The sequence below is a fragment of the Parasteatoda tepidariorum genome, chromosome 3, assembly GCF_982258835.1.
Source record: "Parasteatoda tepidariorum strain Cologne lab strain chromosome 3, Ptep-v5.0, whole genome shotgun sequence".
Taxonomy (NCBI): Eukaryota; Metazoa; Arthropoda; class Arachnida; order Araneae; family Theridiidae; genus Parasteatoda; species Parasteatoda tepidariorum.
Window position 1 is genome coordinate 40,441,451 of NC_141757.1, and position 105,185 is coordinate 40,546,635.

Sequence of the window (105,185 nt, forward strand, 5' to 3'; positions counted from 1 at the left end):
CCAGGATGAATTTACCGTACTCCCCTGGCCAGCAAACTCACTGGATTTAAACCCAATCGAGAATCTGTGGAACCACCTCAATCGGGTTGTTCACGCCATGGATCCTCAACCGCGTAATCTAGCGCAGCTGGCCACGGCACTGGAGTCGGCATGCCTCAACATCCCAGTGAACACTTTCAGAAACCTAACTAACTCTCTTCCAGCACGTCTCGTAGCGGTTCGCTCTGCCAAAGGTGGTTATTCTAGATTTTGACAGGTGGTCACATTAATGTGACTGGACTGTGTATTTTTTCATTGCATAATTTAAGTTCACATGCATTCCTTCATACATAACAAGCTAGATAGTTTTAAATGGCTTTTAAATCACTTTTCATTTTGACGATTATTTATTGATATATGTATGCAAAATCGCTTGATAACATTTGTTTTATCGAATTAAAAAATAAACTTTTGTGATGCAATGCAAATTAATTTACATTTCAAATGTTTCAAGAAAAGCTTGTAGATATTTCTAGAATTAAGTAGTAGATCACGTAAGGAAAGATTTTCGATCAAAGTTTTAATACATAATTAAATGAGATGCAATTGAAGCTGATGGGATAAATAGTTTTGAAGTTATGATGGTCTTCTTCATAATGAGTGCATTTCAAAGACAGTACTTTTTGTACACACACATGAAAAAAAAGAAACATTTCAAATATAAGCACTGTTGTTTCGTATTTTGTCTTATTTGGTTCAGTGATTTAAAATACAGACGAAATACTACCTCATTTGTCTGTATAGCATAGCAATGTAAGATAAATAAGTTTTAGTACAAAATGGTATTTGTTGTACAGGGTCCTAAAAATATAGTAATATTTTGGGAAGAATTCATTCATGAATATTTTGTCTATCGAAACTTCTGAACAGACAAAATAACATATAAATATATGTATTTATGATGTCATGTAATTATATATGATAAAAAATTATGACAAGAAACTAATATTTTTTAATATTCCAAAAAGATTTTTTCTTATTTTTCCAAAACGAAAAATAAGAAGAAAACCTTTTTAATGGTTTGTCATGGCAATGAATTTTATCTGATTTGGATTTCTATATTGAAAAATACAATAGCTTTGAACAAAATATTTCAATGAATATGTTAAATATTGGTTGCAGAGAAAATCATTCACAATGGAAAAGAAAATAATAAGTCTCAAAACTAGAAATTAAAAAAAAGTAGAAACTTGATTTAATTTAATCTTAAGTGTAATGTTTTACACATCTTGTTCCAATATTGAAAACGGAAAATAAAGTAATTCAATTGATAAACAGAAATGTTCACACATGAATAAATGATTAAATGTAATTCTGATGGTCGGATAAATTCCTTTCCTACATCAATTTTCAAAAATGTATACTTTAAACTGAGAAAAATAATGCACGAAAAAAGTTCTCAGGAAGTTATTATCACAAGATAATTACTTTGATGATCCTATAACAGTTTTATTAAGAAAAAAAAAAAAAAACACTATATTAAGTGCGCTCAACACTACCTCCTTCCTCAAATGTTATGGAAACAAATTGTGCCATTTTTGAAAATATATTTTTTTCTAATTAAAGCTGTTTTTAATAATAATATTTTAGTTAAACGTTTGTATCAAATATATTTCTTCGTTATTTTAATATTTGAAGTATAAGTTAAGGTTCATTTCTTGTATTAGAATAAAGATTACTTTTGTTTATATAAATTAGTGTTGCAAAAACAACAGAGATAGTCAAATAAATAAGACAGAATAAATGTGCAACGGGTTTGGGTTTGATGTCTAGCTCCGCTCAATATAATGTGGTTATCATATAAGATAAGAATGAAATAGTAAATTTAAAAGAAGTTTAATTGCATTCTCAACCCAATCGTGATATTTCCTTGCTTTTTGAATTAACATATTTTCTTTTTTTTCTCTCTTAAGTATATAAAACTACAACATGTACCATTTTTGTCAGTGAAACCAAGGAATTTGAAATTAGTTTAATTTTAATGCAATGTAGATAATGCTGATCTTAAAGAATCTACTAAAGTCTCTCATAAAAGTAGATAGAATTATCAAAACAACCTAATAAAATATTTCCTTCGAAGAATTTTTTTTTATTGGTTGAAAAACAATGGTTTATTTAAACCAAAATACTTTAAATGATGACATATTTTCAGTTATTTTCAACGAAACAATGTTTATAGCGTTTTATCAAATTAAATGCGATTTTTTAATTAAATTAAATATGATTTTTTTAAACAAAATCAAAGTTTGCTTTTCAATTTTGAATGAAAGCAAAATTGTTAAAAAGCATAAAAAATCGAATTTCCAATTTTAAAAATTTAATGGTCTTAATTTTAAAAATATAAAATAAGAACAAAATGTATTACATAAAAGCAATTTGATATAGGAATATAAAAAAAGCAATTCCAACAGTACATTAATACGCAGTTTTGAATGTATTAAATAATTTAATGTAAACAATTGCTTACCTCCTTAGAAATCAATTTTCTTTTCGTTTTGTTGTAATTCAAAGTAATGACATTTATATTTTTTAAAAAAGTTGCAAATAATTTTAATTAGTATCAATTTTAATTAATAATAATTTTAATTTGTAAGATTGAACCAAATAAAAGTTAACAAAAAATCTATATTTGAATTAAAGATAGTTCATTTAAATTAAGCAGTTAAAGGAGCTAAAAATTGAACTTTAACAGAGAGCGATTCCCGCGTTTATTTCAGAAAAAATATGTTAACAAAAGTAATCCCCTTCGATCTCTTAAAAGCTTGCTTCTGTTTTCCTAGAACATCTAGATAATTGCTTGTTTAAGACAACTGTATGACTAACCGACAAATGCATGGTTCTGGAAATATATGATATTTTATAAAAGGACAAAAAGCCTAGGGTCGTAAAGCCCAGGGCAATTTAAAGAAGTCAAAGGAAGGACATTTTCCCATGGTGTAAAAGGAGATGCCTATATTTTGAGGGGTCAGATAACTGTCTCGGTTGGTGATCTGCAGGTGTTGAGAGTCAAGGAATGTTCTTTAAAATATATGTCAGTGAAGGATGCATTTTATTACACCAGGGAAGGGTAAAAGAGAGGCAACTATTTTAGTTTCCTAAACGCTTGTTTTATTTCTTTATGCTGAGCCCTTCTTTTGGTTAAATTTTTATTTTAAAATTTTTTCTTAATAAATTAGAAATTGTCATATGTGGAAGAAAATTCAAACAAAACAGACGTATTTGTCTCGGTTGGGGGGGGGAGTTTTATTTTATTTTTTTATCTGAAAAATAGCTTCAAAAGGTGAAAAAAATAGTAGTTTCTTTTTCTGAAATTGCTAATTCTATTTTATAAACAAAAATTACTTTATTGTAGTGAAAGTCAATGTTTCAGATGGAATAACGCTCATCAATTAAATTTACGAGGAAAATAAAGTTTTCTACTTGAAAAATAGCTTAAAAGTAGAAAAAAAATGAGTTAAATAGTAATTAATCTTTATTTTCGTGAATGTCTGAATTACAGAAGAAGCAAAGTACTTTCTTTGCTCCCTCGTTTTTATTTAAGAGGAAAATAAAATTTTCTACTTGGAAAATATCTTTAAATTTGCTTTTCTTTAAAAAAAAAATTTAAGCAGATTTCTTTTTTTTATTTGGAGGAAAATTAAGTTTTCTATTTGAAAAATAACTTAAATGTTGAAAAAAATAGCTTTTTTCTCTTTCTGAATGTACTAATTCTACTAAAACTTATTTTTGAGAATGTCTAAATTTCAGAAGGGGTTAAGCACTTCTTTACAATTTTGAAACAAAATAAAGTTTTCGACCCTCAAAAAATAGAGTGAAAATAAAGATATTTTTTCACTTTACTTCCCCAAATTTCAAAAGGCACCTTATTTGCCCACTCAAGTTAATTTCAGAACAACATAAAGTTTCTTATTAGGGGTATAGCTTCAAAAATGCCTTTCCGTTCCTCTTTTCTGTGAAGCGTTTTTGCTCTTTTGAGGAAGGGAAATAATTCTCGGTAAGAGTCTTTCACCCCATGTTAAAGTCGATTGTAACTACGAAAAAGAAGATTTTAGCAAATCTTCACACAATCTCTTTCATATATATATATATATATATATATATATATATATATATATATATATATATATATATATATATATATATATATATATATATATATATATATATATATATATATATATATATATATATATATATATATATATATATATATATATATATATAAACTATTTTGAAAAAATGTCGCGTGGTCCCTTCATATGGGGCCCCCTAGACCGTCGGGGCCCCGGGGCGGTGCCCCGACTGCCCCGGCGTAGTTACGGCCCTGATTAGAGCTAGTCTCAAGGCGAAAATATTCTTAAACCTAGGTAATTATAAGGTTTCTTTTCACAAAGTCTTGCATGCTCAGCTAAAATCCACCTTGTCATGAAATTTTAATGAGCAATGCAGTTTGATCCTATCGTTAGGGTGACGTCAGCTAAACCGTCATTATGGACCTAAGTGACCATTTTACTTAAGTGACAACACTTACTTAAAAAAAAAATCTTAAAAAATAATTTGTAATCCTTTTAGGATGAAAGGTTTAAAAACTGCAATATTTTTGCCTTATTAGAAAAAGCTTTTTAGTACAAACACTTTCGTTCATCAATAAGAAGAAAATTCTGACAGAAGGTAGCCGTAAGGTTGCATGCATTCTGGGATATATACTAGCTTAAGAAGTGCACATTTTTTTTTCTAAGAATAGTGATTGATTACCATGCAAACATCAATAGTTTGAATAGTTTATCACTAGGAAGAATACAAAGTCAGCCGAAATCTATTTTTCTTCGCTAAAATAAAGTTTTTAGGTGCTTAACTCCCTAAGTGATAATGTCTCTGAATATACTTGAGATCACCGAAGTCAAGCATCACTGGCTACGGTCAGTGTGAGGGTGGGTAACTACTTGGATCAGTTTGCGTAGGGACCGAGGATGTGCGGCACGGGTCCTCGTTAAACTGTTTTACCGTAAAATGCAAGACTTCGCGTGCAGGTCATTGGGCTACCGAAGCAAGGGTGCAATCCCCTCATCAGAGGATCAAAATTGTAATGGCATGTCTTCGGATCATCCTCAGTAATGTTTCCCGGACCGTCGCCAATAGCCCGTTGTGCAGCTCCAGTGTGATGTAAATGAACTACAACAGCAACTAAATATGCTTGACAACCAACTCTGTTCAGTATTTATAGTTAATTAAAGTATTAATTGACAGTGTTTCGAATCATACGACAGCAAATTTTAAACTGGTTATGTCTGATGTGCAATGAAAGATGCTACATCTAATAATAATTAGATGTATTAATATTATAAATTTAATTAATAATATTATATTATAATGGATATTAATATTATAACTAATAAAATATTAAATATTAATATTATAATGACGGACTTTTTAATAGTTTGACGAAACAATTCATACCTTTTGAATTTCTTTAATTGCTATACCCTAGCCGCGATGGCTCAGGGGATGGAGCGTTTGCCTTCCAATGAGGTGAACCGGGTTCGAACTCAATGATGGCTGGTCGATACGAATCTGCATCCGGCTTGCACAGATCACAGTGCTGACGTGAAATATTCTCAGTGACAGACGGATCATGGGTTAGAGTCCCTTTGCCGTCAGACTAACCGTGGTAGGCTCTCGTGGACTTCATCTCCATGTAATGTAAATGCGGGTTAGTTCCACTGAAAAAGTACTCCACGAATGCAAAATTTCTCCCGATACTTGATACAAGAGCTCCTTTGTTTTCTATATTGAGTTCAAAAGTAAAAGGCTACAGAGTTGAACATTAGAACTCGTAAACCCAAAAATTGGGTCAGCTGTTCAATGACGGTTATAATAAAAAATGAGAAAATTGTTTAACCCTTGGTCGGGATAGCCTGCTTGGTAGGGCACTGGGCCCATGTATAAGAGTTCGTAGGTTCGATCTCCGCCAGCCGAAAACTCCCCGTGTAGTAAATGGTGATTGATGCACGTTAAGTCTGTCGAGTCACAGACGCCTCCATGTTCCCATAGCAAGTCATACCTCTGGGGGTACCGATCCAGGAGTTTCCTTGTCTTCTGGATTGGTTCAAAATTACAAGGCTGCGGAATTGAACATTGGTAGTCGTAAACCCAAAAATTGGGTCTTTTACAAAATAAAATGCAATAAATTTTCTTATACCCCTATGCTTTTTAATTTACTTATTTTAATTAGCTTCTTCGTTTTGAAAATTACTTACTATTTGAGGATTACAATTTGTTAGCATTTAAGAAAAATTATGCCTAGTTAAAAAATGCTTTATTTTATGTGCATTGAGTTTTTGGGGCTATAAAAATGTGTTTAACTTTGTTAAAATTATTGCATATCTTAAAAATGCTTAATTTTATGCATGTGAAGTTTTTTAGTTCTATTTTAAACAGTATGGAATTTAATAGGGGCCCAAAAGATTTCAGTGCCCGGGGGCCCTGCTTGCTATTAAGACGGCCCTGGTTTGATCAAAAGAGCGCTATAAAATTAGGACCCCTTAATGTTAATTTTACTTTTTGCTTATTTCGCAATATCTCGAGAACTTTTTAGTGAATTGAAAAATTTTTACACTCAATCATAAAATTCGTTTATCCAGAAATAATTCCGTGCAAAAAATAACTTTTAGATATATGTAAGAATGGCTGAAAAATTTTGAATTTTTAAGGTATACAATTTGCATCATTTTATATTACAAAATTTGAGTCAAATCAGTCGAATAGTTTCTGAGAAATCGAATTTTATTCTCAGGAAGAATTCGACCGATTTGGCTCAAATTTTGTATTTTGCCATATTAAATTACATTTTTTAAAATATTACAAAAAATTGCATACTTTAAAATTTAAAATTTTTTTTGACCATTCTTGAATAAAATAATAAATATTTACTAAAAGTTATTTTTGCATGCAATCTTTGTATACAGGAATTTTATAACTGTGTGTGAAATTTCTCATTTCGCTTAATAATTTCTCGTTCGACTTAGCAAAATATGCAAAAAGTAAAATTTGCATTAAGGGGTGTAAACTTTGGAGTTCTCTCCTGATCAAACTATGGGGACGATATTTTCCAGATTGTGGGTGTCCCCTATATTTTGGGGGTCAGAAATCCGAATTCGTCGAAAAAAGGTATGTTTATACGGAGAAAGTGCGTTGTGTCCAATTTGCTAACTCAAAATATCGTCTACAGTCTACACTTGAAATTAAGATATAGAAACCCCTTCGAGCAATTAAGATCGAGTCCCTAGAACCTGAAAATCCAATCATTAGATCAAAAATTATTCAAGGTTGTCCCTAATGTTACAGGAGAAATCGAGACAGAAAATTTCAATTTTGTTTTCTTTCACTTCCTTGACCTATTTCATTCTTACTTATGTATAAGTATTTCAAACAATACAAAAATTTTAACTGTGCAAACTATAGGCAATGACTTAAATATTTTATTTTTAAAAAATTATTAAATTTAATGCTTATCTAAGTTTTTAAGTTATCACTGAAAGCGAATGCTGTACATAATCTGAAAACACATTTAAATTACTTAAAAAATAAATTTAAGAACATGATTCTGTTATATTATTAAGAACATATTCTCGATTTACGTCCTCTCTGGTTTAAACGAAAATGTAGACTTTATTGTACGAGATCGTTATATAGTGATAACTAATTCTCAATAATAAAAAATAATCGATATTTCTCCTTTTTAACCAAGTATTAAGCCTAGGGCGCTACCCTTTCTTATAATAAAATATGTGGTCCTGTCATTCGTTCTTCATTCATAGAGAATTCGTTTTACGTTTATCGAGCGGTATCATTAAAGTACCGCAAACAAAATAATGACTTTGGCTATCCATTGTTTCATTATCGATAGGAAAATATTTATCTTTTTTGTGGGTTTTTTTTTTTTTAAGGAACAAAATTTTGGTCGCTATATTGGAATGAATGATTCCGTTCAGATGTTCTAATGAGAGTTTATATAATATTGTGTTGATTGAACTTTGTATCGGTCTACTAAAAAGCGTAGACATATCAAAAACACACTTTCTTTGCTTTATTTTTCAGGTGTATGTATATATTTATATTAATTTCTAAAATGAAAAATTTTAATGGAGAAAGTTTTTTTTTTTTTTTAATGGCGGGCACTTGGAACTATTGCCCATTAGCCACAGAAAGTGCCAGAACTGCTAACTCTCTTTTCGTTACCCAGTGGACACCTGTGGCGAAGCCACGGCGGTGGAGCAGCGTCGCCCTCGTCGCACTACCATAACCCGTTTATAGGGTAGGTCACATTCACACACAAAGGAGAAAGGACATAGAACACAGAAAGAGAGAAAGAATCATCCATGCCTTGCCCGGGATTCGAACCCAGAACCTTTCTGATGCAAGGACAGTTCCCTGCCCCCTACATAGGCCGGTCGGCAAATTAATGGAGAAAGTATTTATAAATTTGATTTTGTCATAAATTTGATTTTAACCTCACTTATTAGGAATTATAATGCCTAGCTTAATACAGACTCTTTTTTTTTTTTTTAAGGAAATGCAGAAAAAAAAGGAGGGAAATTTTTTCCCTGCAGCTGGAAAAAGTTAAGTGTTGTCTCAACACGATTTGGTATCGACTATCGTTGACTGAATAGCATAACAAAAAAAAAAATAGATGGTTACCTTCCTTCCAGGATTGACGATATATTAGACACTCTATCAAGGAATAATTGGTTCTCGACATTGAACCAAAGTAGTTACTGACAGATCGAGATACATCCTGATGACCGCGAAAAGACTGCTTTCACTACGAGACAAAAATGTTGTTAGTTTAAGGTGATGCTATTCGACCTTCGTAACGCACTTCAAACCTTTGACCATCTTATGGAGACGGTGAGTTCAAAGTTATTTCCTTGAAAGAAGTCTAGTCCGAGAATGAATTCGTCATCAAAATCAGCCACGTATGCCACATGATGGTAATTGGCATCTCTGAATGTAATCTTAAAGTGCACTGATCCGTGAATCTTAATTTTGCCTCTGATCTATAGTGCAACGCCGGTCGGAGTTCAGCTGAATTTTTCACCTAGTTTCCAAACCAAATCTGATTTGATGATGGTGACGTTGGCTCCAGTATCAATTATCATACGACATGGAACTCCATTAGCATGCGCACTGAAAATCCACTGTCTCTACCATTCAATTATGAAATTTTCAGAATGAGGCTTCATAAGTTCTGGACTCCTCCACCCCGCGAGATATCCACAAATTAGCTTTCCTGTTGAGCTGGAGCGTTACCTACACCATCCTTAATTATCTGGCAGATTTTTACGTACATGACCAACCTTACGGCAGCTTCAACATTGAATTTATTTTCTTCTGCTTGTCCTGCTTTCTCTGGAACTGCATGTCTCTCACAAAAGACTCAATCATTTAGCGTTTGATTGCCTGGCTGATATTGTTCTGATGAAGTGGCGGCCCTTCTGTCTATGAGGCTTGCTGAACTGCTTCAATCTTATCCCATATAGCACAAAATCATCCAGTGGATAGTAGACGTAATCGCAAACATCCACGAAAGTCCATGTGGTCGCCAGGTGGACGTCTACTGGACATCCATATTTGATCCAATTAATGTCCAGTAGCCGTTCATCAGACATCTATCATAGCTTTTACGTGGATGAGGTATGGATAATTTGATCCATAGCTTATCCAGGGATGGACGTCTCATAGACAGCCACATGAATTTCACGTGAAAGACACGTAATCCACATGAAAGACGCGTAACGAGCCTGCTCTTTGTATATCATTCATATGAGCTCTGTAATTTAGTATTTCTCATTTTTATGCCCGAAATAAACGTAAGAGTGTAAAAATCAAATTAAAAACCATTAATTTTTTTTATTTTTAATCTTACATCTCTTGAGGATGGATAGTTGACTAAATGTAAAAAATAACAAGCTTTCTAAAACCGGAAGAAATTTAGAAATTTACGCGTTATTTTACCATTCATAAGAGTTTTCTGTAATTTACAAATTCTAATTGGTTGTGAGCGTAAAATAAATTTAAGAAAATTAATATCAATATATAAATAAAGTGTAATGTTTGCTATGTTTTGAGTGTTATTCCTTATTTGGCTATATTGGGTTGATCGAAAATTGCTCTGAAGTCGAAGACATTTAGAAAATGGTTGACTCTTGGTAAAGCAATATCAGCAGGTCATTCTTCTTATAGGGCTAAAAATACCACAAAAGAGTAAGATTTATTGTCCTAATTTCTAAGATTTGTTTTGTCTAAATATTTTTGTCATATATTTATGTAAACAACTTGAGAGTTCGTTGTGAAATCTGCATACTGCATTACAGTCAAGAATGCTATACTCTATAAGAAACCCTCCACAAATGCCTTTTTTCAATATAATTTTTGGACTCTGTCTTGCTGTGATGCCTATTAGATGTATGTACGATTTTTTTATTGATCCTTTCTTGAGTTTTCCACGAAAATGTGCAAGACGCGTTTGTTTCTCTACTTTTGAACATAAGTGTAGATAATTCTACAACCATGCGTATGTAAATAAGTGTTAGAACTAGGCAACTCTTTAAAGTGACGACACACCTAGAAAAACAGAACAAATCTAAAAATTTCAGCATGAAAAGAGGTTTTGAGTAGAAAAAGCAGGGTCTTGAAAAAACATTATTAAACATTACGACCTCTCGCAGCGGCCTCCATAAGACTGAAGAAAAAGTGTATTTTGTACAAGTTAGGTGGCAGCACCATAGTCATCATGCAATTTTGGATTATAAGAATGAATTTTCATACTCGTTAATGGCAACATCAATTTAGTGGCGCTTTTATTTGTTTTCTTTTTAAGCGCAATTTGTTTAAAACGTCATCCTTGGATTCTTAGGTTTTCTTTGTAATTTTGCAATTTTAAAGTAGCTGAGTGATAACGTAACAGATTAAATTTGTCTCTTCTTCAAAGGTCAGATAACGTATGATATTGAAACACTCTGGTTTGATAGCAAGCACTCGAAACTTTACCTTTATCGCTTTATCAATTGCCTCAGAAATTTCTTATCATTCGCCTGGCCTCTTATCTTACAGCTTTAAATCTATTTCTAAAGTTTTCTTTCCTTAGTTTTACGTTTTCAAGGAAGGTATTTTTGATATAATTGTTCCCTGGTATCATGGCTTCCTCTAATCATATTGGTAATTTATTTTTTACTACTTTCTTTAGTAAATGAAACTAGGATATATAAATTTATAATTAAAAAAATAATTTTATACCACCTATTAAATCTTATGCTAATAGAAATCATCCTTGGCACGATATTTAATTACAAATATTGCTTAATTAGTACTTGATATTGGTAATAATACTGACTCTACTTGATGTTGGTAATAATACTCTTTAAATTTATTTACAAATATAAATTTAAGCAATATTTTGTAATTGATCAGGTATTTTAAGTCTCTTCAGACAATATAACTATTTAGTGATGTTATAACAACTAAATACTACTTTCATAATTGGCCCTAATGTAATTTTATACACTTATAATTGCTGCACAATTTTAATAAATCAATTGGATCTTGTTTCGATCCTACAATTAGAAATTGTTTAATTATGGTACTTTTTCATATTTTAATTGGAGATATTAGGAGAATAGAAAAGTGAAGGATCTCTTGTATCTTAAAAAGGACAACTTCAATTTTAGAAGACATTTAGCTTTGTAAAAATAAATAAGAGCATTATTGAATTAGAGATTTATGTTATATGTTTTGTATTTTTAAATTAAGTATTTAAAAATACAGTTTTACCAATAGAAACATTTATATATTTGAAAGAAATCTTTAATTATGAAAATTATTTAACTAAACTCTATCTAACAATAACTTTGCATAATTAAAGCACTAGTGCATTCAAAGATAGCTGCTATAAGGTAATTTTTAATTATTACTATGTAGTTATGTTGAGAAAAATTGTAAACAGTAATAGTTATTAGCAGTTTTTTCTATAATTTAAACCTGAGATTGTTTCTCAAAATACTAATTCATAGTTTCTATTATGGTTCTGTTTTATTTCACTTAACTGTTTTTTAGAATTTAAAGTTTCTAAATTAGTATTTATAAAGACACTCTTTTCTTTGAGCTTAGGCAAAGACAATGTATTTATCTCTGTTTAAGCTCAGAATAAGTTGGCAACTCTTAAAGAGAACAATATTTTCATTTGTCTTTTTATAGTTTTTTTTTCATTTTATGCGGAGAATGTTTTATCTATAATGAAATATTAGTAGATATAAATATTGATCTTTATATTGTATAAATTTTTTACCATTTATTTGGGCTGTAATAAAACTTTCCTATTTATATATATTTTTTGCAATTTCATCTAGCAATTCTTAGTGTCTCAGATAAATCTGGACTTCTCCCATTTGCTAAAACTTTAGCATCAGTTGGATTTCATCTTGTTGCATCTGGAGGGACAGCAAAGGCTTTAAGAGATGCAGGTTTAAAAATTAGGTTTGTAATAGTAGTTTCCTATTGTAATTTCATTTTAAAATAAAGAGTAGTTTTAATTGGCTATTGTAGTATGATCTTCAGACATGTAGAATTTTGTGAAAAATGAAATTAAATGGTTTGCTCTTGTAAAATGCTTGCACGCTTTCCATTGCACGGAGCATGAAACTCCTTCATAAACCTGCAATTTGCAGAATTCTGCAAATTTGTATTGTTGCTATATATTGTCACTCTTTGCTTACAGAAGTAAAAATTAAATACTTAAAAAATATTAATTTCCAACCTGATTTTAATTTTCATATTTTATACTTTGTAGTAACATGTGATAAAATGCAGGTAGATGATTTGTTTAAACTTTCTTCAGGAAATCTAAATTAAATACACAAGGATTATTGTAATAGGTAATATGTTGTATAGTTAAAAGATGCAGTATGTAAAAATATTTTTTTGTCTTTTCTATAGCTTGTTATTTTACTTAATTTTTTTATTTGGAGTAGCTTTGTTGTCTTTCTTTAATATTTATGGTTAAACTTTTGAATCAAAATTATTTAATTATTACATTTTCATTTTATGATTGGTACCAAAAAATAGTTTAAAATGTTGTCCAATTGTTGCAGGGATGTCTCAGAATTAACTGGAGCTCCTGAAATGTTGGGAGGACGAGTTAAAACTTTGCACCCGGCTGTACATGGTGGTAAGTTTCCTTAAAAAAAAATGCTGTTAGTCATTTCTGTACTTTGTGGTTAATCATTTCTATAGTTAGAATAAAACAATTATCTAAATAATTTTTTACTTAATCTTTGAATTTTTTTATGTGGTAAGATGCAATATTCTTAGCTTAAAATTATCATATGACAGTCATATTGAGATATGACAGTATTTTAACAATCTAAAAATTATGGTTTCAATCATTAAGTTAGAATAGCAGTCAAAGGTTTGAGCCCATGTCATTCACTATATCTTTTAGAGTATTTACACCAATAGTAGATGAATTCACACATTTGGGAAATTTGATTTCCTACAAAAAATTATTTTTAATTCTTATTAATTTTAATAATGATTGAAATATAAGCTTCATGAAGTCATTTAACTAATTGTGATTTGTTTATTACATGAAATGTTTTAAATGAATATTATTTAATATAATTTTAAACAACAAAAGATTTAATGATTAGTGAAAGGAAAATTTAAGAAGTTGATTATTTTTTAAAAAAGTTGAAGAAATAATAAACTGATTTCATCCAAATTTTCAGTTTTTCATCACAAGTTCTGTTCCAGATGTCAAAATTTATCAACCTTCCATTTTAAAAATTTTCATTAGTTTAATGAAAAACAAATAATTATTTATTATAACTTTTGTTGCTGTAGTTATCTTTGTTGCTGTAGTTATCTTTTGTTGCTGTAGTTTCTTTGCATGTAACTAAATTGAGAAACGTAATTCACAAGCAGTAAAAATAACATGGAATTTTGACTTTTGGAACCACATTTTACTACTACTCTACCCATTCAGATAATTTTAGGATCAACTGCAATTTGTTTCAAAAAGTTTATCTACAAAAGGTACACTTATAGTAATATTTCAAGCAACATTTATTTTAATGCTTATATAATGCAATATTTAATTTTTTTTAATGTTTATGTGCTAATAATAAAAATAAATGTAATGCATGACAATCCAATTCAAAAGTTGTTTAAGGAATTATTTTTTTTTAAAATTTGGTTTGTGTGTAGGCAAAAGACAAACTTTTACAACTAAAAAAACTATTTAAACATAGCAAGGTTATTTCTATTCTCTTAATGTTAATCCCTTTATTTAAAAAAAAAAATTGTTAGAAAGATTTTTTTTCTTCTTGGAATTAGAAAACTTTTTAGTTTTGTTATTCTTTCATGTCTCAAAAAGTTTAATTTTTCAAGAATAGTTTTTAATACTCATTGTATAATTCACTGTATTTTCATATTTTTGGGTGATTTTCTTTAATGCTTTTTATCGTTATTATAGGGTTTAGTTTAATAATGAAGCCAATATTAAAATTCAATTGTCATTCAGTCTTTTAAACATAATTAACAATATCTTATTTGAATTTTTTTTTGTGCTCTATCAAACCGTTTTCTTATTTTCAGGCATATTATCTACAAAGTCAGATAGTGATATTGCTGATATGAAGAACCGGGGTTACGACTTTGTCAGGTGAGAAAATTTAGTATGGATGTTATCTTATCTTTTTTTTTGGGGAAAAAGATAGAAAAACCTAAAGCTGTTCCTGAATATATCTATTTCATTTATATCATAAAATATTATAATATAGTTTTTGCAATAATGAGTAAAAATGTAATATTTCTTTTCATCTAAACATGTTTTCAAAAAAAAAAAAAAAAAAAATTAATAGATTAGAATATAATTTATTCATTATTTTTCAATGTTGTAACTGAGTTAAAGCTTTGACTTTTTCAGTCTATCACTTTCAAAATGTCGACATGTCTGTGAACACCAAATTTAACATAGTTGAATATATATGTAATTAATTATTATTTTCTTTTTATAATTAAAGAAAAATTACAGGGTGAGATTTATATATTGTGTCAATTGAATAGATTTTTTGTTACTCTAAGTAAATTAATATTAGTGACATTTTTTAAAATAATATAAATACTACTGTTAACATAATGAGAGATTTTAAAATTAGTCTATTTTAATAAAAAAATTTACTATATATTTTTCATCTAACTTCATATTTTGTCATTGGTGTTCCTTTTCATATTTGTTATTTCTTTTATTTCTAAGTTTAGTGAAAGGGAAATGATGTATAACTGTTATGAATTTTTACATTTCTTTGCAGTGTTGTTGTTTGCAATTTGTACCCATTTGTTGCCACTGTTTCAAAGCCAAATGTGACAGTAGCTGATGCAGTTGAAAATATTGATATAGGTAATACAATTAATATTTTATATCAAAAGTCAAGAAACTGTTAGCTATTTCCAATAAGTTATATATATTTATAGGTGGAGTGACACTTTTAAGAGCTGCTGCAAAAAATCATGATCGTGTTGTCATTGTTTGTGACCCCACAGATTACACCGTGTAAGTTCATTTAAATGTTTATATGTATATATATATATATATATATATATTGATGTCATATATTTATTTATGTATTTTTATATATTTCATTAGAATTGGAGATATTTTGGAGAAAAAAAAGACTCTTGATGCTATTTTAAATGAAGATTCCCTACCACTCAGAAGACGTTTAGCTTTGAAAGTAATAAAAAGTTTAATTTTGTGCATAAATATTGTTTAAGATGTTATTGTCTATTGATTAAACTAGTAACAATATAAAATTACTTAAAAATAGTTTAAAAAATAATGTAAAAATAAAATAAAATTGTGTGTTTAAAAATAAAAAAAAATTGTGTGTAAACACACAATTTTATTTTTACATTATTCTTTAAACTATTTTTAAGTAATTTTATATTGTCACTAGTTTAATTTTATTTTAATTTAATTTTATTTTTACATTATTTTTTAAACTATTTTTAAGTAATTTTATATTGTTACTAGTTTATATAATTTGAATTTGGTTTTAGCTGCCTTGTGCACTGTTCCAATTTGAATTAATGTAGTAATGGTTATTTATTATTCATACCTCCTGTTTAATTATTTTAACTTAAGAATTTGAATTTATGTTTCGATTGTCTATTGATTTTAATTTGTTATCTTCATAATCTAATATGATAATCTATTATGATCATATAAGATGCATAATCTAATATGTATGTGTGCTTAAACTTTCTTTAAACATAGTTTGGTTATTACATTCAGTATACTTCCTATTATCCAAGCAATTTGGTGTTATGACAACCTTAAATGAGCAAATTCCATGAAAAATTCAAAAAATGTCAGTTTTTTATGCTTTATCATGTAGAAACTGTTTTATTTGCAATTGTCGGTTTTTGAACTATTTGTTATTGACAAAAAAGTATCTATCATGGCAGTGAATATGAAAGAAAAAAAAAGTTGAGGCAAGGTAGAATTTCATTCAAATAAAGAAATTATGGAACAAAATCATTTTCAGAAAATTATTCTAAATCTTTTTACCAAAATGCCCTGTAAACTGTTTCCCCATCTAATAACATAGGAAAACCAGTTTTCGCCATGCTTAAAGAATGAAAGTCAAAATGTGACTCTATGTGCGAGATTAATATTTGTAGCTGTATTCCGTACATGTAATATTTAATGAGATATTCTCTTAGATTAAGATGACACATGTAATCTAGTGTAAACTGTATTAATTTTATTTAAGTCTATATGTGTATAAACTTTTATGGTTTATATATTTATAATATGAATTAATTTGATTAATATAAGTTCTTTTCGTTATATACAGTGTTATAATATATCATTTGGTTAATTATAAGTTATGATTAGGTTAATATTAGTTTCATATCTGATATGGTTTTACATGAGTAATTTTTAATTTAGTTAATAGCTTAAATGATCGATGCTGACATTTTGCTTTTGCAGGCTTTCAATCATACTGCCGAGTATGATACTGCTATTTCCAGTTACTTCAGGGGTGAATTCAGCCAGGGAGTGTCTCAATTAACGCTTAGATATGGCATGAATCCCCACCAGAAGCCAGCTCAAATCTTTACAACAGGCGACAAACTTCCCTTTAAAGTTTTAAATGGATCTCCTGGATTCATCAATTTATGTGATGCTTTAAATGCATGGCAATTGGTATCTGAATTGAGAAAAAGTTTAGATTTACCTGCTGCAGCTTCATTTAAACACGTCAGTCCTGCAGGTGCTGCTGTTGCTGTACCTCTTACTTCCGAGGAAGCCAAAGTTTGCATGGTAGATGATTTATATGAAATATTAACTCCAGTATCAACTGCTTATGCCAGGGCAAGAGGTAATTTTTCTTTTTAAGAAGTTAAAATCCCTTTTTTGTTTTTAGTTTTATAAAAAAAAAATTTATGTGTTTCTTTCATTTGTGAACCTCTCTCATTTAACTTTCTTTACTATTATCTATAATTTTTAAAACATTGTTAGTTTCTTGCAAATTTTTAATAATTGTTAAACTTTTAATAACTAATAATTGTAAATTTTTAAGTATAACTTCTCAAATAAAAAAATTTTTTTCTTTGTTAACTTAAGATAATCTATCAAAGTATTTCTGGTTATCAACTATTTATATGAGTATGAAATTGCTAGCAGTTAATACTTCTTTTTTAAACGAAATATCATCTAATGCTGTTGTTATGTGAAGAAAACTACTATGAAGGAGTAATAGAATTTAAGAATATATCTAGGATCACTAGTTACAGAAACTAATGAGATTAAGCTGGAAATCAGAGCAAAGATGGATGCAGGCATTATTACTCTTTACAAAAATAGTTGATCTAGCTGTGTAGGCATTAAACTTAAAAGTCTTAAGTATAATGTGATAATTTAACAAATTGTGCTATAGGGATCTGAGACATGGTCTTTAACAAGAGCAATTCTGATCTTTGAAGAATATAGAGAAAGAATATTTTATGGAAGATTTTAGGCACAATTTGTGAGGACCAAGACAAATAAAGAAATTTATGGTAAATATAAGGAACCAGATACTGTAAAAATTATAAGAATAAAAAAAATTCTAATGGTTTTGACATATTTTAAGATTGGACTGGGAAGTGTTAAAGAAAAGCAGGATCTAAAACCAGGTAGCTGAAAACCAAGATATATAAGTAAATTTTTCCCCCCAATACCCACCTGGGGAATGACTTACATTATACGGACATCTGAAGGGCAGATTTGTTGTCCACTCTTTCAGGGGCACCATATTTGGTGTGCCAATGTTGCTCACACAGTAAGGACAGATAGTACAGAGAAGGAAAGAACATCCATGCCTTGCCTGGGATTCGAACCCAGAACCTTTCTGATGCAAGGGCAGTTCCCTAACCCATACACAGGACGGTCGGCATAGCTAAGTAAATAAAAGGAGCAAATAGAAGAAGACTTGAAATGACTTAAAATTATCAACAACCAAATTATAATGTTTAAGAAATATAACTGCAAGAAAACAAATTACCAACTGCATCTAACAGACAATAATCATACAAAATGATATGGTGATAATTATGGGGAAAATTTACAGTCATAAATATTAATTAGATTTAAAATTTCCTTATTATTAAAGTTTATATTCATTATCTGTATTTTTCCTAAACTTTATAGGTGCTGATAGAATGTCGTCTTTTGGAGATTTTGTAGCACTTTCAGATAAGTGTGATGTTGTAACAGCAAGAATAATTTCTAGAGAGGTTATTATCTCCTTATACTTCTTTTTTTTTTATTCATCATTATTTTTGTTGCTCAACAAGATTGTTTTTATATTTGATTAGGTTTCAGATGGTATTATTGCACCTAGTTATGAGCCTCAAGCTTTGGAAATTCTAAAGAAAAAGAAAAATGGAGGCTATTGTGTTTTAGAGGTACTATAATGTAACTAGATGTAAGTAGAGTATTTTAAACAAATATCTGCATTTTAATAAAACTCTAAATCTTATTTCAGATGGATCCTTCTTACATTCCATCTGATCTTGAAAGTCGAACATTGTTTGGCTTGGCACTTTCCCAAAAAAGGAATGATGCTGTCATAGATAAAACTGTGTTTTCCAATATTATTTCCAAAAATAAAACAGTAAGTCTCAATTTTGTTTATATTAATTTCTACTAAGATGAAAAGGTAATTTACTTTTCATTATCGAAGCTTTATGAATAAAAGCATTTGAACCGAATACATAGTTAATAACATTTTAATTATTATTATTATTTTTTTTATAACGGCAGGCACTGAACTTTTTGTTCTTCGCCATAGAAGATGCCGGAATTGTTACTCATTTAGCGTTACCCAGTGGGTACCTGTGAACCAAAGTCACGGAGGCGAGCAACGTTACCCACGCCATACAGCCACAAACCCGTTCATAGGGTGGGCCACATTCACACAACAGAAGACAACACGGAGAGAGAAACACCCATGCTCAGAGCGGGATCGAACCCGCGGCCGTTGGCTCCGCAGTCAGACACGCTAGCCACTCGGCTACCTGGCCGGCACATTTTAATTATGAAGCCCTTATAGTTTGTGAATTTTTTTTTACTCATTTAGTTTTACATCCTCCTTTCGAAACTGAACTAAAAGTGCTCCTTCCCCCAAAAAAACTATTTTCTCGGAATATTTTTATTTCTAGGCTGTGACTGAACGAAGCTCGTTAAATTTTTTTTTGTCATATTTATGGGTAGTGCTCTCTTGGTTGTGGTGCTTTTGAACTAGACTATGTGACTGAATATTTTCCGATATTAATACTGTTTTGGTTAAAAGTAAAACTCACTATTTTTTTAAAGCAAAACATTTTGTTAGCAGTTTCTAGATTTGTTTAATAGGGATCTAATACTTCTAACGATTACGAAGCCATTGGCGAATGTTTATATTGGGTTCTTGCCATGGCTGTTTCAAGCAGCTTATCTGAGAGACTTTTCCAGATTATCATCTTGTATGTAGCCATCCTCTCTTTTCCTTCTGACTTATGAATAGTTGTTTTTACGAGCCTTATGACTAAAGGTAGATAAAGTAATTTATTAGTTTTGTAAAGCAAATAAAAATGTTACTTTTTATCTAAAATTTAATTTTATCCATATTTCCACTTTAGAATGCTTTGAATAATTACTAAAGTTAATTTTTGTTTAGATTCCATCTAATGGTGTTACAGATTTAATTGTTGCTACTTTAGCTGTGAAATATACACAATCTAACTCTGTTTGTTATGCTAAAAATGGACAAGTAAGTGTAATGATTCTTTTTAAGTCTGTTATAAAATATTGAATTACATTAATATCAAAGTAATATTAACTATTTCGAAAATATGAATAGTTTGTGTGGCACCACGTAACCTTTAAGATTGCTATGATAATGAATCTGATTTTTCACTAATTGGCTACTTCTACTGCCACACTACCTCTGTAGTGACATTCCTCTATTTAAAAAAATTTAGATCAGTGTTTTTTAGATTATTGAAATATTTTAGTTATTTTTCAAGGTTATTCTTTATAGTTCTTTTCTCTCTTTATATTTTCTTTGAATAATTTTCTAAAATTGTCATATCATATATTTAAAATAATTTAGCATATTTTTTATAAGCAAATAACATATTTTTGTTTTTAATGAAATTAAGATTTAAGTTTTATGCCTTATATTCCATTTGTAAAATTCTATTTTTTTTTTAATATTAAAGGTTATTGGTACTGGAGCTGGTCAACAGTCTAGAATTCACTGTACTAGGTTAGCTGGTGACAAAGCCAATCTCTGGTGAGCAAAATGTACAATAGAAACTATTTATTGTGGGTTTTAGTGCAAAAAGTTACCAAGTATGGAGGAAGACAGCTCAAATCAATATACAGCTTTAGACAGTAAACTTTTTCCTAAAAAAAAAGTGACTGGTTTATACGACCAAGATAGTTTTGCTAATTATGTCATTTACAAACCTTGGTAATTTTTAGCCATATGTGTGTCTCCATAAATTCATTTGTGTAATATTGAATATATTACTGTTAAAAATGGAATTTGCTTTAGATTAGTATTTTTTTTTTCTTTTAAAAATTAGTTTTTAATTAAGATGGTTGTATATTTCAGATCTGTTTTATTCTGTAAGATACGATGAATTGTTATTTTAATTAAAATCAAAGAAAACTTTATCAAATATTTAATTTAATTTATTTAGTCAAATATTTAATTGAATGCAGTTAGTAATATGATTTTACATAGGTTGTTTTCTTAAGGAGTTGATTATTTTGCATTCAAATTAGCTTATCATAATATTGAGTTAAGAAATAAACAGACATAATTTTTTTTGATGCCTAAATAATTCAAATCCTACAAAATGCGCAAAAAATATTCCGCAAAAAATACACAAGCAAAAACCTTGTAAAAACTGGTAGTTCTAAATAAAATAAGAAGTGTTATATGCGTCTAATGCTAAAATAGATTTAAGTATGATCTCAAAGCATTTTCCATCATAAGATGGCTGTATATAAAGCAATATTTTAAAGAAAGTATTAAATATACAGGGTGGCCACCCACCTGGAAAACCTTGAAAACCGGGAATTATCAGGGAATTTTTTTTATACTGGAAAAAACCTGGAAATATCAGGGAAATTTGGATAAAAGCCTGGAAAAATCAGGGAATTTTAAAGAAAAGCTGGGATTTTTTTCTTAGATAATTTTTTTGATTTCACTAATTTAAATTATTTAGTAATTTTCTAAATTTAAATTATTTCATCCATTATACCCATTTTTTTAAAACAGAAATGTATCGCCAAACAGATGAAATATCATCAACTTAGCGATACTTTGCTTGCATCAAAATTTGCTCCATTACAGCTCTGCTAAACTAGAATGTCACATGAAATTCTCTCACGGTTGCTAAACGAATGTAGAAATCTTTGACGGCTATGGGACTGTGCAATTTAGGAAAGATTCTGGTGGAGGTGGAAAAAGGGATTAGGATATTAGCTTCTGTTTTTAAATTCTGTCCTTGGACTGAATCCATTTATGGCTCAAGTTTGTTCCGATGCTTTAGTAGTAATTTTTTTCTATTTTGACTAAATATTTTTGTATTTTTAACTTTATAGAATTCTCCAAAAATTAGTTGGTTATAATTTAATAATAATAAATTTTAAATCACACTCTTTTTCTGAAGGCTTTTCTACTGCCATTCAAAGAAATCTGTGAATTATTTTTTCTTACCAAACCAACCAATCACACATTTTTTTACAATCGCTAACAGCAATGTTTGTCGCCAAATCGTTACAATTGTTGCATTAATGCTATTTTTTTCTATTTCATTTTAACCTTTTATAGCATATTCTAATTTTAAAAAAAAGTTTTTTTTTTAGGCACCAACTATATATTAATATTTAATTTTACTCTTTTTTTGGTCAATATATGATTTTTGATTCAAAATTTTGTACCAAAACATTAAAAAATAAATAAAAAATCTTGCCAAATTGTCAAAATAAATTATTTTTTTCAAGATGATATGTTAAAAATATAGCATTTTGAATAAAATATTTCATAATATAGACACTTTTCTTGTACACATCCTATACTTTATAATAGGAATGCACAACCTTTTTGAGTGAAGGGCCACTTGAACAGCAGATTGGCTAACGAAGGGCCGCACGTATTTAGACATGTTAATGACAAATGTAGTAATGTTTATTTAAACATTAGCGTTCTATTTTTTTATCAATAAACTTAGTAATATATTTGTAAAAAATTAAAGGTGTTCCATTATTAGAATTAATTCAAAAATAAAAAAATTATACTTCTTTTTACAAAAAAATTGCTATTTTTATCATATAAACAATAGATTTATCAAAATAAATAAACATTGAACAAAAGAAATGTTTTTTTTTATCATATCATGCAATAAGAAAATTCATTTTAGAATTAAATTCTAATAAATAAAAAAAAAAACTGCAATGCCCACAGAATGAAAGTAGGAAAAAATTTAGTCATAATTAAGTAATATAAATTCAAATTAAATATTTTAATTGAAGAAAATTTACAGGTTTTAAACAAAGGCCTAAAATAAAAACAAAACTGTGATAGTTCAAAATAAAATTCAATGCTTATTTTGTAATGTACTTTATTATTTCATTTTATTAATTATTAGATTTTTTATATCGTAAACATTTTCCTTTTTTTTATCGAAAAAGATCACTTAAGCAACAAAAAATTGAAATCTAAACTACAAACAATGAGCAGTTTAAAAATTCACGTTTTTCGCCATTTTATGAATTTCTCAAGTTGCAATAACATTGCATTTAAATTAGGGATGTAACGAGTATTTGGCACCTTCTGTGAAAAATTCAGTTGGTTGAATGATCAGTCAAATATTCGGCAGAATACTTTTTAGAAATGTATTTTTCTACGTATTTTTTATTTTTGAATTTTTATAGATATGCATTAATTTAAAAATAAAAAAAAATTATAATCAGCAAGTCAATTTTGTCATTTCGTTACTTGGAGAATTGAGAAGGATTTTTTTTACATTTTTTGCTGTTTTTATTATATCTAACATTTTAACAGAACGTCTCATACTATTGATTTATTATCACTCTTTCCCTGTACTGTAATATAAATAACCAGTAACTTAGAAAAGTGTGATTTTCAGTATTAAAGTTTTGTTTCAGGAACGAAGAAAAATTAGTTTTTTCTGTTTTTCTTTTTTAGGCATTTTTATTATGACTCCGCATTTTTTTTATAAATAAAGTTACTAATAAAATTTATATTATAGCAATTTTTTTTTCTTCAAAAATTATGGCAATGAGAAAAATTTAAATTGAGATTTTCAGCTTAAGAGTTTCATTTAAAAAATTAAGAACGTTTTTTCAAACTTTTCATTTTTTGTTTAAATAAAAAAAAAATTTTTTTTTAGACGTTTTTGTTATAACGCAGTAATTTTTAATAGCATTTCTGTTGACTTAATTCTTTTTTTCCTGACTTTTTCTGGTAATTTGAAAACTGAGATGTTCAGCTTTAAAATTCTCTTTCTAAAATTAATTATTAAAATTAAATTATTAAAAATTTCTAAAATTAAGATTGACTTTTATGTTCTCTGTTCGCTTTTCGACATTTTCAAAAACGTTCTTGATTGGCCTTATTTTTTAGAGTTAATTTATGAATACTTTTTTCCAGGGAATATTATTCTGAGCATTGAAATTTTAGTTTCAGAGTTGCTATGCTGCTAAAAGATTTTGCTATTTGGCCCCAAGTGTACGGCGCTCAGTCGATTTTTTTTCTTCCTTTTATTTTGCCGAATATTTGGTTTTTGACCAAATCACAATTCATTACCACATTCGACCAAATCATATTCGTTGCGGAAAAAAAAGAAAGAAAAATAACTAGGATTTACGATAAAACTGCACCGAAATACCGTATCAAAAAGTAATTAATTAATTGCGTGATAAACAATCATGTGCCGTAATATCATAGTTAAATAACTGATCGTCAAAATCATGTGGAAAAGTATAGAAATAGTTGGGGGAAAAATTACTTATATTTATGCTGAACTCAGCACGAATAAAGCGTGTCAAATGCACGATTTAAAATTTGCATGTCGTAATATAATAATTTGAATTTTTTATAATACGTGGGAACGCATAGCAATAACTGCCGAAAAAAAATGTTGAAAAAAAGGAAGAATTGCAAAAAAGAGATAAAAATTCACTTAGATTTAAGATGAAATCGTCACAAATAAAGTGCACCAAAAAGTGATTTTTTAAATGGGCGATCTGAAACTTGCGTCGTAATAAAAATTCGGCATTTTCGAAATCACGTAGAAAAACGGAAATAACTGTTTAAAAAAAAATCATTTATATTTACGATAAAATCGTTTTAAAGAAAGCTCATTAAAGAATCTGTAAAAATTGATTGTGTCAAAACGTGATGACTTAAAAGTGCGATTAAAAATTGCCATTTTTAAAAAACATTTCATTGTGTTTAGAAGCTCTCGCGGGCCGCACTTCAGTAGTCGAAGGGCCGCATTTGGCCCGCGGGCCGCAGGTTGTGCACCCCTACTTTATAAGAAAAAAAGAAAAACCTGGAAATTTTAAGATTTTTATCTGGAAAACCTGCAAAAATCAGGGAAATTTGAAATCTGATTTGAGTGGCCACCCTGATATGCATCATTGAAGTTTTTTCTACCATAAAAACAAATATCCGTAGTAATTTTTATTATCTTCTACTTTACTTTATTCTTAGTTGCCCTTGAAAACATTCCATCTTTTTGTCTGTCTTTATATTCTTCACCCCTCTTTTTTTTTTCTTCATCAGATATAGCTTTTATCGCCGTTCCATTTTCATCCTCTTGACTATTTTATAACCGGTGTTGAACATCCAACCCAATTTTTAGTGCACAACTATCAAAGTTCAACTCTATAGTCTTGTAATTTTGAACCTATTCTAGAAAACTCCTAGATCAAACATTGGGACAAACTAGCAGCCTTTGTGGAGGATTTTTTGAGGGAACTAACCCACATTTGCATTAAATGGAGAGGAAAACCTTCCGCTTATTGTCTGACAGTAAGGGGATTCTAACCCATGATCTGTCTACTACTGAGAATATTTTATGTCAGCACTGTCGTTGGTGCAAGCCGGAAGCAGATATTGTATCAATCAGTCAATGCTGGGATTTGAACCTTAGTCACCTTATTGGGAGGCGAGTGTTCTATTCCATGAGTCACTGCTGCTCCCTCAATAAGGAAGAGTCCTATTGATTGTAATAAATATTTTACTCTGAAAATTTGGCACAGCATAGCCACATCTGATATTTTCTTAGAACGATACTTAGTAAATATTCAACTTCAAATGCAAAACTTCAGGCTGTCAAACCTTTGTGTTGCATCCCTTTGTGATACATAGTGAATATTCAACTTCAAATGCAAAACTTCAGGCTGTCAATCCTTTGTGTTGTAATTCATGTTTGTGAAATAAAAAAAAATCTTTATTGCAAAATCTTTTCAGGTTTAGAAATATATCTTCCAAGTTTTAATTAACCTGTAAGATTTTGAGATGATTCCTATAAAATTATTTTTTGTGAAGGCAATTTTGTGATACTGTGTGTTGATGATAGTGTAGCTCATTTATAATAAAATTGAAACCATAAAATTTTGAATTATAAATGATAAAAAATTGAATTTAAGCTTACTAATATTTATTTTATTTACATGGAGAAAAAAAAAGCATGTATTCTTACCCAGGTGTATTTTTACAATCTTAGACACCTAAAAAAATCATTGTTTGCATTCAATATTTTAGTAAAATGTTACATGTTTTTTTTTTTAAAAAAAAAGAAAGATCATTACTTTTGGAGGTAAAAAAAAGATTTAATGTCTGCAAAAATAAGATATTATGAATAGCGTACTAGTTTCCTTTCCATAACATGTTGGCTATTAAAAATAGACCCTTGCTCCCACATGCCTTGTTTTTTCAACAAATAAGTTTTTGACTTTTTTTGCTCTTATTTCAAAACACATAAAATATTTTTTGTTGAAAAAAAATTACATTGTCCTTTTCATTTTTTTTTTATTAATTCACATTTTTTACCCCTAATATTAGTGAATAATTTTCCGTACAAAATGTAGAAAAAAAAATTAGTTATCTTTTTTTAAGTGCAATAGGTTATTTTTGAGAACGTTTTTAAAATATAAGATAATAAATAAAAATAGGATGCAAATTACATTTGAAAGCATATTAACTACACTTATTTATTTCTTCAGGAATAACTACGACAGAAATGTAGCTAAATGCTATGTGTTTATTCACCTTTTTGAGTCAGTTTGGTCATTTAAAAAGAACTCTTTTTCATTTTTGGAAATAAGTTTTAACCTTTATTTCATATTTTTATTGGTGAATTGTATTTTTTATATTTTTGATAGGTGGCTTCGTCATCACCCTAAGGTTCTTGGCATGGAATTTAAAAAAGGAGTAAAGAGGGCAGAGATTTCTAATATTATTGATGTTTTTGTTGGTGGCACTTTTGGAAAAGTAAATCTGAGAAATTATTTGCTACTTAATTAAAAGATTTTTTATTTTCCCTTTGAAAATATATTTTTTGATCTTATATTATTATTTTACTTCTATTGTTTTCCAATTATACTAATTTTACAAGGCACTCTTTTATTTTAAAGCACTCCCTCTATTTTTACTGATTATTAAATTTTAATTTAGTATAGACTTTGGTTCTTGTCTTGTAAAAACCACTATTATATATATATTTTTAAGCTAAGAAAACAATCTTCAGAATTGTATAGTAGAGCGCCGATTATCCGAACATCCAATTATCCAAACTATGTCCGAATGTTTCCCCCCCAAGTTTAGAATACTTTTTAACTTATCAACAATTTTTCTAAATTTCTGAACCAGTAGATCTTCCGGATGATAAGATGCCAGGTTATGCAGCAGAAGAGATAGAAGACTGGTGTCGAGACACTGAAAACGTTCCAGGATTTCAAATTTTAAATGATGATGAAATTGTTGCCGAAATTTTGCATGAAATTCGGAACTCCACAGAGGAGGAGGAAGAAGTAGGTGATCAAGTTTAAGATAGTGAACCTTTTCATATAGAAGAATACAATGCATTAGATATTGCAATAAATTGGCTAGAACGTCAAAATGATGTTGATCCAGTTCAATTGATTTATTTAAAAAGAATAAGGGATATGGCTGCTCAAAAAAGAGCATCTTCTTTGAAACAAAAGTCTTTGCTGGATTTCTTTTGCAATAGAAAATAAAGAAAATGTGGTTAAAACCAGTAATTGACAAAAAAAAAATCATAAAAAAGCTGAAATATGATAAAAAAATTCAAAATGGAAAAAAAGTTTTTAAAAAAATAAATAAAAAAATTTACAAAAAAACCCCTTTTAAACAGAGTTATTTTAGATAGTACTGCTATTCCTAAACCTGGAAAAAGTGTGAAGGGAAGTAAGATAATGCCTAAGAATTTCCTTTCCCTATTTTAGTGTTGCTTATTTTGTTTTTTTGTGAATTTTAACAAGAGACTATATTTTCAATTGTTAATATTTTACTCTCTTAATAAACCATTTCATTTTAGGATATGCCCTTAGAGATCTATCAAAATTCCCTCGTTAATCCTCCAACACCTCTAACACAGGTATGTAGCTGAGCACTGGCTTTGAATGCATGTATATTTCTATAAATGAGTATTCATGTTTTGTTAAAAAAATATTTTATAGTCAGAAAAAGAGGAATGGATTAAACAGTTGAAAGGTGTTTCACTCAGTTCAGATGCTTTCTTTCCCTTCCGTGATAATATTGATCGTGCACAACAAGTAAGCATTTACAATTTTGGTTCAAACCTGTTTCTATGTTTTATGATTAAGATTTTGATTACATTGAATTAAATTTAGTTAAGATTAAAAATCACTAAACAGCCCAGGTGTGCATTAGCAGTGCAGTAAAAATGTCATATTTGGAAATGCTTTATCTGGATAATTTAATGGCAATTCACTCATGAAAATTTTATCTTTTCTCATTAATTTTTATTTTATTCAAATTGATAGTGTGATGCTATGTATACTAATCTGCCATTCTTAGCAAGGAAGCAGTGCCTCCTTATTTAGAACAGTAGTTTTATAAGGAAAATGTTATTAAAATCACAAATTTTTTAACAAAAGAAAACAAAAAGCAACTGTAAAGCCAGTACTGTATCAGTACTGGCAAATATTTTTAAAGAGAGAGGGAAAAGATAAAAGACAGCAATTTCCAAATTAGTTTTATGGTTATTTTTTAATATTGATCAATAGTGTTAAAAGTATGACAAAATGATTTTAATATAAAATAATTTTACAACAGTTAAAGGGTATGCCCCTTAACCCTTTAATAGTTAAAGGATTTTTGTTATCAATTACATCTTTATAACGCATTAAAAAGTATCTTTTTATTAATTTACCTAATTTAATGATTAAATTTAAATGATCCTTAAAAAGTAACTCAGAGGAAAAACCCAAAATACTTTTTCAACACCTGAAGTCTTTGTTTTTTCTGTTATTGACTCAGTAGGAAAAAAAAATTCAAAAGCCATACAAGACTGCTCCATAATTATTAGGAATCAAAAATTTCAAATAATTTATTTTATACATTATCTGACTGAATCTTTAAATATTTTTGAAATTATGTTTTATAATATCTACTAAATGAACCAACATGAAAACATTCATAATCTGATTGAATCTTCAAAAATGTTGAATTTCTGTTTTATACGATTTTCTTAATCTCAGTTACTCAGAACAACATGAAAAAAATGTGCTATTTTGTGAAAAATCTATATACCGTTTTTCACCTGCAACTCCTATAGATTTTTAATTGAACATTTGAAAATTAAATAGTAAAATAACTTTTTTTTTAACGAAAAATACTTTAATTCATACCTAGAAATATAATACCTAGAAATATAAAAATTCTCATAATTTAAGTATCCTTATTACATGAAGAGAATAATTTTATATAGTCTGTTAATTATTATCTATTTTTTTTTCAGGAAAGACTAAGTGATTTTAATTTTATATAAAAAAGTTTTTAGAAAAAATTCAAATCTTATTCAACAAATTTTTTTAAAAAATATTTTTGAATAAAAAGTTTTTATATTGTATTTATAGACTTATGTCTTGGTATAATTATGTGCCTCATCAAAAAGATACTTTAAATTGATTTGTTCATTTTCAACAAATGATAATTTTTTAAATGAAATGTATGGTATTTCAATGTAAATTGCTAATTGTTAATGCTATTTCAGAGTGGTGTTGCATATGTTGTCAGTCCAGGTGGTTCTACCAATGATGAAGCTGTATCTTCTGCTTGTGATGATTATAATATGGTGCTAATTCATAGCAATTTACGCTTGTTCCATCATTAATCTCTATCAGCTATACCATAATCTTATCAGCATCTCTAAATATAAATTGGACTTCACATTTGGCACAATTATAGAAATCAAAATATTTTTTTTAGAATTACTCTTTATTACAGTTTTCTAATATTTACTTGAAAAACTAATATTGTTCAATATTTTTGTTAGAAACATATTTTTGATATTTTCCAATTATCTTGTTATTTTTTAAAAAAGTGAATAAAATATTGTTATACTATTGTGTGCTTTTATTTTATAACAAAGTAACAGATTAATTTTTTTCATCCAATTCAACATATTTAAAACAAGATCATGATGGTAAGATTTGTTTTAAAAAAAATCAGATGATTCATTAATTTTATATATAAAAAAAGATGCTATTAGTAAATGAGCACAACAAAATATCCAAATCAGTACATTGCATTCAGTTTTGATTCAATCCTGTTCTTAATGTTTTAAATTTATTTTATATATATATATATATATATATATATTTAATTCCAATATTTTAAATTGCTTTTATTATTTTGTATATGTATGCATGCTTTAAAAGGAAAATAATGAACCAATATTCTAGAAAACCTGTTAATTGGTATCAGAGAATAATGAGTGAAATATATATATATATATTTTTTACAGTTAATATCTCTAATTTTATTATTTCTGATGACAAGTTTTACGAAAATTTAATTGGGGACTTGTGCTTTTTTCATTCAGTACTTTAAAATGATGCATAAAACAGTATTTTTTATAAAATAATATGATTACTTAAGATATAAAAATATTTTAGAATGACTTTTGGTATTGCCTCAGAGTTGATATCTAAGTGAAGAGAGGTTAATATAAGTTTATTTCAGAAATTTACTTAGAACTTGATTCATAATTAATTTCTAAAAATGCACTACGCAGACAAACATAGCCCTAATCATTGTAGTAAATAATAAAATTTAACCAAGATTTTGATGTTGCATGCAATGAGAAAATAATCTTTTATGTTTGTAAATAATAACAAGATGGAAGAGATAAAAGCAATAACAGTTCAAATAATATATAAGGAACATTTATATTAATATTTTATTTAAAGCTTTTAGTATACATCACTGGACATTCATTATCACAACAAAATTAAATACATTTGCAGTAGCAATCAGATAATTTTTTTTTAAAAAATTCATATTTAATAAAGGAAATATCACAAGGCAGTCAATTTAAAAACATTAATCTTATTTAGTGTATAAAATAAGATTACTGCCATTTTGGTTTTGAAAAAAGAGTTGCAGAAATGGATCAAGTTTAAATTATAAAAATGTTTGACTATCTTAAAATATTTATTTTGTTTTAATTACCTAAATTTATCAGACGAAAACAATTTTAAAAAGTAATAAAACAGCAAAATTTTTTTCTGTAATATTTTTAGTATATAACAAATGATGTAAGTAATATTAAGGACACAGTTCTTAAAATAACAAAAAATATATTTTCTACTAAAGTTAACATTGTATTGCATTTATTTATAAATTCGTAATAATTTGTGAATTAAATTGGAAGCTATAAACAAATTTTTTTACATAAAAATTTTTGATCTTCGTTAAAGTAACAATAAGTTACTTTTTTAAAAACAAAAATTCCTAATTAAGGGCACACATATTTTTCAAACCTAATGAAATTCAAAATTGATAACTGCTAATAAACACAATATTTTCATTTATTTTTAAATTTATTCCTTTGAATAAGTGGTGCATGAAAATTTCTAGAATGAAGATCAATACTTTTTCCTCATAAATTACCTATGCAGCTACCAAATCTGATTATTGAGCAATATAAGTAGAGCAACTCAGTATATCATTGTTCTAATAGTAATATGTTGTTTAAAAATTACACATGAAATTATAGATAATCTTAACTAAAAATGTGTAGGAAATTAAAATATTGATAGATTAAGTTATTAGTTAAAAAAGGAAAATTTGTTAATTCAACATATATTAACTTGAATACAGAGACAAATTAGTATTAGATTAATAGTAATAGATTAATAGATTTAATAGTATTAGATTGTTACAAATTAGATTAAAAATATGATAATATTCAATACTTGAGAAAAGATTTTAAAATGCTATATTACTTTTTTTTTAGATAAAGATTTTAGAAGTTTTCTGAGCTTTTTGGTTGAACCTAAGAATATTAACTGAAACAGGTACTTTAGAAAATTGAAGGAAAAATAAAGTTTCAAATTTTACAACAAAAAAAAAAAAATTAAGTAGACTCAATCAATTAGTATAAGATTGTGCAGGTTGTCCGGGATGGCTCTAAATAGGTTGGAGGTACTCCAAACTACTCAACCTTTTCGTATTCTTGTTCAGCAAAGATTTTGCTGATATTAAGAAATAAATACAATGGGCATAACATTACAATTGTCATATACTGTTTCTCAATTTAAAAAATTTCAATACTAATTAAGTAGCTTAGAAATTTGTTCAAAAAATAACATTTAAATAAATAAAATCATATAATGTTTAAACTATGAACATTTTGATAAATTGATTTAAAGCACATTACAAAGATACTGAGTATAAATGGTTATGTACTGTTAAAGGGGGGTTTATTTCTGTAAACTAATTCATAGAAATCATCCAAAACTGCAATATCTTTCAACTTTTCAATAGAATATCGACTACCTCGAACAGTTAGTCTTAAATAATAATCATTTTGTCTACCTTGGTAGTTTCTAAATTCAATCTCTTTCAGCCTAGTGTGCTTAATCAAGTAATTCCTTACTTCATTTTCTTCTTTCAGCAACTTTTTAGTAAATTCATAATTGTATGGAATACTTTTATCATTCAAAGACAAAGTAATTACTTCAATGATGTTATCCTGAGCTTTGTAAAAAACTGTTTCCGCATACTCTCCGGCTTCATTAGGAATACCTAAATACTGTGGATTATATGTACAAGCTATTTTGATTAAAGTTATCCACGCAAGTAAACCCACCTCTTGCATGGCAGGAGAACATCTGGTAGGATGTGCACCAATCTTAGCAATTTCAAGTATTGTCCGAATGATGTAATAACAAGGAGAAATTGCTTTCTTTATATCATTTTCCTTTTTTAACTTCTCAATGTATTTCCAATCACAACAAGTCGCTATCTTAGAGGTTAATTTGTCAAATTGGACACCAAAAATTTTTTCAATTTCTTTAAAATTGTAATCAGAAAAATGCTCCCTTTGTGATTTAATCCATTTAGTGAGAACTTTATAAGCTAAGTCTAACATATCAAGCCTGTTTTCATAGATTACTTCGGAATCTGTTTCAGGTGTTAATTCTACTGGCATGTGTTTTGCAATACTTTTGTCTATAACATTTTCAAGAATTGTTTTTGGGTTGATCATTGTCGGATCTTTCTTATTTTTATTCTTGAGATCAACAAGTACATCAGTAACTGCCCATGGAAGTCCAAAATATGAAGAACCTTCTGTTTTGGATTTACCATAGCTTATCATATACCAGGCGCTAGCTTTTTGATGCATTGCATCAGTAAACACCCCATTCTGAGGTTTACCACCAAACTCGTTAAAGAATTTAAATTGAAAGTCTCGAAAAATGAACTGAATTTCATACTCTAGAAGTGCCATCAAATTCATCATATCATGTCTATTGTCATAATGTTTTGGTGGGTTAATAAAAGCGCCAGCCAGTAACTGCCCCTCATTTTCAAAACCATAGTTTCTTAAGAACATTTTAATTTTGTTAGAGTACTGTTTCAGCATTCGTTCAGCTGATTTCTTGTATTTTTTATCCCAATCTTTATGCTGCAATTCTGAATCCAAGATGTAATCAATTTCATTTCTTTCTGTATCTAACCCTAGCTCAAGTTTTTTGCAGCTTCGAAATAAATGTCCAAGAGCTTTTGTAGACAAATAAGTCAGCTGTTCATTCCATTTTTCCATAAAATCAGGGTACTTAAATGCTCTATCCCTACCTATCTTTATACTTTGACCAGATTTAGCAAAATCTAAAGATATTGAATACTTTTTGGCAAGACGAATGCATTTGTCTGAAAATATGCCATTATTTATATTATCTGCATGGACTAAGTGAGCATTGGCGATTCTACCAACATCATCATTGAAAATAAAATTTCCAAAATGATCTAATTCATCTTTGGGCTGAAATAAAATGAAATTTGTATTAAAATTCTATGAAAAAAGTGAAGAGTTACAAAGTTCATAGATGCAGGAGAGCGTCATTTATCTGAGGTGATAAGAATTGAACATACTTTACACCAATTAAACATGATCAGAGCTCATACCTTTAACAATTATGTACTGTAGAATTCCTAACATCAAATAATTGTGAGACATGGGGATTGTCAGAAAATTTAAATTGTAGGTTAATCAGATGTTGATTCATTAGATACTTTTTCTAAGTGTGCAAACATAAAGTGAAATAGATACCCATTAACATAAAAGGAATTGGTACAAACAGAGTTGGCATTTTGTCCTGAAGAAACCTATTTCATCCACAACTCTGGGAGACACTGGACAAAATAGAAGAAATTAAAAATGACCAATGCAATTCTTAAACAATTAATAATTAATATAACACCTTAAAATAATAATAAATACATTAGCTATGTTTGAATAAATTAAATTTAATATAGAACTAAAAAGTTATTCAAAACTCCTTAAAAAACAACTTATTTTCCTATTTATTTTTATAGTTTTAGAGAGAATGTTAAAATCCATAAATTTTAATATGCTTGAGAGTTGTTTTGAGTATTTATACTTAAGACAGTTTGATTATACTTCTATGGTCCGAATAGCAATGGAGATTATGTTGCAGGATTTCTATATGGCGAGTACAAAAAACTGCAGCAAATATTTACACATAAATCATTGGACTTAAATTGGTAAAAACATTCTTCTGTCCAATTCTTCTAACTCATCAAATTATCTTCGATAAAATTTTTTGATTTCTACTTTAAGTACAGTGTTAAGCTACACTGGTTTCAAGCAGCACCATTTTTGCCAAATAACACGCAAAGAATTAAAATATCTGCAAAGTCGAAGCAAAAATCAAATCTAAAAATATTACCTGTTTTATATCAAAAATATACAACCCATTACGAGACTTCACAAGAATAGTAAATACAATTTTCAAACAAGATAATTGATGAATTTATTCAAACTTTAGAAAAGTATTTTACAAAGCTTATTATTGAATAAAAAAGAATCTGATTTCGAAAGGAAGATGCAATGTATATCATGTGCTTTGCAGGGTACAATTGAGGGGAAAATTAAAGCACACAGTTACTGTAGTTCTTCAATATAAGAAAAATAAACTTATGTCTGCAAAAAGTTCTAAGTAATTGATATTTCACAATTTTTTTGACCACAGATAATGCCTAGGATAAGATTATGGTGTCCAGTCATTATTCATGGAGATTACAAGAAGTTAATCAAGCAGTAACATCAAAAGAAATAGGAGTTTGAATAATTTCCTCAAGCTTTAGCTATTCCTTAGCAATGGAAAAAAAGTTTAACATCAATTTTTAGAGAGATTTTCTTGGAATTAAATTTAAGCAAAATTTTGGTCACAATATTGGAATAAATAGTTTAGTTTAGATTTCATTAATGGATTGCTGTGCATGTGGATCCTAACAGATTGTTGTGATATGAAATTAATTTGGGAGAGCTGACAACACTACACATTTATTAAAACACAAAGAAAACGAAGGACAGCCAGCTTTAATTTAGTATATGAAATAAAAAAACTTAATTTTCTCAGTTTTTGTGATCTCTAAATTAGTTATAGCATTAGAATAATTAATATCATTTGTAAAAAAAAAAAATATGTTTTGCACATAAAATATGTTATAGCATTAGAATAATTAATATCATTTGCAAAAAGAAAATATGTTTTACATGCAACTGTTTTCTACTATTATTCAATAAAATGCTAAGCCTATATACCCAAAAAATAAAAACAATATTGCATTTACTTGTGTGCTGAAAGCAAATTTAGTATGAGATTAATATTCAGATTTCATATGTTTCTGCAGTTATCTTGGAGTTCTATTGAATTTGATTTTATTAACTTTTAATAAATATCAATAAAATTCCCTAATTTGAATTTTGTATATTTTTAATCAATATGAATTTATTAACTTTAAATATATATCAATGTAATTACCCATTTCGAACTTTGTATTTATTTAAAAATCAAAACTTAGTTAAAATCGTTTTCAGCATTAGATTTCTGAATAGGCATGTCCGCCTCCTAAGCAGGCACCTCTCTTAACGAAAATTTTTCTCTGTCCCAAAAATATTCTCTTTACCAAGATTTCCTAGCATTTAAATTCTGCCTACATAAAATATATCATGCCTATATTATAATCAAATGCTTGATTAAGGCACTGAAGAAAAATAAACAGATTTTTAAAAACTACAGCTAATGAATAGTTTTAAACTTACTGTAAGTTTGAATATGGTTGTGTCGAACATAAATGAGTGATATAAGGTTAAATTGACTGGGTATGGGTGCACAGTCTTAAAAGTATAAACTAGGCATGGATATCCAGTACTTGGGTAATAATTTTTTTTTCGCCTTTTGCCATCACTTTTAATGAACTCTTCACTAGTAATAACCAGGTAATGAAAATCTGACGAGTAGGCTAGGTAGCGAACAATTGCCAAGTTCCCGTTACATCCCTAATTTAAAGCTTTATGATGACACTGCAACCTAATCTAAAAAGAATGTACGTGTCTAAAACAGACATACATAACACATTTTAAATTCAAATAGGAAGTACTCACTAAAGAAAAAAGCATAACACTAAGGTCTAAAAAGTTTTATTTTTGTTACATAGTATTGATTATGTTGTATCTAATTTTTTTTATTTATCTATGTTGGTAAATTTATTATTTTAAACTGCTTAAAATTGCAATGTAGTTTAAATACCAGCATTAATTTCCACACTATTTAATATATCATTTTTTAAAAATGTGAAAACTAAAAAGCAACAATTAAAAAGAAAAAAAAATTGAACAAGTTTAAGAAATTAAAATAAATACAGTCCTTTAATATTTTACATCAATTAAAGTAGTAAAATCTGATTTTATAATTACAGTACAGAACCCGTTATCCGGAAATCAGAAAACCAAAAAACCGGAACGAAATTCAGTAAATTTTCCGCCAATTTTTAAAAATTTTTTTTTTCCCTTATAAGATTTTAGGATTTTTCTTTCTTTTTTGAAAGATGTTTACCTTACCATCATTTTGGAAATAATCATTAGTGTATTACTTCATCGTTTTTTCTTCTTTTTAAGTTTAAGTTCTTATTAAGTTATATTTAAGTTAAGTTTCTTTTTAAGCTTTTTAAGTATTAAGTTATTTTAGTTGGGTTTAACAATTTAAAAAACGGCTTTTTGTAGTGATTCAGAAAATCGGAAAAATCAGTTATCTGGAATAGCGATGGTCCCAATCGTTCCGGATAATCGGTCCCTACTGTACATAAAGTGTTAAAATATAATAATCAAACTTTATTTATACAACTAAATTAATAAATCATTCACTAAACATATAACTACAAATCACACATTGAGTTAATTAGAAATAGCAAACTAAATTGTAAAATCAAATACTGTGCAGTAGAAATAATTAAACCGACTATTAAATAATATGATTATTGAGTTTAAAATTCTGAATGAAACTAAAACATATTTTAATAGAGTTGATATGAAAAAATTTCTGGTACTTTATTTCATTGAATTTAAGCTGTTTTTAAAATACTTATTGTTCAACAACTGTAATGATCATTTTTAGTTTCTTCCATTTTGTCTTGTTTTTTCCAATGTCTTGGGAAGAAATAAGTTCTTTCCAGAGAAATGGCTAACCCTACTTGATGGAAAAGTTGGTCAAAAATATAAAGGTTAACATCAAACTTTATTTACTCTCAATCACAATCTCAGTGCAATTCAGGCACACTTTTATTTTGTTAAATCTTAAGAGTCTGGTACAACAATTGGGCTTAATCAAATATTTACATAATTTCATAGAAGACAATTAAATAAAATGTATACTTACATAATAATTTATTTTTAAGATAAATAAAATGATACCTACTTCAACAGGCTTAACTAAGTCTTCCTTCTTATCTTTAAGAGCAAAATCCATAGGCTTCTCATTATCACGAGGAAAAATTAATGATGAAAGCCATATTGCAGTATATTCATCACCATCCAAATCAGAACCTTAAATAATTTAAAAAAAATCAAATTAATCTAGATATCTATTTAATAAAATGCATCTTACTATATCTAAAACTTTAGTAGTTACAGAACAAGGTTAGCAGTGGTAACCTAAACCTGAAAATTTCAAAAAATCAAGGATGACCAAATAAGATGTTGGAACAGTGAAGTGGTGCTGTAGTCTGTGCTGAGTACATAAAAGTGCTTCCACTGCTCTAAATCAAGTTCACAAAATGTGATCAGCAGTTATGGATTAATTTCAAGGCTGTCCTAAGCAGAAAAGCATTAAGCCAGAAAGCATTACTGAATAAATCGGTTACCAATGAGTCAAGATGATTTAGTACTGGTCAGGTTGTGAGTGGAGATTTGTACTGCACAGATAGGCTATCTATTTCTCAAAATCACATTGAATTATATTAATATTTTTTTAGCAATTTAATCAGGAAACAAAAGTTAAAGCCACTAAAAGTAGGGGAAAGAGAAGAAAAATTCAAAATTATTTATATCTATGATAAAATAATGAGATTTAAAGAATTATTAAATTTAGGGGAGTAAGTAAAAAAGAGAGAAAATGAGAAAAAATTGAAAAATGAAAAAAAATAAAATAAATAATAATAATATTTGACATATTTTATTTAAAAATAGCGACTTAAAATGCAAAAAAATCGCAACATAAAAAAAAAGGATTATTGTAATTAGGAATCACTGTTAAAAGACTTAAAATTTATACCAGTACATGTAAGGACTAATGCTACAAGGGACCCGTAATTTCCATTTCCATTAAATACAGCATATTATTATGAGACTGTTGATGCCAAACATTTAATAAAGATCATACATGTTATTCATATACTATCTAAATGTCTATCAATTATATTAAAAATTCAAAAATAATATTAAGAAAAAATATATATTGATATATCAAACAGAATCAATGATAATAGTAAAAGTCAAAAATTATGAATAACATTAATGTTAAAAATCATAAGCAAATTTTAATTTAATTTCATTTCAGATTTTTAATGCAGGTTTTTTTCCTATTCTAAAAAAATGTACACTAAAAGACAGGAAAACAATTAATTTTACATCACACATTTAATGAAAACAAAATTCAATTAAGAACTATAAAATTCCATTTTTTTAACTTTCAAATTTTATAAAAAAATTTACTCAGGGTAAATGAGCTATTTTAAAGGTTCAGTGGTGAGAAGGGAAAGGTATGAGCATACAATACTGTATGAGCATGCAATATTTAATTACCTGCCATCTCATCGGGGTGTGGTCTTGGACCATTTGCAGGAAACACTATGCAATCTACAATGTGGTGCAAATCTTCAACGTCAATAGCATTAAATTTTCGAACGTCCCCTGGATGCATGCAAGGATTTTTGGTCACTAGTACAGTTCCTAAAAATTATATATATTTGAAAATATTAAAATCTATGCAATTCAGTTTTCAACATCAACAAAGTGTATAAAAGGATTTTTGGTCATTTAGAGTTGCAGCAACTTCTAAAAAGTTATTTAACATATAGACTTTAAGATTACATATATTCTTAGAAAAAAACTTGAAATATACTTACATTTTTAAATAATTATATCTTAAATGAATATGAAAATGAATTCCTAACAAATGTCTCTCACAAATGAAATTTTACACATTGTGCTATTCAATTCCATAGCCTTTGAATTAAAATTTATAAAAAAATTTATCATGTTATTCCATAGGTTTTCACTGAAGACACATATGAGCATTTATTTTTCATAATTTCATTAGAAAATGTTTGCGATTTATTACATGATTAGCTTGAGAAAAATAAGAAACAAAAACATTTAATATATGTTTAAGATTATTTTAATTTTAAGTGCTGATAAAATGGTAGCACACATGTTTAAAGAAAAAAAACTATCATATTACATCTATAGAAATAACTTTTTAATTTGATATCTTTCTGCAAATTTATTATATTTATCTAAATAAAAATAATTTTTAGATGTTATTTTTATATCTTGTTTGCAATCACATACGAAGTTTTAATTGAAAAGCAGTCATTAAAAATATTTGTTCGAAACAAATATGGTAGAAACAGTATTAAAGTTATGTTAAATTTTTTTTGAGTGCATTGAACGATAAAGAAAAAAATACATTTTTTTAGTTGTTTTTAAAAGTACAAAATAGAAATTTTTTCAAGATGAAATATAATTTTCGAACAAATAAAACAGTTTAGGCTTCCAAAAAAATCATTTGGAGAAATTTTTTATGATTTCTAGAGTAAAATGGTCTTTTTTTTCAAAAATTAAATTTAAGTCATAATATGAATTTTTAGAATTTTTTTTTAACTACTAAAACTCTTTATTATATTGTCAGAAACAAAAGGAAACATGATACATTACTCATAACATACAATCAAAAATAAAATGATGTTTTGACATCTGAAAGGATAAAAATAATTGTGGCACACAATGGAATTTAAAAAAAAAAAAAAAATTGTTGGTTGCTTTCTTTGTGTGCCATTGTACACAAAGAATGGTCAAGAGCTGTCACAGCTGTAATGACAGAACTTAAAATATTGCAATCTATTGGGACTTGTCTGGATCTATTCAGACTTGATTGAATAGTTGGATAACCACTTTAAAAGAAGAAAATAATTACAATCTCTTGTGCTTTAACTTTTTATGGTTTTACTATCCTCCCCATTGCAGCCCCTGAGACATAATGAATTATTTTTTAGGTGTCACATATAAGAGGATTATACCTAACGTTAAATTGTAATGTATTCAATTGTAATTAAGAGTTAAGTATTCAAATGAAATTTAGGCTTTCATATAAAATTGCAAGCAATTCATACAAATGCTAACCACCATACCATCATTTCCTTTTTATGGGGTAGGGGCTAGTACATTCTGAGAATCAAATTTTTGAAAGTTGATTGTAATTTAATTATAAGTTAGGTGATGACATAGAAAAAAAAAACAATACATACAACATGTGGAATATAAAAGGGTTTCTGCATAATGTCTATTCACAATTTTGTAATTAGTACATAAAAAGTGCATTATAAAAATAAAAATTAAAACCAATTTTCAATACTTATAATTTTTTCAAAAATTGAATTAATTAATTTGTATTCATTATCAGGCAACGCGAATGAAAAAAATGCTAGCTATCTAAACTTAATCATCCTAAAAGTAAAGAACTGGAAAACAATTGCTGGGAGAAGCTTCTGAGGAAGGCCCAGGCTCACAAAGGCTGTCGTGCTAATGCTGATGATGAATCTAAACTTAATGAATGTTATTGAAATGATGAAAATTCTTAGTTATGATTAGCATATAATTTTTTTAATTTATTATAAAATCAATCTAAGCAACTATCAAAGTTCAAAGTAAAAAAAATGTTTTCTTTATTAAAATTAATCAAGGAAGATAGATTTAGAGAACTTATTTTGTTGTTAGGACAATATGGATATGTAGCGATTTTTACAAAAACTTGATGAATTTTAGACTTGATTATAAGGAAATAATAGACTCATAAAATAGACTTTATGCCAAATTACAATGAACTGTATACTGTTATGTATGTTATTCAATTAAAACTTTATGAATTCTCACCTTCCAAAATTATTGGTTTATTAGTTTTCCAATCACTGTATTGGATAAAAACTTCTCCATACTCCAACGTAAAGGTTTCATCCAAAACACCAAAAAAAGTGCGACCTTGATCAATTGGTATCTCAATACTTGCTTTAGTCTTTAGCAGTTCTGTTAAAAAGATAAATTGAGAAAATAGCTTGCCCAGATAATTTTTTTTAAAAGCAAGAATGAAATTGAAAAAAAAAAAAAAAAAAAAAAAAAAAATACAAAATTAAATTTGATAAGAACACAAGTTTGTTTAAATTTTAACAGAATATAAATTTTACATTAATTTCCTGTAAGATTATTAAGTTTAGCATATTTATTCTAAACCAGTGGTTTCCATCTGGCGGCTCGGGGGCCGCATTCGGCCCGCGAACTAAAATATATTAGTTGTCATTTTTTCTGCAGACAATTTTCGTAAAAAATCTGTATGGATTAAAATACTTGTTAATAAAAATCTAATTTCTTCATTTCTGTGAAATTTAACATATTAACGGTGCAAAAAAATTTATTTCTCAGGTTTTGCACCGAAGAAAATATTTATTCAAATGCAAAAATAATCGTGTATGTTGCTCTTTTTTATTTCATTTTTTTGTATTTCGTGAACATAATTTAGCTTGTGTGTATCAGAAATTTTCTCGAAAAAATTCTCCAATTTAACTTTTTGAAACCACTCATTTTGGACGAAAATATTTACACACATTTGAAATTTTTTAATTTAAAATGTAAATATCTATTCTCTGGTGGTTGCAGCAGACAAACTTCAATTTTCTCATTGAATATTTTGTGTGCTACTATGTAAGTTTTAATATCAACCTTTTTAAAGTTTTATATCTTAACAATTAAATATCTGTTGCACATTAATTGTTTAATACACAGGTGCACATTAAAGTTATTGTAGTCAGAATTTTTTAATATGCAAATAAATATTCTTAAAAATCTACTTCTTATTTTAATTTGTAATTCAATACTTTTGTTTTGTACAACTGGATAAAAATCTGACAGAAATATTTAATGTTCCTTCAAACATAAAAGAGTCCTACATAAAATTTTGATAAAGTTGCAGCCCGCCATTTGATTTGTGTTTTTAATCGTGGCCCCCAGTTTCATGTAAGTTGGAAACTCCTGTTCTAAATTCACTAATTTTCTACTATGACAAAACAATTTAATTGATACAGATAATATATTTATTTATTTATCCTAACAGAAATGCAATTTTAAAAAAATTAAATACAAAATTAATGATCTAAAAATAAAACACAAAATTAGAATTGATAAGAACACAAATTAAATTGCTTTACATTTTAATGAACTTTGAATTTTAAACTAATTCTATGTTAGTTTACTAAGTTTAGCATATTTATTCTTAATTCAGTAATTTTCAACTTAGATGACAAAAAAAAAAAAAAAAAAAAAAAAATTGAAAATGACGCAATACATAGAAAATTAAGAAAGATTGTAAGTCAAATAACAAAAAAAGACAAGGGTTCAATTTAAAATATACTAGCATAAGCTGAGAAACTTACCAATTTGTTTCTGAAAAAGTGAATATATCATAGAACGAAACAGTGGATCTTCAGTAAAATGAATTTCAGCCAAATACATTTTGATGAAATCCAGACGAAGTAGAGAATTTCGATTTAAAAACTCACAAGCAGCATTTTCATCAAACATGCTTGTAATGTGATTTTGAATCATTTCCTTTTGCAATTCAAGAAATACTTCTTTGTGCACTCCCAACTGTTCCAAGATGGAAATAAATGGACGATTGAGACATGCAGTGCCTAAAAAGAGAAAAGTTTTGTAATAGCAAATTTTTCAAGTGGAATGAATGCATAAAATTTCTAAATTTTATGTACATTTTTTTCTTTTTGAAACTCAGTCCCCTAGTATCTTTCTTCACTATCAAAGAAATTGAAAAATGGTTCTTTTGAATTTAGCTGGAACCAAAAAAAGTGTGTGAGGATTTGGATCCTTAGCGGATGGTATTTTAAGTTCAAATATGCTTGCAGCAACAAAAGTAATACTGCACAGAAAACTTTTTAATCTATATTTTTTTAATCAATTAGATGATTTGGTTTTGTGAAAAGTAAATACATTATTTAATGCAAAAAACAATTCTAAAAACTTTTCTGCCTCATTAAAAACAATGGGCTCAGAACATTTGCATGAATTAAACATCATATTTACAGAAATGAAAGAACAGAATTGAAAGAACATTTACAGAAATGATATCCAAAGCAAATTGAATTTTACTTTCTTATTATGTAAAATTCAAGAAATTTTTCATTAATATGCTACTGCTAAAAATAAAATCAGATTCAACAGTTTCTCTGCGAAGTTACTCATGATGTCACAACAGAAAAGAACAGATTTTTATCTGTACTGAGGCAAATAAAAAAAAAAAAATTCAAATTTATTCTTTTTTTTAGTAGCTAATGGTTGAGAAAGTCCCCAATCTTTTAATTGTATCAACAAATGTAAAACAGATTTTAATTTCTAAAAAACATTTCTATACTTAATACAATTTTAAATTTGGAACAATTAGAGACAATTTATAGGACGCTAGAAATGATTAAGATTAAGTTTAACAAATAATATACATTCAAAAGTTATAACACGTTATAATAAAGAATTATGTTGTTTACTCAATAACAAACAGTTTAATTGATAAGAGGCATGCATAAAATAAACATAAAATAGTTTTAATTTGTCACTATTCATAATTAAACTTAAGACAGAACATTCAGGTAAAGTTGAGGCCATGGAAACACATAAGAGTTGGAGCACCAGGATAGAAGCCTTATATGCTGACACGTTTTGAAAAATTAAGAAAGAAAAGACTGAAATTATTTCACCAAATGTATCACAACTTAAGATTATTTATTAGTTCACTATTTTAAATCAGAGTAGTTTACAGAAATGGGAAAATAACAAAATCATAGAATTGATTATAACCATAACTATACTGTAAAAAAAAAGAAAGAATCAAAAATAAATTAACATTTATTAGTAAAAAGTTTTGTGTACAAAGAATACTTTAAATGACCAATAATGCTAAATCATAAACTAAACAAAATGTATTTTATATTTTAACTTACGTTTCTCACTAAATTTTAAAATTTCTAATGAATCATGATCAGATTCAAATTTTTTCATGCTTTTTCTAAACATAATTTTCTTTCCTTTTAGCTTGGGATCAACAACTAACATTCCTTTACAGCCAGCATAACGTATTTGCATTGCACATGGTTTAACATCTTCCAATTTGAATTCGTTGTAAATCTAAAACAATATAGTACATAATACATAATTAATTACATCTCAAAATTAATTCGCTATTTCTGAATAAGCGGCATAATAAGACATGGCCTTGGCTGGTGGAGAAGCAATGGGTATAGGTCCCTTTTAATTATTGAAGTTTTCTAAAAGTCTGCCTCAATATTTTATACAAATATATAAAATTTTCACCAATCATTATCAATTTAAATTAAAGTTAAAATCCAGATAGAGATTAATCTTTTTACCAATTCTTAGCAGATTTAATAAATTTTTTTCTTTGAGCGACTATATTTTAAATTCACCCTCCTCAAAAATTGGACACTCATGACCCTCATATAATAAAAACTTTTATAAATGTATTTAACTGCTATATTTGACTTAAGAATATGTAAGTATTTCACAAAAATTACATATTGGAATTGTATGAATTTATCAAGAAATTTCAGACATCAAAGGATAATCAATGCTTTAAAATTATTTCATTTATTTGACAGCAAATTGAAATGAACATTATTAAACATGTTTTCTCAGAACATCTATGATCAATAACCATTCGTGATATTAAAAAACCAGTATACGTTCAAACAATTTTTGATAAAGTGCTTGAAAAATTTAAGTCACATAGATTTAAGTTGTTCAACAAAGTTGGGGATTTTTTACATTAATAACATTTACATTACCTTACATTTGGTATTTTAAAATTAAAATTAAGGGTTCTTAAATAAATTTTTTTTCTCTGAAAAGCTTTTTTCTTTTAATAGCGCAATGGTTTCACTAGGCAATCAGGAACTTTTTTGAAAAATAAATGCTTTTTGGTTTTGAGATGTCATGGTAATTTTCTTTCGCACTATTTTTTTGAAAAAGAAAATACATTAATTGTTATTAGGTCTAGCATTTAGAGTGATTAATATAGTCTTCTATTACAAAACTTGATTTTCATTCGGCATAAAATATTTTTACTTTAATAGTTATACTGATGGTACTTCTCCAGCATGGCAATCAAGTGTTCAGATTAGTGTAGCATTAGCAGATTTTTTTAAAATCAGAATTACATATATATATATATAATAAAAATTGCTTTGCATTCTTTTTAAAACGCTTCTAAACTTTTTTCTAACAAAAATTTCAAAGCTGAAATAAGAAAACATCAGGCAGAACAAAAATTAAAGAAAAAAGCTCATGTTATTTGATATTAGGATTCATTTAATTTCTTAGTAAGCATCATTGTATAAAATTCAAATTCAAATTAAACTTAAACAAAAAATTTTAGATATAATTTTTAAATACATTATATTTTCAAATTTTGTTACTATTATGTTAGATGAAGATGATTTTTTGAAAATAATAATCTCCGCCTAATTGCATTGCGATTACAGAAAAATTATGATTTAAGAATATAGTGCTTTTGTTAATTCATAAATTCTGCTACAAGAACAATTATAATATTTTGAAACTTTTCAACTTTAGCTGCAAGTAATTTAAATTTAAAAATTATTTTTGGATTTTAAATACTACATCACTTATTAATTAGTTTTACACATTGCCTGTCAACATGTTACATTAAAATTAATGTGATACACCTCATTATTTCAAGCTATGATAAAATGATGACTTCAATTATGCTATTTGCCATCAGAAAGTTATGACTCTTAATTATTAAAAATTGCAGGGACACCCTTACATTTAAAACAATATGGTATCCTTGAGGTGATTTTAGTTGTAAAAAATTTTTCATGATAAATAAAACTCAAAGAAAAGTATAAATGTTAAAAAAAAATTTAAAAAAATGTACAAATATTAATTTCTCTCAATGGGTACATAAAGAAATGAGTACACACTTCTTTTAAATATATGGGACACCAAAATATGCCAAAAAAATTTTGGTAGCAGCCATAATCTGCTTCATGCCTTCCTTCCCATGTTTTCTAGCTCAGAAGTCTCTATGCCCTTGGGAAAATTTATTTCTTTTATTAAAATTTGTAACAAGCATTTAACTTTAACCGACATTGTAGCACTTCAGCTTCTGCGAGAAACTTTCCCGTTCACAGGATGATGATCACTCTTTCTTATGTACTCCGTAAATTTTTTAAACGTGTTAATTTTTGGATAAGCTTTCATTAAGTAGATTTTATCTTCATTGTCAACTGTTAGGTAAATACTTTAGTATAACTATTTCTGTTTACTTCTCCTTGTATCGCTAAGTAAAACCACTTCAGGTTACCTAAGCATCTGCAAATTTGTTTTCTTTTTTTAAAAAATGAAATGCAAAAAATATCATGTAAAAAAACTCATTCATATCATAGGCATAAAGTAAAAACATTTAATCACAGAAGATCTAGAAATCTTTTTTTAAAAAAATAAGTTTGAGGTTATTAATGGTAGAGAGCATTAAAGAATACTTAAACTTACCTCTTCAGCAAGTTCCAATGATATTCTACCAATACCATCAGAAAAAGTATAAGGCTCTCCAGGTTCAATGATTTTTTTTTCAACAGCATCATCAGGTACGACCTCCTTTAAAAACTTTTCAGGTGGTTTATCATCTGCATCAGTGTTTTCATCTTCTAGAATTAAATATTCTTTTATACCTTTCTCAATATCTTTTTCAGGATCTTTAACATTCGTCCAGTCTTGAGGAACTTGAATGTTACCCATAGATTGGGAAAACGTTTGACCCAACCGTGCCATATACTTGGGTACCTTTTTAATTTTTTCTAACTCTCCAAATTTTTTCCTTAACTTATCAGCAGTTAAATTATTCTTATCTTTAGCATAAAACCACATTCCATGAGCTTTCAATTGACTAGTTGAATTTCCTATATATTTATAATTTCTTTTTCCTATTTTGATTCCTTGAAGTAAAGGTGTCTTGAAATATTTGGAAAAAAATTCCATTAATTTCTTATCCAAATCAGGAAAATAACCTTTTCTTAAAGACCAATTTATCATATCTAAATCTACATCTCTAATTGAAAGTCGAAGAGAGTATTTTGGATCACAATCTCTTAATGCTCGGCTTTTCAAAGTTGGAACAGGGGGCATCAAGCGGAAATGTGTGGGAGTGGCTATAACACGCTTGATTAAAAGTGATTTACTCAGTTTTTTCTCTTTAACCTTTTCATCTTCAGGGAGCTCATTGGTAACTAACAATGAAGATCTTCCATGTAATCTCCGGAAAAGATCTTTCAAACAATGTAAGAATATGAAAACATTACCTTGTATAATAGCGTCATAAATAATGTACAGAGCCTCACAAAGAGCAGCTGAATCTTCCTCACTTTTTTGGTTCAAAAACGACTTGAGTTCATCAACTTCATTTCGCACAATCAACTGATCCAAAATTTCAAAGCTATATGTTAATAAACAATGTAAAGCATAGAAACAATCAAAATTATCCAAAGGAAATGAAATATTCAAATGTTGAGAAAAATTCTCCCTTACAGTTACTGGAGCAAAATATATTTGAATATTTTTGCAATGAATGAATAACTTAAACAAAAAATTATAGTCCAAAGCTTTATGTTCAAAATCAATTTTGAGTACTGTGTTCATACTGAATTCTTTTCTAATTTGCGTATTTCCTTCAAAAAAATCAACTACTCTAAACCAAGGAGTGCTAGTGCTGATGTTAGAAAACTCAATATAATCGTCTGATTCATCATTGCTTTGTTGAATCCCATACAGCAGAGGAGACTGAATCATTCGTAAGTATATAGTGAGTGTTTCACTTTTAGAAATAACCATGGAATAAAGAGCACCATAGGGAATTTCTATTTTATGAAAGCGGTGAGTAGTAGCATTTCTTTTTTTCACATTTTTTATATTTTTGCCAACAACAAAATATAAAATTAATTTTCGGTAATCATGTAAAAACTGCAGCTTAGCTTGTGTAATTTTGTAATCAAATTTCTGCAGAGATGTTTTGCTATCAAAATGTTCAACAAATGTGTTTAGGCTCACAAAATTACCAAGAGAGAATTTAGTCAACTCAAATGTTTCCTCACTGGTATTAATTTTACAATCAGATAATAAAGATGGCAGAGGTTTCAACCACAAATCAAACTGAAAATTTTTAATAGAGCAAAAAAAATTAAGAAAGCGGTTATAATCATGATCTAAACCTTTTTCAAATTTAATTGAACAATTGACAACATACAAAAACTCAGCATAAAACAAATCATTCTTGGCTTTAGTTTCATCAAGAGCGTTTTTTAAAGACAAATCAAATTCAATTCTAGGCTTGCAATCAAAAACATATAGTGGAAAACCACAATGTTTTGATAAAAATGATTTAAATTTGTATATAGATCCAAAAGGTTTGAAATCGTCTTCATGCTGCATATTTTTTAGATGGTCACATATTTCGTTTAGTTCTTCCACTCTTGGGAGCCAAACAAACTCTAAATGAAGATCTTCATTACTCATACTGAAATTAAAATGAGAAAAATTAAAACTAAAAATAAATGAAAATGTTAAAATGAAAATAAAAACAGAACAATTATTTTAATATTTCTTATAACACTTGCAACTGAAAATAAAGCAAATCATGTTTCTGGTAAGAACACTTAATGAAATAAAATACCAGAAATATGGCCAACAGTAGTTAAGACAGGGTTGCTACTCAAAATAGAAAAATAAAATTCTCCAACTTTTCCAGATATATTTTTAAAACATTCCAGTCTAACATCACAGTATGTTGTGACTGTGCCATGGTCAAAATATACAGCAATGAATAAAAATTAATATCTGTAATTTATACATTCTATTGAAAACTATAATTTTTGTTTTAAGTAACTATAAATTTTGTTGTCAGTTACAGAAAATTCTGATGAAAAATCCCTGTTTAATTTTGTATATCAGTATAATTTCATATCACTGATTAGTTTCATACATTGCACCCGCATGAGGCAAAAATGAACAAGAGGGAATTAAAAAAAAAATGGATATCTCAAGTTTTTATGCAAATTAAAATAAAATGCTATTTCCTTACATATATTTAAAAATACTGAAGAGATGAAATTTTATTTTACAACCGCCACTGAACAGCCTACCCAATTTTGGGTTTACGACTACTGATGTTCAACTCCATAGCCTAGTAATTTTGAACCCAATCCAGAATTCATGAAGGACTTTTTGATGGAACTAACCCGCATTTGCATTACACAGAGAGGCCAAGAGAACCTCCGACGGTTAGCCTGACGGCAAGGGGACTAACACATGATCTGTCTACCACTGAGGATATTTCAAATCAACACTGTGGTTGGTGCAAGCCAGATGCAGAATTCGTATCCACAAGACATCACTGGGATTCCAACCCAATTCCCCTCATTGGAAGGCGAACGCTCTATCCCTGAGCCATTACAGCTCAAGCAATGAAATTTTATTTTATTTTATATCCATTGTTGAACAGCCGACACGATTTTGGGTTTACAACTACTAACGTTCAACTCCGTAGCCTTGTAATTTTCAACTAATCCAGAAGACAAGGAAACTCTTGGATCAGTACCCCCAGAGGTATTGATTTGTTATGGGAACATGGAGGAATTTGCGACTCGACAGATTTAATGTGCATCAGTCACCATTTACTACAAGGGGAGTCTTCGGCTGGCCTGGAATCGAACCCACAAACTCTTGGACATAGGCCCAGTGCCCTACCAACCAGGCTATCCTGGCCCTAAGCGATGAAATTATAAAAAATAATCTTACTTTATTAATGAATCAATAACTCATTATTATTAAGAAATATTCACTTGCTATTAATATTTATATGTAATGCCAATTAAATGAAAAATAAATCTAGTTTATCTGAGCTCAGGGATGCTACTCGCAAAATATCAAATTGTCTCACCAGAAATTGCATTTCGTCTCAGTTAAAATCTCTTTTTGGCTCAGTTTGTCTCAGCTAAAATTATTTTTTTCACTCAGTTTATCTCAGCTAAAATGATTATTAATCAGTTTGATAACAATATAAAGATAATTTTCAGGATCCATAAAACCATTAATAGCATACTAGGAGTACTACAATTATACATACATTCACTATTGCTAGGATTTTAAAAAACCTGCATATGATTGATTATAAGAGTCCACAAAATTGTTTTATGGACTCTGTTGTTTTCATATATATTGCATTTATCATTTATGCCAATGAATAGTATCTGTCCCAGAATTTTACAAAGTAAATTTTAACTTTCTTATTTTTTAAAATATAATGGTGTTAACTTTCTAAAAAGAAATATCTATTTAGTTTCAGTAATTCAAAAGGGAAAATACCCATTTTATTTTGAGCTCAAATTTCATCTCAAAATATATAACTATTCAGTTACAATGGAAGGTCTACAGATTTCAATATTTAAAAGAGAAATTCAATAATTAAATAATGAGAGTTTAAGAAAATGCAAATAACACAAAAAAAACACTCTTTGATAGAATTCAGGAGGTGCAGTGGAATTTTGAAATATTTTAGGTAGGAATTTTTCAAGAAAATTTTAGGGAGCCAAATAATAGCCAAAAATTAGCATATATACATTTTTATATCAAAACAGAAATATATAAAAACTATTATAAACAATTTAAAGAGACACATATAAATATAATTTTCTTTCTAAAATGACTTGCATCCTTTATTAAGTATAAAAGTAAACTTTTTAGTTAATTGGCATTGACTAGTAGATTGTACTTTCTTGCATTCACAAGATCAGTTAGTTGACTATGTTCTTTTAATTTATATAGCTAAATATACAATCATAAAATGTGATTATGAATGCACTTAGTAATTGTTTAAATGCAACAACTGTAGAAAAATATATCACCTCTTTACAGTAACTAATTCAAGAATAAACTTAATTCTACTTCTTTCTAGAATCGTGATACTGGATTTTAAAATTGCGTGAATATGAATTGCGATTTTGGGTTTTAAAATCGCGTGAATATGAATCGCGATATTGGATTACAAAATCGTGTGAATATGAATCACGATATTGGATTTTAAAATAGCGTGAATATGAATCGCGATTTTGGATTTTAAAATCGAGTGAACATGAATCGCGATTTTTGATTTTAAAATCAAGTGAATATGAATCACGATATCGGATTTTAAAATCACGTGAATATGAATCATGCGGTTGGATTTTAAAATCGTGTGAATATGAATCGCGATTTTGGATTATAAAATCATGTGAATATGAATCACGCTGTTGGATTTTAAAAACACGAAAATACAAATCACGATATTGGATTTTAAAATAGCGTGAATATGAATCACGATTTTGGATTATAAAATCAGGTGAATATGAATCGCGCAGCTGGATTTAAAAAACACAAATCACGATATTGGATTTTAAAATCGCGTCAATATGAATCACTATTTTGGATTTTAAAATCGCGTGAATATGAATCACGATTTTGAATTTTAAAATCACGTGAATAAGAATAGCGCTGTTGGATTTTAAAAACGCGAAAATACAAATAGCAATATTGAATTTTTAAATCGCGTAAATAAGAATCACGATGAAAAATTTTTAGATCACGTGAATACGAATCGCAATGAGTAATTTTTAAATAGCGTACAAATACGAAAAACGAGATCTGATATTACAACTGCGTGATAACGAATCGCAATATTGGATTTAAAAATGCGTGAATACGAATCGCGACGTTGGATTTTAAACTCGCGAGAATACAGATCGCGATATTGAATTTTTAAATTGAGTGAATAGGAATTGCTAGTACGATTTTTAAACAGCGTAAAAAAAATCGCAACACATAAGTTTTAAATCAGTTAAATACGAAAATCGATGATTGATATTAAAATCGTCTGATTAAAAATCGCGATTTTAGCATATTCCAGCGCAGTTCCTAATACTTAAAATTCCGAAAATCAGCCAAGCGAAAAAAAAAATTTAAATATCGGTGGTCGAAACGAAACACTTAGACTCCTTTCCACTCTATAGCGGAAGTCGCGGGAATCCGACTATCGTTCCGGCGGCTTGGGTTTCTCTAATTGGACTCCATAAAAATTTTAGTTTTTGGAACATGGTCGAAAATTTTAAAAATTGGGAGAAAAAAGCTGATTTCCGCTTTTTTGTAGAAGTCTTTCATCCCTTGTAGACGTGAACGGCAAAATGATCTCCAATGACTCACGGCAATGCGGATTAATATTTGAAACTGAATTCAGGTTTGCCAAATTTTGGACGTTTTGTCTCAGAATGGCGCAGCTTAGGCAGAAACTGAGCTGAATGTCGCAAAATGGCGCAGTTATGCCGTTTTGTCTCAGTTTGTCGCAAATGGCGCAGGCGTAGCATCCCTGTGAGCTTCTTCTAGATTTGATAGTAATAATTGCTAACATTTAATTATTAATAAATTTATTAGTATATCTGCTATAAGCAGATACTCTGCATAACAGATACTAGTTCAAAAAAAAAAAGTCTTAATAAAAATACTAAGTCCTCTCACAAAAGAAACTAATAAATATATAAGTATTCCTTGAATTCAATGATAATTAAAATCTAAATCAATTAAATAAATTATTTTTAAAATAAAATATGAGAACTGGATAGGATTTCCTTTTTAGTGGTAAATATTTTTTCCTATTTCTATTTTTTTTTTTTTAAATATTGATTAAAAATAAAAAAAAATCAAGCAAATATTTTAGAAAAAGCCAATAAAAAGATTTGATCCTTTATCATGAAGAAGAAATCGAAACATAAACATTACAGAGAGAAAAACAGTAAAAAATTTATTCAAATTTTTATCTTTACAAAATAAAAATGTTCAAAACAAGAGTAAGTATTCTGAAAATTTGACTAGGTAATGTATAATATTAATGTTAAAATAAATAGGAAAACCCAATAGAAAGCAAAATTATCAATGATACAAAAAGTAAGCTTTATCCTCTTCAAATCTCACCTACAAGGAGTATAATAAAGAGTAAATTAGACAAAAACAGAAAACTAGAACAGGATGTAAAAAAAAGGAACAAAAAGCGCAGCTTATTTTTCTTTCCTAAAAAAAAATTAAAAATAAATTAGATATATAAACATAATTGGGAGTTAAAACAAGATGACAAAAATATACAGGGAAAAAAAGGAAAGCGCAAATTATGTAACTATCTATTATATTTAAATGTAATAAAATAAAGTGAAATAAAAACAAAATATTAAAAAAACGCATATTAACAGTTTTGGGACAGATATGAGGGGTTAATCCAGGTAGAAAAGGGGGGCCATTTTGTGGCATTCTTCACAACATTCAAATTCTAAAAAATAGCCCCATAACAAAATTCACGTTTTAAAAAACTCTCACGTTCTTAGTAACAAAATTTTTATTTGTAAAAACGGTTCATTCAAATGGCCCTTTCACGAAATTTTACTTAGTAAAAATGATCGCACAAAATATCGGAAATAGGAAATCCGCGTGAAAAAGGCCATAAAATTGGTGAAAGACAGACAAAAATAATCATCCAACAACGTGAAGTTACGCTGAAATTATCATGAATCGAACGCATCAAAGAATGATAACTCAAACGTCGTTATAACTCCCTATAAAAAATATCAGAATTTGACAAACCATGTGAAAAGGTCCGAAAAATGATAAATAACTGGAAGAAAAAAAACTATCACTAAACATCACATTAAGATTGAATAGTAACGAACAGGGCCTGATCTAGAAATGCGAAGGTCGTTACTTTAAACAAAATTTAACTGAACAAAATTTAATGAAATGTTTTTAAATTATTTATAGCATAAGTATGTTACTATATATTAGTAAATTTGAACTTATATCTATTTCATTTGTTGTTAACTCGCTTTTCTAATAAAAGTATAATAAAAAAAACATAAAGAATGTATTTATAACATTTTGGGGGGCTATAGAAATAAGTGGGCCCTAAGCAAGGGCTGTTCAAGCTTCACGATGAATCACGCACTGATAACGAATCGAAGCGGCAGTGAGTGATAATTCGTAACTCAAATTTGCACAATGTAATAACATTGTATTAAAAATATCGAAAATTGAAAAACCACATGAAAAAAAGTCGAAAAAATAATAAATAACTACTGATAAACTATCATCAAACGACGTAAATCTATGATAGAATCGTCAAGAATTGAACGTCTCAAAAAAACCGATGGCTCAAATTCGAATGTCGCAAAAGTACGCATTAAATATATAGGAATTATTATGAAAAACCAAGTGAAGCGGCTGAAAAACGATGCAAAAAACACGAAAGCTAACAAAAAAAAGTGATTAAAAATTTTATTAAGAAATTTTCAGAAAATTTATTTCCATTTTTCACAAAAATGGGCCTTAAAAATAAAATCTAGCTTGAACCCAGGTACTATTATAATACTGGCTGCTTTATAATTTCCAGGTGGAACAGTAGCCCCCATGCTTCCCACTAAAAGGTGCCATTATGACTAAGCCCTACAACCGTGAGTGCTGAGCAATATCAGTATTTCACAATATTTATCTATATAGCTAATTTATAATAAGTTGATTGTCGTTAAGTTGTTTTAAATGATGTTATAAGTTAAAAAACAGTGTTTTCTTTACTTTACCTTAAATATTGTACTCTTCATAAACAATATAGTTTATATTGCCTTAAATTCAGTGGCGTTGCTAGAGAGGGGCATGTGCCCCAGAGCACAGCCACTAACATGCATAATTAATGTTACATAATTAAAAATGAATTCTAGAATAAAATGGATCGAAATTTATTTCCCATAACATGCATTTAACTATTCTTACATACTTTTGGATTTTGAAGCTTGTTTTTAAAAGTTATTTTAAACTGCTTATCTGTGCTCAGCGGCGTAAATAGCACCCCGACTAAGGGAGGAGTGCACAACCTACAACCCGCCCGCTCTTGATGTGCGGCCAGCGGCAGCATCTGAGCATCATAACAATAATAAAAAACTATAATTTTTCTATTTTATTTTGGAAAAAAAAAAGAAGTTTGAATTATGCTTTAAATTTTGGAAGCGCCTAGCAAAATCAATATAGTTATTCCATCGTATTTTTCGGTGGTTATCACTACGAATTTTCACATTTTTTTAAAAAAATACTTTACCAGTACTTTTAATACGACTAAATTATAATGCATGAATTTCGAATTTTAGTAATCACTTTTGAAGCTCTTTGTGTCCATTTCGTAGCTATGCGACTTTTCGATTGTGTTATATTTGTGTCAATTATATCATAAATCCAAGCTATTTTTCTATATTTTTTGGGGAGCAATACGTATTTTCACATGAGTTTCAAATTTCCCGATATTTTTAATAAATATATGCGACAATCGAAACATACATTTCAATGTGTACTTTATTTGCGCTGATTTCATCAAAAATCTATGAGATTTTTTTTATCGTTCTTTCAACAATTAGAATTACACTTTCCACGAGGTTTTGAAAACTTTGATATTTTTAAACCGGTGCTATAACGACTCGCGATTTTAAAATCAGGCATTTTAATCATCCCCTTTGAAGTAATTTTTTTTTTAAATTTCGATATTTTAACACAAATGGAAATTTGAAAGTGGATTTTAAAACTGCTTACTGTTCTTGAACTTTGTTTCTAATTTTTCATAGCTTAAAAAATAATTTAAAAAACTATATTAAGGTTTAACATTCATAAAATTCCCCATAATTCACTAAATATAAATGTTCTTAAGTTAAAAATACACTGAACTGAATACCAACTAAATGTTGAGTCTTATTTTGAGCGATAATGCAATTGTTTTATTTTAAATCATTTCAAACCCCGTACAGTTTCTTCAATTCAAATATTTAATGTACATTTATGTTGCTCAATAAAATATTTTTACACTTTTTATTTTCATTCAAGAACATTTCCGTTCATTTATTTTAAAATGCACTTTCGTGTTAAGTAACGTGATAAAAACAATCTCTTTTTTCCAATCTTTATATTTTTTTTCGATAAAGCTAATATCTGATGAAAAGAATATTTATTTATTTCGAAAAGTATTAGTTTTGAATGAATTTTAATATTTAAAATAACGTAATTAAAAAAATTGTGTTAAATCTATGGTAGGGCGCATTTTAAAATCTTGTATGGGGGCTTATATAAGTCTATTTAAGTCACTGTTTGTGCTGCTAATTCTTCAAATAAAATGGGGGGGGGGGGAGAGAGAAAATGACTTCATTTATGAAAGGGAAAGTTCAAATTGTCCCTGATCCCTTTTTTTTAATTTTTGAATATATTTTATTCTATAAAACAACCTTTAATTAGCTAAAGGTCATTAAAATTGTTGTATTGAATTGTCATTAATTATCCTATCTATTTGCTATTTTTTTTAAAGCAAGACATATTTTGATGTTTATCTTAAAGACCGCTTTTCCCTGTTTCATTTTAAGAGCTCTCACCTTTTCAAGTACTCATCTTTCTTCTGTAGCCCCAACCCCCTTATTTTTAGCGCCTCACAAGGGATTTTTAAGTTTATTAAAAAACAATTGATTTTAGTAATTTTCTAAAAATTTATTAGATACTTTCAAATTAAAAATCTTTTTTTAGAATCATTAAAAACGTATTGTGCATTTTGATTGAAAAATTCAGTAAATAGAATTTTTTTTTATTCATTTGTCTTTTATACTTCTGTAGCCTTTTTTAAACTTCTACCCTTCACACAACTTCTTAATTTTGTGTTACATTCCTTTATTTAAAATACTGGTGCTAATTTTTTGTAACCATCAACAAAACACGTTAAGTTTAACGGGGTTCTTTGATTGGTATGTTTAGTAAAAATGGATGTTTAGACTTTTAGTTTAAGATGTTAAGTAAAAATGGAAAATTCAGATTTCTTTTGATTTTTAATATTTGCATGTTTTATAGCTTTTACTATTACTAAATATTTTATAATTCCATACATGATTTTTTTACTGGCATTTATACTAGATAGTATTTTGTATCTTAATTTGAGTTATTTTGGAAAAAATTAAAAAATTCTGAAATTGAATTTCATAAAAAGTTTTAATACTTTTGAATATAGGTCAATTTAGCTAATTTAGCGTAGGGCCCAAAAGTAACATTAACCCCAGGCATAATTATGTCTTAAACGCTCCCTAATTTTGACGAAATTTGTTCAAAAATGGTTTATTTTTTAAGTGTTTTTATTTTTTAAAAAATCTATATTGATTATTGCATATATAGCAGGCATTCCTTTAAATTTAGTAGCTTTATCGAGATAAGAAAAATAGTTTACTTACCTTGTTTTACTTTATATTTGACATTCTTAGTATATCTAAAATCTAAATCGTTCAGAACCAATTTACAATGCAAACATTTAATAAATTTCTCTATACCTATATATGAATGTCTGTCAGCTTGTGTGTCTTTTTATAGACTCCTAAACCTTCAGACCAAAAACGATGAAATTTGTCATATAGATAGTTCGAAGCACAAGGAAGGTTTCTGTCAACATCAGAACATTCTACGACGAACTATTCGAGCGGGATGAGCAAAATACGAAATGGAATTTTCTGATTGGTCTAAGCAATCGAAATTGTTTTAAACTAAATGAAAATTAAATTTATGTTTTTGAGAGTGTGTACAAGTTGGAAGAAAGATTTTTAAAATTTCAAACTGTTTACTTACTAAAATCTAAAAAGTTGAAGAAATGATTATGCAACTCTTCATAGCGAATCAACATTTCTTTTCTACCGAAATCAGTAATTTTAAAGTTCATAGGAAATACTATTTTATTCCACTTATTTTTAAGTAAAAATAATGCTCCATTGCCGTCTAATTACATAATTAAAGTCAGTCGCAGATTGGATAGAAATAGTATACATTTAGATATAGGCTTTTATTATTCAGTATTGCCTTAATACAAATGAGTGTTTTCAGAAATTTAGTCTACTGAAAAATATCTATTCATCATTACAATTCAGGTAATGTAATTTAATTATGACATTTTTTTACTAGAGTTGAAGGATTTTCTTTTTAAGTAAATATTTACTAATGCAGTTTATTTTTTTTTACTGTGTAATAAATATTTAAATACACATTAACTCTCATATATATTCTCAATTTTATTCTTTGAGTAAATATGTACGAATTTCTCTATAATTTTAATTCCTCCTTCTGCATTACAGTATTTATAAAGTATGGATATTGCTAATTTTTTTCTTATTTCTGCAACACATGGTTTAAAGAAAGGAAAAAAAAAACAAAATTATTTTGTATTCGTAAGGTATCATTTTGATAAGTAATATCAGACATCCATAACTCATTCCTTTTGTACTGAACCAAAAAATCTTAAATACTCAGAGCTAGAAAATTTCTTCAACTATTAACATGATGTAAATTATTTTCATTTCGATATACAACGCTACTACTCTGAATAACTTTTGAACTAAAAATCGGATTTTTACATTCTATGACTTAATCTGTGGCTCGAGGGGGTGACTTTAAAAGATGCTAAAAAAATAAGTGCATACGATATTTAAAGTTAAGAAATCAGACACAAAAACGTACTTTCTCTAAATAAACATACCTTTCTTTCAACGGATTCGGATTTCTGACTCCCTACATAAAGAGGATAGCTGCAATCTGGGAAATATGCTCCCAATAGTTTCGTCAGGAACAGAAATTGTTTTACACACAATTATAAAATCTGTTTATCCACAGATAATTACATGTAAAAAATAATTTATAGTAAATATTTATTATTTTATTTAGGAAGGTTTGAAAACATTTTGAATTCTAAGGTAACATTTCTTTTGCATCATTTTAAAAAACGTAATTTTATTAAGTAAAATACAAAATTTGAGCAAAGTTGGTTGAATAGTTCCTGAGAAATCGAACTTCAAAGCAGTCAAATAATTAAAATTCAATTTCTCCGGAACAATTCCTGACCGATTTCGCTCAAATTTTGTAATTTGCTATATAAAATTGCTCTCTTTAAAATAATACAAAAAATTGTATACTACACAACTCAAAATTTTCTCACCCATTTTTCAATAAAAAAAATTTTTTTTTACAAAAAGTTATTTTTTTTTTGTATAAAATTATCTTTGGATAAACAAATTTTATAATTGTGAACAAACCTTTTTCAATTCGCTCAAAAAGGTCCAAGTATAGCGAAAAACGCAACAAGTACAATAACCAGGGATGAGATTAGCCAAAAGACAAAAAACCTGAATTTCCACGATATTAAATTTTACGCAAGCGCAACCCTTTAATAATAAATTCCAGACAGTTTAAGGTAATAAATAATGTGTTGACATACAATTGTGTACTAATCTATTATTATATAAATGAGTACATTGATACTTAACATTTAGTAAAAATAAAAATTACCAATTGAAAAAATAAAGCTGGAAATTATATTTTTCCTCAGTTCACATAAGAGACAATTATTACTTGAAAAACTACCTGGTTTAGCAAATTAAAACTACTGAGAATATACATTAATATTTCATTTCTTTTAATAAATACTGTTATGTGATTTATAGCAAATATATCAGTAATATTACTTTTTAAATTATATTGGGAAAAAAAACTTTAACAATGGACCGAGTCATTATGTTCATATTATAGTCTAATCCAGTGATTCTCAACCACTGTGCCGCGGCACTTTTGTGTGCCGCCAAATTCTAAAAGTGTGCCGTCAAATATTAGAAATGATACAATAAAAATTATAATGCTTTTTTTTCATTACGAGTAAAGTTTAAATTAAAGAAAAGTGTATATATATAAAATATAATATATATATAAATATACACATTTTAAAATTTTTCCATGCTTTAACCGTGTGAACATCTTTGTCGGCCATTGTCTTGTCTCTGACAATCTTAAAATAAGAAGGAAGTGTTTAAATTGTTTTGACAATTTTAAGAAATGTTGAAATAAGTAGGAAATTTAATGATTATTAAAATTATTAATTAACAAAGGAAAGCAAGCTAAATATTAACTTTCAAATTGAAATAAAAGCTAATCATTAAAGTAAGCTATGCAATACAAATTAACAAAGGATAACTAACAAAAAAATAAGATAACAATTAATAATCAGCAAAAAAACTAGTTAACAAGAAATCACAAAAAAATAACAGCTAATAGCTATAGAAAACAAGCTAACAATTAATAACTAGCAAAAAAATAAAAATAAATAACTGTTACTAACTAATAAAAAATTAGTCGAAAGAAATAATTAATCCCTTAATAAACGTGCTTTTGTAGAACATATTATTTTATTTCACATTCAAAATTATTATCATAAACTATTTAACACAGTGTATTATAGGTATGTAAACAACTTTTAAACTAATTTTTTTCATTGTGTGCCGTCAAATTTCAAAATCGTTAAAACTGTGCCGCCCCCCAAAAAAGGTTGAGAATTACTGGTCTAATCTAACTAGAGCCCTCTGAAACATATCAATAACAGTGAAGTAGAAATATATAGTAACTCCTTAACATACAAAAATTGCTATTTTAGTTTGACAAATTACATGACAATCGGCAACTGTTTAGATAATTGTTTTTTATTTGATAAGAATTTTGCATTTTATAGCATAAATAACAGCAATTATAAATAAAATTCTGATGATGAGTTAATTAACTCTTTTTCCAAAAAAAAAATAAATTAAATCCCTTTTTAAGTAATTGCTTTTGTTTGCTATATCTTTTATGTTTGCTATATTTAGTCGTTAGTCCATCTTCAAACATTTTGTGACAAATCCTATTTTTTCTTCTTTGCAAGCACAGAATGTAAGTTTTGAATATATTCCCTTCCAGTTTCTCTGATGTTGTAACACTTACACATACTAATAATCGTCGTTAGATAAACAGTCACCTTTACAGTAACTAATTTTTAAAAAAAACTTACTTCTTACAAGAATCGCGATAGTTGATCTTAAAATTGCGTGAATATGAATAACAATTACATGAATATGAAACTAGATATACAATTTTGAAAATGAGAAAATACAAACTGGGATAGAGAATTTTTAAAATGCGTAAATACAAATCACGATTCATAATTTTTAGATTGCATAAATAAGAATTATGATGCATAATTTATAGAATGCGTGAATGCGAATCCCAATGCCTTATTTTAAAATCACGTATAAATACGAAAATCAATGTTGATGATATAAACCGCATGAGCAAATCAAGACATTGAATTTTAAAATTGTGTGAATACGAATTGCTACATAGGTTTTTAAAAAGGAGTAAATACGAATCACAATATCGGATTTTTAAACCTCGTAAATAAGAATCGCAACATACAATATTCAAATCGCGTGAATAAGAATCGCAAAACGCAAATATGAAAAGCTACGTTTGATATTAAAATCATGTGAATAAGAATTGAGATATTAGCAGATTCCAGGCTTTGGACCTCTAAAAGGCTTGTCAGAAGCAGCGTCGTTTGAACTACAAAAATCGGATCTATCTGGAGAGCGGGTAAAAAAATTCGGAAAATCTTATCTGCTGCGTGCAAAAGGGGAGAAAATAGCTAAAATAAGTAAAAATGAGAAAGGATTGGTAGCTATGTAGTTTGAATTTTCTGTTTCTCTTTGAAAATCGGTGAATTTTCTGAAAAAGCGGAAAAAAGTGAAATTTTTAGAAAATCTGAATTTTTGATAAAAAAGCTGAAATTCAAGAGATAAAAGTGAAAAAAGCGGAAAAATCTCATCCCTGAATAACATAAAGAAGTCCAAACTTTGGAGCGCTCTCCTGACCAATCTATTGGGACCATATTTTGGTGGTCAGAAATCCAGAATCCGTTGAAAAGAAATACAGAAAAAATTCGTTTTTACGTCTGATTTTGTAACTAAGAAATCCGTTCATTAGTTCAAAAGCAGTTCAGGGTGGTCCTTTTTTTTTTTTTTTGCACTCAGTACAGTTTCTTTTCAATACAATTCAGACTGAAAGCTTTGCAACGCACGCAGGGTAATGCTAGTATTTTTATAAAAATTAACGATGTCAATTATATGCTTAATGCCTAAAAGTCAAAAATAATTACGAATGTTTTTCTTTTTTTAAATATTGAGTAATACTATAAACTTATGATGATGAAAATTTTTCTGCGAATGGCTTTCACCAGCTTGTGCATATTATGCACAGTACAATTGTTGCAACAGTGTTGATGAAGTAAGAGGAACATTATTATCAGATGTCTTAAGCGTTCATTTGCAAGTGTATGCCTTTCAACAAGCATAAGGTTTTTAGGTCTTACCCAATATCAAAAAATTTCTTTTTTTCTCTCTGCATTAGGAACCATTTATTCAGGGCAAAAGAGAATAGAAGGGCTGGTTCCTTTGAAGAAACTCTCGCCGCACCAAACCTCCGATTTTCTCCAGTGAGTTCTGGATGGTTCACCAAAACAGTAAAGAGTTGCATTTTTATAAACCTCACAATAGCACTATTTATTTAGAACAAAATCGGGGGTAACGGGTAATTCTTTTAAAAATTTCGTATTTTTTGTAAGTTTTTAAAATTTTTTTTTTTTTAATACGAAAATATTGCAGAAAATTTCTGAAAAAAAAAAAAAAAAAAAACCATTACGAGCAATATTTCAATTAATTGACAACTTTTGAAAAGTGATTTGTTTTTTTGCTCGACAAATTCTTATAATTTAAGGCTTTTACGAAGAATGAAGATGGAGAAGTAAAATTTTGAAAAAATTCAGGAGTGCGAGCGAAGAGGCAGTGCTATTTAATTATAGAAAACTTTTTATTTAATGCCCAATCAAAATTTTGAAAGCCCCCAGGCATGTCAGACAGCACATTTTCAGCACACTGTTATATGTGTCCACCAGATCTTTTGTTAGCATATGATGGTTTATATTTAAATCATATATTTATGTACTAAGTTTTTTTCAAACTTCTTTTTTTTACATTTCTTAAATGTATAAGATATGCATTTTAAAATATTTATACCAATAAATCAATGAATTTTTTAACATAGGGTTTCTGGAGTGATAATTTTTGACGTACGTATATCACTATGCATTCGTGCGAACTGCTCAGTTGTTGTACAGTACTTTTATAAGCTACAAGTTTCCTCCTTTTGAGTTTACCCCGTTCAGTGTTTTTTTTTTTATTTATAGTTTTTTGTGTGCAACTGTCCTATTATAAATGCTTGCATTTAAAAGCAGGAAAATATGTTAAAAATCTTATATATAAAACAAATAACTTTTACCTAAATATAAAACATACCTGAAAAAATAATATGTTCAATGCTTTCAGAATAGGATGAAATAAAAATCAGAATTTCCAATTTTGAAGTTCCTAAGAGAGAATAAATATCAATTACTGATTTTCAACAAAGAAATTCAGAGTTAATAATTTATAAAATACATGTAACTTTTAAGCAAATATTAATTTAAAACGAGACTGAACTTTTCAATTCAGTTTTAAATATAGTATTTCCTAATGATTGACATGCAAAAACAACAAGTGTAAAATTTAACATATTCTACAAATAGTCGATCGTATGGCAGTGACAAGAAAAATTAAGTCAAAAATATCTAAATTTTTTTTTGTGATATGGTAGAAGTATTACGGAAAAAAGAAAAACAACACAGTGAGGTTCAATATTAAAATTTTTTTTTATTATTAAGGACAGAGAATGATAACATGGTGAGTGAATAATCATTTTAGTTACAAATATGTTTAGAATGTTAATTTTAATGAATACATTTAAACATATGTCAGTTCATTATTGATTTTCAATTTAACAAAGAGAAACAAAAATATCTTTCTAACTAGTTTTTAAAAACATAAGAATCACAAAAGGTCATTTTCTCATTGTGAGTTAATGAGAAAATAAACATTGTTTGCTTCCGAAGTTAATACATATAAATAAGTTAAAATAATAATAAGTTAAAATAATAAATAAGTTAAAATATAATATTCTTAGACTATCCCATAAGAGAAAACTAAAACAATTATTAACACATTTTTAGAAAGAAAATAAATTAACTTCATAGATTACAAAAGTGTCATTCGATCACAGTGAGGGAATGCTAAATCAAAGAATGAGAAGATAAGACTTGATTTTGAAGATTATTCCCATAAATAAAAATAACAATATATATTCTTTAACTATTCCATTAGATGAAATAAAAACACTAATTTTAAAGGATATAAGTTGAACAAGAGAAATATTAGTATTTCAGTGAGTAGTAATGTTTTTCGTACAGTATGTCATAACCTAAATGAAACATAACCTCTGAAAAACAAGGAAATTGCACCATCGAAGGAAGAGCAATTGCTAGTACAATATTTACGAGCTCAGATAGATGCTGATGGTTTTATTGGCATACAGCAGTTGTCCGTACATGTGATTCAACAGCCTTTCTGCAATGAGTTTTTTTAGGAACAGCCTGATTTCCAATGGACTTGAGACCTTCCGAAATCTTGACTATTTTCTATGAAGATCTTTAAAAAATGTTGGGTACACAGTTTACCTGACATCTATTGTGGATCTGAAGACGAAAATTGAACAACAATTTCTCTGAAATGTTGATTCATCTCATCGATAATCTTGTTAAACACGGCTAATTTGCCAATTGGTAGATCACAAGAACTGAATATTTCTTGTTATTTTAAGCATTTCTTTTCCCTTTGTCCCCCGTGGCAGAAACACGGCGACATTGTCGCAGAAAGCGACTGAGTTCTTGCAGAAAGATTTTTTTTATTTGGGAAATAAAAATTTTTGGTTTGCCACAAGCAAAAGTTCTCAAAATAAATTCTGCAGAAACAGAAGCTGTTTTACCAACAAAAAAAAAACATTTTCTTCAGAAACAAAAAATTTCTGCAGAAGCAATAATGGTTCTGCAAAATTTTTTTCTTACAGAATTGTTTTGAATATTTTTTTTCTCTAGCGTACCGCGGAAGGAGAAAGCGCTCGTAATTCTCCGTTAATCTCCAACACAAACAGTTACTGGATAAAAAGGGGAGAATTTTTTTCCCCTTTATTAAGCTATTTTTGGAAATTTGCCAACTTCGGCCTCTATCGCTGGCGCAGTAATTTGCTTTGTGTTTTTTTATGAGAACAGAGCATTTTATATTTTTTGCACTTATGTGGAATATTTCATGCGTAAAAAGATTCTTTTTTTAAAAAAATCATGTCTAGCGAAAAGGTTATTTGTTGCAATTGTGAAGCCACAATAGTTAAAACAAATTTGAAAACTGATTTATCAAGGCGGCATTCCGAAAAAGAAATAAGATGGAAGTCGACAACATCTAAAAATGCCTATATGCTTTGAATTAAATCGTCGATTAAAAAAAAAAAAAAAAAAACGCAATCTAACGATAAATGAAATAAAGCCTGAAAGATATCTCACTATCTACGATTTTTTAGCATGCGAGTGAAAACCAGATTGGTGAAAAATATTTACTGGTCACTTTCAAACAGGTTTCCATACGCATGCGAAAAAAATCGCATCCAATGAATATGGCTCAAATACCGATGTTTCAGTACTAATAAAGACTATTTCATTTCGAAATGTTGAATAGACTTGAGCATATTGAGTCGGAAACTGCTTCTGCATACTTCGTGTGGAATCAGTGCTATATATTTACACAATACAGTGCGAAATCACAAGCGCTGTGTATTTTTTTCGTTCTGAACTTAATCTGATTACGAAAAAAGTTTTATTTACCTCCTTTTTTTTTAAAAAAAAATCTTTCAATAAGTCAGTACAATATTAATCGAATCTAATTAATTAGATAAAATTAATTAGATGTAGAAAAAATTGAAACAAACATTGCTTTAATTTTTTTGCTTTTAGAATTCGGTTATAGTCAATACTATTTTATTATTTTGATTACTCAACTTCAATATTAACTTTTTCACCTGATTTGTTTCTGTACCTGATATAACTACTATAGTGAAACATTAAATCATACTGTTTTAAACTGATACTTCAAATTCAGTTATCTTGTTTTATAAATTTAATCTTTTTGTCCATTCTTAGTTCTATCTTATTACAGGTTCTGGGTAATCTTTATTTATGCTCTAGTAAGCATTTTTGTCTGCAGATCTATACATTTATAACTTTTCGTTATTATCGAAGATTATACAAATTTATACTTAAACAATTTAAACTTATTAAGAAATGTAAACTTATATTATGAAATTACAGTTTTATTCTATGCATGTAGACTTATTTTATAAACACGAATTTCATCTATTATTATAAATTCATTACACATACATTTATAACGATAAAAATATCTTGCAGAAAGATATTGGTTCTAATTAGGTTTGTCGCAGAAAGTCAGAAAAAATTCTGCCACAGGGCCTTTGTCTATATTTTGCTTTTCGCCGGCCAGGTGGCCGAGCGGTTAGAGTGCCTGACTGCGAAGCTAATGGCTGCGGGTTCGAATCCCGCTCTGGGCATGGATGTTTCTCTATGTGTTGCCTACTGTTGTGTGTGATGTGTGAATGTGGCCCACCCTATGAACGGGTTTGTGGCAGTGTGGTGTGGGTAATGTTGCTCGCCTCTGTGACTTTGGCTCACAGGTGCCCACTGGGTAACGTCAAATGAGCAACACATCCAGCATCTTCCGAGGTGAAGAAAGAGAGTTCAAGTACCTATCTTTATTAAAAAAAAATATATATATTTTGCTTTTCAGGGTTGTGCTTTCATAAGAGTACGAGAATGAGGTTTCACAGGTTTAACAATTAAAGAAATTTTTTTTTTTCAAACTGATGATATAGTACATAATGTAATAAGACATCTTCATACAATAAGGACATATAACTTATTTACTTTTGTATAGAAAAATAGAAACATTCCTATTCATTAATCTCATTTTAGCCTTTTTGCAGAAAATTACCCACATCTTAATAATATTAGGGATGTAACTTAATAATCGGTCAATATTTGGTAATTGGCGTAATCAGCAGTTTTGCCGAATATTTAGCTAAGCATATTTTGGAATATGAATAAGATTTAATTGAATAGATTATAAAAATAATCTAAATATTTTTTTTTAACTAAACATTAAATAGAAATAGCTTTTATGCATACTTTTTAAGTTCTAAAATTCACATGCTTACACATTTATTTTCTGGAAATTGTAATAGCATATTAAAAATAACCAGGATTCTTTAAATCATGTGGAAAAGCAGAGTATTAACAGCCAAAAAGCGAACTAAAATCATTTTGCATATACGATGAAACCAGCACAAGTAAAGTGCGACAAAAAGAGATGTATTTAAATTCAAAATTAAGAGTCATAATAGCGTATTAAAAATATTGGGACTTTTTAACCCTTGTAGAAATGGTTAGTAATAATTGTCAAAATAATTTGGATTTGCGATAAAATCAGCACGAATAGACCGCGTCAAAAAGTGGCTCTTCAAATTAGCAATTTGATACGAGCGATTCGTAACAATACGTTGATTTTTTCTACTTGTCAAATAATATATATACCTATATATAAATATTGAGGAAAAATTGTCTTTTTAATTATGTGACAAAAAAAGTTTATTTTCAAATATATTAAAAAAAATGCTTTCAGAATGAAAGAATAAAAAAAAAAAAAAATTTCAATGAGTAATAAATTCAAATTAAATCTTTCAATAAAATAAAATTTATAGGGTTAAATCAGGGTTGGGTTTTTGACATGACACACCAAAAGTCCTTCAAAAAGTGTCAAAAACTGACAGAAATTGTCAAAACCTGGACCAAACATCTTTTTTGTCATTGGGGACATTCAGTTGGATATTAAATTACGCTTAATACTTACACATGGTTGCCACAGAAAAAAATGAACAAAATAGTTGCTTTTAGTAGTCTAAAGCTTGAAAATAGTAGTCAAAAACTAGGAAAATAGTTGCCTAAATAAGATCAAAAATTTATCAAGAATATGACTAAAATTTTGTTAATGACTTAATTTTCAGTCAAGTTGGTGGCAATAAACGTAAATATATATGTATATATTATATATATGAAAAGTGAAGACTCACATTTGAAATTGAAAATTTTCAACGTTTTTTATTTTTTAAGAAAAAAAAAGTTAAGTGTGTTCAAAAACTATCTTGCAGGGTGCAGATTTTCCATCCAATTTATGCTTTAAAAAAATAATTAAATTTTTAAAAAAAAATTAAAAAAAATATTGCTAGGAGTACAGAAAAGTCTCCCAATAGTCTCCTTTTCCTGAAAATAGTTGCTTTTTTAGCCTTTTCAGGCAAAAAGAGTTGCCATAGTCATCTCATGCCAAATATAGTTGCATTTTAGTCGCCTGTAGCAACCCTGCTTACATTATACTTCACTATATTATATGTATATATTATATGTCATACAAACTATATTATATGTCATGTATAAAAATATAGCCCTAATTATTGAAACTATAAATTAGTTTTTCTAAAAATATGGTAGTTTTAATACTTAATTAATATTATAACTATTCAGTTTATAGCATAGGTAATAACTATAAGTTATCAATTAGTATCAATCTAAATATAGATATTAATTCTTTTTATGCCACAATTTAGGCAGATTTCTGAGATTGAGTAAAACTAAATTGCCACTCTAAAAATACTTCAAGACTTAATTAATTTTTTGATCAATTAACACAATCAAGAGTTGTTAACTAGAATTTTCAGAAATTTATAACTCACTTACATATTAAATCAATTAATAGTCTTATTTTTATATTTTATTAATATATTTTTTACAGCAAACAAGATAAATATAACATTTAACCTTGTACAGTGGGAAAAAAGAAATCACTCTGACTAACTTTTGTTCTAATGATCAGATTTTCACATACTAAGTGACAATCTTAATAATTCCTGGGGGTGACATCAATTATTCAGTGCTAAATATTAAGTTACAAAATCAGACAAAAGAACATATTTTCTCTGAATAAACATATATTTTTTTAAAAAAATATTTAGATTCTTAACCTTCAAAATATCTAGCCACAATCTAAGAAATATGGTCCTCATAATTTGGTCATGGACCCTTATTGTTAATTTCACTTTTCGTGTTTTCAGTCATATTTTTAATTAAGAAATTCAACAAAAAAAAAATAATAATAATAATAATTCACCCACTTAAAAAACTCATTCTGCTCAAAGATAATTTTATGCAAAATATAATACTTTTAATTATTCATTATTAATTTAATTGAGGATGAAAAAATTTTGAATTATGAGGTATGATTTTTTTTTATTCCATATTAATCTACATATTTTTCTAGTGAAAATCTAAAGTTTACACGGTTTTTAGATAGGAGCTGAGAAAAATTAAAATGAATTATTTTACAAAAAAAAAAAAAATAACTTGGAGACAATGAAGAAATATTTAAAAAGGGTGATAAATATTTAAATGAGGTTAACTCAGGATATAAATTATCAGATATATATACGGCCTTTTACATTTTTTTTCAACTCTTTTTTTCCCCCAAGAATTGAGAACTTTTTTTCAGTTTGTTTTTGCTGTTCTAATAGCACAGCATTATAATGGGGTGTTTCCAATAAACTTTATTTTTAATTGTCACTTTTTTCCCCGGGTATAAAAATATAAATTTAAAGTATTAAATTAAAACACTCATTTCAAACATAGATTACTGCAATCTTTATCTAATTTAACTTATAATATTGATTTCAAAGTTATTAATTTCTGTAAGCAAGATATTAAAAATTAAACAGCGCATTAAGTCTAGTCTGTTTTCTGCATTAATTTTGCAAACAATTTTTAAATTCAAAGTAATTATTTCAAGTTGCTATATGTAAGTTTTTTTTTTATCTTAAAAATTAATTGGCAGTATGCTTTAAAAATTTTAATAAATTTTTTTAAAAATAATAATAATTTGCTGCAGGGTTTGAAAAAACCCGGGGATTTTTGAAAAAACCCAACCCGCCTGGGTTTTATTGAAAAAACCCGGGGAAAATTGGGTTTTATTTGAAAAAACCCGGGGAAAATTGGGTTTTTTCATTTAGTGCTCATAAATTTTACTGTGAAAATATTTTTATTTATTAAATAGTGTTGTATAAGTAAACACTAAAATTTCATCTGACTTTTACCTGTAATAAAATTAAACTGGAATAAATATTTAATGGTCTTCCATGTTTATATAATACGATTAATAGAAAGTGAAATTAAAATTATGTATAATTATAAAGAGTATCAGTTACTTGTCCCTTTTTTCAAATATTTAGATAAATATATGCATTTTAACTTTATAGTTTCAAAAAACAAATTAATCTTAAAATTATAAAAAAGCATATATAAAAAGTTATAGCTTATTTTTTTAAAATCAGATAATAAAACTTTAAATTTTTTTATTGTTGTTCAATGTATCACTTAATAAATTTTTTTTATTTGCTTTCAATATTTTTAAACATGAATAAAAGAAACAAAATAAATTGTATTCAAATGAAATCTTAAAAATAATATTTAAAAAATCTTAAAAGTAATATTTTAATTTTTAACTGTTTTTTAATTTTTAACTGTTTTTTAATTGTGATAAACTTTCTCCAAATAGTTAAAAATTGTCAGCAGATGTTAAGAGTTAACTTAAAAAAAAAGGTCAATTTTTTCCTTTATTATTATTATCATACAACAGATTCAAAGTGTCTACATTTCTCTCTTAGATGGCAATACACTTTTACGAGTTTTGTAGCTTTATCTATTCCTAATCTATTTCATAGTTTACTCTGCACCAAACCGAAAGTTGAAAAGTGCCTTGCGATAGAGACAGAGGATGCTGGTGCTGAGTGCAAAGAAAAAAGAATTGACAGAATTTTTGTGGAAGCTAGGAATTTTATTTATTTACTTATTTATTTTTTTTGCCATAATTTTCCACTATTTTTTGATGAAAACTGTTCAATAACAGTGTCAAGCATCATTGATTTTCGAAAGTATTCAGGATCGGAAATTTTGGATGCCATAACACGTGGCAGAAATTCTGGATGATGCTTAGAAAGACAGATTTCTGCTAATTGGTCTTGTTCATCATTTAAAAATTGTCCCCTTGTTTCGGGATCCAGGATGCATATGCTGATAAATGATGTGGCTGAACAGCCTGATTTTTTAACAAAATGTTTATGGGATTCTAATTCATCACACGATAGTAAGTTAATTCATATTTCAACAGGTTCTGAAATTGAAATGTTTTCTGGTTGAAGCTTTTTTAAAGCTTCAGAAACAATTGATATCTGTTTTTCCCAATTGATAGTTTATTGGTAAAGCCCAAAATTATTTAATTTTTTTGACATATAAAATTGTTCAAGAACAATCTCTTCATATTTATGGTAATTATTGGCAAAAGTTTTTACGTGCTAACAATATGAATTCCACCTAGTATCATTTGGTCATCAAGCAGTTTTTGTCAATTGCCCATCCATGTGCTTGATGCTCATTTCTAAAATATTTGTTAACTTCAACGATATGTCCAATGTAGGAGATACTTCTTTTTGAACCAAATTTTAAAAAAAACAATTCGTGAAAAAAACCACCAAGTGGGTTTTTTCAAAGTGGGCCCGCTTGGGAAACCCTGGTTATATGTATTTTATATTAAGTTTAAATAATGCATTATCACTAATACATATTTGAATCTTCTTTATTTTTAAGTACATTAAGTTTCATAATTTTTTAACTCAAGAATTATAAAATATAAATGCAGTAATATAAAAGGAACAAGTTTATTAATCTTTTTGTTTTCACACACATTTATTTACTATATTTATTAAACATATGGATATTACCTATTATAAAATTATAATCTGTAAATATTTATAATCAGTAAAAACTAAAATTTCATCTGACTTGAGTTAAATAAAAAACTGAAATAAATATTTAATCAGGGGTCTGTCTAGGTTTTTCTGAGAGGTACCTATTTTGTGAAAATTTAGACATAATTTGTGAAAAATTAAAAATTATACTAAAAAATCAACACAAAAATATGGATTTATCGTTTCTTAAGGGATACAAAAATAAAAATTTAAGAGAAAGTATTTTGTAAAACTACCGTTTTTCCTAAAATTGAATTTGTGAAAGTACCGTTTTTCTTAAAGTTGAATTTGTGAAGGTACCTCTAAACGGTAGTAAATTCGGCCTGGACAGACCCCTGTTAATGGTCTTACATGTTTCTATAATAAGATTAATAGAAAGTGAAATTAAAACTATGTATAATTATAAAGAGTATCAGTTACTTGTCCCATTTGTTTTCAAATAATTAACCCTAGAAAAAGGATTTCATTTTTAGATAAATAATTTTAAAAAGTTTTAGCTTTTTTTTTTAAGCTAGAAAATAAAACTGTTCAAATTTGTTAATTTATCACTTGGTAAAAAATGAAAAAAATTGTTTCTTTTCAATTTTTTTTAAATATATTATATTACCTGTATGTATTATATTATCTGTTTATTAATATATAAAGCATGCCACTATATTTGAAAAATTGATCTTTTCAGACTATATTATTTAAATTTTTATTTGATTTAATATCATTAAAATATTACTTTTTTGAAAAAACCCACTTGAAGTTTTCAATAGCACCTACTACACTGCTGGACAATTGCTAAGGACGGATAACACTATCATCCATAGCAACCACAAAATGAAGGGAAGCAAAATGTGGAAAATTAGAATAAGTGCGGGATATAGTAAGAAGGGGTATGCGTATGTAAATTTTTTTTGTCCACGTTTGTTCATCACGTGATAGCGCTGATAAGAGCTTTAAAGGTTTTGACGCGTTGTGGAGAGTTGTTGTTTCAAGTCAAATTTTTACAGGAAAGATTTAGTTGACGAACTTGAAATTTTCGGCATGTCTTCCCGATATTACTTAGATGATTTTAAGCGTGGCCGAATTATTGGAAAGATCGAAGAAGGGCGAAAAATAAGAGACGTTGCCAGGGAGTTCGACATCGCTGACGGTGTTGTTTAACGGCTGTGGAAATCTTTTAAAACTACTGGAATGTGTAGTAAGCGGCAAGGGGGAGGTCGTGCTAGAAGTAAGACGCCTGCTGAAGACAGATACATCGTCCTATCAGTAAAAAGGAACAGGCGCACCACAGCTCAGCAGGTGGCAAATCAGTTTCTTGCTACCACAGGAAAGCAGATCTCCCGAAAAACTGTTGCCAGACGTTTGAGGGGAGGAGGACTATACACCCGCAGACCTGTTGTGTGCGTCCCATTGACCAGACAGCACCGTACTGCACGTTTGCAATGGTGTCGTGAGCATCACAATTGGACTGAACAGGACAGGGCATGCGTACTCTTCTCAGATGAGAGTAGGTTCAGTCTGTCATCGGATTGTAGACGCCAACTGATCCGGTGCGAGAGTGGTACTGGTTATCGTCCAGAAAATATTCAGGAAAGGGACCGATATCCGATATGCAGTGTCATGGTGTGGGCCAGCATCATGATCAATGGCCGCACGCGCCTACATGTGGTTGCGAATGGGACTATGACGGGCCAACGATACTTTGATGAAGTTCTACTTCCTCATGTTCGTCTTTTCCGTGGTGCTGTCGGTGATAAATTTGTTTTTATGGGCCACAACGCAACATGTCATCGAACACTCGCTGTTCAGAATTGTTTAGACAGTGAGGGTATTCAACGCCTCGTATGGCCATCACGTTCTCTAGATCTAAACCACATTGAAAATGTTTGAGATGCTTTGGGGAGGCAATTTGCTGGTTGAAACTATCCTCCGACAAACAAGAACACCCTCATCCGTGCACTGACAGAAGAATGGGATAAATAGCCTCAACAGCTGCTGGATAATGTAGTGCGAAGTATGATACGACCTGTAGAATGTTGCATCACACTCCACGGTGGACATATCCCGTACTGACACCTTTCTTCAAGTTGCCTGCTGACATTTAAATGCATTGTTCCATTATTCCGTACGCAGCATCAAATGAAAATTTTTTTTCTTTCAGATGTTTCATAGCTTTTGTACTTTCCAGAACAATGAATGTTCTTTACTCTAATGTCTGAACAGTGTGGCAACTATACTTTATCCTACTAGGTCTCATGTCTCGCTTAATGTTATGCTACATTGCAATTTGTGATCCGTCCTTAGCAATTGTCCAGCAGTGTATAAAAATTATATGAATATTTGAGTTTCTTTTACTTTACTAATATTAAAAACTTAATCATATAAATCATGCAACTCTATTTGACAAATTTATGCTGCACAATAAATTATATAAAAATAAATGCGAAACAATAAGTTTTAGTAAAAAAAAAATTTTTTTTTTTTGAAAAAACCCACTTATCGTTCCAAGTGGGTTTTTTCAAGGTGGGCCCACCCAATAAAACCCGGGCGGGTTTTTTCAAAGTGGGCCCACTTGGCGAACCCTGATTTGCTGTAACATTGATTTTTCATTTTCTTTAATCCCTATTTCTTTTTGGTAATGTTACCAGAGAAAATACATTATTAAAAAGAATTAAAAGGGAGTAAAAGCACAAATGAAGTAAAAAAAAAAATATATAAAACTATATATTGAGTATATAATGCAAAAAATTGAAAAAATATTGATTATTTTGATAGGTTATCTCTTAAAAAGAAAAAGAGTGTTGAAAAATAAATACCTGTTGCGGAAAACTTTACAGCTGCACCTTTCACTTAAAATAGATAAAATAAAAGATTATCAATAACACACCAAAATGCTACACTTTATATTGATAACAAAATAATTTTCATAAAAGTTTCTTAATATATGAAAAATATAGATTTTTAAAATAAGTAAAAAAGGTATAATAATAATGTTATTTGAAAAGTCTCAGAGCATTTTGCTTCACATATTTAATCACTACATTAAATTCACTAAATCGAATCAGTTTTAAAAATATCTTAAAAATGAAAACACGAGATTCTCTGCCCCCCCTACCATAACATAATGGCAACAAGGTTAGCAAAATTCATGATTTTTTAAAAATAAAAATCAAAAGAAATTAGAATTTTTTGATTTAAATTGAATTTTCTCTGAAAAAATATTAAAATTACTTAACATTATTTAAAAATAATAATATAGTTTATAATTAACTGAAATGTTTCAAAAATATCTATTTAATTAAATACAAACTGAATAAATAAGGAAGAGTTTTACAAAGGTTTTTTTTTTTTGTAGACCCTAGGCAGCTTGTGGGCAGGCTTCTTTCACTTCAAACAGTGGAGCCACCAGTTGTATGTAACAGGCGGATAATCATTTAAGCTGCTCACATGATACAAAATTTTTGGGGCGTTCTGCGCCAAACCTCTTTTTTACTAATATCTTTCTGCAAGATACTTTTAATAATAACGAATATGCATGTTACTAATTAATTTTGAAGTAACAAAAACGTTGTTTACAAAAAAAAAATCTTATTTAGATGAAATAAAATTGTATTTCAATTCTTTTAAAATGAATATGGAATATTTTATTATGTGAAACAGACTCTTTAAAAATGGGGTACTAAATGTGTGCTCTGTTTTGAGATCCGTACGTGGTAATAAATATCGTATTAAAAAAATATGGAATTTTAAAAACTGTGTGGAAATAAATGCCCTCTCTAGAAAAAGGGATAGAATCATTGTTTCAAAAATTAAATATTCATTAGTGCGATACGAATTTTCCATTTATCAGAAATATATCGGGATATTTAAAAGCTACCTGAAAACCAATAGCAATTACCCGAAATACAATTGAAACACAACGTGGATTTGCAATAGTATCCGCATAAAGAACACGCCATAAAATGATTATTTAAATGCGCAATTTCACTTTTAAGCATAGAAATATTATCAGAGAAATAACCGGAATTTTTAAAACCCTGTAGAATTTAGTAGCACTAGCAATAAAAAGTCAAAAAACGATTAACTCCTCACATCAAAAAGCAAATAATTGATTTTTATATATTGCAAATATTGAACGATTGAAATACTGTATGGATTAATGAGAATATTGGCATATTTAAAAAAATTCACGAGAATATAAATAATAACTGAGCAATCAAAGACATCGAGATTTTAAAAAAAAACAAAGCATAATTTCATAGTAATAATTTAGAAAAAAATGTATCAAAACACTGGATATATTTACAACGAAATAGTCACGAGTTGTGAGCGTAAAAGTGAAAACTCAAATGCATGATTTAAAATTTTCATGTGCTGCATAATTTTTTTAAAAAAAAATATTGAAAAGAGTTTATTCCAACCAAATTTTTTTAAAAATAAGAAAAAGACTAGGACATTATTTTGTTACAAATCTAAATTTGTAAAAAAATCTCCATTCACAGGTAAAATTTCATTTACATGTAAAATATGGTGTAATAGAAAAAAATATTAATGAAAATATCACAATTTTTCAACTTTGCCAATTTTGGTTTCATCCCCCTTAAATTTTCTAATTTAAATTTTGGCTGAAAAATAATCATTATCAAACTTTTTTTATTCTTAAATAAGAATGGATAAATCATGAACATTTCTTTTCACTCCGATGTGCATGAAAAGAATCTTTAAAAATGAAATGAAAGTTTTGTTATTTTATATACATTATTATATCTTGGAGAAGAGAAAAAAAAGTCTTTTGAAAATCTTTGCAGAAAAGAAAACAAAAAAATTTTTTTTTGGGGGGGGAGGGGGGGATATTTCCGTATCCTGATCTGTCACTCCAAATACAATCGCCAAGGTGCCAAGTAGATTTTAAACTTTTAAATTTAAGAAAGAAAAAAAACATGTGAATGTTCGCCCGGGGGTGGCTACAAGTTATACCTTTGGAGTTGGTCTCTTTCTGTGATGTTTTTTATTTAGCTTCGCGCGGGCCACTGCCCGGAAGTTTCCAAGATTTGGCAATTATTCTGCCCCAGATCACAATATGGAAATCTCCTCTTTTTTTTCATTATCCTAAATAAGAATAGAAAAATCAGGTTCATTTCTTTCCCTTCTGATTCGTGAAAAGGTCTTTTAATATAATTATGGAGAGAAAAAAAATCTTTCGCACATTTCTGCAGAAAAGAAATTTTTTCCTTCATTATTCAATAATAATAGAAAAATCATGAACATTTTAGAAAAATCATGAACATTTCTATTTCCATCTGACATGCAACAAAGGCTTTTTTTGAATTTAAGAAAATGCTAAAAGAAAGAGCTAAAGAAAAGAAAACCAAAATTTTTATTTCCTAAAGGAAAATTCTTTCTGAAAGAACTCGGCAACAATGTCACAGCGATTCTGTCATGGGGCACATATATATTTGAAAATATTGTTTTATCAATTTGTAACTGAAAGATTGATGAACGGAAGATCCATTGAATGAAAAGGACCAATCAATCCATTAAGGACCAATCAATATGGGACACAGACTCATTAGGTTTAAGGAAAATGTGGCCTTAAGTTAAAAGAATCTACCAAACATCACTAACTATTAATTGAAAACTTATATTTTCAGGTCTAGGGCACAATTATTCTGATATCTAATGAAAAGCAAATTAGAATATCTGAAAGAAATTAAACAGTTTAATGCTACTCTCAAACACTTTTAGTTTATAATTTTATTAATTTATTTGGAAAAATAATAATTTATGCTCACGAGATATAAAAATATTAACGACTTAATGAATTAAGAAAATTTTTTTAAATAAATTGTTTTCTTTAATAAAGGGGATGATTTCTATAAAAGAAGGATTTCAAATGTTTTACTTTACCGTGAAGCTGTATAGTCACATATGTGGGTGCATAATGAATTTTATAAAAAATTTTAATACAAGCAAAGTGGATTGGATGATTCCTCTACTTGTCAGAGAATAATATTTTTTATAACGTATAAAAGCTATGAAAATTTAGCAAGGAAGGCTTTCCAAATCAAAAACAATAGTTTATGAATAATTTGATAAGATAAAAATCATTTCAAAAAATAAATTTTATATTTTTTGATCATATGTCATACTTAATCTACTAAAGGGAAAGTTCCCAGAATCTAGAGTTTTGATTTTGAAACCTGTAAAATTTCAGTTCTGAATCTCACTTCTCTGAATACCTTCTCTTGAAACCTTTATTTTATTATTTTCCATTGCAAGTGTAATGATCCTTATAACTCGGCTGCTCTAGACTCAGCCTTTTTTTCATACTAATTGACAAATTTAATGGCAACAGTATAATCCTTTCGCGGACGTATACGCAGTTTTTATGAAACACGTGTTTGCTCATCGCGTGTACTTATTTTTTTCTTAAATTTAAGTTAAATATTTTTTTTAATAAAATTTATTTACAGAAAAATAACAATTATTTGATACTTTAATATTATTATTTAATTGGAGCCTTTATGTAATGTTTTTCATATAGTTTATTTTAGAACTATTTTTTATCGCGGACTAATCTAATATATATATATTTGAAATTTAACGGAATTCTGACCTCATTTAGTTTAAACCATTAGGTCGTTACGTTGTTCGCGTGGGGGTAATATTTTTAGACTAATAAAATAAATGTACGCTCTTTGAGCTTAAAAAAAAAAAATTAAAATATAAAAGACAAAAAAAATTGAAAAACTTATAAATAATCTGAAAAATATTTGCTTTTTTGAAGCCCTCAGCCAAATTCTCTGAATTATCCTTGTAAGTGTTGTAAGCCTATTTTGCCAGCTTGAAAATGTCGATGAATCCAAATGGTCCAAATTATCCCATTGCTTCATTGTACGTTGGAGATCTTCATAATGATGTTACTGAAGCCATGCTTTTTGAAAAATTCTCAACTGCTGGTCCCGTTTTATCTATAAGAGTCTGTCGTGATCTTATTGCACGTAGATCTCTTGGTTATGCGTATGTGAATTTCCAACAGCCTGTTGATGGTAAGTAAAGTATTTATAACGTTGCTCAAACAATTAACATAAGTAAAAATGTATTATTGTTTAGGAAATAATCTTAAAGAATAGTACTAGTAATTTATTGATTCAGAGTGGAATTGCAGGCACTGTAATGGATTGTGTACTGTACCTGAAAGCTTTTACTGTCAATTTAACCTATTATTTCTATCTCGATTTCTTATCAATTTAACGAACCTCGCTGCTAAGTTATTTCCCCCGTTTTCTTCAAAGGCTAAAAATTAAAAAAAAAATCGATCCAATAGGTGGGGCACCTGGCTAAGTACATGCCATTGAATGGAAATGTTTTATGAATGATTGCTTATATTAGTTATGTAAATTAAATGTGTGCCTGATATCCTTTTCAAATTGAATTGCATTTTAAAACTATTTGTGGAGCTATGACACCAGTCCACAGTGGACGACTTATTGTGAGGACACACATCCCAGCTGAATGCCATACTCGAGCATCACTGTCAGTGGTTAGTAAGAGGGGTGGGTGACTGTTTTGCTCAACCTTCAAAGAAACAAATACTGTGTGGCGCTCGTTCTCAAAACTTTTACTATAATGTGTGCAGGTTACCTGCTAACTAAAGCTGGAGCAGCCCCTTTTGCAGTAAATCCAAGTGGATCATCACAGAAAGGGACCAACTCGTAGGGTATAGCTCGTAGCCACCTCTGAGCAATCATTTACATGTTTTTTTAAATTGCATGCTAAAAAGGATGGGGATATTTCCTAATCCTGGTCTTTGAGCCAACTACAAACGCTGAAGTGTCAATTAGGTCTACTTGCAAATTTTTTTTTAAAGAAAACATGTAGGTGTTTGCCCGTGTGTGGCTGCAAGTTATACAGTGATTATTCTGCCACGCATCAGGATAAGAAAATCTCCCTGTACGGATCACAATGCAGAAATGTTCTAGTCTAAAACTGTGCAATCTTCATACGAAAATGGTTGTAAGTTAAATAGTTTTCAGAAATTTAATGGAAGTAGATTTAGCTCAATATCATGTAGTATAAGTATTACCATTATGTTAAACGAAAGTAGTATAAATTTATTGTTTTCTGCTTCATTGAGTCTTACAAGAATGTAGTACAAGTCACAAATTTCACGAACCGTGAAAATAATTTTCGAATCGTTTATCTGTATCTACCCTGCTTTGTGTAAACAAATGCCAATGTTGAATATTTCCTTCTTTTCTTAAGTAGAAGAACCCTTCGAAGTCTTTGCAATTGTAATGGGTGCAAGCATGAACTGAATTGCCCTCAGGGTTTTACACCTATGTGTAACACAAATGACAAAAGCCATAATGTGGATAGATAATTCTATTACTAGTTTTGGCTTTAAAAACAGCAAATTAAACCAGGGGGTAAATTAGATAAATGATCCTAATTAGGAATCAAATTGATAATTTAAAAAATATCTTTAAATGAAATTTTTTAAGAATTTCTTTAGCTAATTAAGAAAAAACTGTCAATCATTATCAAGTATCTTATTTCTGATTGGATAATATCTGGGTTTATAACACAATTTAGCTATTAATTTAAACCTTATATTAAGGTGTAACATATATTAACTTTATCATAATTAATGGTAACACAATTGTTAAGTGTTTTGTATGTATATATTTTGATTGTCATTCTGATTTTGATATGGATTATAATCTATTTTTACCAATTTAGTTTACCATTGTTTTTGTTAAACCTTGCAACATATCAGTGAATTTCTCTGTCAATGAAGGACTGGCGCAAAATTTATTATGTATTTAAACGATTGTAGATGCAATTTGAATTAAACAGATTTTGTGTGTGACTTTAATCTTTATTGCTATTCATTTGACTTAGCTATGTTACTTATTAATAAATAGGATTTCTGGTGTGGGAGTTGTTCAAGAATTATGTAAGCCCCTATGAGGGAGGAAGTGGTTAAGCAATGTATAAATAAAAAATTAAAATCTCAATCCCAGTATTTTCAAAATTTTCTTGGAAAGCAAAATTAAAAATGTAGCACATAATTACATAATAAGCACAGAATTGTGACCACTTTCTATTTGTTTAGGGTAGATAATACTATTTTTATCAGGTATCTTGATTATATTTCTATGCGGACTTGTATAAAAACTGAAATTAATAGATTTTGTTTTCTTTGCAGCGGAGAGAGCCTTAGACACAATGAATTTTGATATGATCAAGGGTAGACCCATTCGTATTATGTGGTCCCAAAGAGATCCCTCCTTAAGGAAATCTGGAGTGGGCAATGTCTTCATTAAAAATCTAGATAAGAGTATTGACAATAAGGCCATGTATGATACATTTTCTGCCTTTGGAAATATTTTGTCATGCAAGGTAAGTAATCCCTATTCCACTGTTATGTTCTGTTTATAGATAGATTTTAGTACTGTGATTTATGGTGAAATAGCCAGGCATTTGCCTGTAAGAAATGAGTAAATAAAAAAGCATAGAAGGGAACCAACTCTAAGGGTAAAACTTGTAGCCATTTCTGGCAAACCTCTACATGTTTTTTAAATTTATTTTTAATATTTGCAAATTATAAATTCACTTGACGTCTTTGGACTTGTGCTGGCGTAGCATATCATGATACATATAAATCTCTTTATTGATGTAAGAATTCATTGTAAATTTTAAAAAAATGTTTGTTTATGTATTTTTCATAATATGGTTATTTCACATATTAATGTTTAAAAATGTTTCTCCATAACTTTGTAGCTAGCTGTGCCTGTACATCTAGAGAATTTAATTGCTGTAATAAAAATCTCTAGAATTTTGCAAACACAATGATAGTTAGCCATAAAATATTTGGAGCGCTTGCCTTAAAACTGAGGAGCTTGTATTATGTTTTTTAATTGAACCAATTCACTGGGAAGGATGTGAATAGAGTGGCTATTTAGAAATTTATCGCTCTGAAATTGACATGAAAAACCCAATGAGTGAAGGAAAACTAATTAAAAGGGATTGTATTCTCAGTGTAACCCATAATTCCAGGCTTAAAATGGATATCTTTCTTTAAAGAAAGAAAAACTGCTTTGATAGGCTAATTTTTTATTTGCGTAAGACGCTATGGTGATAGATATGCTGAATCGGTCAATTCCAATCTTTAACAAAATATATCAAATGGTATGGTAGTTGCCAATTTTTTATTTAGCTAAATTAAAATAGACGTTGATATTCTTCAAAGCCAGTCTAAAAATTCCTTTTTTCTTTTATTGAGCCTTGTGATTAGTTATTTATTTGTAAATAGATCTTATGGCGCATTAATAGAACTTTCTCTTGATTTATGTATAGGTTGCTACAGATGAAGATAGTAATTCTAAAGGGTACGGTTTCGTCCACTTTGAAACCGAAGAAGCAGCTAATAATGCCATTGTTAAAGTAAATGGTATGCTTCTTAATGGAAGAAAAGTGTAAGTATATCTATGTATATGTTAGTGTAAAGTAGTGTTAACGCATTTAATTAGAGTGAATTTATATTTTTTAAATCTAGCAGCTATTCAAAAATGGTTCTAAATGTTGAGTTTGAGTGATGAATAAGTTGTTGAGTTTTAAAAGATTTTATTTTTTAAGATTTTATATTTAACAGCTTAGGTGTGATTAATTTAGTGTTTAGCAAAGACTGCTGAAAGTAAGATTAAGTGTTATCTGTTTTACTGTTACAATGATTCTTCCTTGAATTTGATTTTCAGATTTTTAATCATTAGTTATTGAATTTGATATAGAGCAGCATTTAAATGAATTTTGTTGTATGCAAAGTAATGTTCTTAATTCTTTTTCAAATTTTTTTCTTCAGACCATGTCAGATTAAAAATGTTAAAGGAATTAAAGTTTAAAACTAATTTTGAAAGCATAAGAGAAAAACTAAACTATACAAATAAGACTTAGTTTAGGTTGAAAAAGAAAGCCATTGTATAAGTAATCCTGTTTTTTAATTGTATTCTTGCACTGACTTATGAAGGAATGTGATTTCATTTTCAGATTTGTCGGGAGGTTTATACCCCGTAGTGAACGAGAAAAGCAGTTGGGACAAAAAGCTAGACGATTCATGAATGTGTACATCAAAAATTTCGCTGATGATCTTGATGATGAGAAGCTTCGTGAAATGTTTGAAAAGTATGGAAAGATTACAAGTGCAAAGGTATATTTAGAACTTTTTATTTATACTATGTTATTGGTATTTTTATTGCTTTTAGGAATGCCATTATGTACCTTCCCATAACTTAATGTGGTTGGCAGACTAAGGAAAATAAATGTAACTTAACAATTACATAATTCATATGATGGTACTCATCAAAAGTTATTAATTGCATCCATAGCATTCCCTAACTAATTAGGTTCATTAGTCCATAATGTTTGAAGATTAGTATTAATTAAAATTAAGTGTAAAAAAGCTAAAATAATACTAAATAGAACATACTTATTAAAGTTCTGAGACCAAATAAGTAAATGAGGAAAACAGATAATCTGCTAACAAAATATATTTTAAAAGTTACAGAGAATACAATGATTTTGATTTCAATTTAAGGAGTGGAATTCTCATTGCAAAAATTGTGAAAGAGAGGGAATAGTTGATCCATATCTTAGCAATATTCAGAAATACAAAAATAATGGTGGGATTTTAAGTAGCTACAAATTCAATTTCAATGAAGCTATTTTTCTCTTGTTGAATGGCATTTGACGTCGGCCATACAGGCACAAGAACTATTTGAAATGCAAGACCGAAAAAGAGAGAGTTCCCAATTTAATTTGAGAATAATCTGATAATGAAACCAATTCTAAAATGGCCTAAAATAAACTGGCTGTTGAAAATTGAATTTTTTTCCCTTTAGATAAAGATATAGTTTACAAGTGATAATTTTTATTTATGTTACATTTAAGGTAATAAAAATTCTCAATGGAATTTGGTGAGTGATTAATTTGGCATAACTTATAAAAATTAAGTTACAGTTGAGGTTTTAATGTCTATGTGCCAGGGATGAGATTCTTTCGCGGATTTCCGCTTTTTTTTCCAGATTTTTCCCGCGGATTTTCGCTGAAATTTTTTTTTTGTCCAAGTTAAAATGTTTTATGAGGAATTTAATTTTCCTCGGAGGGATATTGAAGTCCCTTTTTCTCCCTCTGAAGTTTCTCTAAAAATCATTTCCTTGGGATAAGACTGGTTGACCTTTATACAGGGATGAGATTTTTTTTGTCTCTCGGATTTCATCCTTTTTATCAAAAACTCAGATTCTCTAAAAGTTTCGTTTTTTAAATAAATATCCCGTTTTTTTTTTTAAATTCAGTCATTGAAGTAAAATAATTATATTTATTTACGATTTTCAAAGATAAACAGAAAATTCAATCTACGCCCTAGCTGCTAACCCTTCCGCATTTTTACTTATTTTAGCTATTTTCTCCGATTTCACGCACAGAAAATCAGATTTTCCGTATTTTTTTATCCGTCGGCTGGATAGCTCGTATTTTCGTAATTCAGATCTTGATTTTTATTCACGCGATTTTAATATCAATCATCGATTTTCGTATTTACCTGATTTAAAAGTTGCACATTGCGATTCTTATTTACGCTATTTAAATATCGTATATTATGATACTTATTTACGACATTTAAAAATCCAATATCGTGTTTTGTATTTATGCATTTTTAAAATCTCGATTTTATTATCAAATCTCGATTTTCGTATTTACCTGATTTAAAAGTTGAACGTTGCGATTCTTATTCAGGCGATTTAAATATTGTACAGTGCGATTCTTACTTACGAGATTTAAGAAATCAATATCGCGATTTGTATTTACGAGCTTTTAAAGCCCTATGTAGCAATTCGTATTCACATGAGCTTAAAATCCAATATCGTGATTCGTTTTTGTGGTTGTAATATCGCGCGATTTAAAAATTATGCATCGTGATTAAAAATCATGATTTGTATTTTCGCATTTTTTAAATTCGATGTAGAGTTTCATATTTACGTGATTTAAAAGTCTCATATCGGGATTTATATTCACATGGTTTACAAGTTTAAAAATCGCACTTTTTTGTCAAATTTTTGTTTATATATATATATATATATATATATATATATATATATATATATATATATATATATTTTCTTTTTTTTTTGTTTTTTGGATTTCCTCTTTTTTACTTTCTGACTACTCTCATCCCTGATGTGCTCTGATAAGTGTGCCGTTGCAGAGAAAATAATTGTATTAGGATTACGTGAAGACCGACCTTTTGTTTTAATGTCTAATAAATCAAGAGCCTTAAAGAAACTAGAATGAAGAAAAGAACCAGTTTAGTGCAAAATATATTTATTTAACAAATTTGTTCAACCATTATTCATAAGTATTTTATTTTATGACCGCCGTTGAACAGCCGACCCAGTATTTGGGTTTACGACTACTAATGTATTCATAAGTATTAAAAATCTCAAGCGAATTATATAATTATACACATTGTTGATAATGTGGTGAATATGAGTTTTACATAGATTAAGATTTTTTGAGTGCATAAATTTCATTTTCTGAATGCTTAAATTTCATTTTAGGTTATGACTGATGATTCTGGTAAAGTCAAAGGCTTTGGATTTGTTAGTTTTGAAGACCCAGAAAATGCAGAAAAGGTATTATAATCTTTAAGTTGCTATGCTCATATATTTCTCTTTTTAATATTTGATTTAATGCTTCAAAATAAGATTGTTGATAATTTAAATCAGTATCTAAATTTTAAACTACTACAGGGATCTTTCTAGAAATTAAAGGGCAGATTGTTTTTTTAGAAGACAAGGATACCTTCAGTTTTGCAGAGCACTAATCTTGCAAAATATATCAGTTATATTTAGCTAGATTAGTACCCTTCAAAGGGAATCCAGAATACTCAAATATGAGAATACATATGGTAATGTTACTCAGGGGGGAAAAGTATATTTTTGCAAAAGGGCAAGAAATCAGATTTTGTAATTAAAAGTACTAATTGCCATGTTGTATAGTTAGGAATTTTTAATGTGCCTCAATTTGTATCCTACCTATTGCTTTTCACAGCTGCAGTGAATTCAAAGGGGTGAATAAAGACAAACTTTTGAACTATGCTTGGTTTCTACATACATGGATGCTGCTCTTTAGACTAAGTCTTCTTCCAATTTTTTAAAACTAAGTTTAGTTAAAAGTTTGTTTTTGAATTAAGTTTAAGTTTTAAAAAATATTACATTTTAATGAAAGCATTGTTATTTTTTACTATTATTGAGAAGCAATCAATTAGTGGTGTCAGTTGCTTTTGTCAACTTAGACATCTACTTGTGTAAACAAATTTTGTAATATTGCTAAATCTAAATATAATTAATTATACTTACATCCTTCCAAATGTATTTTAAATGAGTTATTATTTTTTAAATCGTAATGCTTGGCCCTAAAATGTATAATGGTGAGGTGAAAAATCTAAATTCTAATTAACAAAACACTAGACTATTTTAATTAGTAAAAGAAACATGTTCGGTCTTTACATTTTATTTATAGTGGCTCCCATGTAATTTATAAGATGGAATTTGAGAATGTTTAATCAGTTAGAAATAAAATAAAAAAAAAAACAATTTAAAATAAGCATGATAAAGCTATTTTAAGGCTATCACATCTATATTTTTACGATCAGTTTAAATTCAGTTGTTTCTGTATGTCTGAATATTTTAAATATTTCAGAGTGCATATCTAACAATATAGTGTTTAATGAGTTAAGTCTTCTAAACTCTTTTACGAAGGAGTAGCTTAAGAATTTTATGCTAATAAGCTATTATCTGTTTTATTTTTAGGCTGTTAATGATCTCAACGGAAAAGAATACAATGGCAAAACTTTGTATGTTGGACGTGCTCAGAAAAAATCTGAGAGAGTTGCGGAATTGAAGCGTAGATTTGAACAACTTAAAATGGATCGCATTAACAGATACCAAGGTGTGAACTTGTATGTTAAAAATCTTGATGATTCTATTGATGATGAACGATTAAGAAAAGAGTTTACACCTTTTGGAACTATTACGAGTGCAAAGGTAATTTGTGTTTAAGTGTTCTCTGCATTGGATGGTGCACTGTGTCTTACATAATTTTAATGTCTGATATGTTGGTTAAATAATTAATCAGAAGATATTGTGAAAAGAGTTGCTTTAACCAGTATATTGCTATTATGAATTAGCTCAACAAGATTTCTCTGTGCTTTTGTACTCAAATTTTGCATAAGAAAACTTGAGATTGGTTTGAACTGTGTTAAAATGCAACGCCAGTATTGAAGCTTTTTAAATGAGATTTATCTTGTTACTTTTTAAAGTAAATGTAGTATAAAATTTTGTTTGTGCTAATAACTAACAATGTAATAAAGATATAATCATGTCATCTTATTTATCAATCAACAGCTGCTGCCATATATGTGTTAACTAGCCATTTCCACATAATTTGTAAAAAGGACATAAGATAGTATTTTTTACAGTCTAATATTAAAATGGTTGGAAAATATAAGCGTAGGTTGTACATCTGAAGATATTTAAAAGTTGGATATTTTAGAGCTGCTAATGACTATAATAAATGATAGCAGTGATTTTTTTAGACTTAATGAACTGGCACTCCAATTGGGTTGCCACTCCACAAGGAATTTTGTTTCTTATTTTCGTCTTTTAAATAATGGTGACCACTCAAAGCTCGATCTACGGAATATACAAGGATGATATTTCAGCTGAACTAATCTATTTAATTTACAATAGCATTATTTAAGTCTGTTCGACTATTCCTTTTTTTACTCTAAGTGTTTCCAGCCATTAAAACTAGTATAGTTAGCTCAATGTGGCTCCTACAAGAGTACAGTATTAAGTTTTTCTTAGTACGTTGTGTATAATATGTACAGGGAATTTTTTTCTCCAAGTTTGAGTGGCAACCCCTACTACACTTTCTTGAGCCCAACGTGCAGATCCTTTTTTGCTAAAGACAAGTGCCTATTTATAATGATATAGATTTTTTTTAATTTTCTATTGGCAGCAGTGTGAGCTAAAATCACCCTAGTAGTTTTGTATTTACTCTCGAACATTCTGGTTCTTTCAAAGAGATGTTGAAGTTCTAAGATAGTTTTCCTTATTTATTACAAATTATTTAAATAGTATTATTTTGTAATTTTATTATTAGTAAAATTGTTTGTAAATCCCTACTGCTTTAAATAAACTTGAATAATCTGTAAAAATTTCATGGTTTTTGTAGGTTATGACAGATGGCAATGGGCGATCCAAGGGATTTGGCTTTGTGTGCTTCAGTGCTCCTGAAGAGGCTACAAAAGCTGTCACTGAAATGAACGGCAGAATTGTTTCCTCTAAACCATTGTATGTTGCACTTGCTCAGCGTAAAGAAGAACGTAAGGCTCATTTGGCTTCACAATATATGCAACGTATTGCAGGAATGAGAATGCAGGTATGAATCATGCTATCAGTGAATGCTTTTTAGGTTGCTGTTGCCAAAAAGTTTACTTATCTTTGTCTTTCATTCTAGCTTGGACAGATGTTCAATCCTGGAAATGCTGGATATTTCGTACCTACAATGCCTCAAACCCAACGTAACTTCTATCCTCAAATGGCTCAAATGAGAGCTACTCCTCGGTGGACTACTAATGCTCCAATTAGACCTGGGGCTCAACCAACAGCAGGTACTTAATATTGTCAAAACAGTCTAACAGTTTTAACTTATTAATGAATAACCAGTGCATCCCCTAATTAAGTTATCAGTGAAAGGTTAAATATGTTGTGTTTTTTTATTATTACTACTTGTATTTATATTTTATTTTATTTTTCAGCTTTCCAGGCTATGCAGTCAGCTCCATTTACTAGAGCTGCTGCACGACCTGCTGTTGCTGCTGCTCAAAATCCTGGTATAAGAGCTGGAATGACTGCTAGACCTATTATTGGACAGCCTAATGTTGCTGGAGCTGCTTCTGCTGCTGCGGGATCAAGGGTTACTTCTATGGCTTCCTCAGGTGTTGGTGCTGCCCGTCCAGTTGGCGGGGTTCCTGTGGCTAACATTAACCAAGGCCGTCCTGCTGCTTACAAGTATACTTCAAACATGCGAAATCCACCTCAGCAACCACAAACAGCTCAACAAGCTGCAGCAGCTCAGCAACAAGCTATTAACCAACAAGCTGTACGAATTGAAGGCCACATACCTTTGACTCCGTCTATGTTGGCTGAAGCAAATCCTCAAGAACAGAAGCAAATGCTTGGAGAGCGATTGTTCCCCTCAATTCACACCATGTTCCCAGACTTAGCTGGAAAGATCACTGGCATGTTATTGGAGATCGATAATTCTGAATTGCTGCATATGTTGGAGCACACTGAAGCTTTAAAAACAAAGGTAGGTTGTATTATTGGTTAGCCAACATTAAGATTTGCAAGCTTTCAATCGATTTTAAGAAATAATTTTCGAAATTAATAAATTTGTCATTTTAGAAACTAACTTCGCTTACTATGAAATTATTCTGATTTCATATGCTCATGTTAAAGTTTTAGTGTTTTGCTGCATCATTACAAGCCATGGTGGTTTTCAAGATTGCATACAGGGGAGGTTTACAAATTCAGATAGATAACTGTTTTTCTAAAATCTTACTATCTTTATAATCAGGGTTGGCAGGTTTTTGACATGTAGTTAAAACCATCACGTCAAAAACCTCACTGTCGAAAATGTCAAAAACCTATATTCATATGTGAAATTTAATTAATACATAAAATTTATATATTTTTTATAAAGGATAGTGTTTCTAAATATGTTCTAGAAAAAATAAATTTAAAATTTTGAAGAAACACTTATATTTTGAATAGTAACCAAAATCTTGTACTTAAAACTCACATCTTTTGTAATATTATGTATTCATTTTCATGTGTTATTGAAAATCTGCAGTGATATTATTAAGAAATTTATTTATAACCAAATTTAGCGTATAGTATAGATTATACTAAAATTAGACATTTTTAAAGATAAACATTAGCAGTTTTGTACATTAGACATCTTCTTTTAAAGAAAAATCTTTTTAATATTCTTTTAAATCTTCTTAATAATCTTTTTAACATAAGACAATACAAATTTAAGTGCTTTCTGTTAAATACACAGAGTAGTTAGTGTCGATTTACAGTATATTCAGCCTATTCATTTACTATGCTGAAAATTTAGTTTATCCAAATACTTGTGAATTTCATTTTGCTGATTGCGATATAGTTTTGTTGAATATCTAAATATTCAGCTGTTGAATAATTACTTCTTGCTTTCAAGATATGCATTATTTGTATTAATACAAGTGGAGAAAAAAAAATTAAGAGATAAAAATTGTTTTAAAAAGATAAGTGAAATAATTATAAATAAATATAATAAGCAATGTGAATTATATTTATCATTATTCATAAATATAACTACTTTTAAATTCAAATTAACATACTGGATAATAAAGATATTCGGTATAACATTAAAAAAAATAAGTATCAAAAAAAAAAAAAAATTTTTTTTTAAATATAAATATTTAAACAATTTTTGTGCAAAATTTTTCTGCACATGCATTTGAATATAAATTTCTGAGATTTTAAATCTGTTATTTTGCCTTAATTTTAATTAAAAAAAATATTTTAAAACCTGCTGATTACCTATAGTATAATTAAATTTCAATCTAATGCATGGCAACTGTTGGTAGTTTTGAAGTTTATATATTTTCTTGGCAAACTTCAGTTTTTGACGGTTTAAACCAGTATTATACCCTTGTCATGTCAAAAACCCAACCCTGTTTATAATATGCCTAATTTCTTGGTCAACATGTTGATTGTTGCGTCTCCTGTTTGGGGTGGCGCTTATATGACTACTAGTGAAGGATATTCATATGTATTTGAAAAGATATCTCACGGGAAGTAACAAAACTATTGAATTTGTTAAAAATGTAATATAGAAATGATTCATTGAGATTTTACTCTTGAGACCGCCAGGTACTCACATTATTAAAGTATTGGTGGGAGTACTTAGCAGAATGCGCTTTGTATAGTGCAGGGCTGATTGTGAGTTTCCTGAAATCAAGTTTTTATTTCGGTAGAACTTATTTTCATTATTTTACACAGTTTATTTTATTTGTTTGTGAGGGAGAGCCAGATACTTCATAAGCTTATATTCAGGATTAATAATCATTTTCAGTCAGTAAATAGTTATTATAATCATAAACTCAAGAAAGAAAGACATTTGTAAGTTTCAATTACTCCTCCGGGTCATCATAGGTATGTGTAAAATTTTAAATATATGTTAAGTAAACTAGGAAATATTGAGAAAAAAGGTAAAAACGGAATTTTGACTTGGGCTCACAATCACCCATAGTGGTACCCGTGCTTTGAGCGAGATTTTACTGTAAAATTGTGTAGCAGTCGGCATGTTACGCTATTCAGGCGAACGTCACATGTTGCTGTTGCTCAATATTCTTAAGAATTAAAATAGACTCTTCAAGGATTTTCTGGAGTACCTTATTCCTAATTTCTTTAAGTGTGTGAACTTATATTTTTATTTAATTTCCATGCAGCTTTGGTAAAAAAAAAAAAATTAAATACTTGTTATGAATGTCTTGTAATTATTTATTAAATTTTAGGTTGAAGAAGCTGTCGCAGTTTTGCAAGCTCATCATGCCAAAGAAGGAGCCATAAAAAATCAATCATAGTTGCCTTTATGTCTTTGTCAAGGAAAACAAATACAAAACTAACTTTTTTTCTAAGAAAGGAAGTACAAAATTTAAAAGAAAAAAAATAAGTTAATTTAAAAAAACAACCCACGTGGACAGTTTTAATATATTAAAAAGACAAAAAATATGGAATTCTGTAAACTCTGATTTATTCAGCGTTTGGCTGCTTTCTATTTTTGTAATTTTTTTTTTGTTTATTCTACTTTGGATGTCTTCCGAGAACTTTGTTGAATCTTGTATTCAAAATTAAAAACCTACTTTTGTATTTTTTGTGTCTCATTTCTTCGATGTGCTTAGCTGTTAGTCAAGCACTTTGGTAGCCTAAACAGGGTCAGACTTACCAACTCTCCTGCTTTTGCCTCAAATCTTCGCCTTCAGGGTGTTTTCTCCTGCTTTTTTCTATTTAGTTCAGGATAGAGGGAGAAAAAAACAATTTGTGCGATTTCCTTCCCAACTTGTGCTTCAGATCACGCTGGGCATTTATTTAGAAAAACAACATCGCTAAAAATTACGGTGTGTGCGAACCAAAACAACAGTGATAACCGATGAAATGGCGAAATCGGAGAGGAAATATATCTTGGAATGTCGTGATACAGAAAGAGTCTCTTGCTTTTTTATTTTCTAAGGTTTGCAGGGTTGCTATGCTATCTGGAAAACAGAATCAGGAAATTTTACATTCTTTAGGCGAAATCTGGAAAGGTCATCTAGTTTAATTAGGCGAACGCAAAGTGAGTTATTTGCACCTATCAACCTTACGAACGTATTTTGTGATCTGTATCCCTTTTTGGGATTAAAATATGGAACTGTTAGTCCCATTCCTTTAAATGGGTTTTTTAAAAAATAGCTAGGAGTCTTGGTGCAAAAATTATATGTTTTCGGCAGAACTGACCATTCACGATGTTGGCTAGATTTATTTTTTATGCATAATCATTTTGTAATGAATTGATTTAAACAGTTTTAATGAAATCAGGGAAGGTAACCCATCAATATTTATCCTCCTTCGAGGTAGAAACATTGGCGAACATATAGTTAGCCATGCCGGTAGTTAAATTAATTTTTAAGATAGATATTTTATTCCAGAAACGAGAAAGGCTTAAAATATGGCAGTATTGTGTAACACAAAATTAACCATTTCCAGGGCTGATTGTGCTCCTGAAAAAATCCGGAATTTTCACTAACAGTGATCCGGAGATCGAAGGTCCAGATGTTTCAAAAAATCATTGATCACAGAAGTTTCTGGAAATAAATTTTCAAAGGTGGAACTTAAAAACACAGTTTATTTTATTTGTTCGTAAGGGAGAGCCAGAGGGATACTTCATAAACATATATTCGTGATTAATATTCATTTTTTATCAGTAAACAGTTATAATCATAAACTCAAGAAAGAACGACATATTTGTAAATTTTAATTACTTCTCCTGGTCATCATAGGTATGTGTAAATGGTATAGGTATGCGTAAAATTTTAAATATATTTTAAGCAAACTAAGAAATATTGAGAAAAAGGAAAAAAACCTTGTTTAAATGTTTTTCCAATTGTAACTGTTTTTTTTTTTTAACCTAGGAAATTTTCCGGAATTTTGACTTGGGCTCACAATCACCCCTGCATTTCACTAACTTTATTTTTCATTAAACTTGCATTTCTAATATTTAAATAAGGCTTCTTAAAATATTAGGTAACGCATTTAAATTATTACACAATAAAACCAAACTTTTATCTAATTATTACCATTTGATAAAATTTTAGAAAGTAAAGAATACACTCTAAAATATGTGGTATTACCTATATTTTTTCTTGATAACTCTGGCTTAATTTTCAAAATAGTTGGTAATGAATTTATTAAATAGTAATTAAATTTTTTATGCATATATTTTTGTTGAATAACACAAAACTTGTATGAAATAATTTCACAAATAAGAATCTAACAGAAATACATACCTAGTCTGTATGAACTAGTCTATTTAAGATTGTTAATGTAAAATAATAAAACTCAAATTTTATTATATTTTTGTTGAATAACACAAAACTTGTATGAAATAATTTCACAAATAAAAATCTAACAGAAATACATACCTAGTCTGTATGAACTAGTCTATTTAAGATTGTTAATGTAAAATAATAAAACTCAAATTTTATTATATTTTTGTTGAATAACACAAAACTTGTATGAAATAATTTCACAAATAAAAATCTAACAGAAATACATACCTAGTCTGTATGAACTAGTCTATTTAAGATTGCTAATGTAAAATAATAAAACTCAAATTTTGCTGTGGATCTTAGGGGAACTGTTCATCCCTGAAGTCCTAAATGTTCCCTTTTCTTATTTAAGAATTTTTTTGCCACGATCTGAAAAAGTAGACTCTCGGAGATCGGATCAAGCGAGTTTTATATGCAATCACAAAACCAAATGTCTTTTTCTAATAGTTGTTGAGTTTGCTAGCTAGATGAAGTCTAGTAATGTCATTTTAGTGCTTTAGAAAAATTATAGTCGATTCTATCTGGAAGTGTGCACTATTTTTAAAGTTTAAGAATGTATTTTTCGTGCCAAATTTACTATTAACAATAACTTATTTGTTATTAATAATTATTAGATTTGGTGGGTGTAACGCACACTGAAGCCATTTGCGTGTCCAGTTACGTCCAGAAGTGGTTGGATGTACCTTAAAAGCAGGGTTGGTATTATGTCCTGGAAAAATGACTAATGCAATTGTTAACCGATTAGTAAGAATGGGTTAAATTTAAACAAGTTAATAGTGCTAGGAAGTTAGTTCTTCGAATCTATTTTCCGGGATTGGGGGGACGAATTAAAAATTCAATTATACACAATTTTAAAATCTATTGCGAGTATTCATACCTTACTATAACCATGCCTCATAGCTATAAGATTATAAAAATTAGTATGCTTTTTGTAATTATGAATTCAATATGCAATTCGTTCTAGTGTATATATTACTACAGCAAATGTTGAATGTGTATTTGATTATGGTATTTTAAAAATTTTTTACACAGCTAGGCTTTACTCTTCTCCTTTCCGTTCAATATTAAAGAACTAGTTAATTTAATTTTTACTAGAAATTTACTTTTCTTTCCAACTGTTGCTCCTTAGTTTGGGTATTTAAAAATAATAAATTGAATAACTTTGTAATTAATAAAGAATTATTAATACTAGATTGCAACTATAATTCGTTCAAAAAATGATTTTAATATGAGACATTTTCATTTTGAATAAGAGTTTCTTCCACTTGAGTTAGAGGAAACCTATTGCCTTGGTTTTTACTACCGTAAAAAAAAATGTGTCATCCCTGTTAAAAAGAGTTATTTAATCACTGGATGGAAGAAGGATTGGAAATTTTTTTTTTTTTAAACATTGAAAATGTGTATATATTTATATAAATCTAAATTCATATTTTAAAATTCCTTTTGATATTATGTAGTGGAACGTACTCTATATTAAAAAAAATCTTTCATTTTCAAAAAATATTTTTAAACGAAGATTATTTAAATTCTAATGAACTAAACATTTATTATTAAATTTGCTTAAAAAACACATTTTGTTCTTTATAAAATGTTTTACTTGAGCCAAATGTCTGACAGCTAAAATATTTAATTTCATAATAAAAATAATCATAATAGATAAGAATTTATAGTGTCCTTGGACGTCAAATTTATGTTCCCCTCAGCTGAATGCCTGAGACCTTTGCTCATTTCCTCCCTCTGTATTTCAAAACAATTAAAATCTGATTAGTTTAAAAAATAATCAGATTTTTTTTTTTGTCTTTTTACTTAAGCAAAAAAAAATGATAATGAGTTAGGGTTGTAATGATTAAAAATATCAGAATCGATAAATATGATTAAATAATATTTTCTGTTTTCTCTACTTCGCTATAAAATGGGAAATTCCCCTTTTCCATTTGCGTCATTTAAAAGGGAAAATTCCCGATTTCTATTTATTAGTTATATATTTTCCTGTCGAGTGTGTAACTGTTAAAACATAGCCACGTTATTCTAGAAATCTCCCTGAAACAAAAAAAGTCATTCATTCTTTGGTGTGTATAGTTATTTTATTTTGTCCTAGTTTTGAAAAATAAGTATTATATTCTTTTTTTAGAGCTTCAATTTAATATTTATGTCTTAAAATAACCTAAATATATGTTCCAGCAGTTAGTTAATAAAAGTTATCGTTAATTTTGTACCGTAAGGAATATATTTGCTGTTTAAATTCGATTTTATGTTGAGCTATTTGTAGTTCAACAGATACTTAATAGAAATTATCACCAGTTGGTATTGTAAAGAATATGGCTATTTTATAATCTAACAAGACACATCTATAGAATGCGCCGAATATTCGGTCTCTCTGTGGAATATTCAGTTAGGTAAACTGTTATTCGGCTTATCGAATATTAAATCAGATCAATTCAAAAATAAAAGTAACAATGCTGTTTTAAAACCTGTAGTTTTATATAAAATTAATTTTATATTTTTGACTGAAAGAAAATTACAGCCTGTATGATTTGATTACTTGAGGGAAAATAATTTGATGGTGTTCTACATAGACAGGTGTGAACTTAAACAGGGGATTTTTATTGTTTTCACTGTTAGGAAAACAGGTGATCAACATACAGAGGTGGTCGACTTAAAAAGGTTACACTGTATTAGGTAGTATATATTAAATTAGAGCAATTTTTAACTCGTACCTGTCTTAAAATTTATGAAGTAATTCATTCCTTCAAAATTTTAAAATATTTCAATGTATTTTTTTTATTAGAAGCAGTTATAAAATTATTTCATATGATTTTTTCTTCAAATCGTTTCATAGGTCGATCAGAGTTAAGATGTAAATAAATAATAAACTAGGGTTATTTAAAAATTATATCCTTTATATATATATATAATCATACCGTTATTACATATAATTTTTGAAAAAGCCGATATATTATTTTATTATACCTTTTTAATGTGTAGAGTCCATTCAATAAATAAAATTTTGTTACTCATATTACGGTTGTTCGTATTTTAACAATGGTCTTTTATTTATTTTTAAATCATTTATTTGGTTTTTCTGTTCACTTTAAAAATCAATTGTGAAAAAAAAATTATAATTTTAGAAAATTTTAAACTCATAATATTAAAAAAATAGAATTTCCGAAATTTAAAATTAGGAAAATTAAATTGCACTATAACAAGAAGAATAAAATTATTAAGAAAAGAAAATCAATGAAATATTTTATAAGTATAGGTTCTAAGTTTATCATGTTAAATTAAGCTAGGATTTATTTTCCAACTACTCATCTGAGTTGGCCGTAGATTACAGTAATCGATTACAACTGTAATTGCTTACAGATAATTACTGCTATGTAATCATGATTACAAGTAATCATAATTTTTGATTACATCAGAGTAGAGCAAAAATGTAATCGATTACATTTTTCACTTGCAGTAATCAATTATACTTGTAATCATGATTACAATACTCAATTACTTCTAATCATAACCAATTGCATAACCAATTACTGTATATAATTACTGAAATCAATTACTTGTAATAGTGATTACAAGATTATGATATATGATTTATTTATGAACAATACATATATATATATGTACAATATATCTATATAGATTTACACTATATGTATGTCCAATGTATGCATATATTGTACAGATGTATATACATATAGTGTACAGATGTACTTTCATATAATGTACATAATGATGTAATGTACATATGATGTAAAATGCATATAATGTTCTTGTAATGTACGTATGTGCATACATATATTGGTCAGAAATCTTTCATACAAATTTTACATGTGTACATACATGTTAACCCGATACATACATGTACAATATGTATGTTTCCAATAAATGTATCCACACAATACAATACATGTATGTTCCATCTATGCATATTCATATGTATGAATGTATGTACATACTTACATACATTATGTGCAATACATTTATGTCTAAATATATGTACAAAGCAATAAATAAAATGTTAGTTAACTTATAAGGACTCAAACAAGATAAAAGACGAAATCAAACGATATTTAAGTTCAGTTTTCAGCTTTAATTGTTCTATATTATTTTCAAATTGTTTGAATATAATATAATTTTCAGGTATTTTCTTAAAATGTTGATGTTATTTTGTTATAACATAATGCACAGAATAGAAATTTTTAGATGGGGAAAAAAATGGTTAATTTTATGTGTAGAAATAATATTTAGGGATTTAAAATAAGATTTTCCTTTGCTTTCCAAAAAATAAGAGATTGAGTTTTATATATCTTAAAATAAATTTTTAAAACGAAATTTAAGAACTTAACTGTAATAATCTTTTTTAATGCATGCATAATGTATGTGTACATTGTAAATACATATATTTAAATGTACACATGTATTTATACATAAATGTAATTTCGTTTATGTATACGTTGTATGTACATACATACATTGTACATCCTACCATTTTTTGTGCATCCATACATTACATGTGCATATGTATTAACAAAGTATGTAGTTATATAAGTACATATGTTGCCTGTACGAACCATATATCAATGTTAATGTAATTGTACATGCATGCATTTTATTTACGCAACTATGTACATATAATGTAGCTATAAACAACATTCTTACCATGTATGTACTTACTCATATACAGTACCAGTCAAAAGTTTAGACTCACTCTTGAATTTTCAAAAGTGGACTAATAACAATGTTTTTAAACTGAAAATCACAACAAATTAACTTTATTTTTACAAATATAGGTACACTTATGCGATAAGGTATGCTATAATTCATATGGTATGCTATAATTTTGTGTATTACTTAAGAATTCGTCCGATCTTGGATTCTTCGAAATATAATCCCTCAGCTTTAACCACAGCAGTGCATATTTTTGTCATTCTTTCTATTAGATTTTGCAATGTTCTAGTTGAGATCTGATTTCAGAAAATAAGTAAAGATTCCCAAAATTTCGTTTGATTGGTACATCAAATTTTTCTAACTATTCTATTTAGTTCATCCCTCAATAGTATTAATATCTGAGGATTGAGGTGACCTATCCATGTATTTCAATACTTTTTTCTTTCAGTACTTTTCTTTTGATGCAATGTAGTTTCTACACAATTTTGATGAATGTTCAGGATCGTTATCTTGCTGAGAAACAAATCCTTGACCAACGATTCTCTGTCCACGCGGAAAAGCGTAATGCTGCAATATTCTGTGATAATATTTTTTATCTATAATTCCCTCTATTCTTATAAGATCTCCAACTTAGTCTCCGGTAAAACAACACCAAACTTTAACTGAACCTCCACCATGCTTAAAAGTTAGTAGTATTCATTTGTCATATGTTCACCAACTAAACGAAGAATATACTGCCTTCTTTTTCTGTCCCTCAGTGGACTGATCGTTAAGACACGGTTCCCAGCAGATCATCGAAGTCAAGCATCACTGGCTGCGGTCAGTGTGCGGGTGGGTGACCAATGGGATCAGTCTGCGTAGGGACCGAGGGTGTGCGGTATTGGTCCTCGTTAAACTGTGCTACCGTAAAGTGCTCGACTTCGCGTGCAGGTCGTTGGGCTACCGAAGCGGGGGTGCCATCCCCCCTGTAGAGGATCAAAATTGTGATGCCGTGTCTTCGGATCATCCTCAGGGATGCTTCCCAGACCGTCGCCAATAGCCCATTGTGCAGCTCTAGTGCGACGTAAATGAACTACTACTACTACCTTCTTTTTCTTCCAAACAGCTCAAATTTTGACACGTCAGTAAAAAGCGTTTGACCACTGTTCTGAAGACCAGTTAACATGTTTTTTTTTTATCTCATTTGCAGTAGATTTGTTTCTTCAAAAGAGGTTTTCTATCAGCTGCACAATCTCTGAAGCCATAGTTACGAAGTGGTTGTTGTACAGTAGTTAATTGACACAGTTTTCTGCCTAGTAGTAGCATTTATTTTATCACTGATTTCTGGTGTTCGAGAGCGCTGCGGCTTACTTTGAAATGCAGATAAACTTATCCTCACGTTTCGACATTATTCTAGGTCTCCTTGATCGTTGATGGCTCTTATTTTGGTCAGTTTCTTTCTTCTGTTGCTAAGTTCTGACAACTGTGGTGTAGGAAACATTAGTTTTTAAAGGCAATATGTCTACTTTAATAGCCTTCTTCATGAAGTGCACCCCTCTGCAGAGGATCTAAATTGTGATGGCATGTCTTCGAATCATCCTCAGGGATGTTTCCCAGACCGTCGCCAATAGCCCATTGTGCAGATCTAGTGCGACGTAAATGGGAAACAACAACAACAGTCATGAAGTGCAATAACAACTACGCCTATTTTTACGCTTATATCGGACATTTGACCCATATTTCTGTAATAAATTATATAAAAATTGTTAACTTCTGTTTTTAATAAGTCCAAGTTATTCTGGCAAATTAAGGCTATTATATCACTATTTTAAATGTGTTATGTACATGAAACTAACTTATAATGAACCTTACAAAAGAAGATGAAAAGTAAATTTCTAATAAACTAAAAATTAATGAATTTTTTTAATTAATTTATTACACTTTGTTGTTCTAGTTAATTTACGTCGCACTAGAGCTGCTCAATGGGCTATTGGCGACGATCTTGGAAACATCCCTGAGGATGATCCGAAGATAAGCCGTCACAATTTTGATCCTCTGCAAACGGGATGGCACCCCCGCTTCGGTAGCCCAACGACCTGCACGCGAAGTCGAGCACTTTACGGTAGAACAGTTTAACGACGACCAATGGATGGTGTTTTCTACACTAGGGAGCGCTGCAAGCTCGGGACTGCCCAAATTTCCGGGTTACTGTTTCAGTTGTATTTTAAAGCCATTTGGCATCATTGTGTTTTAGATTCTTGCAAACAATGCATTTGATTACTTATGTTTACAATGCTAACAATACTGTTTACAATACTAAAAGTGTTAACACAAACGTAAGATGGTGCACAGCTTGCAACACAAACAAACAGTAATAAACAAATGGAAAGAGGCCAAATCAAGACTGCCAAAAAAGCGAGTTATTCAAAATCTAGCAACCGTGTCACCCTTTTTAATAATAAATAACAAAATAACTAAAACAAATTTTCACTCCAAACTCCCCAGAATTACATAATAACATTAATATCTTATGAAATACGGCAGATTTGAGCTCAGAAATTATCTAGTTTATTTCTTTTATTGAAAACAAAATTATTCGTTTGAAAACATCGCCTATCAGAATAACATGTAGTAAGCAGCTGCAAACTTTTTAACCGGAACTAGAGTAGGTCTCGAGCTCGAGATTGTTATTGTTTACATTTCTATTGAAAACACCATCCATACCACACACTGACCGCAGCCAGTGATGCTTGACTTCAGTGATCTGCTGGGAACCGTGTCTTAACGATCAGTCCACTGCGGGACTACACTTTTTTTAGAATAAGTATTTCAACGCATTTTCGTTCATTTCGTAATCAACTACAGAATAGATACAAAATGAAAAATAATGAACAGTTTTAGATGGAAATAGCATTTTGTGAAGTTTGTTGATGTTTATGTTTGATAAATTACATCTTTAAACCAGAAATATGTATGAAAGCCAGAAATAATCCTCAAAAATATTACAATTTGAGAACAGGCATATATTTATAGAATATATTAATTTATATGCACAGCAAAAAAATTTTATAATTGAAAACCGAGGCCATCTTCATCAGACTTGATTTCATTGACGAGCAATTTTGACTTGTCAAATATTCTGCTGTTTAACACATGTTAAATAAATGAGCACATCATTATACTTTACATTTCTTTTTTTTTTTTTTCTGAAATTATTTTGAGACGATCTCATAGTTTTAGCATAGAGCTTTTTTGCTTTTCGCTTGTATTCTCTGTAAGATAAAATTATCATGAGTTAATAAAAATCTTGCACATTTCTGATTTTTTGATATTTCACTGCGTATATAAAAGAGATTGATGTTTTCGGTGAAATTTCAGAACGTATGTTGGAATTTCAGGGAATTTTCAGTTTTCAAAGAGATTGAAAGTTTCTGGTGACAACTTTTGAAATTCGTGGACTGTCCCTAACATTTGAAGACGTCTTGTCACCTTACCATAAAAGGTAGCATTCATAACCGGTCTACCTAACTAATTAAAACCGGTGTGAACGCTTCTAAGCTTCGCAATAAATTCTGTGACATTACTTTCAGCATATACTCTGTATGTTAAATGACGAGTAATAGTCATAAATCTAGTGCACCAAATATTTAAAAAAAGGAAACATCGAAAAAAAAAATTTTTTTTTTCTTCTACTAGAGCAGGGGTCCCCAACCCTATGCCCGCGGGCACCATGGCGCCCGTCAATCGATCTAGGTGCGCCCACTGCTTGTGCTCAACGATAAAATATTTCAGTTTTCCATTTTCCCAATAAATGCTATGCAAATACATACTAAAGTACGCCGGCTCAGTAAAGGTAAAGTACTTGAATAGATTTCTACATTTAATTGGATAAATAAAAAATTATCTTGCAGCCAAAAATCAAACATTTTTAGAACTAAGACATCCTCTTTGGCTAGCAGATTTGTCTTTCAGAACGGACATAAGGGAAAAACTAAATTATTTAAACTTGGAGCTGCAGGGAAAGGACAAACATAAAGCAAAATTGATAGCGGCTGTAAACTCGTCCAGAGCTAAGCTAGTTTTGTGGTTTTTTTGAAAATTAAGTTTCTTGTGTATTTTCCAAACATGAAAAAATTGATAGGTGACAGTGAAATTGACTTATTAACATTTGTCACCAACCTCTAATTGCTTAAAGATCAATTTAAAAAGCGCGTTCAGCAATTTAATATCATCGAGCCTTTGATAACTTTTTTGTTAATCCTTTTACCAACCAAATAAACGTAACCGTAATAGCAACATACATTTCAGAATTAGAAATTATGGATATTCAGAATGACATTATCCTCAAAACTATTATATCACTTGAGAAATTCTAGAATATAGTTGAAGGAATAAATTCCATTCTTAAAAAGAGCATCATATTCTCCCAATTATGTATTGCTGGCCAGCGAAATGCCGTGCCAAACACCACATGCCACTGTATTTTATAAGTAATTTTTATACTTCGTATGTTTTGAAAGTAATTTAGTAATATTTTATTTTACAAAAAATATTAATATTAATTGTATTCATATATTAAACTAATTTTTAAAATTTAATTTTTCGTGCGCTATATGTAGTGTGTATTATTACCTATGTCTACCAACTATAAATTTATCTTGAAAAAATAAGTGGCGCCCGCCATTCGATCGATATTCTGGTATTTGCTCTTAGGTACAAAAAGGTTGGGGACCACTGTACTAGAGGGTTTGTCCAAAGAGATCCAAGGTCTATTTTTTCAGAACAGGTCCACTTTGGCGAACACTTCTTACGTGTTAGTGAAATTTTTTGAAAAAAAGATTTTAAAAAGATCCTGAACTTACAATTATCTCAATATTCCGTGGAGTGAAGGCTGCTATTTGTAAAAATATAATTAAAAAATTTATGGATTAAAAACTCCCTTTGTTTCAGGAATTATGGATAGAATTTGCTGCATTGTTGATTTTGAAGGCTTTTGGGTGAACTCTACGTTTTTGGCGAGAGAGATAGGGTGGATCAACATCAGCACTGGCATGTCAGGGACAGTTCGATTTGATTTGCGGGGTTACCAACGATCCTTACCAGATATAATGAACTGTGACTATATTACTGAAAATATCAGTGGCTTGACATTTGAGCCGATGTTAGGAGAGCCGACCATATCGCCTCATCTTCTGGATGGCAAGATACGTGAAATCTATAGTAATTGCAGAACTCCCTACAAGCATGTAATTGCTTACAAAGGAGGACATGTTGAAAAGGACGTTTTGGAACGTCTTGGCATACCATGTATCAATCTTGAACTTTTTAACTGTCCTAAGTTTGAGCAGATTAGTAGAGGAAACTATCAAACTTGTGGTTTTCACAAGTATAATGGCCACTGTCCACTTGCTGAAGTCCATGCCTTCAGAGCCTGGATGTTAGCTCGTCTTTGAAGTATCAATAAATAAATCGTAGTAACAAACTACTTTTTTATTACCTGTCATGATTATAGTTATAACCTAATTGTAATTTTAATTAACTGTTGTTGTCTTAAATAAATAAAACTAATATTTTACTGTATCATATTGGTTAGTTTTTTATTCTGTTCTAACTCCACTTTTTTATTTATTTTTTAAATTTACACAAACTGACCTATCACATATTTGTCAATCAAATAAGTAAAATTACTTTTGGGACAGTCAATAAATGATGCCACTCTTGGTGGGGTTGTGAAACTGAGTTTAAGACAAGGAGGGACAAGAGTAGCAAGCGTGATATCACACATTTAAAATCGGCAGATTAAAATACAATTTTCTTCTGACGATTTTATTTTGTATATATATATTGATTGAAAATACAAATA

The 105,185-nt window shown here is 28.7% G+C and overlaps 4 protein-coding genes across 7 annotated transcripts; 3 read left to right on the forward strand and 1 right to left on the reverse strand.

Annotated features, from left to right (window-relative positions):
- The first annotated feature begins 10,702 nt into the window (after positions 1-10,702).
- Positions 10,703-30,280, forward strand: LOC107442667 (bifunctional purine biosynthesis protein ATIC). The gene is made up of 17 exons (XM_043057765.3): positions 10,703-11,256; positions 12,444-12,570; positions 13,185-13,261; positions 14,689-14,755; positions 15,405-15,493; positions 15,568-15,646; positions 15,740-15,827; positions 17,090-17,480; positions 18,791-18,876; positions 18,958-19,047; positions 19,128-19,256; positions 20,301-20,393; positions 20,845-20,918; positions 27,053-27,161; positions 28,228-28,287; positions 28,370-28,465; positions 29,929-30,280. Exons 1-17 carry the CDS (start codon positions 11,235-11,237, stop codon positions 30,046-30,048), a joined length of 1,797 nt encoding a protein of 598 aa, XP_042913699.2. The 5' UTR covers positions 10,703-11,234; the 3' UTR covers positions 30,049-30,280.
- An 822-nt stretch (positions 30,281-31,102) lies between these two features.
- On the reverse strand, positions 31,103-79,148 carry LOC107442665 (uncharacterized). Of its 4 annotated transcripts, XM_071178527.2 has the most exons (11): positions 78,823-79,133; positions 77,893-78,024; positions 75,732-75,764; positions 64,383-64,454; positions 47,614-49,630; positions 45,024-45,207; positions 43,449-43,706; positions 41,899-42,048; positions 39,550-39,696; positions 38,165-38,292; positions 31,103-34,206 (listed from the first exon to the last, which is right to left on the reverse strand). In XM_071178527.2, the coding sequence occupies exons 5-11, from the start codon at positions 49,627-49,629 to the stop codon at positions 32,620-32,622; spliced, it is 4,470 nt and encodes a 1,489-aa protein (XP_071034628.2). In that variant the 5' UTR covers position 49,630; positions 64,383-64,454; positions 75,732-75,764; positions 77,893-78,024; positions 78,823-79,133; the 3' UTR covers positions 31,103-32,619. The 4 variants fall into 4 exon arrangements, with proteins under 4 accessions (XP_071034628.2, XP_015911774.3, XP_015911775.3 ...); XM_016056288.5 differs by lacking the exon at positions 77,893-78,024 and having other exon boundaries at positions 78,823-79,148; XM_016056289.4 differs by lacking the exon at positions 77,893-78,024 and having other exon boundaries at positions 79,065-79,144.
- A 114-nt stretch (positions 79,149-79,262) lies between these two features.
- On the forward strand, positions 79,263-92,957 carry LOC107442666 (polyadenylate-binding protein 4-like). Its single transcript, XM_043057746.3, has 10 exons — positions 79,263-79,964; positions 82,127-82,320; positions 83,278-83,396; positions 83,965-84,124; positions 86,529-86,603; positions 87,783-88,016; positions 89,209-89,415; positions 89,494-89,647; positions 89,795-90,348; positions 92,603-92,957. The coding sequence occupies exons 1-10, from the start codon at positions 79,766-79,768 to the stop codon at positions 92,669-92,671; spliced, it is 1,965 nt and encodes a 654-aa protein (XP_042913680.1). The 5' UTR covers positions 79,263-79,765; the 3' UTR covers positions 92,672-92,957.
- A 4,086-nt stretch (positions 92,958-97,043) lies between these two features.
- On the forward strand, positions 97,044-104,902 carry LOC107442674 (uncharacterized). Its single transcript, XM_043057752.3, has 2 exons — positions 97,044-97,068; positions 104,273-104,902. The coding sequence occupies exon 2, from the start codon at positions 104,278-104,280 to the stop codon at positions 104,773-104,775; it is 498 nt and encodes a 165-aa protein (XP_042913686.2). The 5' UTR covers positions 97,044-97,068; positions 104,273-104,277; the 3' UTR covers positions 104,776-104,902.
- The last annotated feature ends 283 nt before the right edge of the window (positions 104,903-105,185 follow it).

Excerpts from the sequence above, each read along its gene's own strand:
- LOC107442667 (XM_043057765.3), top strand. The coding sequence starts at position 11,235 with ATGGCTTCCTCTAATCATATTG. Across the intron at positions 15,647-15,739 it reads GACCCCACAGATTACACCGT|AATTGGAGATATTTTGGAGA; the intron begins GTAAGTTCATTT and ends ATATTTCATTAG. Across the intron at positions 20,919-27,052 it reads GGTGACAAAGCCAATCTCTG|GTGGCTTCGTCATCACCCTA; the intron begins GTGAGCAAAATG and ends TATTTTTGATAG.
- LOC107442665 (XM_016056288.5), bottom strand. The coding sequence starts at position 49,629 with ATGAGTAATGAAGATCTTCATTTAGAGTTTGTTTGGCTCCCAAGAGTG. Across the intron at positions 42,049-43,448 it reads ACTTTTTCAGAAACAAATTG|AACTGCTAAAGACTAAAGCA; the intron begins GTAAGTTTCTCA and ends TCTTTTTAACAG. Across the intron at positions 38,293-39,549 it reads ACACCCCGATGAGATGGCAG|GTTCTGATTTGGATGGTGAT; the intron begins GTAATTAAATAT and ends AAATTATTTAAG.
- LOC107442666 (XM_043057746.3), top strand. The coding sequence starts at position 79,766 with ATGTCGATGAATCCAAATGGTCCAAATTATCCCATTGCTTCATTGTAC. Across the intron at positions 89,416-89,493 it reads TTGCAGGAATGAGAATGCAG|CTTGGACAGATGTTCAATCC; the intron begins GTATGAATCATG and ends CTTTCATTCTAG. Across the intron at positions 90,349-92,602 it reads CTGAAGCTTTAAAAACAAAG|GTTGAAGAAGCTGTCGCAGT; the intron begins GTAGGTTGTATT and ends ATTAAATTTTAG.
- LOC107442674 (XM_043057752.3), top strand. The coding sequence starts at position 104,278 with ATGGATAGAATTTGCTGCATTGTTGATTTTGAAGGCTTTTGGGTGAAC.